The 144,179-nt window shown below is 32.3% G+C and overlaps 3 long non-coding RNA genes across 6 annotated transcripts; all 3 read right to left on the reverse strand.

The window, feature by feature from the left end:
* Positions 1 to 8,096: 8,096 nt before the first annotated feature.
* On the reverse strand, positions 8,097 to 55,973 carry LOC139492220 (uncharacterized). 3 transcript variants are annotated; one of them, XR_011656717.1, is made up of 6 exons: positions 55,693 to 55,973; positions 54,454 to 54,614; positions 29,573 to 31,834; positions 19,879 to 21,311; positions 16,466 to 17,129; positions 8,097 to 8,333 (listed from the first exon to the last, which is right to left on the reverse strand). It is a non-coding gene; the product is annotated as an uncharacterized lncRNA (long non-coding RNA). The 3 variants fall into 3 exon arrangements; XR_011656716.1 differs by having other exon boundaries at positions 54,454 to 55,973; XR_011656728.1 differs by lacking the exons at positions 19,879 to 21,311; positions 29,573 to 31,834 and having other exon boundaries at positions 54,454 to 55,973.
* Positions 55,974 to 56,375: 402 nt separating this feature from the next.
* On the reverse strand, positions 56,376 to 87,619 carry LOC139491986 (uncharacterized). 2 transcript variants are annotated; one of them, XR_011656684.1, is made up of 9 exons: positions 85,354 to 87,619; positions 84,498 to 84,594; positions 78,952 to 81,907; positions 74,868 to 74,994; positions 68,080 to 68,216; positions 65,091 to 65,278; positions 61,495 to 61,577; positions 57,701 to 57,861; positions 56,376 to 56,644 (listed from the first exon to the last, which is right to left on the reverse strand). It is a non-coding gene; the product is annotated as an uncharacterized lncRNA (long non-coding RNA). The 2 variants fall into 2 exon arrangements; XR_011656685.1 differs by lacking the exon at positions 61,495 to 61,577.
* A 129-nt stretch (positions 87,620 to 87,748) lies between these two features.
* LOC139491979 (uncharacterized) lies at positions 87,749 to 113,664 on the reverse strand. The gene is made up of 7 exons (XR_011656682.1): positions 113,289 to 113,664; positions 109,453 to 109,595; positions 108,849 to 108,929; positions 101,516 to 101,639; positions 95,822 to 95,985; positions 95,088 to 95,218; positions 87,749 to 87,868 (listed from the first exon to the last, which is right to left on the reverse strand). It is a non-coding gene; the product is annotated as an uncharacterized lncRNA (long non-coding RNA).
* Between the last annotated feature and the right edge of the window lie 30,515 nt (positions 113,665 to 144,179).

Consider the following 144,179-nt stretch of genomic DNA (forward strand, 5'->3'; position numbering starts at 1 on the left):
TTATCAATTATTGGTAATATTAATTATTTGGAAAACAAAAGGACCTGGAAGGGAGTATTTTTTAATCAACAGCATTGTCCTATAGTACATGTAGTTATAAATAAAGTTGAATTCTTTGATTCGCTGTTTTACGTCATGCCCGCTAACAAATTGAAAACTGTACCTATACGCCTTATTTTTAGTCCAGATTTTTAGTATTCGTATTGTTATCTTAGAAAATCTCAATGATTAAAATACTACAATAGGTAACAATTTGACAATTAAGTAGTGTCAACCCTGTGATTATGACCCGTGTATATAGCATATTAATCCTGAATACACCGTTTGGTGGTGCGCCTGTCAGATGCGGAACGTACAGATAAGGTAATAGGTAACAGGTGAATATACTATTGGTATTGATATCGGAATCGACCCGGAACTATCGACCCGGAACTTCTTAATTATTGGCATTATTAATTACATGGAAAACAAAAGGGCCTAGATTGATGTAATTTTTAATCTACACCTTTGTACTATATTAGTTATATATAAAGTTGAATTCTTTCATTCGTCGTATTTATGTGATGACGGCTGACAAATTGGACCTCGTAATTTTAGTATTATAGATGAGAAGAACATAACCCGTATCATGCCAACAACTGTTTATAGAATAATTGTGTTTATTTCCGATGCAAAGACAATATGAGTGAATCAATAGTATCGTAACTATATCTTTTCCTAATAAGTCTATTTAAAGGTTTGAAATCAAGTGAGAGGACATTTGCCACATCTCAGCAAGGTCCGCAGTGACTGTCTTTCCAACTCGTCCAGAAAGCGATCTTTTCATTGGTGAACAAAACTATTAGCAAATTGAATTAAGGATATACTAAAATCAATTAAGTGTATACTAAAGTCGTTATTTATGACCTTGATTCCGCGCCAGTATTTCTGTATATATGCTGAATATTTCAGTATATGCTAAATTGATTTTAGGGTATACTAAAATGATTTTAGTATATACTAAAATCATTTTAGTATATACTGAATTGACTTTAGGATACCCTAAAATCATTTTAGGATACCCTAAAATCAATTAAGGGTATGCTAAAATGTAATTTAGTATATACTGAAATCATTTTAGGATATACTAAAATCGACATTTATGACCCTGATTCCGCGCCATAACGATGAGAGATGAGCATTACACGGCGGATTAACGCAAAATGAAGAATGAAGGATGACAGATGAACGCAAAAAACACGGACAGGGATTGTTTTATTGACGAATGAACGATAAGTACTTAAAACACGAATCGAAAGGCGATTTGTTCTAATATTTAAACTGTATAAAGGTATACCAATTTTCGATATCGCACTTTTAGTGGCGGCAATTTGAATAGCAACCCATGTCGTTCAAAGATTAACTGTCGTATATTTTGTTGGTGTACCTCCATTTTAAATGAGTGTTGCATTATCATAATTTAGCTAGATATAAAGTAAGATAATTAATTTATTTATAAGTTGTTAAATTTTTAAAGAGGTGTGGATACATCCATTTTTTAAAAGGGGGTTCTCAACCAACGAACAGCACGAACCAAAAAAACTTTGAATGAATTCAGATGTTCCAGATTGATGCGCAGTTCCGGCCTCTTGCAAGATACACATAGTGTTGCTATTTATAAATCAATTCCGGTGAAGGGGGGGGGGGGGAAATTTATGACAATTCAATGGAGATCATTTTATGCAGTTGAAATAATAATATATTATTTAATTATGAAGGTCAAGATATGCTGTCTTCATAAAGTAACAGAAATAAATATGCTGCAATTAAAAGTGAAAAATTACATATCTTGGTGAACAGAAAAAAAACCACTTGGGCAGTTGATAATTAAATTTTAGAAATGTCAAAGTAGAAAAGAAGGACGAAAGATACCAGAGGGACAGTCAAACTCATAAATCGAAAATAAACTGACAACGCCATGGCTAAAAATGAAAAAGACAAACAGACAAACAATAGTACACATGGCACAACATAGAAAACTAAAAAATAAGCAACACGAACCCCACAAAAAACTAGGGATGATCTCAGATGCTCCGGTAGGGTAAGCAGATCCTGCTCCACATGTGGTATATCAAGTTTCATACCATCTTGTTTTGATCAATATTGTCAGAAAGTATGATTTTATGTTGATGGGGTTGCTGACCGGCCTAATTAGAAACTACTGTAATATCTAGCTAGTCAACACTGAGGTTGTGAGTTCGAATACCGCTAGTGCGGGTGTAATCGACTCCAATCTTAATTGACTAGGATTGTCAGTTTTACTATCGAAGGTCGATGGTTTTCTCCGGGCACTCCAGCTTCCTCCACCAATAAAAACTGGCCGCCACGAAATAGCCCTGAAGCGGTGCTAAAAATGGAGTTAAACCATTAAAAATCAAATCAAATGTTTACAAAAAAGAAATACTGTGAAAGTACTTTTATTCGTTGGGTACCAATTTTCGTGGTTTTCGTGGATGACTTTATCCACGAATTCAAGTGTTCAACGAAATAAAACAACCATTGTCCAAATCAAGACATGGAACGATCCCCATCGGTAGGTTTGACTATTGATATGATCTAGAGAATATATTGAATAACGCCAAATCTGGGAATACGTCTTTAATAGCAGTAACAGAACTACAACGCCATGCAGGATTATACCCATTTAATCTTTAATAACCTAAACTGTACAACTTTTGATCTTTTAATTCTCATAAAAAAAATATTTTTGATCGATGAAAGTCAGATTTCCGGTATTGATATGCTAGTATGATAAAGTGTTCATTTTATATCTTCACAGTTCTCGTACATATGGGAAATAATAATTTCATGCTGGGCTTGATTTTGATAAGAATTATTTGACAATTCAAGATACGTTTATAGCATTTGTTTATGTTACTGTTTTCTTTAGGTGACATGTTTATGACGTAATTAACACCTTTGATGGTCTTTAATCTGTTGATCACTTAACGGGTTAATTAGTGTTATCACTACGATTTACATCGTCAATGTTTACTTTGCAATTTTCTTCAATCCTAACTATAAAGGCTTTAATTTTTCATTTTATTTTAGAAAGCTAAAATCCACGAATTTAAAAACCCACGAACATGTAAATATTGCTCAAACCACGAAAATTCATACCCACGAATTAAAGTACTTTCACAGTAGATATAATTGCTCGACTTGAGTTTTCATGATTCGCATAAAACATTTGCAAATTATTTTTTTTGTTTATAACATTTTCCAATTGCTCGCTCGTCCAAATTTCTGGAGTGGAAAAGTCCGTAGAACAAGAAAAATACATTAGTGTGGTCTTATTTTAAATACAAACGGAGAAATAACTCTTACGCATAGTAGCCAGGTAACGACTGATTTGGAAACAAATTTTGTTGGATTCTTTTACGGTTGCGAAGGATTCGAGATAACAAACAACCAGTGTTTTGGAGGTAACTCCTAGAAATACGTGTTCGTTAGGTAGTGTCAGACTAAAGAGCTCATTAGATGTCAATATCATATGCCAAACATATAAGCGATATCTTGCGATAGAAATAAATAGCATAAGAAAAAACTTTGGAGGAATGAAATAAAATTCAGTAGGTTTTCCACGAAAAAGTGGAAAAACCTAATATTCATAACACATAAATAGTTATAAAAAGTACCAGGATTATAATTTTATACGCCAGACGCGCGTTTCGTCTACATAAGACTCATCAGTGACGCTCAGATCAAAATAGTTAAAAAGCCAAACAAATACAAAGTCTATCAACAGAAAAGGGGAAAGACATAAATGATCAATAAAAATCCTACATTCCTTTTCAGGGACAAGTGTAACAGAATAATAATTCGAATACATCTCATTGGTCTTTTCACGTCGAATAGGATAGTTTGGTTGGTTACAAACGAGTGACTATCGTCAAACTTCGGCTTCAAGACACGATTTATAATCTGCCATATTTTCACAACACTGACCCATTGAAATATTTTTGGACGATTATATGAAATTCATGCGAAATAAATGATACAATCTTGCACAGAAGACTAAGTTTATGATATATGTATGCATTGGTTAAAAAATTGAATTAACATTATTTTTCACCGGTCACTCGTTTCATATGACTTTACTCTAATTAAAAGTATGCAACAATAACAGAGGAAATAAATTAAAATAATGATATGGGCAACTTGATCGGACAAAACGTGATAAGGGGCGATAGTTTGGAAAAAGATACCCTGATATTTGTCTTTTCTTTTTGTCAATTATTTCATGTAAGCATGTACACAATTACAAACATTGCTGTGTTATATCAATTTCGAATCGATCAAAATGTAGAATGTTTTTTGTTATAGATATACGTTTATGAACGTCATAAACCTTAAACATTTTAAATAAATCAATTGTCAGGTGTTTTCGATAGTTCAATGCAAATAATATTTTCCTTAGGTCATAAATGATAATGTGAAACTAGTTTTGAAGAACCTGTTTTATATGAAAACAACTTGCAAATAGTTATCAAAAGTACCAGGATTATAATTTTATACACCAGACTGAATCATTATCGTAATGACATTTATCGACTGTTTTGACGACAAAGTATTGAAATTATTATAGTCAGTTGATAGTAAATATTTTATGATAATTATTTTACATCCTCAAATAAAATTAATTGTGTCCTATATTATTATGTTGTTGTTAGGAAAATGACTCATTTGTATTCTTATACATAGTTATACATACACTCAGATATTACATTGACACTTAACGACTTACGTTAATCAATTCGAGGCGCATTAGAGATAAACTCCACCTGTGATATATGCTAGTTTGTTCTCTTTATGTAATTAAAGACATACTTTTGTGCAAGGACTATTAAATGCATTGTTGGCTGCTCTTGTGTAGCACACATGATATTTCTTATTACATTATTCAAACTTGTAGTTTAAGATATATTTTTTATATATATATTTTTCTAAGCTTTTAGTTTGTAGCTGTTAATTTGAATTGATTTGTTTTTAAATGTTTTATGTTTCATAATGAAAGCAATACGTTTAAAATGTTAAGCGTTCGAAACGCTTTTCCTCGTCAAGAACGCTGAACAGTGACCGTGCATATGTTTTAGTCAAGCATTATACTTGAACCATGTTATGGCACTTTCATTATCTAATGATCGATATCACCCGTTCTTTACTCGTCAAAAAATTATAACCAGAGTTCTCTGTAGGCAGTTCACAGATACCTAGGTAAGCCTCGTGTCGGCTTTGTTTTTTTTTTAACTCGAACTAAACTATCAGGTTGCAAAGTGTATTATTGTCAGAATGGTCTGTGTCAACATTCTACATGCCCTAACTAAGTTAAATAAATAACAAAAATAGGACAAATTAAAGAGTAAGTCGTCAAGTTGGTTACATATTCCTTCTTTCTTATACGTTACTTATTCCCGATTCCTTATTCGTTACCTATTCGGTACTTATTCTTTATTCGTTAACTATTTGGTACTTATTCCTAATTCCTTTTTCGTTATCTACTCATTACTTATTCCTTATTCCTTATTCGTTACCTATTCGTTACACTATCCTTATTCTCTATTCGTTACCAGTTACCTATTCGTTACACATTCCTCATTACTTATTCTTTGTTTACTTATTCCTTATTTGTAACTTATTTAATTTTAATAACCCCCCTCAAATGCTTTATTTTCTTATCTTTTGTTAATAGATCTTGGTATTTCAAGGTGAAATAACCTTTTTAGCGTGTACATGTATGTATCCGTTTTGGCGCTAAGACTGGTCCCCTGTTGATTACTTTTCCCCTATTTGCTATTTTATACATTGAATCTTTTTAATGCTTTTTTTCATTTTCTCTTTTGTCTGCGGTGATAATTTGTGGTTCGTAGAATTGAAATAACACTGTTAGCGCGAAAGTAACCATTTTTGCACTTGACAAATACAATGTTACTTATTCCATACTTTTTTGTTTCTCATTCGATTTTTTTTATACATCAGTAGGACAACCGGATGTGCTTTTTGGCCAAAATGTGATTCGGCGGCGCTCAGTAGTCCTACGCCGAAAATTGGACTTTTTTGCGTCGGCCGACATCAACTGAAAAATGGCGCGCTTTTGTAAAAAAAATCATTCGTTCACGGCAAAGTACCGGCTGTTAATTGTTAGTACATTTATAAGAGAAAAAGATATGATTTTACTTACTAATTTCATGTTTGAACAAAAAAATAAAAGGAAATCTTATTTTTTCACATCTGAACAAAGACTTTCGGATTTCCATATTCTGCACTGTAAAATTAAATAGCAATATTAAAAAGGGGTACAAAAAAAGCATATCCTTCAATCTTCATAAACTTTTTACATCGTAATCTCGCTAGTTTTTCACATCGAAATTCGTAAAGAAAAGGGGTGTCCAAAGTAGGGCAAACAATTGTACCCATTTTAAAGTAGGGGTCTCAATTTATTATAGGTTTTTTTCCTTGCAAGGCCGGTAGAATTAGATATTGGAAAAGTTTCTATTTTTAAAGTAAATATTCATTCAACTATCAAGAATAGCTGAATCCTTATATATGTAACCCCTATAAAAATATCAATATGTGTCAATAAATTGTAAAATTATAGATGTTTTTTCGAAATTGTCGCCTATTTCTCTATTACGTCTATTGGTCTGCTATTATTATTAGATGATTCTAAAAAATCTCCGCCTCGATTTTTGTAAACTTTCATTTTATAATCTTTGGTACATAATGCAGATGTTATGAAAAAATTAGGCACTTCTATCGAGTAGAAATGTAGAACGGTCATCTTTATTTTGTATGTCCCCACTATGGGGGCGTGGTCCTCCTTTAACCTTGTTTCTGAAGTACATGAAAGCTATTCATCTCTCGAAATTAATTATCAACTAAATATCATTGAACATAATGAATATAATTTAAGACATAAATAAATACTAAGTGCTTATGATTTTTAACAGAATATGTCGACCTCATCCGAAGTTATGTTAATACATTGTCAATTTCCGGCGCTGAAAATGTCAATGTAAATGTCATTAAAAGTTGGGATCTTTTCTTCTTTGTAGCAATTTTGTTTATCATAATGCCAAGAAAGTCATGAATATGTTGAATCCATATCAACGTTATTCCAAAATAGGCCTAACTTGGTACACTAACAGTTTTAGGCCTACATCATCATCATGAGATTGACTTGTTGACATCGTTTAGTTGATCAAGATTCATTTCACGGCGTAAATATTGTTACCGGTCAATGAGTTTTTAAAATGAACAACTTATCTGATTAGGTTATATCGATTTCTTTTCATTTATAATTTTCCTTTCGTTAATACATTTATTGTAATGTTTTTTTTTGTTTTTTTTTTTCTTTTTTTTTTGTAACAAAAAGGGGTAATTTTGTCAAAGGCATGCGTCAATTTCTGGTTTGTAGTGAAGGTCCAAACTCTTGCGGACTTTACTTATTTAAAATTTGCATTTTCTTAGGACATTGATATAATTACTATATTAATATTACATATATAGTAATATCTCTATGCATAGAGGGGGGGGGCGACTATTTGAAATTCTAGGTAAGACTAGTTGGTTGGAATTCGAAGAGAATCCTGGTGTCTTCGTACTAGTACTTGCCCGTCCTGGGTGCTTTACCTTTATATCCATTCAACGGTACCTGTTTTCTTTTTTAATTTTTCAATTTTGTTTTATGTAAATTATTTTAATGAAGTATGTAAAAGTTTGTTGCCGATTTGTGGAATAAACTGCATAAACCATAACATTGGAGATCTATAGTAGGATTTTGTTCTCGATTGACTATTTATTTGCATCCATTGAATTACTCCATATGCTTTATGTCTAAATACATTTCACTTTTGCATACAGATGCAGAATATTCCTTTGCAGCCTATCTTGTGTCATGTTATTTAGGGGTCTTTTGTACATGTAGCTTACTATACGTTCTGCTAAATGTTGAAGGCCGTCAGAGATCTATATGCATTGACCTTTTAGTCATTTGGTATGTGGTGGAGAGTAATCTCATTGACAATCATACCCCAACTGCAGGCAAACTGAAAGGGAACTATAGTACCTTTAATAAATAATTTCTAACAAGAAACTGTTTCACTTAAAAAATCAATGAAATATTTCAAATGATACAATGTAGGTAGCAATATGGAATATTTTTTGTATGTTGTGCATCTCTTTTCTCCTTTCAGTCATAGGGGCTATGTTGTATGGTTGGCTGTATCATACATTTGTAACTGGTGATAAGACATACATGTAGTAATGCAGTGTTGAATACTGGTTCCCCTCTCCTTAAATTGAAAAGGGATAAAATTATTAAAGTATTTCACTAAATCTCAACAACAGGGCAAAAGTGAAGGTAATCAATCTAAGCACACTATTGGTTTTGCTCATGTTGTCTGCTCTTTGGTTGGGGTGCTGTATCTTTGACACAATCCCCATTTCCATTTTCAATTTTATAGATTATTTAAGTATGTGATATGTGATAAATATCCAAAAGTGAGCTTATTTGATCAAATTCAGCCTTGTGGTTCAATTCTTGAAAAAATATTTAAACAAAATTGAGTTTTACAACTGATGGGTAAAAGTCTAATTTACCATGAAAAAAGTCAAATAAATCTGAAATTGTAAAACTTTAATTAGCCCAAAAGTAAAAGTGAGCTTTCTTTAAATTAAACTCATGCAAAATAAAAGGGAAACACTGGAGTCCTGAGGGAAGATATATTCGTTTGTCAGAAGTATAAAATAAAATGTGGAATCTTATTAATTATACAACAGTGATATTGCTTTGAAAAACAAAAACAAAATCATAAAAACAACTGAGTCAATATTCTGAATTTTTTTACTAAATATGGTAACATTTCACTTATGCACATTTTAATGTTGATGAGTCTTGCATATTTGAAAATCATCTTTTTACTACACGTTGAGTCCATAGTCAGCTGAAGTTTCATTTCATAAAAATACTCTGGTACTTATTCGTTACTACTTCGTTTGTTATACGTTGCAACTTAAGAATATATTTGAATTGTTCTCGTCTCTGGTATTATCTGTTGGTTCTGAGAGGTGACATAACTTTATTAATGGGTATTTACCCGTTTCAGCGCTCGATTGATACCATTTGACTTACTCGTTCCTTATTCGTTACTTATTCATTTTTTGTACGTTGCACCTTTTAATGCTTTATTTTCTTTTCTTTTGTTTGGTTTTTTTTTTTTTGTGGGGGGGGGGGGGGGGTCGATGCGCGCGAATGTTCTCGTTATAGCACACTACTGATACACTGCTACTTATTTGTTTGTAATATGTGTTTATACCATGTATAGGTTGAACCTTTAAAAGAAGAACTTTTCAATTTTGTTCTTGTCTCTTGTGTTAGCTACGGGTTCTTAGATGTGAAATAACAATATAAGCGCGTGTGTTCCCGTTTGAGCGCGCGACTGATGCTCTGTTTTTTATTTCCTACTTGTTTTTTTCTTTATTCACATTTTAAATGTTGGATTTTTCTTTTATTTTCTTGTCTCATGTGAATATTAGCTATGAAATTGCAGATGGAAAATAATCATATGAGCGCAAATGCACCCGTTTCAGCGCGACTGATACCCGTTATTTATTTGTTCCTTTTTCGTAAGTAAGGCGTATGCTACTTCGTTTTCCCTTTAAAAAATCTTTTCAAATATTGTCTTGCCTCTGGTGTACATGTGTTAGCAATATGTTTTTAGCGATGAAATTATCCTCTAGGCTCGTAAGAACCAGTTTCAACGCTCGACTGATACCATGTTACTTATTCGCTACTTATTCGTTCCTAATTAAATATTTATACGTCTCATTTGGTCAATGCTTACTTTTCTTTTATTTCCTTGTGCCTGATGTTAGCTGTGAGTTTTTGATGGGGAATCATCCTATAAACGCTTATATACCGATTTCAGAACGCGACTGTTAGTAATTCGTTCTTTTATCAGTGTAATACGCTTGTTAAACATTGCACTTTTGAAAAAGTGCGTATGTACCATTTCAGCGCTCCACTGATATACTATCACTTATTCGCTACTTGTTCGTTCTTGTTAACTTTTTATACGTTGCATCTTATTTTTGCTTTCTTCTCTTTTATCGTCTTATTTCTAGTGTTGGGTTTGTAGACGGGAAATAAACATATGAGCGCGTATGTTCCCCTTTCAGCGTGCGACTTATACTCTGTTACTTATTTATTCTATTTTTGCTTTTAATACGTTGCATTATATTTATCATGTGTTTGCCTCTGTTGGTAGCTTGTGGTTTGTGGAGGTGAGATTACGCACATACACCTTCCTGCCTGTTTGTGCCTTACTCGTTCCTATTTTTTTTTTCGAGTAGTCTCGATTATCCAGACGCATCATATGCATATATAGAGTCTGGATCCAATCGGTTCGAATGATTGTAATGCCGGGGCGTGTCCAAATATGCAAACACACGAGTTAGATATTTTCGGAATTTTTCTAGACTTATCGTTCCTTTGTGGTAAAACTAAAAAAAAAAATGGAGGAAGTAGCATTTACCATGCCTGAAATTTGTAAAGCTAGGTAATATTATATCTGAAGTTTTGTGCATTTGTAAATATACTTTCAAATACATTTACTTCATTAATAAGAACTATCTTTAAAGAAATGAAACACTGCATACTCAAGTGCATGCATTACTTTTTTGTAGATACGTCAGTTTCAGTGTTTGTTATTAGTCCCCTTTATAAATCATTCGAGAGAGTTCGTGGACTAGTGGTCAAGACCGATGGCTACAGTGCTGAAGGTCCCGCCGAGTTCGATTCTCACTCGGGGTGCTAAAAATATCAGTACATTAGAAGGGTAATTTTCACCCTCTCACACACATCTCTGGTACCCAGACCAGAGTTTAAGGTTCATCATAACAAATGAACAAATATGGCAGTATTTCAACTCAAAAACCACTCAATATACAGACTTACCTGTGCTGTTTGGAAAGTTTTAATGCCTAGCATATCCACTAGATATATAAAAGTTAAATGCATTTTGTATTTAAGATAAAATCTTTCTTGGTTTTTGATGGGCATTTTTTTCCATTCCGCAGAAGGTGCAAAAATAAACAAACACTTGAATTACTTTGATACTGTCCACTCACCGCTGACTCAGATTAACTCGCCTATAGTTGTGAAGATACCTCTTGTCCATGTCAATTAAGGACAACCAAAACAATACAAACCGGTTTTTTACCTGAGGGTGCATCTCATAGTTGTATCACAACTTAGTTAATGTTCACACCATTTGCATGAAGGAAAAAAAAAATGCCCATCAAAATCTAAAAGAGATTTTATCTTTCTGAAACACAAAATGCATTTAACTTTATTATATCTAGTGGATGCCAGGCCTTACAACTTTTCCAAGTTCACAGGTAAGTCTGTACTCAGAGTCCCCTACTTTGACCTGGAGATCAATCCTCTGATATCTCACGGGTTTGTCTGTTTCCTCCGAGTGGCCCGGTGGTTCTCTCTGAATACTTCGGCTTCCTCCACTATAATAACAGACTTACCGGTGTCCTAGCACTCCCTTTGTGTTGGGTGAGGATTGATTGTCTTTGTAAACATAATTGTTGTATAAACATATGTTAGTGACACATGATCATCTCCATTAATCCCGTTAGGGAGTGTACATGGATGCCACTGCACCCTTGTAGCTTGCGATGGGTTCTTCGGATATGGGAGGCATTTACCAGTACATACATACATACATACATAAAGTTACAATTTTGTCATTTAAAGATTAAATGTTTATTTCAGATCAATTTTGCACATCTTGGAGAGAAATGGAAAGAAGCAAAGTGATGAGTGCTGAATATAGAAATTGTTTGAACGGCGGTATACAACTGCATGTTGCCTTTGTTTGATAAATTTAATGATATGATGAATCTATAATTATGATAATAGTTTATTTTAAACTGACTTTGAAATAACCTATAGAATTTCCATAACAACATGTACATGTAGTTTATTTCATTTACAAGCTGATTTAATCATCCATAATGTGATCAAGCACAGAATCCTCTTTAAAGTGGTGGTCCCAAGATTTGACAATCAAATATTTTAAAGGACATATATATAATTATGATTTGTTTTTTTGCAATAGAAATTATAGATCATTATAGTGAGTTTTAACTTTGTTCAATGCATCTTTATAATTTCTTTAATTGGAAGAAACAAAGCACTTAATTTATACACAATAACATTTTTGATTTAAGCTTTCGTATGAACCTTTTTTAGGATCATTACATGGAGCTTACACTGTTTGAAGAGATGTGGGTATATGCCAATGAGACAGCAACTCAACTACAAGAATGATTAAAGGAACATATCAAGATAATTTTTTTAACTGTCTAATCAAACCTTATGCTCCCTACTGTCAAATACCAAACAATTAAAAGAGTAAACACATGCAGTAATTCTTTCAATACATAACGTTTAACATTTTAAATGTTGTCTTTTACTTTTATTTCATGTCTCTAATGTTACCATCTCGGTTCTTTGACTTATAACCTGTAACTTAATCGTTCCTCATTCACTATTTGTTTTTTTGTTGTTGTTTTTTTGTGACTTTACACCTCCCAAAGCACAATCTCAAATGATTATTTATATCTCTGCTCTTAGCTCAGGCCTGGTAAAGGTGTCATAACCCTATATACGCATTTGTACCTGTTCGGCGATCGACTGATACCCTGTTTATATTTGGTACTGATATTAACTTTGTATATGTTGCATCTTTTTACTGCCGTCTTTTTTTAATCTCTAATGTTAGCGCTGGGCTGTAAGACTTGAAATAACCCTATATTAGCGCGTATGTACCCGCTTCGGTGCTTGACTGATACCCTGTTACTTATTCGTTACTTATTGGGTTTTTATTCATCATTTCAACGTGCACCTTTAGTTTATTTCTTTTCCTATTTTTGTTTTGTTTTTGTTAACAGTGAGTTTGTTGGCGTGAAGTAACCCTTTTATGATTCGTGCTGTTGAAATAACCCCAGTGAGCGCATATGTGCCAGTTTTAACGCTCCGGTGATAAACCTGTTATTTATGTGTTCCTTATTCGCTCTCTATACGTTGGATCTTTTGTTTTCATGTTTCTGGTGTTAGTTATTAGTTTGTGCAGGTGAAATAACCCTGTTGGCATGTTTTTTCTCGTCTCCTCGCTTTCTGGTGTTAGTTATTAGTTTGTGCAGATGAAATAACCCTGTTGGCATGTTTTTCCCGTCTCCTCGCTTGAGTGATACCCTGTTACTAAAACCGTTTTGTTTTTTGTTTGCTATTCACACGTTGCGGCATTTTAAAGCGATATAATATAACAGCTTAAAATAGGCTTACATGAATTCGCTCGACCTGGTTTTGGACAAAGTCACTTTTAAGATCACAACAGAGTGATTTAGCTTCTGAACCTTGCTTTCTCCAGTTATCAAAGAAATATGCTTTATGAAAGGCACCGTTATAGATCTTACTATGTTGGCCTTGTAGACCAAAACATTCAGTCTGGTTTACAAAATTGGCCGTAAAACCGGGTAAGACCACAACAGAGTAATTTAGATTCTGGACATTGCCTGTTGAACCTACTAGATGAAAGGTACAGCGCTGTTCGCGTAATTCATTTTTTGTAGGTGCTAATAGATGTGCTTCAAATCTGATGGATAAATAGGCCAAAGAATCCGATAAGACCAGAAGAAAGTGATTTAGACCCTGTACCTTGTTTGTTGGATGCAGGGTAGGATAGCTGCAGACCGGGTTGTTAAATGTGTTCTGTTGGTGGGGCTTATAAATATATGAACTGGGTGGTCATCTTAAACTTGCAGACTGGACCACGAAGATAAGATCCCGATCAAGTGGTTTAGACATTTGCTATTTCGACATTTTGGAAGAAAGGTGCAGTCCGAATCGCTTGTTTTTTTCTTCTAAGAATATGTTATGGGTGGACCTTTTCAACTTGCAGACTGGATCAACAAGTCTGGTAGACCAAATAATTGTGTTTATCATTTAAGACCCCAATACAAGGGGATACAATCCTGAGGCTTGCATTTTAAATATGTTTAGATAGCTGCAGTACGTGGTGCTTAATTATTTTTCGATAGAATCAAAAAATACATGAGATGGTGGACGTCTTAAACTAACAGACTGGACTGCAAAATCTGGTGGACAAATGTGATAAGTTTATTAGATTGTATCCCAATCAAGTGTTTAAGACACATAACCTTGCATCTGATATCAACAGTTCATGGTTCGTGATGAATATTTTTTAGTGGTAATTAATTCCTACTTGTAAAGAATTTTTGTTATTCCTGTTTTCATTTCTTCCTGTTATAAATAAATCATTAACTGAATTTCAATTTCATTTTTATTTAAAATAACTAATAAACGACTATTTTTTCAATACATGACTGATAAAACATATATGTATTAAAATTCGTTGTGCTTATAGTAGTTCTTTAGGTAAAATGGAACGGAAGCATATTATATCTCGAGTTCAGTACAATACTAATGCGAGAATTAGAAATTTCCAGTACTTTGATAAGTTTCATTACATACAAACTCGCAAAATTGCATAATCGTCCCCTACGTATGCGTCCAAAATATAAACAATAGTTAAATCCCGTTTGAAAGGTTGATTTTCTTTCTACGACCCTACATCTAACACCAGAGACTAAAAGTAAGAAAAGAAAGCCAGAAAAAGTTTCATCGTATAAAAAGTTAATAAGAAACGAATGAGTATCGAATAAGAAACCGGGTATCAATCGAACATTGAAACGGGTACGTACGCGCTTATAGATCTTTTGACTTCTAAGAACCCATAGATAACACCCGAGACAAGAAAACATATTCAAATTTTGTTTATACAAGATGCATCGTATGAAAAACGAATAACAAACGAGTAGGAAACAAATAAGTCACAGAATATCAGTCGCACGCTGAAACAAACATACCCACTCATATGGTTATTTCCAATCTACAAACCCACACCAAAGATAAGAATATAAGGAAAAGAAGTCATTCAAAAATGTATAAAAAGGGAATAAGGACCGATTAAGAAGCGTATAAGTAACAGGGTATCAGTGAAGCGCTGAAACGGATACATAGAAGCTAATGATGTTATTCACCTCTAATAAAAAAATTGAAAGGGTTTGGTTTGAAAGATGCAATGTATAACAAGCGTATAACAAACTAATAGTAACGAATAAGTAACAGGGTATCCGTCGCGGCCTGAAAAGACTACATACGTGATTATATAGTTATTTTTTTTCAACAAACAAACAGATAATACTAGAGACAAGAAAACAATGAAAAAGGAAAGCATTAAAAAGATGCAATGTATAAAAAGTTAATAATGAACGAATTAGTAGCAAAAAGTAACATAATATCAGTCGAGCGCTATAAGGGGAACATACCCGCTGAAGTCGGCATTGTTACCTCTAGGAACCTATAGCTGACACCATAGACCAGCACACATTGAAAATATTTTTAAGAGGTGCAATGGAGTACACACGCACATGGAACGAATTAGAAACAGTGTATCGGTCGCCCACTGAAATGAGCACACACGCTCTCATATGGTTTTCACCCATCTTCAAACCCACACCTGAGACAAGAAAATAACTAAAAAGAAAGCATTAAAATGCAATGTATATAAAGTGAATAAGGAACAATTAAGTAGCCACTAGATAACAGGGTATCAGTACAGCGCGGAAACGGATACATATGCATTTAAAGGATAATTTCACCTCTTCGAACCAAGAATCAACACCAGAGACACATAAATAAAACAACGTATAAAAATCTAATAAAGAACAAATAATAAGTAGCAAATAAGTAACAGTGTATTTTTCAAACGCCCCAAAAAAATGCTTATGCGTTAAAAGAGTTACTTCAACGATCCATGAACTATCACCAGTGACAAAAAAGAAAAAAAAAGAAATCATTAAAAAGATGCATAAGATGTATAAAAATGCGAAAAAGAATCGAATAAGTAACAGGGGTATAGTCAAGCGCAAAAACAGATACCTATTATTTCACTTGATTAGTATTATCAGAGTATTTTATAGGGCAAAAATACTAATATCGAATAAGAAACAAATAAGGAATAAGTAAAGAATAAATATGGAATAAGTAATAAATACGCAATAAGTAATACATATGGAATTAGTAATAAATAAGGAATAAAGAATACCTAAAAAAAAAGAGGAATGGATAAGAATGAAATTGGTAACGAATAAGGAATAAGTAATAGGTAACAAATATGGAATAAGGAATAAGTAACGAATAGGTAACACATATGGAATAAGGAATAAGTAACGAATAGGTAAAAAAAATATGGAATAAGACATGAGTAACGAATAAGGAATAAGGCATAAGTAATTAACTTGACGACCGTAAGTATACTTCAGTTACCTTTTGTCTATCTTTGGCTTAGCCAGTATTGTTACTCGCTATTCTTTAAGCTCTTCTCAATGCTCTCTTTCTGTAAATCTCGCTTTGATATTCAACTCCAACCATTTTTTTCCTCTTCGAGATATAAATCTACATTTGATGTTTGTGCTCAAGTGATTCGTAACAGTTTACCGAACTATTATTCAATGACCAGAGGTACATGTATGTGGCTAAAGAGGAACTGCCTTTAAATTCCATCAAAAAAAGTTAAGATAAGGAACATAGCTATCGGCATACGTTTGAAAATGAACGTTAAGAAATAAGGTTACAAACTCTGCTTTAACAAAAATACAAAGGGATGTGAACACATACACTGATCAGTCACCTAGTTACTTCATGGAAGAATTTTGTCACTTGTTTCGTATTCTCAGTATCCAATAATTTTGACAGATCACGGTGCCTTTGCCTTAAACTGTGGAATGCTTCAACAGTGCTATTACAAACATACACATATACACTTATACTATACGGTCGCTTGGTTATTTCTCGGTAGCTAAAACATTTACGAAGAATTTTGTTCACTTGTTGATTATTCTAGGTTTCCAATAATTTCGACGAAACTCGACGACTGTTTTTAACATAGCGCAATATTTCAAATTATTATGGACATCCGTAATCATTAATTCTGAAAAAACAATATTTATTATGCAACAAGCAGTAATTTAGAAATTCAAAAAAACTCTAATTTACAATTTTAAGGTTAAACTGGATTGATGAGCCAGCAACTGAAATAACATTTATATGGTTATCTGATTATTTTATTTATATATAAACTCCATAATTGAGAGAAAAATTTCAAAGTATTTTAACAAAACAGATAGATTTTCCACCCCTTACCCCTTTTTGTTTCACAACATTCATTTAAACCTTTGTTATGCTGAACAATCAGTAGTAGCTGTAGAGTAGACGTACTGTGCTTTAAAAAGTTTGACTCTCTCTTTTTCACTGAAAAATGACACTATTTAGTAATTTGTCGCTTTGGTATTTAACTCTTATCATTCTTTTCTCTTCGAGAGGGGGACTCGGTGGCCGAGTGGTCTAAGTAGTTACTAATGTAATCCCTAGCCATTCAACATTGAGGTTATGATTTCGAACCCCGCTCGTGCGGGTGCCCTCGACTCCAATCTTAATTGACTAGGATTGTCAGTTTTCCTATCGAAGGTCGGTGGTTTTTCTCCGGGCACTCCGGCTTCCCCAACCAATAAAAAACTGGCCGCCACGAAATTACCTTAATGCGGAGCTTAACTCACAGGCACTTGTCTCAGAATTTTTTCCCCTATATTCCTTAATATATCAGAATGTACTTAACTCGAATTTTTGAAAAATATCAGCCAGTCGCGAAATTCCGTTAAATGCCGAATTCTCGGTTGCCATACCCACTAAAACTAGTTATGTCGTAAAGGAGTATATAACAAGGTCAGGAAAGGGCCGATTTTGGCCTATAAATTCAGGTTCATCTGTCGAAAGATTTTTTAAACACTTAAGTGTCTCTTTGAGTTGATTCAATTAGTTAATGTTAAAGATTTTAACTGATTTAGTCATTAAAAACGCTCCGATTCAAGCTTAAATATTAAAAACCTATCAAATATGCCAAAAAATGACACTTTTCAGATGGCTCTGTCAAAAATAAAAGTGACCGCATCCGTGTTTATCCTCAACCTTTATATATGTGATGTATTATCATCAAATACAACTTACATTTCAAAATTAAGAATGAACACAAATGCGGCCACTTTCATTTAAGACGGAAACCGTCTAAAATTTAACTCAAATACTAAAATTGTGAAGATTTTAGTAATTACATGACTTTAAGATGCTAGTACCCGATATATGTGCATTATATTGTCAATAACAGCCCATATTTATGTAGCAGAGGCATTCTACTTTCCAATAATTAACTTAAAGTATGCATTTTAACAATTTTGTAAAACTGCTATATTTTGGGGCCAAAAAGGGGTATTGCTAGCCAACTCCTTTTAATTGATTTATCTACAAATGGTGTATAACACGCCTACGTTTTTTGTCGGAATCAGCTGTAGCAATCCTACTCAAGTACGTCAATCGTAATTATTTCGTCTACCGACGCCAGATTTGAAAACTCGCAGTAAATGAATAATTATAAAAATTATTTAAGAAAAAAAAATATATTTTATTGTCTGAATAGAACTTTTCACCCAATTAGTAAATTTGTATAAGATACGGTGAAAAGACCAAACAAGTGTTATTTGCGGTATGTCTAATAAAAATTACTAGTTTCTTTTTTTTTAAGACACAAATTTTCCCTGTACGTCAATGTCATTCATACTCTCTCTTGATTGTACGTATCAAATGAAATAAGATCAGATAACTCCGAGAAACATTTAGACCTTTCAATAAATTTGACAAATCTGAAACCTAGATATATAAAGAGAGTGGGAATATACCTTTTACTGCGAGACATTTCTTTTCAATTTTTCGTCGGTATACGAAACAATTACGATTGACATACTTGGGCAGGATTGCTACGGATGATTTCGACAACAAAAGTAAGCGTGTTATACACCATTGTGTAGACAAATCAATCTAGATATACGACTTAACAAGTTTTAGTGGGTTTGACAACGCAAAATTGGCATATACTGTGGATTCATTAATTTTCGTGAGTACTTATTTTTGTGGATTAAGGAAAACTTGCATATTCTTGGATATTTGATTTCGTGGTTTTGCTGAAGTTTGTATACAAAGCTTTTGAGAATTCTTCATTCGATTAAAGTTAGAATGTGGTTTACCTTTACCCACGAAAGCCACGAATTTGATATCCAACGAATAATAATGAATCCACAGTAACGGAATTTCGCGACCGGCTAACATTTTTCAAAAATACGAGTTACAAAATGTAAGTACCTTGTGTTATATTTAGGTATATAGGAAATTTGTTTTCTGAGACAAATGCCAGTGGCTTAAAAGTGGCGCTAAAACACCAAAAATCAAATCAATTTTCTCTTCGGGTGGGATTCGTGTTGTTTATTCTTTAGTTTTCTATGTTGTGTCATGTGTGCTGTTGTTTGTTTGTCTTTTTTTCATTTTTTGCCATGGCGTTGTCAGTTTGTTTTAGATTTATGAGTTTGATTGTCCCTTTGGTATCTTTCGTCCCTCTTTTAAATGTTTCTGTTGGTGTGTGGTTAAAGTGACTCGTTACTGGTGACCTAACTGTTATTCAATAACGATAGTTGATTTTTTTTTTGTTGTTGCTATAGAGGCACTGCTTTTAAATTCCATAAACGAGAATTTAAAACAAGGAACATAACTATCAGCAATCTCTTTAAAATATAAACTTAAACATTATACAGTTTCAAACTCTGCTATAACAAACCTACACATATACACATAAATACACTTTACCATCGCCAGGCTACTTCATGGAAGGTAACATATCTACACCAAGTTTTTTCAATGGTTGACTTATTTTTTGTATCCAAATATTCTGACAAATATCGGTGACTGCGGATAACACTGTGTAATGCTTCAAACTCTGCTTTAACAAACAAACACATATATTTTATATTCGCCAGTTACTTCATGGAAGGCAACATTTTTACGAAGACTTTTTTGCACTGCTTGACGTTTTCTTGGTATCAAATAATTTTGGCAAATATCGGTGACTGCGAATAGAACTGCGGAATGCTTCAAACTCTGATATAACAAACAAACTATGATATAACAAACATACAAATATACATATACCCTTTATGGTCGCCCGGTTACTTCACGGTGATAGCATATTTACAAAGAATTTTTTACTGGTGGACGTATCCTCAATATCAAATAATTTTGACGAATCTCGGTGACTATGTATAAAAATGCCGAATAATTCAAACTTTGCTTTAACATACACATGTACACATACACTTAACGATCGCCCGGGTACTTCCCGGTAGGTAACACATTTATGAAGAACTATCTGTACTTGTTGACGTATTCTCCCTATCCAATAATTTTGACAAATCTCGTTGACTGTGGATTAAATTGCTGCAAACTCTGCAATAACAAACATACACATATACACACATCCTTTGCAGTCGCCTGGTTACCTTACGGTGTTAACATATTTTACGTAGATTGTTTTTACTTGTTGACGTATTCTCGGTATCCAATAACTTTTAAAAATCTCGGTATCTGTCGATAAAACTACAGAATGCTTCAAACTATGCCATAGAATACAAACACATAAACACATAATCTTTTTGCCCGGTTACTTCACGGTAGGCTACACATTTACAACTAGCCATATTTACTTGTTAACGTATTCTCCGTATCAAATAATTTTGACAAATCTCGATGACTGGGGACTAAACTGCGGAATACTTTAAACTCTGCTATAACAAACATACATGTATACAAATATACATATACTTAACCGTAGGCTGAATACTTCACGGTAGGTAATATATTTACGAAGAACGTTTTTTACTTGTTGATGTTTTCTCAGTATCCAATAATTTTGACAAATCTCGTTGACTGTGGATAAAACTGCGGAATGCTTAAATCTCTGCTATAACACATATACGAATATACACATAAAATTTACGACTGCTCTTTTACTTAATGGTAGTAACACATTCACAAAGAACTTTTTTTACTTGTTGACGTATTCTCCGTATTTATAATTTTCACGAATCTCGGTGACTGTTGTTAAAACCAATTAGTATGGACATTCACCATCGTAAATTCTGTAAAACGATGATTAATAGGCAAAACGCAGTCATTATGATACTAACAAAATCTCTAAAAAACCGTTTCAGGTTAAACAATAAAGATGAGTCAGAAACTGAAATAAGACAACACATTGATAAGGTAGTTTGATTATTTTATTGAAATATTAATTCTATAAGTGAGAGAGAAATTCAAAGTATTATAAAAAAACAGAAACATTATCCCGTTGTTGATTTCACAACATTCATGTGAACCTTTTTTATGACGAGCAATCAGGTGGTAACTGTTAAGATATATAGTTGACGTACTATGTTTTAAAAGGTCTGACACTCTCCTTTTTTACTGAGAAATGACACTATGTAGCATTCTAATATGACGTGCTTCTTTCGCTTTGTGAATAAATCCATCTATCAAATAATTTTGCACATGCGTATCGTCGTGTCATATCTTTTCGTACGTCATATGTTTTCGTATTTACCACATTTCAACGGTTTCGACTGCATACATGTACATTAATATAGTGGCGTGTTTTTCGGTTTCTATATTTGGAACAACAACAACACTTCAATGAAGACAATATATGTCATATTCAAAACCGCTTTAAACAACGTAAGAACCAATTAGATTATACCTGCCTGTTCAGCCATTTTTGTTTAAAGTAAAAAATATGCATCACTAGAATAGTTGGTGAGAAAATTTTTAAGGGGTTACATGAAGTTTAGCCATATCGTCTGTTCATACAACAGACTTCAATTGAAGTGTTTGCAGTTGCCCAAAAATCTGCCGAGGGCAAATAGCGATCATTTTGTTATTTTATGTTAATATAGCACATCGCTTATTGTCAATATCAGGGAGGAGAATGATTTTCCAAAATTAAGAAAGGGGCATTTAAAGTTCGAAAAGAAATATCCGAGCTTATTGAGGTAAAACTATTGGTTTTTACGATGTCAAACTGTTTTACCTTTTGTAATCATATTGAAATGCTAACATGCCTTTGTAACTAAATCGTAGGCAACATTGGTATAAGTAACCATCATATAAAACACTTGGTTGTCTCCGTCGGGATGTAAACAAACTAAATATAATGATTTAAAAACGTGTCAGGAATCTGATGTACAGTAGTTATCGTTTGTTTATGTAATATATACGTGTTTCTCGTTTCTCGTTTTGTTAATATAGATTAGACCGTTGGTTTTCCCGTTTGAATGGTTTTACACTAGTAATTTTGGGGCCCTTTATAGCTTGTTGTTCGGTGTGAGCTAAGGCTCCGTGTTGAAGGCCGTACTTTAACCTATAATGGTTTACTTTTTAAATTGTTATTTGTATGGAGAGTTGTCTCATTGGCACTCACACCACATCTTCCTATATCCAGACCTGTTAAATGTGTTTAAAAGTTTAATCTCTTTCATTATTCGAATGAAATATTTTGTTCATGTTCTTTTTTTTTAAGTTTCTTTGATTCATGGTTTCAGATTGGTATCATTTTACTTTAAAGACATTAAGTTGCAGTAAGAAAAAGCGGCAAACAAATCGCCTCACGGTAAAGTGAAGAAGATTAAACGATATAAGACAAATATCTGCGAAAATAAGTTCGTTTGCCCAAGCCGGGGCACAAAACGAAAACTACAAGCACCAGTATACAAAACACAACTTATAAAACTACAGATTTAGTTACATGAACTCCAACAAGTATATGGAGTAAACTAAATGCTCCCAAAGGATAATCAGATCGTGTGACACATATGACACACGTGTAGTTCCTTACTCGGTGATAAGCCTTATTCGATAGGTCATATTCGAGATGACGGTATTTGGTTATTTCGATTGGAGATACGTCATCATCTAGCGAATCAGATAATTCATAACTGTCAATCACACTTGTAGTGGCGACCATAAAACTTTCGAAGGAATGATTTTGTCTTTGCCTTTGAACTGTAATTAAAATCAATTTTCAAACCACCATTTTATTTTATAATGTCCTGTAAAAGTTCAGGATTATATGGTAGTTGTTATCAAATAGTCCGTGTCTATGAAAGTTGGAGATTATTTTTGTAGCAGTTCAATGTTTCTATTATTTAGTTGTTTTCCTCTTATGGTCGATGCGTTTCCCCCGGTTTTGGTTTGTGACCCAGATTTTTTTTCGGTTAAATCGATTTATGACTATTGAAAGTGGTTTACTATAGTTGCCTTACTTTCATACCTTCATTGTGAGCAGTAACTTACTATCAAGGAAATCGTGACAGTAAATGCAGGCTATGGAATAATGAATTGACATGGACATATAAACTCTACAAGAAGATGCCGCGAAATCGCGTCACAGTTCGGCAAGTGTTTAAGCAAAAAGTTTTTTTTTAATTTCGCAGGCAGTTTGTCGACTGAGCTTGCAAAGAAAAAATTAGGAAATACAAAACACTACATTTATACGTCTTATTATCAATATTTTCGACTTTGTATGGTTTAGGTGTAGCGGCTCAATGAAATAGGTCTCTTCCTTTGGTAGTATAGATATGCAGGCGTTGCTGTAATTTTCTACTTAGAAATGAAAAGTTTACAATTAGGTAGCTGAAATCATCACTTTTGTCGTAAAGTTTGTTCTCAATTGACCCTCATCGTCGATTGTAAAATATGTAATAGAGTTAACTGTATCTGTTGAGTTTTTTATTTTCAATTTCAATAGATTTGATAGACTGTCAAAGCTTTGTTGAAAGGAACATTCTCCCGAATAACAGAATGATACTAAGAACAATAGAAATGAAATCAAGGGACTATTGCCACCTAATCCACATGAAAAAAATGAACATTACTAATGCCCAGCTAGTGCGCAGAGTTAGGAGGTATATATCTGTGTATGGTTAAGCCAGTCTCATATCTAAAATCTTAAAAGTTGTACGCCATATGAATATTATTAAACTAATCAAAATAATACTACTATAACATCAAAGTCATGATTTCAGATTTTATAAATTGTCATCTTATAAGAACATTTAGTTACCTTGATATTACGATTCTCACACTAAACGAACATGCTAATTATATTATATCTTGGCAGTTTAAATTAACGTTAAGCCTAATTAAAATAATATTACTCAACATCCAAATTAGTCATGCTTATGATTTAATATTGCATTAAAAAGAACTTACGTAAAATTTTGATTTCCAAGCTTTACGAACATGTAAGTTATTTATATCTCTTGCCATTTTAACATTACATTACTTTTAAAGTCCCTATATTAATGCTTATATATAAATTCACGAAATGTTGTACATACACCAGTTATTATGGTGGAGGATACTGTTCATTCATATTTTACAGAGGATTTATTGTGTGTTTTAATGTACAGATACTGTTAACATTTATCGGTCTCATCCGAGTGCTCTCAAACAGGAGGGAATTACGAAAGAAGAAGAAGTTTCCTGATTCTTGAATACTTTAAAATTTCAATTTTAATCAATTTATCTTTTATTTAATTTTGTCTTTATTTTTGTTTTTAATTTCTGTTTTATGGTTCACATAAAATAAATAAAAGGTCTTTTCGCTACATTAATGTTTAGAATGAAACTTCAATTTAAAAGTTTAGAAAAGTCGAAAGATGTTTATTTCAGCCTGGTAGTTACAATGCAGATTGCAATATCGCCCCCTTTATTTCAAGCAATAGTATGATACTTGCATATATTTGTTTGCTTTATTTTTTTCAAATTTTTAAGAATTTGTTTTTAAATCTGATATTGACCACATACAATCTTTAAAAAGGAAGAAATGCTTAAAAGCTGTCTTTCCGAAGTTGGCGATATTTTGGGCAACTGTATGAGTTGTTATGATTTGCTGTTTGATTAGAAATAAGCATAATTATAGGAATTGATGATGTCTAAAACTTCTTTGATGGTTAATGTAGGGTTTAACTTAGTTTTAAGCAGTTCGGAACTGCATTAGAAAGAAAAAAAATGTAATTTCAATCTTTTGTTAACTTTTACTCGAATTTCCAGAAAGATGAGCTGTCTTTCCAAATCACGCTTTAAATATTAAAAATCCATTTGATTATTGACTGTTAATGTCTCTGCTAATAGTTTAAATTGTTTGCATACCTGAAATTATTATTTAGAAGTCATAATAAGCAATCAAGCATACGGAAATTACACCGTACGAGTTCTTTTACGACTGGGCAAAACAGGTAGTACAGATGTGAAGCTTTCGAATGAAATGCAATTTAGCCATGTGTTAGGTAGGTGCATGACAACATTTAATTTTAAATTTGGTTAAAGTCACACCACTCATCTCAAAATAAGCACAAAAGATACAGATAAACCACTTGTTATGCAATTAAAGGCACATTTTCATACAAGGACTATAAATGCAGTTGTCCTCTTCTTGTGTAGCACATACATTATTCAAACTTTTGTTCAATTGAAGACCTACTTTTACTTTCCTTTTACCTGCACTTCAAAATGTCACATCCGTTAACCCATGGTTTTTGAAATGAACAATAACTCTCATTTATTACAGTTTCAGAAAAAAATATTTTTATTCTTTGCTAAGTTTGTAGCTGACATTTGTATTAAATGTATTTTTCTTTTAATACTTCATTTTTGAAAATAATGAAAGCAATACGTTTTAAATTTATGATTTCTAAGCAAATTTCTTCATCAATAGCACTGAATATTGCGCATTCATTTGTTTTAGTTATGCTTGCATCATATTATTGCATTATCTTATTTTGGCATTATTGCTATATAGAAATAATTTTAGAATCACTCAATTTGGTACAAGGTGCGTTAAAAGAGTAGCATGAAAAACTCATTTCGTTTTGACAATGTATTGATCGATTTCACCCATTCTTAACTTGTCACAAAATTATTACCCGAGTTCTCTGCAGGCAGTCCTAAAGAATAAATGCAAATTCTTATTAACAAAAAATCCGGTGATCGCAATACGCATGTATCTGTCACTAGAATAAACTATTATCTGATTGTACATGCTATACACGTGCTCAATATCCATGCTTTTTGTTGTTTGTTTACTATACGGTAACAATCGGTAAACGTCGGCTTCAAAACACGGCAATTAATAAAATATTATATTTGTTAGATCATAACAGACAGAGAGAAAACAAAATTGGCGATTGAACGATTTCTTTGCGTAAAAAAATGATTAAATCGTGCACAGAAGTCTAAGTTTGTGATATATACATGCATTGGTTCAAGAATTGGATAAACATTGTTTTTCACCAGTCACTCGTTTCATATGACTTTAACATCTTTGAAGATTAATTATAAAATGTTCATTTACCAAATTTTGGCATAAAAGGGTGTTTTGTTGATTGAGTGATTAACCCTCACGGCTCCTTTCAAACATATTTTAAAATAACTGGTTTGGACATTTTCTCTAAATTCAATGACCATTATACTTCAAACTAACAAAATGAATAATTTAGCATACAAAGATAAATCGTTTTGATTCTAAAGAATGTTGCTACTGATAAGTTTCGAATGACAGGGATGGTATTTATTCTCAATAACTCCCTCTAACCTATTCCAGCAATTGTTTGACTTTGAACTGTTTAGGGTCCCCAGACCCTTCGCTAAGGTTCGGGCGTACATGTAAACATGACCTAGCTACGCCACTGTTGCCACAGGTTAGTTTTTTTAATTGGTTGTATTTTTGTGGGCTATATCAAACTGGATAGAACAAATCAAGAAAACGCCCGTTCACATGCTGTTAACAGAGCTTGTTATTCAATGGTTTCGTTTGTTATTATACATCATAATTGTATTTCGTTCATTGGTTTGTACTTAAATCCGGCGCAAGTTTCCCGTTTCAGTTGTTTTAAGGGCTTTTAATAGCTGACTCTGTGGTATGGGTTTTACTCATTGTTGAAGACCGTCCGATGTCCTATAGTCGTTATCTTTTTATCATTTGATCTCTGGTTGAGATCTGCCTCATTGGTAATCATACCACATCTTCTTATTTGTATGTGCGTATCCATATGCATGGTATCTTAACATATTGATAGATACAAATTAAAGTATCGGTAAATGTTCCCTTATTGCAGACAGACAGATCAGAAAGTGTGCACACGTAAAAACTCGTCGCTGTCAAGCTGATGAGCAAATGTTCAGTTAGGTTGTTTCTGGGAAAAGTACCAAACATATGGTTATACGATCAGACAAAGAATAAACAAAATGTTATACTACAACTTCATTGTCGGTCAATTCAGAAAATCATAACATGAAATTGCACGAAACTGCTGTAATTACAAAACAAGAAGTACTCCTTGTATCAAAGTACGTCGGGCCTTTTATAGCTGACGATACGGTATCGGTTTTGTCATTATTGAAGGTTATATGGTTGTCGAATAATGGTATCACCCCACTTATTTTATAGTTAGCCATGTCTGGGAATTTGAAATAATGTTGTATAACCTCTTTCAGTACATGAAGCAATGTAAACTAATGTCAGACGGAGATGAACCTTATACTTCTATTATATTTTTCTTTTTTGCCGTACATTTGACAAAGTAATCTGCTAGAATCCTTTTTTATAATTTTTTTTTTTGGTTATGAAAGGTTACTGTCCAAATTTCGTTTTGTAAATGTTTAGCACAACTGTTTTGTGTTTTGTCATTTTACGAGTAACCATTTTATGAATTTTTATGATAATTATCAACGCTAAAGATACAAATATTTAGTTGAATTGTTAAGGAATATTTTAGAATACCGTTAAATTTTACACTTCAGATTTTTTTTGTGAAAAAGGCTGCTGCATATACTTGTAAGGGTAGTCGTGTACGGCGGGAATGATTACACGACGTTGTTGCAATTAAAACTCAATACAACGTAATTTAGCGGCGTATTGCCAGGCGTCGTAAAAAATCAAGGTATATGTCTTTTATTGAAAAAAACAAGCACCTGGACCCCTTTTTTTATTTCTTTTGCAATCAATCAAGTAGTGTTTCAAGAACACTCCACCAAAATTTCAAGAAAAAAATCAACAATTGAGTTTGTTTATACATATATGTATATAGCAATCTTATCCTGAAAATAATAACTTGGTTTAACCTTAAACTTTTTTCAGCATGTTGATGCCATAGATCAAAGGAACATTATACAATAAAAAACGGTTAAGTTTTGGTTTTTCGTTCAAACGTATTGTTACTTTCTTTAAAAGTCCTTTTCTAAGAAATTTCAGAGATTTTCATCCAAAAAGACAAATTTCGAACCAAATTATCGCAAAAAGTAAGTCATGGAGGTACTTTTTTTTTGCATATTTCAAAAGTACATATTAAAATTGACCTTTTACCAAAATTTCAAGAAACAAGAATGTGTCCCAAGGACGAGAAGGCCCACCCGCACTATAATTTTCTATGTTCGCTGGACCGTAATATTTGGGTAAAACTCTAATTTGGCATTGAAATTAGAAAGATCATATCATAGGGAACAGGTGTACTAAGATACAGGTTGATTGGACTTCAACTTCATCAACAACTACATTGACCAAAAACTTTAACCTGAGACGGGACGAAAGGACGGACGAACGAACGAACGGAACCACAGACCAGAAAACATAATGCCTATAAACAGCAACGAGGGATCTCTAATGTATCGTATGCCCCTAAAAGCCTCTAATTTACCGTTTAGGGTTGAAAAGCAATGATTAGTCAGAAACTAAAACAAAACAACGCATTGATAAGGTTGATTGATCATTTCATTGAATATAATCTGTATAATTGAATTTGTTTTTAAAGATTTCTAAAAGTATTATCACAAAACAGAGAAATTAATCCCCTTTTTGTTTATTAACATTCATGTTAACCTTTTATAAGCAATCGGTGGTATCTTTATACCTGTAGGAGTTGACGTCCTGTGTGTTAGAATGTTTGATACTGCCCTTTGTCACTGAGAAATGACACTATCTAATAATGTGTTGCTATGCATTGAAATGTAAAAATTCTTGCATTTGTAAGATCAATTTGGCTTGTTTTTTTATTGTTTTCGTTATAGCTGTTAATTAATGGGTCAATTATTGGAGTACAACACCTGTATCGAATACACGTATCAAGTGTATGTTCTCCCTTGTATTATCAAATATTACTGTCGTTGATAATTATAATGGCAAGACCGCTTTTTTTTTAGTCTCATGTTGTCTTGCAAAATGACTTGCAATATGACAACTTTAAATTATTCTATCAAAAACTAATTTCTTCTTTAAGTCATTGACGTATGCTTTCCAGTTTCACAACAACGATCTTGATTATGCCTAAAAGAAGTGCATAGTGCTGTGCCAATAATTCATCACGAAAGCACATTTGTTGCGTATCTTTATAAAAAAAGTCTTAATCTAAAACCATATTGATTTTTAGGTACTAATAAAAAACAACAAACCTTCATTTTTTATTTGCCTTGGTGGACAAGATAATATTATTAACAAATCAGTCTGATATATTCTAAAATAAAAGAAAATCAACATATTAGAGAAAGATGCACTTTTCATTTCAGTTAGTCGGTAGTGGTAGCCTTCCCCCCCCCCCAACCCATCTGCCCACATAGTAAAATTAAATATGTGTGATGGCTCGTTTAGAAGCTGAGATATTTTCACATATGTGGTAGAATTTTTTGTGGTACGAAGTGAGATTTGTTTTTTTCATTATTTTGCACACCCCGTACAACCTGTTGTGATGTGATTTTTCGAAGTAAAGGTATAATTTTTTCACACAATATATTCTTGATAACAATGATTCTAACATTCAATAACTTTTTTTTACACCTTTAATCTATGGTGGTCTGATCTCAACATCAGCACTAATGATAACGATCAGCAACTTGTTAAAGCTTTAAACATGACTAATGTCATTGCACATAGACTATTTGTTAACGGCTTACTTTTGCGTTAATCAATTTGAGGTACATAAGGGATAGATATTGACCTGTGATATGCTGTCTTTATTATCTTCAGGCAATGAAAAACAAATGTTTAGGTATAATACCATCCTTGTATAAAAATGAAGACGTGGTATGATTGCCAATGAGACAACTATCCACAAAAGACCAAAATGACAAAGACATTAACAACTATAGGTCATCGTACGACCTTCAACAATGAGCAAAGCCCATACCGGATAGTCAGCTATAATAGGCCCCGATAAGACAATGTAAAACAATTCAAACGAGAAAACTAACGGCCTTATTTAAATAAAAAAAAATAACGAAAAACAAATATGTAACACATAAACAAACGACAACCACTGATTTGATTTACATCTTTAAGTCTTGGTTAAATTTGCACTTTTCAAAAAATTGTGCTGACTTGTTTTAAAGTATAAAAAAATATTTGGAATGGGTAAAGTTTTATCCTGTCCAGTACTTTAGACAAAATTTCAATTAACATTGCCTTGCATTTATAAAGAAAATAACCATCACTAGGAGTTAACCAATCACCTCTTTTTTATCTGTGTAAAGGCTTTAGTAACCATTTAACCTCAAGTATCGAAAATATTTTAAAGAATCCAATTTAAAAAAAAATGGTGCTTTATAATACATATGTTTATGACCCAGAAATGTGTTACTGCAATGAAAAGAAGGATTGACTACCTACAACTGTCAAATTCCAGAGAATATTTTTTTCTACCCTTTTTTTCGTATGCAACCAGATGTGACGTACTATGATTTGGTGATATTATACCTTTTAAAGAAGGACTCTACATGCAGTTGTCAGTTTTTTGTGTAGTACACACGGTATTCCTTATCACAGTATTCAAACTTTTGGTCGATTGATGTCTTTTTACTTACGCTTTACCAGAACTTCAAAATTTTACATACGTTAACATGGTTAAATAAAAGCTTATCAAATTAATACTAACTTTAATTTACTAAAGTTTCAGATAGATTTATTTTTTATTTTTTCTTAGCTTTAGTTTGTAGCTGTCATTTGTTTTTCAAAGAAAATAATGAAAGATATGCGTTTTAACATTTATGCCTTCGAAGCGAGCTTCTTTATTTAGAACACTGAGCAGTGACAACAACAGAACAGTTTTTGGAACACCTAATGCGTTACAAAGTGCAGTTCTGAAGAAAACAGATAACTAGGCAGTCCTCGATTCGGCTAAACGAATTCTGTGTGTATAAATTTAAAAGTTCTTTGAGTATATGATAGATTTGCAAATTGTTTTTTTTTTACTTGAACATATCCATTATGTTACAAATTGGGTAATTCTTAGCATCAGCTATGCCAGCAATAAACATGTCAAATATCAATCAAATACATACAAACATATAGGAGATAAATTTACGAGTAAGTATACTTGAGTTACCTTTTGTCCTACTTTGGCTTGGCCAGCATTGATCTTGTTATTCTTCGGGCTCTTGTAAATTGCTTTTTTTCTGAGAGTCTCGCTTTGATATGTAATTCCAATCATTCTTTTCTTTTCGAGTTATAATTGTTTCAGTTGATGTGTGTGCCAATGTGATCCGTTACATGTTACCTAACTGTTCATTTACCACAGTTGAAACTCTGCCTTCACAAACAAACACATACATTTTACGGTCACCAAGTTAATTCACTGTAGGCAACATATTTACGAAGAACTTTTTCACTTGTTGACGTATGTTGGAGTCTGCGAATAAAACTGTGATATGCTTCAACCATTTCTATAACAAACACAACATATACACATATACTTAACAGTGGCACAGTAATATCACGGTACGTTACACATTTACGAAGAACCTTTTTTCTCGGTTTCTATTAATTTGACAAATTTCGGTGAATGCGTCAAACTCTGTTATAACAAGCATACATATATATTCTTACACTTTACTTTCGCCCAGTTACTTCACGGTACGTAATACGTCAACGAAGAACTGGTTTACTTGTTGACGTATCATCTGTATCCAATATATTTTACAAATCTCGGTGACTGGATCAAATTGCGGAATACTTACATTTTAATGTAACAAACATACACAAATACACACACACTTTACGTTTGTCCATTTACTGCACGGACGGTAACACTTTTACGAAGAACTTTTGTTAATTGTTGACATGTTTTCTGTATATCAATAATTTTGACAAATCTCGTTGACTGCGGATAGAACTGTGGAATGATTCAAACTCTGCTATATTAAACATACACATATACACTAACCTTTTTAAGGTCGCCCGTTTACTTCACAGTAGGCAACACATTTATGAAGAACTTTATCACGTGTTGACGTATTCTCGGTATCAAATAATTTTGACAAATCCGGTATCTTTCGATAAAACTGCGGATTGCTTCAAAGTTGCGATAACAAACATACGCACATACACATACACTTTACGATCGCCCGCTTTCTTCACGGTAGGTGACACATTTAAGAATAATTTTATTTACGTGATGACGTGTTCTCGGTATCCAGTTATTTTGACAAATCTAAATGACTGTGAAGAAAGCTGCAGAATGCTTCAAACTCTGCTATAACATACATGCGCATATAAACATACACTTTACGATCGCCCGCTTTCTTCACGGTAGGTGACACATTTACGAATAATTTTATTTACGTGTTGACGTGTTCTCGGTATCCAATAATTTGACAAATCTAAATGACTGTGGATAAAACTGCAGAATGCGTCAAATTCTGCTATAACAAACATATATGTATACACATACACTTTAGGGTCGCCCGTTTACTTCACGATAGGCTACACATTTACGAAGAACTTTAACACTTGTTGACGTATTCTCGGTATCCAATCATTTTGACAAATTTCGGTATCGTTCGATAAAATTGCGGAATGCTTCAAACGTTACTATTAGAAACATACGCATATGCACATACACTTTACGATCGTCCGATTTCTTCACGGTAAGTAACACTTTTACGAAGAACTTTTGTTAATTGTTGACATATTTTTCTGTGTATCAATAATTTTGACAAATCTCGTTGACTGCGGATAGAACTGTGGAATGATAAACTCTGCTATATTAAACATACACATACATTTTAAAGTCACCCGTTTACTGCAAAGTAGGCAACACATTTATGAAGAACTTTATCACGTGTTGACGTATTCTCGGTATCAAATAATTTTGACAAATCCCGGTATCTTTCGATAAAATTGCGGATTGCTTCTAAGTTGCGATAATAAACATACGCACATACACATACACTTTACGATCGCCCGCTTTCTTCACGGTAGGTGACACATTGAAGAATAATTTTATTTACGTGTTGACGTGTTCTCGGTATTCAGTTATTTTGACAAATCTAAATGATTGTGAAGAAAACTGCAGAATGCGTCAAACTCTGTTATAACAAGCATACATATATATTCTTACACTTTACTTTCGCCCAGTTACTTCACGGTACGTAATACGTCAACGAAGGTAGGTGACACATTTAAGAATAATTTTATTTACGTGTTGACGTGTTCTCGGTATCCAGTTATTTTGACAAATCTAAATGACTGTGAAGAAAACTGCAGAATGCTTCAAACTCTGCTATAACATACATACGCCTATAAACATACACTTTACGATCGCCCGCTTCCTTCAAGGAAGGTGACACATTTACGAATAATTTTATTTACCTGTTGACGTGTTCTCGGTATCCAATAATTTTGACAACTCTAAATGACTGTGGATAAAACTGCAGAATGTGTCAAATTCTGCTATAACAAACATATATGTATACACATACACTTTAAGGTCGCCCGTTTACTTCACGATAGGCTACACATTTACGAAGAACTTTAACACTTGTTGACGTATTCTCGGTATCCAATCATTTTCACAAATTTCGGTATCGTTCGATAAAATTGCGGAATGCTTCAAAGGTTACTATTAGAAACATACGCATATGCACATACACTTTACGATCGCCCGCTTTCTTCACGGTAAGTAACACTTTTACGAAGAACTTTTGTTAATTGTTGACATATTTTTCTGTAGATCAATAATTTTGACAAATCTTGTTGACTGCGGATAGAACTGTGAAATGATTCAAACTATCCTATATTAAACATACACATCTACACTAACCTTTTTAAAGTCACCCGTTTACTGCACAATAGGCAACACATTTATGAAGAACTTTATCACGTGTTGACGTATTCTCGGTATCAAATAATTTTGACAAATCTAGGTATCTTTCGATAAAATTGCGGATTGCTTCTAAGTTGCGATAACAAACATACGCATATACACATACACTTTACGATCGCCCGCTTTCTTCACGGTAGGTGACACATTTAAGAATAATTTTATTTACGTGTTGACGTGTTCTCGGTATCCAGTTATTTTGACAAATCTAAATGACTGCGGATAAAACTGCAGAATGCGTCAAATTCTGCTATAACAAACATATATGTATACACATACACTTTAAGGTCGCCCGTTTACTTCACGATAGGCTACACTTTTATGAAGAGAACTTTATCACGTGTTGACGTATTCTCGGTATCAAATAATTTTGACAAATCTAGGTATCTTTCGATAAAAATGCGGATTGCTTCTAAGTTGCGATAACAAACATACGCATAAACACATACACTTTACAATCGCCCGCTTTCTTCACGGTAGGTGACACATTTAAGAATAATTTTATTTACGTGTTGACGTGTTCTCGGTATCCAGTTATTTTGACAAATCTAAATGACTGTGAAGAAAACTGCAGAATGCGTCAAATTCTGTTATAACAAACATATATGTATACACATACACTTTAAGGTCGCCCGTTTACTTCACGATAGGCTACACTTTTATGAAGAGAACTTTAACACTTGTTGACGTATTCTCGGTATCCAATCATTTTGACAAATTTCGGTATCGTTCGATAAAATTGCGGAATGCTTCAAACGTTACTATTAGAAACATACGCATATGCACATACACTTTACGCTCGTCCGCTTTCTTCACGGTAGGTGACACATTTAAGAATAATTTTATTTACGTGTTGACGTGTTCTCGGTATCCAGTTATTTTGACAAATCTAAATGACTGTGAAGAAAACTGCAGAATGCTTCAAACTCTGCTATAACATACATACGCATATAAACATACACTTTACGATCGTTTGATAAAATTGCGGATTGCTTCTAAGTTGCGATAATAAACATACGCACATACACATACACTTTACGATCGCCCGCTTTTTTCACGGTAGGTGACACATTTAAGAATAATTTTATTTACGTTTTGACGTGTTCTCGGTATCCAGTTATTTTGACAAATTTAAATGACTGTGAAGAAAACTGCAGAATGCGTCATACTCTGTTATAACAAGCATACATATATATTCTTACACTTTACTTTCGCCCAGTTACTTCACGGTACGTAATACGTCAACGAAGAACTGGTTTACTTGTTGACGTATCATCTGTATCCAATATATTTTACAAATCTCGGTGACTGGATCAAATTGCGGAATACTTACATTTTTATGTAACAAACATACACAAATACACACACACTTTACGGTTGTCCATTTACTGCACGGTAGGTGACACTTTTACGAAGAACTTTTGTTAATTTGTTGACATATTTTCTGTATATCAATAATTTTGACAAATCTCGTTGACTGCGGATAGAACTGTGGAATGATTCAAACTCTGCTATATTAAACATACACATATACACATACATTTTAAGGTCGCCCGTTTACTTCACAGTAGGCAACACATTTATGAAGAACTTTATCACGTGTTGACGTTTTCTCGATATCAAATAATTTTGACAAATCCCGGTATCTTTCGATAAAACTGCGGATTGCTTCAAAGTTGCGATAACAAACATACGCACATACACATACACTTTACGATCGCCCGCTTTCTTCACGGTAGGTGACACATTTAAGAATAATTTTATTTACGTGTTGACGTGTTCTCGGTATCCAGTTATTTTGACAAATCTAAATGACTGTGAAGAAAACTGCAGAATGCTTCAAACTCTGCTATAACATACATACGCCTATAAACATACACTTTACGATCGCCCGCTTTCTTCACGGAAGGTGACACATTTACGAATAATTTTATTTACGTGTTGACGTGTTCTCGGTATCCAATAATTTTGACAACTCTAAATGACTGTGGATAAAACTGCAGAATGCGTCAAATTCTGCTATAACAAACATATATGTATACACATACACTTTAAGGTCGCCCGTTTACTTTTCGATAGGCTACACATTTACGAAGAACTTTAACACTTGTTGACGTATTCTCGGTATCCAATCATTTTCACAAATTTCGGTATCGTTCGATAAAATTGCGGAATGCTTCAAAGGTTACTATTAGAAACATACGCATATGCACATACACTTTACGATCGCCCGCTTTCTTCACGGTAAGTCACACTTTTACGAAGAACTTTTGTTAATTGTTGACATATTTTTCTGTAGATCAATAATTTTGACAAATCTTGTTGACTGCGGATAGAACTGTGAAATGATTCAAACTATCCTATATTAAACATACACATCTACACTAACCTTTTTAAAGTCACCCGTTTACTGCACAATAGGCAACACATTTATGAAGAACTTTATCACGTGTTGACGTATTCTCGGTATCAAATAATTTTGACAAATCTAGGTATCTTTCGATAAAATTGCGGATTGCTTCTAAGTTGCGATAACAAACATACGCATATACACATACACTTTACGATCGCCCGCTTTCTTCACGGTAGGTGACACATTTAAGAATAATTTTATTTACGTGTTGACGTGTTCTCGGTATCCAGTTATTTTGACAAATCTAAATGACTGCGGATAAAACTGCAGAATGCGTCAAATTCTGCTATAACAAACATATATGTATACACATACACGTTAAGGTCGCCCGTTTACTTCACGATAGGCTACACTTTTATGAAGAGAACTTTATCACGTGTTGACGTATTCTCGGTATCAAATAATTTTGACAAATCTAGGTATCTTTCGATAAAAATGCGGATTGCTTCTAAGTTGCGATAACAAACATACGCATAAACACATACACTTTACAATCGCCCGCTTTCTTCACGGTAGGTGACACATTTAAGAATAATTTTATTTACGTGTTGACGTGTTCTCGGTATCCAGTTATTTTGACAAATCTAAATGACTGTGAAGAAAACTGCATAATGCGTCAAATTCTGCTATAACAAACATATATGTATACACATACACTTTAAGGTCGCCCGTTTACTTCACGATAGGCTACACTTTTATGAAGAGAACTTTAACACTTGTTGACGTATTCTCGGTATCCAATCATTTTGACAAATTTCTGTATCGTTCGATAAAATTGCGGAATGCTTCAAACGTTACTATTAGAAACATACGCATATGCACATACACTTTACGATCGTCCGCTTTCGTCACGGTAGGTGACACATTTAAGAATAATTTTATTTACGTGTTGACGTGTTCTCGGTATCCAGTTATTTTGACAAATCTAAATGACTGTGAAGAAAACTGCAGAATGCTTCAAACTCTGCTATAACATACATACGCATATAAACATACACTTTACGATCGTTTGATAAAATTGCGGATTGCTTCTAAGTTGCGATAATAAACATACGCACATACACATACACTTTACGATCGCCCGCTTTCTTCACGGTAGGTGACACATTTAAGAATAATTTTATTTACGTTTTGACGTGTTCTCGGTATCCAGTTATTTTGACAAATTTAAATGACTGTGAAGAAAACTGCAGAATGCGTCATACTCTGTTATAACAAGCATACATATATATTCTTACACTTTACTTTCGCCCAGTTACTTCACGGTACGTAATACGTCAACGAAGAACTGGTTTACTTGTTGACGTATCATCTGTATCCAATATATTTTACAAATCTCGGTGACTGGATCAAATTGCGGAATACTTACATTTTTATGTAACAAACATACACAAATACACACACACTTTACGGTTGTCCATTTACTGCACGGTAGGTGACACTTTTACGAAGAACTTTTGTTAATTGTTGACATATTTTCTGTATATCAATAATTTTGACAAATCTCGTTGACTGCGGATAGAACTGTGGAATGATTCAAACTCTGCTATATTAAACATACACATATACACATACATTTTAAGGTCGCCCGTTTACTTCACAGTAGGCAACACATTTATGAAGAACTTTATCACGTGTTGACGTATTCTCGGTATCAAATAATTTTGACAAATCCCGGTATCTTTCGATAAAACTGCGGATTGCTTCAAAGTTGCGATAACAAACATACGCACATACACATACACTTTACGATCGCCCGCTTTCTTCACGGTAGGTGACACATTTAAGAATAATTTTATTTACGTGATGACGTGTTCTCGGTATCCAGTTATTTTGACAAATCTAAATGACTGTGAAGAAAGCTGCAGAATGCTTCAAACTCTGCTATAACATACATGCGCATATAAAAATACACTTTACGATCGCCCGCTTTCTTCACGGTAGGTGACACATTTACGAATAACTTTATTTACGTGTTGACGTGTTCTCGGTATCCAATAATTTGACAAATCTAAATGACTGTGGATAAAACTGCAGAATGCGTCAAATTCTGCTATAACAAACATATATGTATACACATACACTTTAGGGTCGCCCGTTTACTTCACGATAGGCTACACATTTACGAAGAACTTTAACACTTGTTGACGTATTCTCGGTATCCAATCATTTTGACAAATTTCGGTATCGTTCGATAAAATTGCGGAATGCTTCAAACGTTACTATTAGAAACATACGCATATGCACATACACTTTACGATCGTCCGATTTCTTCACGGTAAGTAACACTTTTACGAAGAACTTTTGTTAATTGTTGACATATTTTTCTGTGTATCAATAATTTTGACAAATCTCGTTGACTGCGGATAGAACTGTGGAATGATAAACTCTGCTATATTAAACATACACATACATTTTAAAGTCACCCGTTTACTGCAAAGTAGGCAACACATTTATGAAGAACTTTATCACGTGTTGACGTATTCTCGGTATCAAATAATTTTGACAAATCCCGGTATCTTTCGATAAAATTGCGGATTGCTTCTAAGTTGCGATAATAAACATACGCACATACACATACACTTTACGATCGCCCGCTTTCTTCACGGTAGGTGACACATTGAAGAATAATTTTATTTACGTGTTGACGTGTTCTCGGTATTCAGTTATTTTGACAAATCTAAATGATTGTGAAGAAAACTGCAGAATGCGTCAAACTCTGTTATAACAAGCATACATATATATTCTTACACTTTACTTTCGCCCAGTTACTTCACGGTACGTAATACGTCAACGAAGGTAGGTGACACATTTAAGAATAATTTTATTTACGTGTTGACGTGTTCTCGGTATCCAGTTATTTTGACAAATCTAAATGACTGTGAAGAAAACTGCAGAATGCTTCAAACTCTGCTATAACTAACATACGCATATAAACATACACTTTACGATCGCCCGCTTTCTTCACGGTAGGTGACACATTTACGAATAATTTCATTTACGTGTTGACGTGTTCTCGGTATCCAATAATTTTGACAAATCTAAATGACTGTGGATAAAACTGCAGAATCCGTCAAATTCTGCTATAACAAACATATATGTATACACATGCACTTTAAGGTCGCCCGTTTACTTCACGATAGGCTACATATTTACGAAGAACTTTAACACTTGTTGACATATTCTCGGTATCCAATCATTTTGACAAATTTCGGTATCGTTCGATAAAATTGCGGAATGCTTCAAACGTTACTATTAGAAACATACGCATATGCACATACACTTTACGATCGCCCGCTTTCTTCACAGTAGGTGACACATTTACGAATAATTTTATTTACGTGTTGACGTGTTCTCGGTATCCAATAATTTTGACAAATCTAAATGACTGTGGATAAAACTGCAGAATGCGTCAAAATACTCATACACTTTCAGGTCGCCCGTTTACTTCACGATAGGCTACACATTTACGAAGAACTTTAACACTTGTTGACGTATTCTCGGTATCCAATCATTTTCACAAATTTCGGTATCTTTCGATAAAATTACGGAATGCTTCAAACGTTACTATTAGAAACATACGCATATGCACATACCCTTTACGATCGTCCGCTTTCTTCACGGTAAGTAACACTTTTACGAAGAACTTTTGTTAATTGTTGACATATTTTTCTGTAGATCAATAATTTTGACAAATCTTGTTGACTGCGGATAGAACTGTGAAATGATTCAAACTCTGCTATATTAAACATACACATCTACACTAACCTTTTTAAAGTCACCCGTTTACTACACAGTAGGCAACACATTTATGAAGAACTTTATCACGTGTTGACGTATTCTCGGTATCAAATTATTTTGACAAATCCAGGTATCTTTCGATAAAACTGCGGATTGCTTCTAAGTTGCGATAACAAACATACGCATATACACATACAATTTACGATCGCCCGCTTTCTTCACGTTAGGTGACACATTTACAAATAATTGTATTTACGTGTTGACGTGTTCGCGGTATCCAGTTATTTTGACAAATCTAAATGACTGTGAAGAAAACTGCAGAATGCCTCAAACTCTGCTATAACATACATACGCATATAAACATACACTTTACGATCGCCAGCTTTCTTCACGGTAGGTGACACATTTACGAATAATTTTATTTACGTATTGACGTATTCTCAGTATCCGATAATTTTGAGAAACCTAAATGACAGTGGATAAAACTGCAGAAGGCCTCAAACTCTGCTATAACAAACATATACGTATACACATACACTTTCAGGTCGCCCGTTTACTTCACGGTAGGCTTCACATTTACGAAGAACTTTAACACTTGTTGACGTATTCTCGGTATTCAATCATTTTGACAAATCTCGGCATCTTTCGATAAAATTGCGGAATGCTTCAAACGTTACAATTAGAAACGTATGCATATGCACATACAATTTACGATCGTCCGCTTTCTTCACAGGAGGTGACACATTTACGAAGAACTTTTTTTACTTGTTGACGTATTCTCGGTATCCAATAATTTTTACAAATCTAAATGACTGTGGATAAAACTGCGGATTGCTTTAAATTCTCCTATAACAAACATACGCATATACACATACACTTTACGATCGCCCGCTTTCTTCACGGTAGGTGAAACATTTAAGAACAATTTTATTTACGTGTTGACGTGTTCTCGGTATCCAGTTATTTTGACAAATCTAAATGACTGTGGATAAAACTGCACAATGCGTCAAATTCTGCTAAAACAAACATATATATATACACATACACTTTAAGGTCGCCCGTTTACTTCACGATAGGCTACACTTTTATGAAGAGAACTTTATCACGTGTTGACGTATTCTCGGTATCAAATAATTTTGACAAATCTAGGTATCTTTCGATAAAAATGCGGATTGCTTCTAAGTTGACAAACATACGCATATACACATACACTTTACGATCGCCCGCTTTCTTCACGTTAGGTGACACATTTACGAATAATTTTATTTACGTGTTGACGTGTTCTCGGTATCCAGTTATTTTGACAAATCTTAATGACTGTGAATAAAACTGCAGAATGCGTCAAATTCTGCTATAACAAACATATATGTATACACATACACTTTAAGGTCGCCCGTTTACTTCACGATAGGCTACACATTTACGAAGAACTTTAACACTTGTTGACGTATTCTCGGTATCCAATCATTTTGACAAATTTCTGTATCGTTCGATAAAATTGCGGAATGCCTCAAACGTTACTATTAGAAACATACGCATATGCACATATACTTTACGATCGTCCGCTTTCTTCACGGTAGGTGACACATTTAAGAATAATTTTATTTACGTGTTGACGTGTTCTCGGTATCCAGTTATTTTGACAAATCTAAATGACTGTGAAGAAAACTGCAGAATGCTTCAAACTCTGCTATAACATACATACGCATATAAACATACACTTTACGATCGTTTGATAAAATTGCGGATTGCTTCTAATTTGCGATAATAAACATACGCACATACACATACACTTTACGATCGCCCGCTTTCTTCACGGTAGGTGACACATTTAAGAATAATTTTATTTACGTGTTGACGTGTTCTCGGTATCCAGTTATTTTGACAAATTTAAATGACTGTGAATAAAACTGCAGAATGCGTCATACTCTGTTATAACAAGCATACATATATATTCTTACACTTTACTTTCGCCCAGTTACTTCACGGTACGTAATACGTCAACGAAGAGCTGGTTTACTTGTTGACGTATCATCTGTATCCAATATATTTTACAAATCTCGGTGACTGGATCAAATTGCGGAATACTTACATTTTTATGTAACAAACATACACAAATACACACACACTTTATGGTTGTCCATTTACTGCACGGTAGGTGACACTTTAACGAAGAACTTTTGTTAATTGTTGACATATTTTCTGTATATCAATAATTTTGACAAATCTCGTTGACTGCGGATAGAACTGTGGAATGATTCAAACTCTGCTATATTAAACATACACATATACACATACATTTTAAGGTCGCCCGTTTACTTCACAGTAGGCAACACATTTATGAAGAACTTTATCACGTGTTGACGTATTCTCGGTATCAAATAATTTTGACAAATCCCGGTATCTTTCGATAAAACTGCGGATTGCTTCAAAGTTGCGATAACAAACATACGCACATACACATACACTTTACGATCGCCCGCTTTCTTCACGGTAGGTGACACATTTAAGAATAATTTTATTTACGTGTTGACGTGTTCTCGGTATCCAGTTATTTTGACAAATCTAAATGACTGTGAAGAAAACTGCAGAATGCTTCAAACTCTGCTATAACATACATACGCCTATAAACATACACTTTACGATCGCCCGCTTCCTTCAAGGAAGGTGACACATTTACGAATAATTTTATTTACGTGTTGACGTGTTCTCGGTATCCAATAATTTTGACAACTCTAAATGACTGTGGATAAAACTGCAGAATGCGTCAAATTCTGCTATAACAAACATATATGTATACACATACACTTTAAGGTCGCCCGTTTACTTCACGATAGGCTACACATTTACGAAGAACTTTAACACTTGTTGACGTATTCTCGGTATCCAATCATTTTGACAAATTTCTGTATCGTTCGATAAAATTGCGGAATGCCTCAAACGTTACTATTAGAAACATACGCATATGCACATATACTTTACGATCGTCCGCTTTCTTCACGGTAGGTGACACATTTAAGAATAATTTTATTTACGTGTTGACGTGTTCTCGGTATCCAGTTATTTTGACAAATCTAAATGACTGTGAAGAAAACTGCAGAATGCTTCAAACTCTGCTATAACATACATACGCATATAAACATACACTTTACGATCGTTTGATAAAATTGCGGATTGCTTCTAATTTGCGATAATAAACATACGCACATACACATACACTTTACGATCGCCCGCTTTCTTCACGGTAGGTGACACATTTAAGAATAATTTTATTTACGTGTTGACGTGTTCTCGGTATCCAGTTATTTTGACAAATTTAAATGACTGTGAATAAAACTGCAGAATGCGTCATACTCTGTTATAACAAGCATACATATATATTCTTACACTTTACTTTCGCCCAGTTACTTCACGGTACGTAATACGTCAACGAAGAACTGGTTTACTTGTTGACGTATCATCTGTATCCAATATATTTTACAAATCTCGGTGACTGGATCAAATTGCGGAATACTTACATTTTTATGTAACAAACATACACAAATACACACACACTTTATGGTTGTCCATTTACTGCACGGTAGGTGACACTTTTACGAAGAACTTTTGTTAATTGTTGACATATTTTCTGTATATCAATAATTTTGACAAATCTCGTTGACTGCGGATAGAACTGTGGAATGATTCAAACTCTGCTATATTAAACATACACATATACACATACATTTTAAGGTCGCCCGTTTACTTCACAGTAGGCAACACATTTATGAAGAACTTTATCACGTGTTGACGTATTCTCGGTATCAAATAATTTTGACAAATCCCGGTATCTTTCGATAAAACTGCGGATTGCTTCAAAGTTGCGATAACAAACATACGCACATACACATACACTTTACGATCGCCCGCTTTCTTCACGGTAGGTGACACATTTAAGAATAATTTTATTTACGTGTTGACGTGTTCTCGGTATCCAGTTATTTTGACAAATCTAAATGACTGTGAAGAAAACTGCAGAATGCTTCAAACTCTGCTATAACATACATACGCCTATAAACATACACTTTACGATCGCCCGCTTCCTTCAAGGAAGGTGACACATTTACGAATAATTTTATTTACCTGTTGACGTGTTCTCGGTATCCAATAATTTTGACAACTCTAAATGACTGTGGATAAAACTGCAGAATGTGTCAAATTCTGCTATAACAAACATATATGTATACACATACACTTTAAGGTCGCCCGTTTACTTCACGATAGGCTACACATTTACGAAGAACTTTAACACTTGTTGACGTATTCTCGGTATCCAATCATTTTCACAAATTTCGGTATCGTTCGATAAAATTGCGGAATGCTTCAAACGTTACTATTAGAAACATACGCATATGCACATACACTTTATGATCGCCCGCTTTCTTCACGGTAGGTGACACATTTACGAATAATTTTATTTACGTGTTGACGTGTTCTCGGTATCCAATAATTTTGACAAATCTAAATGACTGTGGATAAGACTGCAGAATGCGTCAAATTCTGCTATAACAAACATATATGTATACACATACACTTTAAGGTCGCCCGTTTACTTTTCGATAGGCTACACATTTACGAAGAACTTTAACACTTGTTGACGTATTCTCGGTATCCAATCATTTTCACAAATTTCGGTATCGTTCGATAAAATTGCGGAATGCTTCAAAGGTTACTATTAGAAACATATGCATATGCACATACACTTTACGATCGCCCGCTTTCTTCACGGTAAGTAACACTTTTACGAAGAACTTTTGTTAATTGTTGACATATTTTTCTGTAGATCAATAATTTTGACAAATCTTGTTGACTGCGGATAGAACTGTGAAATGATTCAAACTATCCTATATTAAACATACACATCTACACTAACCTTTTTAAAGTCACCCGTTTACTGCACAATAGGCAACACATTTATGAAGGACTTTATCACGTGTTGACGTATTCTCGGTATCAAATAATTTTGACAAATCTAGGTATCTTTCGATAAAATTGCGGATTGCTTCTAAGTTGCGATAACAAACATACGCATATACACATACACTTTACGATCGCCCGCTTTCTTCACGGTAGGTGACACATTTAAGAATAATTTTATTTACGTGTTGACGTGTTCTCGGTATCCAGTTATTTTGACAAATCTAAATGACTGCGGATAAAACTGCAGAATGCGTCAAATTCTGCTATAACAAACATATATGTATACACATACACTTTAAGGTCGCCCGTTTACTTCACGATAGGCTACACTTTTATGAAGAGAACTTTATCACGTGTTGACGTATTCTCGGTATCAAATAATTTTGACAAATCTAGGTATCTTTCGATAAAAATGCGGATTGCTTCTAAGTTGCGATAACAAACATACGCATAAACACATACACTTTACAATCGCCCGCTTTCTTCACGGTAGGTGACACATTTAAGAATAATTTTATTTACGTGTTGACGTGTTCTCGGTATCCAGTTATTTTGACAAATCTAAATGACTGTGAAGAAAACTGCAGAATGCGTCAAATTCTGTTATAACAAACATATATGTATACACATACACTTTAAGGTCGCCCGTTTACTTCACGATAGGCTACACTTTTATGAAGAGAACTTTAACACTTGTTGACGTATTCTCGGTATCCAATCATTTTGACAAATTTCGGTATCGTTCGATAAAATTGCGGAATGCTTCAAACGTTACTATTAGAAACATACGCATATGCACATACACTTTACGCTCGTCCGCTTTCTTCACGGTAGGTGACACATTTAAGAATAATTTTATTTACGTGTTGACGTGTTCTCGGTATCCAGTTATTTTGACAAATCTAAATGACTGTGAAGAAAACTGCAGAATGCTTCAAACTCTGCTATAACATACATACGCATATAAACATACACTTTACGATCGTTTGATAAAATTGCGGATTGCTTCTAAGTTGCGATAATAAACATACGCACATACACATACACTTTACGATCGCCCGCTTTTTTCACGGTAGGTGACACATTTAAGAATAATTTTATTTACGTTTTGACGTGTTCTCGGTATCCAGTTATTTTGACAAATTTAAATGACTGTGAAGAAAACTGCAGAATGCGTCATACTCTGTTATAACAAGCATACATATATATTCTTACACTTTACTTTCGCCCAGTTACTTCACGGTACGTAATACGTCAACGAAGAACTGGTTTACTTGTTGACGTATCATCTGTATCCAATATATTTTACAAATCTCGGTGACTGGATCAAATTGCGGAATACTTACATTTTTATGTAACAAACATACACAAATACACACACACTTTACGGTTGTCCATTTACTGCACGGTAGGTGACACTTTTACGAAGAACTTTTGTTAATTTGTTGACATATTTTCTGTATATCAATAATTTTGACAAATCTCGTTGACTGCGGATAGAACTGTGGAATGATTCAAACTCTGCTATATTAAACATACACATATACACATACATTTTAAGGTCGCCCGTTTACTTCACAGTAGGCAACACATTTATGAAGAACTTTATCACGTGTTGACGTTTTCTCGATATCAAATAATTTTGACAAATCCCGGTATCTTTCGATAAAACTGCGGATTGCTTCAAAGTTGCGATAACAAACATACGCACATACACATACACTTTACGATCGCCCGCTTTCTTCACGGTAGGTGACACATTTAAGAATAATTTTATTTACGTGTTGACGTGTTCTCGGTATTCAGTTATTTTGACAAATCTAAATGACTGTGAAGAAAACTGCAGAATGCTTCAAACTCTGCTATAACATACATACGCCTATAAACATACACTTTACGATCGCCCGCTTTCTTCACGGAAGGTGACACATTTACGAATAATTTTATTTACGTGTTGACGTGTTCTCGGTATCCAATAATTTTGACAACTCTAAATGACTGTGGATAAAACTGCAGAATGCGTCAAATTCTGCTATAACAAACATATATGTATACACATACACTTTAAGGTCGCCCGTTTACTTTTCGATAGGCTACACATTTACGAAGAACTTTAACACTTGTTGACGTATTCTCGGTATCCAATCATTTTCACAAATTTCGGTATCGTTCGATAAAATTGCGGAATGCTTCAAAGGTTACTATTAGAAACATACGCATATGCACATACACTTTACGATCGCCCGCTTTCTTCACGGTAAGTCACACTTTTACGAAGAACTTTTGTTAATTGTTGACATATTTTTCTGTAGATCAATAATTTTGACAAATCTTGTTGACTGCGGATAGAACTGTGAAATGATTCAAACTATCCTATATTAAACATACACATCTACACTAACCTTTTTAAAGTCACCCGTTTACTGCACAATAGGCAACACATTTATGAAGAACTTTATCACGTGTTGACGTATTCTCGGTATCAAATAATTTTGACAAATCTAGGTATCTTTCGATAAAATTGCGGATTGCTTCTAAGTTGCGATAACAAACATACGCATATACACATACACTTTACGATCGCCCGCTTTCTTCACGGTAGGTGACACATTTAAGAATAATTTTATTTACGTGTTGACGTGTTCTCGGTATCCAGTTATTTTGACAAATCTAAATGACTGCGGATAAAACTGCAGAATGCGTCAAATTCTGCTATAACAAACATATATGTATACACATACACGTTAAGGTCGCCCGTTTACTTCACGATAGGCTACACTTTTATGAAGAGAACTTTATCACGTGTTGACGTATTCTCGGTATCAAATAATTTTGACAAATCTAGGTATCTTTCGATAAAAATGCGGATTGCTTCTAAGTTGCGATAACAAACATACGCATAAACACATACACTTTACAATCGCCCGCTTTCTTCACGGTAGGTGACACATTTAAGAATAATTTTATTTACGTGTTGACGTGTTCTCGGTATCCAGTTATTTTGACAAATCTAAATGACTGTGAAGAAAACTGCATAATGCGTCAAATTCTGCTATAACAAACATATATGTATACACATACACTTTAAGGTCGCCCGTTTACTTCACGATAGGCTACACTTTTATGAAGAGAACTTTAACACTTGTTGACGTATTCTCGGTATCCAATCATTTTGACAAATTTCTGTATCGTTCGATAAAATTGCGGAATGCTTCAAACGTTACTATTAGAAACATACGCATATGCACATACACTTTACGATCGTCCGCTTTCGTCACGGTAGGTGACACATTTAAGAATAATTTTATTTACGTGTTGACGTGTTCTCGGTATCCAGTTATTTTGACAAATCTAAATGACTGTGAAGAAAACTGCAGAATGCTTCAAACTCTGCTATAACATACATACGCATATAAACATACACTTTACGATCGTTTGATAAAATTGCGGATTGCTTCTAAGTTGCGATAATAAACATACGCACATACACATACACTTTACGATCGCCCGCTTTCTTCACGGTAGGTGACACATTTAAGAATAATTTTATTTACGTTTTGACGTGTTCTCGGTATCCAGTTATTTTGACAAATTTAAATGACTGTGAAGAAAACTGCAGAATGCGTCATACTCTGTTATAACAAGCATACATATATATTCTTACACTTTACTTTCGCCCAGTTACTTCACGGTACGTAATACGTCAACGAAGAACTGGTTTACTTGTTGACGTATCATCTGTATCCAATATATTTTACAAATCTCGGTGACTGGATCAAATTGCGGAATACTTACATTTTTATGTAACAAACATACACAAATACACACACACTTTACGGTTGTCCATTTACTGCACGGTAGGTGACACTTTTACGAAGAACTTTTGTTAATTGTTGACATATTTTCTGTATATCAATAATTTTGACAAATCTCGTTGACTGCGGATAGAACTGTGGAATGATTCAAACTCTGCTATATTAAACATACACATATACACATACATTTTAAGGTCGCCCGTTTACTTCACAGTAGGCAACACATTTATGAAGAACTTTATCACGTGTTGACGTATTCTCGGTATCAAATAATTTTGACAAATCCCGGTATCTTTCGATAAAACTGCGGATTGCTTCAAAGTTGCGATAACAAACATACGCACATACACATACACTTTACGATCGCCCGCTTTCTTCACGGTAGGTGACACATTTAAGAATAATTTTATTTACGTGTTGACGTGTTCTCGGTATCCAGTTATTTTGACAAATCTAAATGACTGTGAAGAAAACTGCAGAATGCTTCAAACTCTGCTATAACATACATACGCCTATAAACATACACTTTACGATCGCCCGCTTTCTTCACGGAAGGTGACACATTTACGAATAATTTTATTTACGTGTTGACGTGTTCTCGGTATCCAATAATTTTGACAACTCTAAATGACTGTGGATAAAACTGCAGAATGCGTCAAATTCTGCTATAACAAACATATATGTATACACATACACTTTAAGGTCGCCCGTTTACTTCACGATAGGCTACACATTTACGAAGAACTTTAACACTTGTTGACGTATTTTCGGTATCCAATCATTTTCACAAATTTCGGTATCGTTCGATCAAATTGCGGAATGCTTCAAACGATACTATTAGAAACATACGCATATGCACATACACTTTACGGTCGCCCGCTTTCTTCACGTCAGGTGACACATTTACGAATAATTTTATTTACGTGTTGACGTGTTCTCGGTATCCAATAATTTTGACAAATCTAAATGACTGTGGATAAGACTGCAGAATGCGTCTAATTCTGCTATAACAAACATATATGTATACACATACACTTTAAGGTCGCCCGTTTACTTCTCGATAGGCTACACATTTACGAAGAACTTTAACACTTGTTGACGTATTCTAAGTATCCAATCATTTTCACAAATTTCGGTATCGTTCGATAAAATTGCGGAATGCTTCAAACGTTACTATTAGAAACATACGCATATACACATACAACTTACGATCGTCCGCTTTCTTCACGGTAGGTGACACTTTTACGAAGAACTTTTGTTAATTGTTGACATATTTTTCTGTAGATCAATAATTTTGACAAATCTTGTTGACTGCGGATAGAACTGTGAAATGATTCAAACTCTGCTATATTAAACATACACATCTACACTAACCTTTTTAAAGTCACCCGTTTACTGCACAGTAGGCAACACATTTATGAAGAACTTTATCACGTGTTGACGTATTCTCGGTATCAAATAATTTTGACAAATCTAGGTATCTTTCGATAAAATTGCGGATTGCTTCTAAGTTGCGATAACAAACATACGCATATACACATACACTTTACGATCGCCCGCTTTCTTCACGGTAGGTGACACATTTAAGAATAATTTTATTTACGTGTTGACGTGTTCTCGGTATCCAGTTATTTTAACAAATCTAAATGACTGTGGATAAAACTGCAGAATGCGTCAAATTCTGCTATAACAAACATATATGTATACACACACACTTTAAGGTCGCCCGTTTACTTCACGATAGGCTACACTTTTATGAAGAGAACTTTATCACGTGTTGACGTATTCTCGGTATCAAATAATTTTGACAAATCTAGGTATCTTTCGATAAAAATGCGGATTGCTTCTAAGTTGCGATAACAAACATACGCATATACACATACACTTTACAATCGCCCGCTTTCTTCGCGGTAGGTGACACATTTAAGAATAATTTTATTTACGTGTTGACGTGTTCTCGGTATCCAGTTATTTTGACAAATCTAAATGACTGTGAAGAAAACTGCAGAATGCGTCAAACTCTGCTATAACATACATACGCATATAAACATACACTTTACGATCGCCCGCTTTCCTCACGGTAGGTGACACATTTACGAATAATTTTATTTACGTGTTGACGTGTTCTCGGTATCCAATAATTTTGACAAATCTAAATGACTGTGGATGAAACTGTAGAATGCGTCAAATTCTGCTATAACAAACATATATGTATACACATGCACTTTAAGGTCGCCCGTTTACTTCACGATAGGCTACACATTTACGAAGAACTATAACACTTGTTGACGTATTCTCGGTATCAAATCATTTTGACAAATTTCGGTATCGTTCGATAAAATTGCGGAATGCTTCAAACGTTACTATTAGAAACATACGCATTTGCATACACACTTTACGATCGCCCGCTTTCTTCACGGTAGGTGACACATTTACGAATAATTTTATTTACGTGTTGACGTGTTCTCGGTATCCAGTTATTTTGATAAATCTAAATGACTGTGAAGAAAACTGCAGAATGCGTCAAATTCTGCTATAACAAACATATATGTATACACATACACTTTAAGGTCGCCCGTTTACTTCACGATAGGCTACACATTTACGAAGAACTTTAACACTTGTTGACGTATTCTCGGTATCCAATCATTTTCACAAATTTCGGTATCGTTCGATAAAATTGCGGAATGCTTCAAACGTTACTATTAGAAACATACGCATATGCACATACACTTTACGATCGTCCGCTTTCGTCACGGTAAGTAACACTTTTACGAAGAACTTTTGTTAATTGTTGACATATTTTTCTGTAGATCAATAATTTTGACAAATCTTGTTGACTGCGGATAGAACTGTGAAATGATTCAAACTCTGCTATATTAAACATACACATCTACACTAACCTTTTTAAAATCACCCGTTTACTGAACAGTAGGCAACACATTTATGAAGAACTTTATCACGTTGTTGACGTATTCTCGGTATCAAATAATTTTGACAAATCTAGGTATCTTTCGATAAAATTGCGGATTGCTTCTAAGTTGCGATAACAAACATACGCATATACACATACACTTTACGATCGCCCGCTTTCTTCACGGTAGGTGACACATTTACGAATAATTTTATTTACGTGTTGACGTGTTCTCGGTATCCAATAATTTTGACAAATCTAAATGACTGTGGATGAAACTGTAGAATGCGTCAAATTCTGCTATAACAAACATATATGTATACACATGCACTTTAAGGTCGCCCGTTTACTTCACGATAGGCTACATATTTACGAAGAACTATAACACTTGTTGACGTATTCTCGGTATCAAATCATTTTGACAAATTTCGGTATCGTTCGATAAAATTGCGGAATGCTTCAAACGTTACTATTAGAAACATACGCATTTGCACACACACTTTACGATCGCCCGCTTTCTTCACGGTAGGTGACACATTTACGAATAATTTTATTTACGTGTTGACGTGTTCTCGGTATCCAATAATTTTGACAAATCTAAATGACTGTGGATAAAACTGCAGAATGCGTCAAATTCTGCTATAACAAACATATATGTATACACATACACTTTAAGGTCGCCCGTTTACTTCACGATAGGCTACACATTTACGAAGAACTTTAACACTTGTTGACGTATTCTCGGTATCCAATCATTTTCACAAATTTCGGTATCTTTCGATAAAATTGCGGAATGCTTCAAACGTTACCATTAGAAACATACGCATATGCACATACACTTTACGATCGTCCGCTTTCTTCACGGTAGGTGACACTTTTACGAAGAACTTTTGTTAATTGTTGACATATTTTTCTGTAGATCAATAATTTTGACAAATCTTGTTGACTGCGGATAGAACTGTGAAATGATTCAAACTCTGCTATATTAAACATACACATCTACACTAACCTTTTTAAAGTCACCCGTTTACTGCACAGTAGGCAACACATTTATGAAGAACTTTATCACGTTGTTGACGTATTCTCGGTATCAAATAATTTTGACAAATCTAGGTATCTTTCGATAAAATTGCGGATTGCTTCTAAGTTGCGATAACAAACATACGCATATACACATACACTTTACGATCGCCCGCTTTCTTCACGTTAGGTGACACATTTACGAATAATTTTATTTACGTGTTGACGTGTTCTCGGTATCCAGTTATTTTGATAAATCTAAATGACTGTGAAGAAAACTGCAGAATGCGTCAAATTCTGCTATAACAAACATATATGTATACACATACACTTTAAGGTCGCCCGTTTACTTCACGATAGGCTACACATTTACGAAGAACTTTAACACTTGTTGACGTATTCTCGGTATCCAATCATTTTCACAAATTTCGGTATCGTTCGATAAAATTGCGGAATGCTTCAAACGTTACTATTAGAAACATACGCATATGCACATACACTTTACGATCGTCCGCTTTCGTCACGGTAAGTAACACTTTTACGAAGAACTTTTGTTAATTGTTGACATATTTTTCTGTAGATCAATAATTTTGACAAATCTTGTTGACTGCGGATAGAACTGTGAAATGATTCAAACTCTGCTATATTAAACATACACATCTACACTAACCTTTTTAAAGTCACCCGTTTACTGCACAGTAGGCAACACATTTATGAAGAACTTTATCACGTGTTGGCGTATTCTCGGTATCAAATAATTTTGACAAATCTCGGTATCTTTCGATAAAATTGCGGATTGCTTCTAAGTTGCGATAACAAACATACGCACATACACATGCACTTTACGATCGCCCGCTTTCTTCACGTTAGATGACACATTTACGAATAATTTTATTTACGTGTTGACGTGTTCTCGGTATCCAGTTATTTTGACAAATCTAAATGACTGTGAATAACACTGCAGAATGCTTCAAACTCTGCTATAACATACATACGCATATAAACATACACTTTACGATCGCCAGCTTTCTTCACGGTAGGTGACACATTTACGAATAATTGTATTTACGTGTTGACGTATTCTCAGTATCCAATAATTTTGAGAAATATAAATGACTGTGGATAAAACTGCAGAAGGCGTCAAACTCTGCTATAACAAATATATACGTATACACATACACTTTAAGGTCGCCTGTTTACTTCACGGTAGGCTACACATTTACGAAGAACTTTAACACTTGTTGACGTATTCTCGGGTCCGTGCAACCCATTATTGGTACTAACAATTTCAAAAAAGGAATTTTAATATTTGAACTTACCTTGATAGTTTTTCTCCGCTTCAAAACCGCCACTTCGTGTCAAACATAGCCAACACCCTACATGTGGCGTTCGTTCTACTAGGTGGCACAAGCTATTCCTGTTGATATTGATTTGCTCTGGTGTACAAGATGCAATCATTCAAAATTCAATATGACATATTCTGAAATGAAATAATCAACAAAGTAGGGAAAGATGTATACACATACACTTTAAGGTCGCCTGTTTACTTCACGGTAGGCTACACATTTACGAAGAACTTTAACACTTGTTGACGTATTCTCGGTATCCAATCATTTTGACAAATCTCGTCATCTTTCGATAAAATTGCGGAATGCTTCAAACGTTACTATTAGAAACATACGCATATGCACATACAATTTACGATCGTCCGCTTTCTTCACGGTAGGTGACACATTTACGAAGAACTTTTTTTACTTGAAGAAGTATTCTCGGTATCCAATAATTTTTACAAATCTAAATGGCTGTGGATAAAACTGCGGATTGCTTTAAATTCTGCTATAACAAACATTCGCATATACACATTTACTTAAGGGTCGGCCGGTTATTTCCTGGTAGGTCACAAATTAGCGAAGAACTTTATTTAACTTATTGACGTATTCTCGGTATCAAATAATTTTGAAAAATCTCGGTGACTTTGGATAAAACTGTTGAATGCGTCAAACACTGCTGTAGCAAATATACAATTTTACATACTGTGAATTCACTTATTTTTGTGGTTTTCAATTTTCGTGGATTGCTGAAAACTTGCATCTTCGCGGACATTTGATTTCGTGGTTTTGTCAATCAATGTATACAAAGGCTATTGAAAATATATGTTATTCGTTGATCATTTGAATTTGTGGCTCAACTGTACCCGTAAAATCCACGAAAATTGGTATTCAACGAATAATAGTGAATCAATAGTTTACACTTTATGGTAGCCCGGTTACTTCACGGTAGGTAACACATTTACGAAATAAGACCTTTTTGAACATGTTGACGTATTCTCTGTGTCAAATAATTTTGATGAATTTTGATGACTGTTGCTTACACTGCAGAATACTTCTAATTATTAAGGACATCCTCGTTTTATTCTGTAAAACTAAGATTATTAGACAGCAAGCAGTATTTTTTTAGCATTTAAAAATCTGAAATTCGACGTTTCAGTTTAAACAGGAGTGTTGAGTCAAAAACTGAAATTAGAAAAAAAAACATGGTTCATTAATCTTCATGTTTACCTTTTTATAAGCCATCAGTAGTTTCTTTATAGCTGTAGGAGTTGACGTACTGTGATTTAAAATGTTTGACACTCCCTTTTCACTGAAAAATGGCACTATCTGATAATGTTTTGCTGTGCATTAAAATATAACCATTCCTGCATTTGTAAGATCAATTGTCTTAGTTTTTTTTGGTTTTTTTTTATCGTTATAAGCAGCTAATCAATGGTTCCATTATTGGCGTATAACACATGTATCGAATACTCGTATCAATAAACTCATTATAAATACCAGGATCAAACTTTGTATCTACGCCAGACGTGCGTTTCGTCTATACAAGACTCATCAGTGACGCCCGATTCCAAAAAAGTTTAAAAGACCACATAAAGTACAAAGTTGAAGATCATTGACGACCAAAATGCCTAAAAGTTTTGCCAAATACAGCTGAGGTAATATATTTCTGAGGTAAAAAAGCCTTAGTATTTCAAAAATTCGAAAGTTTTATCAGCTATTACTGTCGATGTTAATGATAATGGCAAAACCTTTGTTTTTTTAGTGTCATGTTGCCATGCAATATGACAACAGTAAATCATTCTATCAAAAAACTAGTTCCTTTTTTAAGTCATTGACGTATTCTTTCAAGTGTCTCAAATAAACAACCATATTGATTATGCCTAAAAAAAAGTGCTAAAGTCTCGTGTCAATAGTTCATTTCAAATACGTTTTTGTTGCAGATCTTTAATACAAAAATCTTGATCTAGAACCAAGTTTAGTTACTAGGAACTTATAAAAGACAACAAACCTTCAGTTTTATAATTTGCCTAGGTGGAGCACATGCTATATTTGAAGAATCACTCTGACATATTCTAAAATAATCTACAAATTAGAGAAAGATGCACTTTTCATTACAGATAGTCGGTAGTGGTAGCCTTTTTCTCCATTGATTTGTCCAAAATGATGGTTCGTTTCGAAGCTGAAATATTTTCATATATGTGGTAAAATTTTCAGGGGTACGAGTAAGTAAGAGTTATTTTTTTCATTATTTTGCACACACAGTAAAAGCTTTTGTGGTGAGGCTTCTCGAGGTAAAGGGATTTTGTCACACAATACAATCTTAAAAGAATTTGATTCTTCGCTTACATTCAAGAACTGTACAGTTTTTACTATGTAGTTATTTGATGGTGTGCTTTAAATGTAGCTATTCGTGCATTTGATTGAATCGTCTCTGCCACTGCTGGTGGAGATTTATTTCCCCGAAGGTATCACAAGCCCAGTAGTCAGCACTGTTTGTGCTGACATGAATAATCATTTGATATATTTATATTTATAAATTAACTGTTTACAAATTTTTTGAATTTTTTTAAGTACTAAGGCTTTTCTACCTCAGGCATAGATTACCTTAGCTGTATTTGGCAAAACTTTTAGGAATTTTGGTCCTCAATGCTATTCAACGTCGTACTTTATTTGGCCTTTTTAACTTTTTTGGATTCGAGCGTCACTGATGGGTCTTTTGTAGACGAAACACGCGTTTGGCGTATATATAAAATTTAGTCCTGGTATCTAAAATGAGTTTATTTCTTGGTTTCTTTAGATTGCTTAAGTAATAAGTTGCTAATTAATGGTCAAATTAAAGGTGTACATCACATGTATGGAATACTCGTATCAAGTGTATGTTTTCCTTTGCAGTACCCACCGTGTAGAACGCAACATGCGGGGTGTCAGCTATTTTTGGCACGGGGTAGTTCTGTTGAAGCGGGGAAATACGATCAAGGTTATTCAAAGTATTAAAATTTCTTTTTTGAGACTTGTAAGAACCAAAAAATCAACTGTACAATATTCTATTTCCAGAAAACAGATGCATACCGTTTGAGTGCTCTATTTTCTCAAACACCTCTCCCTAGTTTTCCATGTTACAGAATTTGAGGCTTCATATGCAAGTTTCAGTTTAAATAAATGGTTCGGTTCCTTCCGTGCAACCCATTATTGGTACTAACAATTTCAAAAAAGGAATTTTAATATTTGAACTTACCTTGATAGTTTTTCTCCGCTTCAAAACCGCCACTTCGTGTAAAACATAGCCAACACCCTACATGTGGCGTTCGTTCTACTAGGTGGCACAAGCTATTCCTGTTGATATTGATTTGCTCTGGTGTACAAGATGCAATCATTCAAAAATCAATATGACATATTCTGAAATGAAATAATCAACAAAGTAGGGAAAGATGCACTATTAATAACAGGTAGACGGTAATGTTAACTCTTTTCCCCATTTATCTACTAATATCGCAATCTTAGACATGTATTTTTCATTTACCTGTATATATTATGAAAACCTTTTTTTTTCAAAAGTTTAAATATTTCGCGGTGGTGTTTTCCAATGGCTTTGTTTGGACTTGTTTGTTTCACTTTGCTTTGCTTTCTGGCCTTGAATGTTTGTCCCTAATATTTTATTTACTATTTATTTGCATTCAGATATTGCAGATCAAATTTATTCGTTCATATTTTTTTTTTTACGTTTTTTGAATGAGTTAAGCCTTCCAATTGATATTTTATCGTGATGTCAGTAGAATTGAATTACGAATGTTTTTTCGTATGATCATATCATTCAAATATACCAAACGTAGAATAATATACTATATCTGGTATTAAACAAAAATGGAGGAAGGAGCATGTTTTTTTGTTTAAAAATTTTGCTTCTTTTATATCAATGATATGTTTTGTATTCTAAGCCATGCAAATGAAAACAAAAGAATTAATAAGAATTCATTTTAATGTTTTTCAAAAGGGAATTGATTTATTGATATGAAATTTGAGTTTCAATTTCATTTTTAATAACTGACATCATATTCACATATTTAATTCTCTTTTCTGATAAATAAAACACATTTATAAATCACATAGCAAACAATTGTTATAATATGATTAAGTTCATAATATTCAATAAAGACAACAGTAGTATACCGAACAGTAGTAGTTCGAACGTCATAAATCGATTGAGAGAAAACAAATCCGGGCTGCCAACCAAAACCGAGGTGAACACGTCAAATATAAAAGGAAAACAACGAAACAACAGACACACTGAAGTGCATGAAAAAACAAAAACGACAATGCAACACACACAGAAACGAACTACATGTATAAGATAACAACTGCAATTTTCCTGACTTAGTACAGGACATTTTAAGAAAAAATGGTGGATGCAACCTGGTTTTGCGGGTAGCCAAACCTCGCGCTTTGGTGGCAATGTTAAATATAACACTGAAAAACGACAACATTACATGACAGGACTACAGAACAAATGAAAACAAGAACATTCAGGACAGAGAAATACATAAATAAACATTACAATAGGACATGTCGACATGCTAATAGTTATCAAAGGTATTAGGCTTATAACTAAATACACCATACGTGCGTTTCGTCTATATAAAACTCATTATCAAAGCCAAGCATGTACAAAGTCGAAGGGCATCGATGACCCAATATTCGAAAAAAAGTTGTGCCAAATGCGGCTAAGGTTATCTATACCTGGGATAAGAAAATCTTAAGTATTTAGAATAATTCTGACTTTTGCAAACATTAAATTTATAAAAAAAAATGACCATATAATTGATGTTCATGTTAACACCGAAATGGTGACTAACCACAGAATAAAAACGAACACTTAAAACAAAAATAAGACAGCACACAAAACAGCACAAAAGAACCATGGATGTCACCGACTGGATAACGCTAAAAAATTACGTCAAAGTTAAAAGTGACGTCAAAGGTAAAGTCGCCCCAAACTAAAATGTTACTAATGAACTGGGTGATTAATTATCTTCACTTTTGCATACAAATATAATATTAAAAAATTAAAATTACAGCTACAAACGATAACATATTGAACCATATCCGATTATTATGACAAATACAACATCATAGCTAAATACATTAATGTTGGATAGCAAAGTACTCTGACACGTCTCATGGTAATGCGAAATAACACTCGGCAAAACATTTAAATTCGGAAATAGGTAACGTTCGGTACTTAAACATCTTCAATTTTGTATCCTTTAAAATACATAAATATTTTTTGTAGTGATGTCTCATATCCATTCAAAGAAGAAATGATTATAGATATCTGATTTGAAACATAGCTCACAGTTTTTGCTATTAAGTACTTTGCAGCGGTACATATTATGGTAGATAACTTAAATATTATGCAGTAATTTCCATCTGAACATTTTCAATATATTATCTTTAAAAAAAGAAAGGTAAAAGAAAGATTTTTCTTTATTAAATTAATACCATTTTTGCATGATAGTTGTCTTTTTAATGAGCAAAAACCTACTGGAAGCTCTTTATTTGACCTGATTATAATATTATAAATATCTTAAAGTCATAAAAAACCTCAAATTAAAAAGAAGTATACATATGTTGGTTTTTTTTTATAACTAAGTGGATAGTTTTCATTATACAACTTATGTACAGATACTTTTTTCTGAGGAAAATACTTTAATTTGTCAACATTTACAAAAGGTTAACTTATTTTTAATTTTTTGTTAATTGTTAATTATTTATGATAAATAAGAAATTACAAAACTGTAAGGAAGCAATTCGCCGACATATTTTCCCAATGCATAGTGACATGAGCGTAACCCTCCTCGTAAAAATCCGGTGATCGCAATACGCATGGATCTGTCATTAAAATAAACAAGTATCTGATTGTACATGTTAAACACGTGCTAAATACCCATGCTTTTTATTATTTGTTCACTTTAAGGTGAAAATCGGTAAACTTCGGCTTCAAAACACGGCATTTAATGAGCAGCCATATTTTTAAAATCATAACTGACAGAGATTTTTAAAAAAAATGACGTTATACGAGATATTTGCGTAAAAAATGAGAAAATCGTGCGCAGAAAACTAAGTTTATGATATATACATGCATTGGTTCAAGAATTGGATAAACATTTTTTCCACCACTCACTCGTTTCATATGACTTTAAAACTCAAGTTTGTCTAGATTGTAATACAATCCATTATAAAACATTTTAATGTATTGAGTTATGATGATTTTAGTATGTTTTGATACATTACTCTTTAATTTTTTGGTCCAATTTTGGGGCAAGCTTTTCTAAGAGTACATGCTTCAGCGATCCAATTTTGTTTCTTTTTCGATTTATCTAATACATTGTGAGAAATTTCTCATTTATCATAAACAATTAACAATTAACAAAAATTATGGTTTTTTTTACCCAATGACTAAAATATAAACTTTTGCCATGAGTTTTTATATATTGGTTTTCCCATATAACTGTTTTTTTTTATATCTCTATAATCGCCAGGTACTATTGTCTTCAATCTCCATTTTCAATCCAACATTTCAAGATTTTAAAAGGTAAAATGTAGGTAATTTATTTTAGGTTTGCTAATGACTATGAGAATTAAGGTTATTAAATTATTTTTCCCACGTTTTTGTTAACTTTTAACTTTTGAGATCCCATATTTAAGGCGCATTAATAATAAACCACAACCTGTGATATGCTGTATTAATTTCTTATATGCAATAAAAGTCATATTTTCATACCAGGACTATATAGTCCTAATGAAAACAGATGCATAGGCTGCCTAGCGCCGGCTGGACCAATCATTAATTTTTAATTTAAATGTTTTTGAGTATAAGATTAGTTTAGTTTCAAATTGGGTTTTATAACTAAAATTTACCCATCCGGTTGCAAAGTGAGTCATTGTAAGTATGAGCTGTGTCATCCCTATACATGCCATTGCTTAATTGAAAAATCACAAATTAAAGAATAAGTATATTTGAGTTTTTCTTACTTTGACTTGGCTAGCATTGTTCCACGTTCTTCTTTGGGCTCTCTTTTGTCTTACTGTTATTTAATGTGGTTATAGAGACACTGCTTTTAAATTCCATGAAAAAAAATTTAAAACTGTGAACATAACTCTCAGCATTTTTTTAACAAGACCTTACAAATGATAAGGTTTCAAACACTGCCATACCAAACATACACATATACACTTGGACTGTACCCTCGCCCAGTAACTTCACGGTAATTAAAACATTTACAAAAAAATTCTTTCACCTATAAACGTATTCTCGGTATCTAGGTACTGACGTTGTTTATCATCTTATAAATATCGTGTTTCAGTATTTTTTTATTTGTCTTTGGTAATAAGATAACTGTCTAAAGATCAAATACAGCAATCACATAGTATCTAATCATAATCATTAGAAAACAAAAAAAAAACGTTTACGGTATGGCACATAGAAATTTTACACACAAAGTACTCAGTAAACAAAAATACCATAACGTGATCATCGCTCAATATCACAAATACGGGTAACAAGAATACCGAGCCACGCAAAAAGTATATAACCAAATATGGACTGAACAGTACAGGTTAATAATATAAAAAGACAACCAAAACGAAGAATATCACATACAATTAAGATGATAAGCAACGTCAATACCTATAACCTCAACTTCCAGACAATCATGGTATTTGTGAAGATAACACGGAATATTTATAAACCAGGTCTTGTTAGCACACCATGAATATTTTTAGAACAAAAATACATGAAGTTCTTTGGCATATTCCGGGTTTATGAACTTTTTTCTGTGCGGATGCTGATAGTAATCAAAGGACAATATCAATCAAAACCAAGGAGTAAACAAAGACTCACAAAACCAAAGGACATTTACATCAACAGTTATAAATAATAATTAAGAAACAACACGAACTCCACTAAAAATCGGGAGAGAAATCAAGTGCTAAGGAAGGGAAAGCATTCCTTGCATCGTATACGGCACCCGTCGTATTATTTCTTTGTTCAGTTCGGTGATGATGATAGGTTATTATGACTGAGGAAGAATATCAGATATGATTTCTGACACACTTTTGTCATAATGGTCAATCAGCTCATAATGGCAACCGTAGAACTTCTTCAGTGATGACCTTAATTTGATTGATTCAAGGCTTATTATTTGATGCGGCACGCGTTTCGTCTACATAAGACTCACAAGTGACGCTCAGATCAAAGTAGTAAAAAGACGTTTTTTGCTGTATATTTATCTTATTCTAAAACATTTCCTTAATACATGTTTCATAAAAGTTTGTACAGATAATATTCATATGTAATCAAACCTAATTACATTTAAGAAAGAGGGTTTAATGATACAGATCTGTCAAAAAATCATCTTTACCCGAAATGTTATAGTTTGAAGTCGTTAAAATTACATTTTACGTTAGCAGCGTCATTTCCCCTTGTCTTTGTTCCGTAAGCCCTTTTACACCAGTTACGTAAAATTTGATCGATTTTAAAGTTAACGTCTGATTTTAAATTTATCATGTGTTTGACGTTTTTATGTTTTATATGCTGCATTATGTTTATCTCTAACATAAAGATAATAACTTGTCGTTCTTAACGGGGCTCGCGGGTCTGTGTCAATTTTTTAATTTAATATAAGATTTCTTTATATTTTTCTATCAATGTTTATCCTATACTTAATAAAAAAAAATATTAAAAAATGGGGTCACCGTTCATTTACGCTCACAATCTGACTTTGAAAGAAGCATACATTTTTGGTAATGTACCTTTTTCTGTTGAACTAATAGGAGAAATAGTGGTAATATCGAAATAAAAAAAGAAATAAATTACAGAAATCGCTTAAATTTTACAATTAATTAGTTTATGTACAGCTTATACGAAAACAGCACTAAAAATATAGGTCACCGATGAGTTAAAAAAAGATATTTCAATTGTAATGCCCAAAAATTGCATTGTTGCACCAAAGGGAGATAATTTGAAGCTTTTTCAATGATATCTACATTTTAAAAGTCACCTGTGGCCAACACGAATGTATTTTTGGAATGAATTGTGTACCATATGATAAAGTAACAACTTCTAAAGGTAATAAATAAAATGTATAACGAAAAATTAATGTTTAATTTTTTTTCTAAAAATATTATACCCGCGAGCCTCCTAAATTGAAGTACGGTGCGTGCAAGTACATTATATTTTAAAAGAGGGACGAAAGATGTTAAAGGGACAGTCAAACTCATCAATCTGAAACAAACGGACAACGCCATAGCTAAAAATGAAAAAGACAAACACATAACAGCACACATAACACAACATAGAAAACTAAACAATATACAACACGAACCCCACCAAAAAACTAGGGGTGATCTCAGGTGCTCCCGAAGGGTAAGCAGATCCTGCTCCACATGTGGCACCCGTCGTTTTGCTTATGTGATAACAAATCCAGTAAATAGTCTAATTCGGTAGGTCACATTCATGAAAGGGAAGGGGATTGTAGTAGTGACGGAAGGAACATATCCGATATCATTTGTAAAACGGTTATTCAATAAAGGTCAACCAACTCGTGATGGCGTCCGTAAAATTAACGAAGGGATGATTTCAATTTCCCCATTTGGAACTCTTGGTTTAATAGCTTCCTTGTGAGCAGCAACCCTCTATCAAGAAAATCATGATAGGAAATGCATGCACGGGAATATCGTATCAATTGAGAGATATATACCCCGTATGCGGGTGCTGCTGGAATATTGCTACTTAGAAATGGAACACAATTGGAAAGCTGAAGTCATCTCTTTTGTCGTAAAGTTTTGTTTTCAACCGACCCTCATTTTCAATTTCAACTTTCAATGTAAGTCAAGATATGAGGCCGACTTAACAGAATCTGTAGTATCCTTTATCTCTAGCTCGATTGGATAGATGCGTTCCACATAGTCACCAAATTTTGAATTATTTAGTGAAAGAACATCATCTATATAGCGGAAAGTAGAGTTAAAGGATATTGCTAACTTCTTATCTTTCTTCCTAAGAAGTTCCTGCATGAAGTCAGCCTCATAATAATGAAGAAACAAGTCGACAAGTAGAAGGGCACAGTTTGTTCCCATTGGAATGCCGACAGTCTGTTGAAAAACACGTCCTCCGAACGTAGCAAATACGTTGTCAATCAAGAAATCAAGCATCTTGATAATATCACTTTCAGAGAATTTTTTGTTTGAATCAGACTGATCCTTTACAAAGTAGAATTAATCCCTCCCTAAGACAAGATTTTAACCTTCGGTTTTTTTAACTGAATTGGTAAGTACATTATGAGATACTCACAGTAACTTGGATCAGGTATGTGGTATTCCTCTGCCAATATGATAAACTTCGAATGTATGATGGCTTATTGGGCTTGTTGCAATGCTGCATCATTTGCACATGTGTTTAAATTTTCGGGGAACAAATTCAGGTTTATGTTTCCATAATATAGCACAGCCCGATATCTTATGTGATAAGGCTCCCCAAAGTACAAAAAAAAACTTTATTCACACAGTCCGTAAGTTCTTTGGAAATTTAGGTTTTGTACATATTTTTAAAACCTGAATAGTTTGTATACCTTCATAATTTTACATCCTGCTCTCCAAATCAGCACAAATGGTTAAGTTAAGTCACTTTTTAAAAATAGATAGTTGACCATTATTACTGCACATATAATTTCTTTTGTTTATGGACTACTTTAGACTTCCTCAATTTGAGGCGTATAAGGGATATTGACTCCGCTGTGGTTTGCTGTCGTGAATCTCTCTGAAATATAATTCATGAAAACAATATAACATTTTTTTCTATCTTCATTTGTAGTCAGTGCGAATAATTTTTTTTATTAAAAGTGTTTTTATTTTTTCCGTTCAAATTAAGGTCGAAGACTATAAAGATTAACTGTTATTTAGCATAATAATACATTAAAGTATTGCGTAGATTTTCAAGCAACCTTGAATAGAAAAGGTTTCCCTATTTTTCTACACATTAAGTACGATTGGTACGTACCTCAATTGTTGATGCTGTTTTGCGGTATTATTTAAAGCATGAGATTATTTTATTCATCATGAGGAATTTAAATGCGTATTACCAAAAAACTAGCATAACGTTTTATTTGATTATTATTTCAACGTTTCCAAAACACCTTGTTTATGATTTTAAGGGTTATAATGCTGTGCACAGGTACATTAATCAAACAAATATGAAATGAATTGATTTGACACGGCCTTAAGATTCTAAATACAGAAATTTCGATCTTTGCAGCAGAAGATTATTCTTGAAACGATGAGAGCTGAGATTGCATAATGAAAGATTAAACGGCACTGTTCTCGTCTTATTTTTTTTTTTCTCTTATCAACGGAAGTTTTTTTTTTTCTAGAAATGCATTCTGAAAAAGGAAATTGAAAAATAAGTATTCACTTTTCTGTTGACGATGAAAAAAACAACAATGTCTTAAATCCTTAAATCTAGAAAAAAAACAATTGTCATATAATTAAGGTAAAATGTACTGATATTTGAATTATTGGCGTATTTTTTATTTGACCTTTCTTCGTACTATTAACTTTCCAATACGTATGTAAGACGATTTTTTTCAAAAATGCAGCAAAATGTGAGAATGATATGGATAATGAATTTCAAATAATAAAATAAGTGAAAATAATTCTATTAAAAAATGCGAAGATACTGATATTTTGTAAAGTTTCTTAACCGCCGATATGATATATGTTTTTAAAGTATTTAAGACTTTAAAATGACTACCGCACAATATTTGTAATGACAGTTGACCTAATTGTGACACAGGTTCATCATGGATACATTTTCAATTAAGTCCATTCGGTATGTTAAAATAGCTCTTGTTCTAGTGTAGTTTTAAAAAGCCTACTGCAAAAAATTTCAATCTATTCATTCTTTGCTGTTATATCAATATAACTGGTGAACATTATATAAAATATGAATATGCCTCTGCAATTTCAGTAGAGATGAACAATGATTATAAACCTTCCGTTCAACAATTAGTTTCACCAGTTAGTTGAAAGCATAATCGGGTACACACAATATCGTTTGTTATGAATAGTGAAAATATCCAAACGAAATTAATACCAAGTTGTAGCTACATATCCTCTAAATACGTTTAGTATTGATTCATAAAATACACATTGACATTAATGGCATATCTGAATAATTTTCCTAAGTTTAATGACTGTTCCCAGTTCTCACTACGATAGATACGGTTGAGAATCGGGAAACGTCTAATAAACCGGATAACTAGTCAGACGAATCACGTGTATAACCATTTAAAAGTTCTTTTGGGAAACGTTTAGTGTGCAAATCATTTTTTATTCGAACTTACCAATCTCTAATTGGAAAAGAAAAGTCAATTTCAGCCTGTGCTTGGCTGCCGTTCCAAAAATTAGATAGATAATAAATATATAATTAATTGAAGAGTAAGTAAACTTGAGTTATCTGTCGTGTTACATGGTTTAAGCCAGCGCTCAACCTGTTACCAAAAGAGGAAGAAGTATTTCGAGGTAAAACATTGTTCCGTACTATGCTTTGAGTTCTGTTAATGTACTTTTTCTAAAAGAGGGGCGAAAGATACCAGAAGGACAGTCAAACTCATAAATGGAAAAAAAATGACAACGCCATGACTAAAAAGAACACGACAAACATACACAACATAGAAAACTGAAGACTAAGCAACACGAATCCCACTTAAAACTCAAGGGTTATCTCAGGTGCTACGGATGGGTAAGTATATCCCACAAGGCACCACTCGTGTTGCTCATCTTATAACAAAACGGTAAATGGTATAATTCAGTAGGTCACATTCGCGAAAAGGGAACGGGATTGTAGTTTCAATATAATGAACATATTCGATCTCATCTGTGAAACGGATATTCCATAACGGTGTACCAACTCGTGATGGCGTCCGTAAAAATTACGAAGGAATGATTTCAACTTAACCAATTGTAATTCTTTGTTAAATAACTTATTTGAGAGCAGCAACTCTCTATCAAGGAAATCATGATAGAAAATACAAACCTGGGAACATTGTATCAATTGGAAGATATATACTCCGTATTCAGTTGCTGTTGGAATGTTGCTACATATAAATGGAAAGTTCACAATCGGGAAGCTGAGATCGCCTCTTTTATCGTTAAGTTTTTTGTATTCGACCGATTTTGGTTGTTAATTTATAGATTAAGTCAAGATTTAAGACAGAATTAAATGTATCTGTTTTATCCTTTATTTGTAATTCGATGGGATAGATGGGTTCAACATAGTCACCAAATTGTGAATTATTTTAAAGGCTCGCTTTGATATTCAACTCCCATCAACTGAGGTCACATTCTCTTGAGTAATGAATGTTTTCGTTTGGGTGTGTGATAAAGTGACCTATAGCTTTTGGATTAACTGGTATTCAATGAACATGTTGGTTAATGGTATATGGGTTATAGAGGCACTGCTTTTACATTCCATTCAAATACACTAAAAGCAAGAAATATAACGCTTTACATACTTTTTAAAAACAAACCTTTGCTATAACAAATATAAACATATAAACATACGTTGGACGGTTTTTCGCTTATGCTATGGAAGGTAACACACTTGTTGATCAATCTGCACTGATGTTAGTGAATCTCGGTGGCTGTGATGATAACTCAGAAATTCTTCACAATCTTATGTATATCCAATGTGATTATTTCTGTAAAACAATTGTCATTAAGCAATAAGCAGTAGTGTAGGTCTTTTTATAATCTCTAATTTGCCGTTTCAGTTTAACTGGATTGGTTTTCCAGAAACTGAAATAAGACAAAACATTACTCAAGTTGGGTTATCATTTAATTTAAACATTAACTGTATGATTAAGAAATAAACAAATTCTTAAAAGTTTCACCACAATAAAGAGAGACTTTTCCTTATGAAGTTGCAGGACATTCATTTCAAATATGTTTATAAGAAGTAAACAGTAGTAGCTTCATAGCTGAATACCAGTAGTGCATGCTAGTATATTTCATTCTTAAAAACGTAGGTCAAACCTTGCTTTAACTAAACATGTTAAAGGGAAACTTCGCAAAAAATTCAAAAATTGATATTATGTCCATTCTGTATAAAAACGCTCAAATTCATAGATATTAAAGTGTTATTCTGCTAGATTAGAGATCACCATTGATTTTAGATTTAGAGTATCAATTCTCTGCGTTCGGCCATTTTGTCATCTTCTCCGATTTGAAACCCCCGATATGTCTAAGGACTAAAACTACAGTAACCTGATGTAGTCGTAATTGCGTATCGATATCTTGTCAATCGTACGGTTGTTTTATCCGACTAGTAAACTAATTTGATACGGAAAATTTTCTTTTTTTTGCATGAACCCCCTGGCGAGTTTTGGATGTGTCTATGGGCCACTCGATATCTCTCGGCCGGAAGTCAGAATAAAATTCTCGGAACGTCTCGAAAGTTTTCGGTCATTTATACAGGTCTTTAAAACAGGTTGTTATCTACGTCTTTGTTATGGTCCCTTGATGGCCCTTGACGACGCAATTATATTTGTTTTAAAACGACCACTGTACACTGTGTGTATCTCGGTCAAATTTATAACGTGGTATTGTATGTTGTCTCGATAACATGTGAACTAATTATGTTTGAAGATTTAATAACGGGATATTGAGTGTGTATTTCATCATAGACTTACGGGAGAGAAGATTCTGGTTAAAATATTAATATTAGATCGGAAAACAGAAAGATAATATTCTTATAAAAAGTATTTCATTCAATCGGAATCAAAGAAATATATACAAATTATATACTGCATTTATGTTTCTGAAGAAACTAACAATGATTGAAATCAGATTATTTTAGAGTTGTAATTAAGAAATAAGTATTTTATATTACAAGATACTCTGCTTTGGTATTTTTAAATATTCATTTGTAAAGGAAACATAAAAATTAAATCTCAATAAATTCTTGCATCCTTCAAAAAAAATTGTTTATAAACAATAATCTTTATATGTGTACGTTAATTATTTCATACCATTTTAGTATTTAGGTTTTATGAGTAATTATTATTTATGTTTTTGTATTGTAATATATCCATAAAACGGAAATTAAGATAAATTTAGTAAATATTTAAATTTTAAACGGTCGTGAATAAAAATACTTGTGTATTTTCAATTCATAAAGCATGATTTTAAATCCTTGCAACTCACAACAACCGTAAAAATAATTTACAATAATCACAACAAAATGTAATTACAACCATAATGTTGATTATTTCATACCGTTTTAGTATGGATTTAGAAGTCTTTGCTTATATTTTGTATAGTAATATATTCACATAGTGGAATGTTAGAATTTAAAAGTAGATTCATTCGATAAATAAACTGCCCATATATATTCAAAAGAATTTGAAAAAAAAATACTAATAGGAACGTTAGTTTTTTATAAAATTTAAATTCAATTTTTGTTTGTTTGTTTTAATAGTTTGACCGTATAGCATCTACATATTTGTACTATATGGTACGGTTTTGAAAATTGTATTCATTGTGTTGACCAACTATCCTACACCTCTTGATTCATTCGCATTATAGATCACATTTCAAAACCACACTATCGGTTTGCGTTCTCAAAAATTCCGGATAAAATGTCAATGAATCCGGAGTCTAAACATGTAGGCCGTTTAACATTCGAATTCAACTATTACATTAAGATATGTGATGATACAAATGCGTATTCTTTTCCTGCGTATCAGTGAGATGCTTTCTATTTACTATTTCGTGCGCTAAGATACTACTTGCATGCAATACTATCAAATTCACTCGTGACAGCTTATTTTCGTTTTTGTTATCTAAATTCAGAACACGGCAGATAGAGCTTCACATGTGACTTTAAAGCACGGTCATAATTTCTAACGGTATTCTGACCTCGAGTTGTTTCTCTTTTGTTTCTTTTTTGAGACACTGTCCTATTATAAACTTTGACCTTTTCGAAAAGCTAAGGATTGTCTACCCCAGGAATAGATTCCGTAACTTTGTAATGTATTTAGCCTTTTTACTTTTTTCATGCGAGCGTCACTGATGCTTTTTTGTATCTACTGAACTCGTGTCTGGCATACATCATTTTAATTCTGGTATCTTTTTATATCTACATACCTTTTTATATAAATTGGTTATTTGAAAGTGTGTACAGGTATTCATAAACTTCTGAATTAAGAAATTTTTCGGCAAAACTAAGTTTCCCTGTAGAATGTTTGAATTGATTTAAGTAAAATCAGGAATTCTTAAAATTTGAGAGGTTTTATGAGACCAAAATAAGTCTCTTCATAGAGGTCCCAATCAATTGCATGCCACAGATTTCACCGCATACAACATCTACCATGAGTACAGACAGCTTCAAATACGAGTTGAGAATATATAGGCATTCATGTAGGAAACAAAATATAAAGATATGATAGATAAAATAAATGCATCCAGAATTCCACATTGTAAAGCAAACTGAGTAGGTTTGTGCAATTTGCATAAGACTTAAAGTCATCCGGTTAGTAGAAATTAGGATTTTCCAAAGGGTTATAATCGGAAAAATGATGACCATTCCCAAGTATGAATAAAATAGTCAAGCATTAAAATAACTATTCAAATAGAAGCTGTAAATATATACTTTCAACTGACTTCTTCTATTCACAGTCAATTATTTCAATTCAAAAGCAAACACAAATTCAGCAACAATCTTTTGGTGACCCGGCAGTCAGCGGTCTTAGGTTCGTGTATTGCTTTTCTTTTTTTAAAGAAAGCAACTTGTTTTAAAAATAACCATGGTCTGTTATTATTGGAATTTGTTAAAAAGTCAAAGTTCAAATCATAAATAAGTGTTCCTTGAAAATTGAATTGTTTTCTAAAATCTAATTTGTTCATAATTCTTTTATGTAATAAACTTTATTCAAATAAATTCTGATCTTTTCTCAACTGATCACCCGCTTGGCTAAAGGTATTACTCCCAAAGGTATTGTGAGGGGTGTGAGGTGACACGTCCAGGTATTCAAGCGATTTCCTGTCGGGCTTGTAAGTTCATGCATCGTTTCACTTCTTAGGGTATTGATCAGTGTACACGGCCGATAACTTATAACTTTCCATTTTGAACTATTAGGTGTATATTATACACCTCTGTCTCACGTGTCCGAAAGTGATATAATATACTAGTCATTGCTAAACGCATACGCTTGTTTATAAATAACATTTCTGGTGTAAAGAATATCATTTATAAAGATATAAATAATACAAAAAAAACCAGATTTGATGAAATAAAAATCTATATAAATACTTTTTCCCAGGGTAAATTTGGTAAAATGTTATATATACTAGTTGTCAATAGTGAAGGACAGATTGATACATACCAGAAATATTGATTTAAAAATGTACGCACTTGTCGACCATTCGTTTATACGCCTGGATAATAAGTTATGGAACTATAGCACATATTGAAATATATTCATGTATACATTGAACATAAGAAAGAAACATACATTTTGTGTAAATTGGGGTTAAAGTTTTGTAAATAGACTAGTCCACGTATGCCAACAGTATGTAATAGACTATTGTATACCAAAAGAAGAAGAAGAAGAAGAAGAAGAGAGCCAATTTGATTTAAATACAGGTCGATATATAACTTGCTTTAGCTCATCGAAGTTATGGACATAGTAAAATCACAGATTTATATATCAATTAAATTGTTCTCGAACAAAGGAAGAAATTCGTCATCATCACAATTGTTCCGACATGCATGTAATATATACGCAACTGGGCGTACACTAATGATCCTCAAGGGATGTGAATATTTTCAAGGAAAACTATAGAGTATCAAAGTTTCAAATCAATTTCGGGATTTATTTTCTTTCTTGATATTCAATGACAGCAATTTAAAGAATAAACTGCTTGTCCGCATTAGGGGTATTCTTGCCAGTTAAAACAGACTTAAAATTCGTTCTGTTTTTTTTAAACATCGCTGGTCAAATAGCTAAAGTATTAGATAAACGGACAGAAAGTCACAGGACATAACGTCTCAGGACATAAAGTCACAGGACATAAAGTCACAAATTTGGTAGGACAAAAAGTCACAGGACAAAAAGTCACAAATAATCTGTTGACAATTGTTTGAATATATAAGAGAAATATCTTGAAATATTTACTTTTCAATAAATATAATCATATTAAAGTTAGGAAATGTTTCATTATATTTGAAAAATAAAGTTAATCACGCAAAAGAAAGATTTCTAGCCAAATTCTAGGCACTATGAAGCCATTTAAGTGCCAAGTCACTTTGACATTTTATTTCATTATTTGATTATTTAATCATCTTAGATAATTTTTTGATAAATTTTGTTTACAAAGTTGGTTTATATACAATAGTTGAAGAAAAATATTTTTGTAGAAATAAGCGTTTTATATTCAAAGAAAATAATCAGAAAAAATGAATTGTGACTTTTTGTCCCGTGACTTTTTGTCCGTGACTTTTTGTCTGTGACTTTTTGTCCTGTGACTTTCTGTCCTACATTCAAGTATTATACGTTGTGAGACGAAGACTTTTTAATTAGGACATTCCCGATTATGCATAAATTTTGTTGATGTTTTTCACATTTGAAAAGAATATCTTTTCGATTCCATTCCAAGAAGATCCTTTAATTTCCTAATTTTTAAAAAAAAAAAACATCTTTTTTTCAAATAGCTGAAGTATTCATGCGTTTGAAATATTTAAGGTTGCCGATTCTAATTTAGAATAGTACACTTTTTAGTTCATACACTCGTGTTTAGAAGGCTGTTTTTATTTATAATAAATTTATTCAATTAAAATAATTCAGTATTTTATCGTTACAAAAGTAATCAGAAGTCATAATTCATTTAAAAGTGATCTTATGCAAAATATAAAAATATACCTGAAATGCCAGTGAACCTTGACGCCTAGATTTCACTGAACGAAGATCAAAAGATTAAAATTACATAATGCTAATCTTTTAATTACCTTGAGTTAAACTAGTACTACACATTCAACATTCACTAAGTGTCACAAAACAATACACATTTTATTTCCACCGTACAAGCAAGTGAAACTTTTTGCTAGAATGAAGCAAAAAGGTCAGAATACAAACATATACTTTTAATACACTATCGATCATGTCAGTTTCATATGTTTGTTTAAAGTATTTGTAGAAAAAAATATCATAAAAATGTTCTATTGTATGATTTACTTTTATTATTAAAATTCGTTTAAAAAAAATCACACGATCTAATTTTAAAAGTTGCATGGCTATCATTTATTTTTCGTTGGTTAATAGCTACACCAAAAGTCATCGATGCGCTAAATCACGTTATCAGATGGTTAACGAACAAGACTTAAATGAGATTAATTTCACTCTCGGCATGCAAAAAGACTTAAACTACGTCACTTAAGTCAGGAAGTTTCAAGAAATAAAATAAATAATTCCCAATTCTTCTTTATTAGTTTTCATATCAAAATAAAACTTGGTGAATAGGTTTTTTATGGTATTATGAACATAATAAGATGAAAAGTGAAAAATCGCGAATTATCCCTTTAAGGGCATACGATACAGTTTTTATCCCGTATTTAAATTTTTATGAAAATTTGCATGTAGGCAATTTTTTTTCCTGATTAAATCAAATATGTAATAAAAAAATATACCTTCATATGTTACTGTTTGAGTAAATTGAGGTTCAAATTTCAGATATTTCCTAAAAATACGGATTTGTGGACGTATTTTCCTTTTGATAGAAATACATAACTTTTTTGTTTTAAAAGATAAACACGATCTGTTTTTTGTTAAATTATTTGTAATTTATATATTATTATATAAATATTGCATAAATTTGTAAATTAAAAAATAACTCAAATTAATTAAATGATCATAAATGTAGGAAAAACCGTCATTTCTTGCTGTATATTAATCAAACTAAAACAAATCGCACTATTTACGTTTTCATGAAAATTGGTACACATAATCTTCTTACGTAATCAAACAAAATGTTATTTTAAAAAAGAGGGGTTCATAAACTCGTTTTTGAGTAAAATCAGTTTGAATGATAAAAATCAGCCGAAAACTACACCTTTCCCCGATAAGTCAACGTTTGACGTCGCGAAAATAACAATTTACGTTAGCAACGTCATTACCTCCCCTGTTACTGTATGGTATGCCCTTAAGTGTTCATAACAGAAGGAAACTTTGATTTTCATTTTAATTTGGATTTTCCACAAGTTTAATCTGCACGATACGAAAGTAGAAGTATATTACCCGTACAAAAAGATTTCAGATTGAGATTAACTTTTTAATTAATTAGCACACACCGTTTACCTGTTGTGATGTATATTCAAGGTAAAGGGGTTCCCTTTTCACACAATAAGTTTTTATTGTAATCATTCTCGTTTCAAAGCGCTTTTCTTCATCATTCATATGTTTATAACATCCGTTATCGCAAAATCTGAAACAAAATAAGCATTGATAAGGTTGTTTAATCATTTCAATGAAATATAAACTGTATAATTGAGAGAGAAAAATCAGATTTCTAAAAATATTATCACAAAACAGAGAGATAATCCCCCTTTTGGTTTATTAATCTTCATGTTAACCTTTTTATAAGCAATCAGTAGTTTCTTTATAGATGTAGGAGTTAATGTCCTGTGGTTTTAAATGTTTGACACTCCCTTTTTCACTGAGAAATGACACTATCTAATAATATGTTACTGTACATTAAAATATAACAATTCCTGCATTTGTAAGATCAATTTGTCTTGGGTTTTATTTTATTGTTTTCGTTATAAAATACTAATCAATGGTTCCATTATTGGTGTACAACACACGTATCGAATACTCGTATCAAACAACTCATTATCAATTGCAGGATCAAACTTTGTATCTACGCCAGACGCGGATTTCGTCTATACAAGACTCATCAGTGACGCCCGAATCCAAAAAAGTTTAAAAGACCACATAAAGTACGAAGTTGAAGATCATTGACGACCAAAATTCCTAAAAGTTTTGCCAAATACAGCTAAGGTAATCTATTTCTGAGGTAGAAAAGCCTTAGTATTTCAAAATTTCAAAAGTTTTATCAGCTATTACTGTCGATGTTACTGATGATGGCAAAACCTTTGGTTTTTTAGTGTCATGTTGCCTTGCAATATGACAACAGTAAATATTTAATCAAAAACTAGTTCCTTCTTTAAGAAATTGACGTATGCTTTCAAGTGTCTCAAATAAACAACCACATTGATTATGCCTAAAAGAAGTGCTAAAGTCTCGTGCCAATAGTTCATTTCAAATTCGTTTTTGTTGCAGATCTTTAATAAAAAAAATCTTGATCTAGCACCAAGTTTAGTTACTAGGAACTCATAAAAGACAACAAACCTTCATTTTTAAAATTTGCCTTGGTGGAGCAGATGCTATATTTGAAGAATCACTCTGACATATTCTAAAATAATCTACAAATTAGAGAAAGATGCACTTTTCATTACAGATAGTCGGTAGTGGTAGCCTTTTTCTCCATTGATTTGTCCAAAATGATGGTTCGTTTCGAAGCTAAAATATTTTCACATATGTGGTAAAATTTTCAGGGGTACGAGCGAAGTAAGAGTTATTTTTTTTTTCGTTATTTTGCACACACCGTAAAAGCTTTTGTGGTGTGGCTCCTCGAGGTAAAGGAAATTTTTTTTCACACAATACAATCTTAAAAGAATTTGATTTTTCGCTTACATTCAAGAACTCTACAGTTTTACACCTTTATTCTATTATCGTCTGATCTCAACATCAACACAAATGATTACGATCAGTAACTTGTTAAAGATTCAAACATGCCCAATATCATTGCACAAAGACCTTTTGTTATTTATTCTTAGTTCATCATTGAAGCCTCGGTCACACCTTACCGGATAGCACGAAGGGACGCCTAACGGATGAAAATAAAAGTCGTACGTTGACAAAATTGTTATCCGTTGGAAGTCCGTTGATGTACTGACCGAATAAAACGGACGTGTAACGGATGCATAACGGACACACACCGGATACGCAACGTACGTGAAACGGTCACGTACCGGACAGATAGGATGTTGAACGTACATCCAACAGACGAGTACCACATAAAACGGACAGCTAACGGAAGCGTACCGGATAAAACAGATGAACAAGATATACGGAAAAATCAAAGGCGAAAATACATGTAAATCGCCTAAATATTTCTCTGTGTTACTTTTTTTGGTTTGTTCCTCCAAAGGGCAGTGTCTGGCCTGAATAGGAACTGCTTGATTGTGAAGACGTGCCTATACTCTAAGATCGATTATGAATAATAAGAATTCATGAACTTTAAGAAATCTGACACACCAATAATTGGCATTTCTGACGCGAAATTTTCAATTGACATTTATCCATTTCAGATCCGTTCTTCATCCGTTTTATCCGTTATACGTCCGGTAGAAGTCCGTTTCTCATCCGTTTAACATCCGTTTTATCCGTTAAACGTGCGGTAGAAGTCCATTGGTGAATTTATCTTCCACACCTTCAATGGATACAAAACAGAAACGAAACGGACGAGTACCGTACAAAACGGACGCCTAACGGACATTCAACGGACATTTTATCCGTTGGACGTCCGTTCAAAGTTTTGTACATGCTCAAAATTTTCCACCGGACAGAACGGACGTCGACGGATAAAAAGTTCGCTTAACGGACATGCAACGGATATGGACGACGTCTAATGGATAAGAACGGACGTCTAACGGACATGAACGGATTGGAAAAAAGTAATCCGTTCGGCGTCCGTTCGAGCTATCCGGTAAGGTGTGACCAAAGCTTAAGAGGCGTATTACAGAAAGATCTCCACCTGTGATATGCTGTTTTTATTATTTTTATGCAATTACAGATATATTTTCAGGTGTAATACAATCATTGATGTTTACCTAAAGTCTTGGTTAAATTTGCACTTTTTAAAAATAATGCTTAGTTCATCTTGGTTTCAAATATAAAAAAATACTTTGAATGAGTAAAGTTTATCCTGTCCAGTACTATAGACAAAATTAACATTGCCTTACATATAAGAAAATAATCATGACTGGAAGTTAACCATTCACCCTTTTTTTGTGTACAGGCTTTAGTAACCATTTAACCTCAAGTTTCGAAAATATTCTAAAGAATCAAATTAAAATATAATACGTTTTGAAATAACCAAGATATATGTTTATCACCCAGAAATTGGATGATTGATTACCTACAACTGTCAAATTCAAGGGAATATTTTTTCTACCCTTTTTCGTACGCAACCAGATGAGACGTACTATGACTTAATGGTATTACATCTTTTACGCAAGGACTTTAAATGCAGTTGTCAGCTACTCATGTAGTACACACGGTATTCCTTATCACATTATTCCAACTTTTGGTCGATTGAAGTTTTTTATGCCCCACCTACGATAGTAGAGTGGCATTATGTTTTCTGGTCTGTGGCTCCGTTCGTCCGTCCGTCTGTGGTTCCGTTCGTCCGTCCAGGTTAAAGTTTTTGGTCAAGGTAGTTTTTGATGAAGCTGAAGTCAAATCAACTTGAAACTTAGTACACTTGTTGCTTATGATATGGTCTTTCTAATTTTAATGCCAAATTAGATAATTACCCAATTTCACGGTCCATGGAACATGGAAAAGGATAGTGCGAGTGGGGAATCCGTGTACTTAAGACACATACTTGTTTACTTATGTTATACCAGAACTTGAAAATTCGACATACGTTAACATGGTTAAGTAACAGCTTATGAAATGAATAATAAATTTCATTTACTATAGTTCCGGAGAGAATTATTTGTATTGTTTTTTCGCTTTAGTTTGTAACTGTCATTTTAAATTGGTGATAGATTTTTTTTAAATATTCCGTTTTAGAAAATAATGAAAGATATGCGTTTTATTTTTATTTATTTTTTGCATTCGACGCGCTTTTCTTTGCTAAAAACGCTGAACAGTGACCATGCATATGTTTAAATCTTCTTGCACAATAATGTGGTACTAGCATTATCTTATTTTGGTGTTTTCACTATCTCAGAACAATTTTGGGAACACTCAACGCATTACAAGGTCCGTTCAATGAACAGCATGCGAAACTCATTTCGTTTGGGCAATATAATGATCGATTCAAACAAATTCTCTGTAGTTAGTCCTGAAGAAAACAGATAACTAGGCTAACCTCGTGTCGGCTAAACGATTATTTTTGTGTATAAATTTAAAAGGTCTTTGAGTATATGATAGATTTGCAAATATTTTTTTTTTTACTTGAACATACCCATCAGGTTACAAAATGGGTCATTCTTAGCACGACCAATGCCAGCAATAAACATGTCATACATAAATCAATTAATTACGAAAATATAGGAGATAAATTTACGAGTAAGTAAACTTGAGTTACCTTTTGTCTTACTTTCTCTTGGCCAGCATTGATCTTGTTATTCTTCGGGCTCTTCTCACTGCTCTCTTTCTGAAAGTTTCGCTTTGATATTTAACTACAATCGTTCTTTTCTCTTCGAGTTATAATTGTTTCAGTTGATGTGTGTGCTAAAGTGACCCGTTATATGTGACCTAGCTGTTCATTAATCACAGTTGAAATCATTTGTAGTTATACAGGCACTGGTGTACAATTCTATTAGAATCAATTTAAATCAAGGAACATAACTATCAGCATACTTTTCAAAATCAAACCTTATAAATTATAAAGTTTCAAACTTTGCTATGGCAAATATACACATATACAATTTACGGCTGCCAGTTTATTCTATGGTAGGTAAAGCTGGGGTAACACATTCACGATTTTCACTGCCGTCCTTGAAAGGACCATTCCCGATAAAAATGTGTCAAAAGTCTGATCAAGATCTTGTGAATCGTGGATGGAAATTCAAACTTTAATTATAATTTGTTCAGGAAGCGTCGATATTCAACCGTTTCCAAGCGAATTTGTCCCGATAATCCCGTTCTCTATCCACTTCTGATCCGATTTGTATCTTTTGCATGGTAAAATTCGACCGATTTTGTCACGACTGCATCCCGATTCTACCGAGTATTATCCGACAGATCGGGATGATGAGTTACTGGGAACATAATCCTATCACGGTCCGCTCTATCGCATTGCAAACGGCTTTGTCTGGTCTCAGTCGTATTGCATTCTGTAATTGTCTAACGTGTGTATCATTTACAAATTTCGTATTAATAACGGGACTGTTCCGGAACGGTTTCGGCAAAGACGGTTCGCAATCGACAAGATCTGGATGAAATTTGGACACAATCGGCAGAAACAGCAATGAAAAAATTCTCCAGATTATTCCCGTTCCTCAGGATACCGTCCAGAAAACACAGAACATTTGAGGATTTTATATCCGATACAGCAGAATCTGTCACGACATAGTCACGCTTGTAATCCGAATAGACAAAATCGGCTGAGTTTCCCCGAAGGTTACGGGACGCACCTAACTATCGGGGTGCTTCGTCGAACTATCCGGACCATTCACGACCCGTAGGAATCTGTTACGAACTAAAACTACTGCGTTCAAACTATGATAGGACATTCCAGATAATTGAGGATGGTGATCCGACTTTTTCACTTTTCGTGTCTTATCGCTGTCTGATTTAAAACGGGTGCAATAATCGACAATGTGTGAAGCCAACATAATACATTTACAACGAACTTGTTTTTATCACTTGTTGACTTTTTTTTTGCTATCCAATAAGTTTGATAAAACCTCGGTGATTGTGACTTATACTGCGGAATGGTTCAACGGTGCTTTAACAACAAACACATACATTTCACGGTAAGCAACATATTTACGAAGAACTTTTTTCACTTGTTGACGTATGTTTAGTATCAATTGATAATGACAATTTCCGAAGACAGTGAATAAAACTGTGATATGCTTCAAACTTTACTAAACACACCTTATATACATACACTTAACGGTCGCACGGTAATATCACGGTACGTTACACATTAACGAAGAACATTTTTTCACATGTTGACTTTTTCTCGGTATCTGTTAATTTGGCAAATTTCGGTGAATGTGGACAAAACTGCGGAATGCTTGAAATTCTACTATAACAAGCATACATATATATACTAGCACTTTACATTCGCCCATTTACTTCACGGTAGGTAACACTTCAACGAAGAACTGTTTTACTTGTTGACGTATCCTCTGTATCCAATAATTTTACAAATTTCGGTGGCTGGATCAAATTGAGGAATACTTACATTTTAATATAACAAACATACACATATACACATACACTTTACGTTTGCCCGGTTACTTCACGGTAGGTAACACTTTTACGAAGAACTTTTGTTAACTATTGACATATTTTCTGTATATCGAATCATTTTGACAAATCTCGTTGACGGTGGATAAAACTGTGGAATGTGCCAAACTCTGCTATATTAAAATACATATATAAAGATACACAATAAGATCGCCCGTTTACTTCACGGTAGGCAACACATTTATGAAGAACTTTATCACATGTTGACGTATTCTCGGTATCTAATAATTTTGAAAAATCTCGGTATCTGTCGATAAAATTGCGGATTGCTTTAAACGTTGCTATAACAAACAAACGCATACATACATACACTTAACGATCTAACGCTTTCTTCACGGCAGGTGACACATTTACAAACAAATATTTTCACGTGTTGACGTATTCTCGGTATCCAGTAATTTTGACAAATCTAAATGACTGTTGATAAAACTACAGAATGCTTAAAACTCTACTATAACAAACATGCACATATACACACACACTTTAAGGTCGCCCGTTTACTTCACGATAGGCAAAACATTTATGAAGAACTTTAAAACTTGTTGACGTATTCTAAGTATCCAATCATTTTGACAAGTCTCGGTATTTGTCGATAAATTAGCAGATGGCTTCAAACGTTGCTATAACAAACATATACATATACACATACACTTTAAGGTCGCCCAATTACTTCACGATAGGCAACACATTTACGAAGAACTTTATCACTTCTTGACATATTCTAGGTATCCGATAATTTTGACAAGTCTCAATGCCGGTGGATAAAACTGCGGAATGCGTCAAACGCTGCTATAACAAACATACACATTTACACATACACTGTACGGTAGCCAGGTTATTTCACGGTAGGTAACACATTTACAAAGAACGTTTTGAACTTGTTGAACGTTTTGATGTATCTTGATGATTTTGTTAACACTGCAAAATTCTTCTAATTATAATAGACATCCGTTATCGTTTATTCTGTAAAACGATGATTATTAGACTACAAGCAGTAGTTTTTATCATTTTAAAACCTCTAATTCACCGTTTCAGATTAAACAGCAAGGATGAGTCAAAAACTAAAACAAAAAAAGGAAAGAAACATTAAAAAGGTTGTCTGATCATTGCACTGAAAAATAAACTGTTTAGTTGAGAGAAAAATTCAAATATCTGAGGGTGTTTTCACACAACAAAAAGATTATCCCACTTTTTGGTTTCACAAATTTCATTTACACCTTTTTTATGAGGAGCAATTAGTACTAGACTTATTACGGTAAGGTTTGACGTACTGTTTTTAAAGAGTTTGGTCCCTTTTTCATATGAAAAATGAAACTATGTAGTAATTTGATGATGAGCATTAAAATGTAGCTATTCATGAATTTGATTGAAATGTTTTGTCATGGTTTGTTTGATTGCTTCAGTAATCAGTTAATAAATAATGGTCAAATTAATGGTGTATCGAATACTCGTATCAAGTGTAATTTTTCCATTGCAATACCCACCGTGTAAAACGCCACATGTGAGATGTCACATATGTTTGAAACGGGACGGCTGTTTTGAAGCGTAGACTTACGATCAAGGTAAGTTTTTTTTTAGACTTGATAGAACCAAAGAATCAATATCACGTAAGGAACCGTAGAATAATCTATTTCGAGTAAGCATATTAGACGTTTTGACTGCTCTTTTTTTTTTTAAAAACACCTCTCCTTAGTTTTCCTTGTTGTAGATTTTAAGGCTTCATATGCTTGTTTCAGGTTTAAAAAATGGTTCGGTTCCATCCGTGCAATACATTATTTGGTGCTAACAATTACAAAAAAGGAATTTTGATACTTGACTTACATTGGTCGTTTTTCTCCGATTTGAAACCGACACCTCATGTCAAACATAGCCAACACCCCACATGTGGCGATCTTCATGTTGTTATGTGCTATTTCTGTCGGTATTACTTATTATATTAACATTGAAAACGAAAACGTAACTTTTACCGTCTTTTGTTTGGCTTTTAGTTTGGGATTTTAAAAACGAAAGTAAAAGCATGGTTACTAATTTCTGGGCTCGACTGGTCAGTAGGATTAAATTACGATTGTTTTTTTTTATAGTATGATCATATTCTTCAAATATACCAAACGTAGAATAATATACTATTTCTTGAAATTTTCTTCTTTTAATTTTAATGAAATTTTTGTGATTCTAAGCCATCCGAATGCAAACAAAAAAGAGAAAGAATCAAATTTCTAAGATATTCATTTTTAATTTTCTTAGAAGGGAATTTTCTGGATGATATAATTTTTTGTTTCAATTTCATTTTTATGACTGACATCATATTCACATATTTGGTTCTGTTTTCTGATTAATTATAACATTTATACATCACAAAGCAAACAGTTGTTATAATATGATTTAGTTCATAATATTAAATAAAGGCAACAGTAGTTTACCGCTGTTCGAAAGTCATTAATCAATTGAGAGAAAACAAATCCGGGCTGCCAACCTTAACCGGGGTAAATACATCACCTATAAGAGGAAAACAACGAAACAACAGAAACACTGAAGTGCAAAAAAATCCAAACGAAAATGAAACACACACAGAAACAAACTATAAGATAATAACTGCCATTTTCCTCACTTAATACAGGGCATCTAAGAAAAAATGGTGGGTTGAGTATGGTTTTGCAGGTAGTCAAAACTCGCGCTTTATTGGCAGTGTTAAATATAACACTAACATGACAACATTACATGACAGGACTACAGAACAAATAAATGCAAGAACATTCAGGACAGAGAAATACATAAATAAACATTACAATAGGACATGTCGACATGCTAATAGTTATCAGGTACCAGGCTTATAATTGTATACTTGCGTTTCGTCTTCATAAAACTGAACAGTGATGCTCATATCAAAATAGTAAAGAAAGCCAAAAAGTACAAAGTCGAAGGGTATCGATGACTCAAAATTCTAAAAAGTTGTTCTAAATACGGATAAGGTTATCTATGCCTGGTATAAGAAAATAATAAGTATTTAGAATAATTCTGACTCAAACAGTAAATTTATAAAAAAAAAAAATGACCATATAATTGATGTTCATGTCAACTCCGAGGTGATGACTAACCACAGAATAAAACAAACTCGTATGAAATAATAAGACAGCACATAAAACAGCACAAAAGAACCATGAATTGTCACCGACTGGATAACACTAAAAAATGACATCACAGTTAAAAGTGACGTCACGGGTATATTTCTAAAAGTTTGATATACATGTATTTCACAATCAGGTTTGTAATTATGGGATTTGATGTTTAATATAACAATTATAATTTAATTAACATAGAACTATGTTAGTAACATATGATAATTAATTGTATTAACTAGATATGAAGGTATAACTTCTAAATCAAACTATTAATGGTTTACTTGTATGAATTGGCACTCACACCACATCTTCCTATATCTATATAAAATAAATTTATCGCATCCGTTAAGTTGCCCCAAACTAAAATTTTATAAATGCACTGGGTGATTAATTGTCTTTACTTTTACATACGAATAGAATATTAAAAAATAAGAATTACAGCTACAAACTATAACACATTGAACAATATCCGAACATAACTACAAATACAACATCATAACTAAATACATTAATGTTGGATAGCAATGTATACCTGACACGTCTTATAGTAATGCGAAATCAAACTCAGCAAAACAGTCGATGTTGCGAATAGTTCACGTTCGGTACTTCAACATCTTCAATTTTGTATCCTATAACATACATAAATAGTTTGTGTATTGATGTTCAATATGTTTTATCCATGTGTATTCAAAGAAGAAATGATTATAGCTATCCGATTTGAAACATAGCTCACAGGTTTCGCTATTAACTACTTTCCAACATTACAGATTATTGTTGATGTCTAAAATATTATGCAGTAGTTTCCATCTGAACATTTTCAATCTATTATCTTTAAAAAAAAAAATGAAAGATAAAAAATAGATTTTTCTTTATTAAATAAATACCATTTTCGCATGATAGTTGGTTTTTACATAAGCAAAAACCTACTGGAAGTTCTTTATTTGTCTTGGTTATAATATTATAAATATCTTTTAACTTAAAATTGTCTAGATTGTAATCGGTCCATTACAAAACATTTTAATGTGTTGTGTTATGTTGATTTTTATATGTTTTGATATATTACCCTTAAATTTGTTGGTCCAACTTTTGGGTAAAGCTAAGAGTACATAGTTCAGCGATCCAATTTTGTTTCTTTTTCAATTTATCTAATACGTTATGAGAGATTTCTCAATTCGGTACAAAGTTGAACGAATCATGGTTTTTTTAAGTATAAGATTAGTTTAGTTTTCAATTGGTTTTTTTTAACTAAAATTTACCCATCCGGTTGCAAAGTAAGTAATTGTATGCATGGGCTGTGTCATCCCTTTACAATGCCATTACCTAATTGAAAAATAACAAATATTAAACGAATTGAAGAATAACTATACTTGAGTTAGCATTTGCCTTACTATGGTTTGACCAGCATTGTTCCACGTTCTTTTTGTGCTCTCATTCTGGAGGCTTGCTTTGATATTCAACTCCAATCCTTCTTTCTCTTCTAGCAATACATGTCTCTGTTGTTAAACGTGCTAAAGTGACTGGTAACTTTTTGCCTTACTGTTATTCAATGTGGTTATAGAGACACTGTTTTTAAATTCCATTAAAATAATTTTAAAACTAGGAACATAACTATCAGCAAACTTTTTTAACTAGACCTTACAAATTATTAGGTTTCAAACACTGCCATATCAAACATACACATATACACATTGTTTTGTCAATCTTATAAGTTAAGCCTTTTTTCAACTGATTTATATAGTTCGTTCTTATGTTGTACTGTTATACCACTGTCCCAGGTAAGAGGGAGGGTTGGGATCCCGCTAACATGTTTAACCCCGCCACATTATTTAGGTATGTGCCTGTCCCAAGTCAGGAGCCTGAAATTCAGGGGTTGTCGTTTGTTTATGTGTGACATATTTGTTTTTCCTTCATTTTTTTTTTAAATTTAAATAAGGTCGTTAGTTTTCTCGTTTGAATTGTTTTACATTGACATATCGGGGCCTTTTATAAATGACTATGTGGTTTGTGCTTTGCTCATTGTTGAAGGCCATACGGTTATCTATAGTTGTTAATGTCTGGTCTTTGTGGACAGTTGTCTCATTGGCAATCATACCACATCTTCTTTTTTTTATACATATACACTTGCAATGTACGCTCGCCCTGTAACTTCACGGTAGTTACCACATTTAGAAAAAACTTCTTTCACTGATTTTCTCGGTATCTAGGTACTGACATTGTTTATCCTCTTATAAATATCGTGTTTCAGTATTTTTTATTTGTCTTTGTTAATTATTTCTTTTACTGTTTAGCTATGTGTTTTGCTATATTCATTTGACGTAGCAGGTACTTATACACTCGGTCATTGTGCGATTGTGCTATGGTAAATTTTATATTATTGTTTTCCGTTTTTGGTTACCGTCCTTTGTATATTGTTTAATTACATATATTTGTTATTTTTTATAGTTTATTTTTGTAAAAACATCCTAAATGTCCGTTTGAATTAAAAAGTTCATAGTGCTTTTTTCAAAATAAAGGCTTATATTTTTTTTTATTATTTGTTGTCCTTAAAAAATTACGGAGTTTACTTATTGCACTCTATTTATTTTTATTTTATCTAATACAATTGATAATGGTAATAGAGAATGTGCCAAAGAAACAACAACCCGATCAAATTGCAGAAAACAGCCGAAAGCAAGCAATGGGTAATCAACTCAGCGAGAAAACAACCCCGCATCCAGAGGCGTGCTTAAGCTGGCCCTTAAACAAAAATATGTACTAATTAAGGGATAAAGGACGTCAAACTAAACTCCAAAATACATAAATAAACTAAAGTTAAACATTATGCTAGACTAACAAAGGCAAAAACATTGTACGTTATGTCTCTGTCTCTGTCTTGTATGCCCTTATTACGCTAACCAGCTCCGTAAACTGTTACCGATTTTGAATTTATAATTTCCTTGACGTTTTTTTTTTTTTATTTAATGTTTATATTTATTTCTGACATAAAATTAATTGTAGTACGGCGCATGCTAGTACATTTCATTTTAACTTTCTTTTTTTACTGAATTTGTTCTCAAAAGAACTTAGTAAGTACATTATGAGATACTCACAGTGACTTGGAAAAGAAAAGATGCTCACTTCATTTCAAGTATGTGGAAGTATTATCATTTTCTTCCATTCCTTTGCCAATTTGATAAACTTCGACATGTATGATGGCTTGTTACAATGCTGCATCATTTGCACATATGGGGTTAAGTTTTCGGGGTACGAAGTCAGATTTAAATTTCCATAATATAGCACAGCCCAATGTCTTTTGTGATGAGGCTCCTAAAAAATAAAGGAACAAAAAATACCTTTATTCACACAATCAGTAAGTTCTTTGAACATTTCTTTCAAAATCTGATTAGTTTTTACACCTTTATAGTATTACCTCCTCCTCTCCAAATCAGCAAAAATGTTTTAGCTCCGTCACTTGTTCATAAAAAGTAAAATCACAAAAATACTGAACTTAGAGGAAGATCAATTGGGAAAGTCCATAATCACATGGCAAAATCAAATAACAAAACGCATCAAAAACGAATGGACAAAAACTGTCATATTCCTGACTTGGTACAGACATTTTCAAATGTAGAAAATGGTGGATTAAACCTGGTTCTATAGCGCTAACTCTCTCACTTTGATGACAGTCTCGTCAATTTCCGATATTTTTACATTGATGCGTTAAATGAACAGACACAATAAATATAATAGTCAAAATATGGGTACATCAGTCATCATCGTTTAACAATTTTAAAAGGAATAATTGATAGCTGTCAATTATCACTGCAGATATATTTTCTTGTGTTAACGGACTACTTTAGGCTTCCTCAATTTGAGGCGTATTAGGGAAATTGACTCAGCTGTGGTTTACTGTTTTTATTTTCTCTGAAATATAAATGCATAAAAATATTATAATACAAACATTTTTGTTAAAAACAAATTTAAATCTGATAGTGAATGTCAAACATTGTTTAGGAATGTATAGCGTATTCAGGCAGGTAAGTTTGTTTTCAAATTAACAAGATTTCCAACAAATTTAATTGGGTATGAGCCAAGGCTCCTTGTTGAAGGTCGTACATTGACCTGTAATGGTTTACTTTTATAAACTGTTATTTGGATGGAGAGTTGTCTCATTGCCACTCACACCACATTTTCCTATATCTAGATAAAGCTATATTTCCACCAAAAAAAATGCTTTTAAATAATAGAATATCAAATTGTAATAGTTTCTGGCAGTCAGTGCAAACAACATATTTGGTAAATGTGTTAATAATTTTCGTTCTAATTAAGAAGGTCGAAGAACAAGAAGATTAACAATTATTTTTTGTTTAAATTCGTGAACAGTGTCATTGTTTTAATACAGGCTAACATTATTTAGTGTATCAAACGTTTGATCAAAATCAAGTATCTTTAAATAAAAGAGACAACGCGTTTAAAAAAAAACCACCATAATAGTGATTTTTCGAGTATTTTATTTTGTGATTTTTTTTTTTGTGTTAAATCTAAATGAAAACGGAAAACGAAAACTAAGTATATCAGAAAAGCTTTCAATATGTAAAACTTGGGTCTATAGCCTTTTCAAACATTTAAATTGCACAACTCACAATGGCGTTATTAATGCAAATATAGCTTCACAACTTATTGTCTAAAACTTCTTGTAACCTTATTTCCTGATAAAAATTCTTGAAAACTTATTTTCTGGGGGCCAATTTGAAAATAGGAAGGTATTAGCGCATAACCGACTTCGAATGCCACAAAACCAGGTTCAACTTACAATTTCTTCATAAAATGCCCTGTACCAAGTCAGGAAAATTGCCATTGTTACATTATAGTTCGTTTCTGTGTGTGTTACATTTCGGTGTTGTGTCGTAGTTCTCTTATATTTGATACGTTTCCCTCAGTTTTAGTTTGTTTTTACGATTTGTTTTTTTTCTCTATCGATTGATGAATTTTGAAAAGCGGTATACTAATGTTGCCTTTATTTCTCCTCAAATTTGATTTTCTGAGACATTCATCAGATTTAAAAAAAAAAAATATCTGCATTTGGAATTTTCTTTGGCATATAATTTATTTTAGGTACATGCAGTTCATCTTTTTCGATTTTTTTTCTTTTTATGATTTCTACAAATGCTATCCATAACATAAACAGCAGCTATATCTACTCAAATGATTGACTTTTTATATTGTCTGGCTGTCTTTTAAAAACACCTGTTGGTTATGAATGCTGAACAATTTTAATTGCCTTTTCAAACATTTTAATCCACAACTGAATGGCGTGATTAATGCCAATATAGTTTTACAATTTGTTGTCTCAAATATCTTGTGAACATTTGACTTTTCTACACTTTGCACAACTATTCTTCATTCCAAACTAAAAGACAAATTGAAAGAGTTGGAACTGCTTTGTTTCATAAAAAAGACTGGCGAACGTAGATATAAGTATCATGTCTTGGGAAGGGATAACTCCTACTTTGTAAAGAATCACTCTGATTCGAACAAAAATTTAACAGAAATTAACATTATCAACATGCTTGATTTCTTAAATGACAAAATATTAGTTACTGTTGGAGAACGTGTTTTACAACAGACTGTCGGAATTGCAATGGGAACCAATTGTACCCCTCTTCTCGTCGACTTGTTTTTATATTATTATGAGGATGATTTCATACAGGAAATTCATAGGAAGAAAGAAAAGAAGTTGGCAATATTTTTTAACTTTACTTTCCGCTATATAAATGATGTTCTTTCATCTAAATAATTCTAAATTTGGTGACTATGTGACTATGATGAACGCATCTATCCTATGGATAAAGAATACAACAGATGCAGATAAGTGTACTTCATATCTTGACTTAAATCTGGAAATTGACAATGATGGTCGGTTGAAAACAAAAATTTACGACAAAAGCTTCCTAATTCTGAACTTTCCATGTCTATGTATCAACATTTCAGCAGCACCTGCATACGGACTATATAACTCCAAATTGATACGATATTCCTGAGCTTGTTTTACCTATCCTGATTGCCTTAATAGAGGGTTGTTGCTCACCAGGAAGCTTTTAAACCAAAAGTTCCAAACGGTGCAGTTGAAATCATCTCTTCGTATATTTTACGGACGCCATTACGCGTTGGTTGACCGTTATGGAATAACTGTTTCACAGATGATATCGGATATGTTCATTATGTTGTATACAACCCACTTCCCTTTTTACCACGAATGTAACTTACCGGATTTAACTATTAACCGGGTCTGTAATAACATGAGCAACACAACGGGTGCAACATGCAAAACAGGATCTGCTGACTCTTCCGGAGTACCTAAGACCACCCCCAGTTTTAAGTGAGATTCGTGTTACTTTGCCTTTAGGTTTCTATGTTGTGTCTTTTGTACAATTATTTGTCTGTCTTTTTTTAATATTTTAGCCATGGCGATGTCAGTTTATTTTCGATCTATGAATTTGGCTATCCGTCTGGTATCTTTTGCCCCTCTTTTTATAAATCAAAAATAAATATTTGAATTAATCATTATTTAAACATTTCTATGTATTTTCTTTTCTTTCTCGGTAAATTTCAAACACAATTCATTTTAATTTCTTATCTTGAATTAAAAGGACGACTGTAGCTGTGATTTTCTCTTGTACAATATAAATTCATGTAAAATACATTAAAATGGTTGCCTTTGTTCGCAGCCCTGAATAAAACATATTCCCCGATTTGCTACTAATCAAGTACAGTTGGCACGTTACTCAACTGTAAAGCCTGAAAGACCGAAAGGCACATGGAGAAGAGATATAGCAGCAGAGATAAAAAGACATGGTTACACCTGGAATCAAATAGAAAAAAATCGCGAAAGATAGAACGAGTTGGAGGTCCCTTGTTGATGCCTTATGTGTTCAAGAACATGAAGAGGATTAAATGTAAAAAAAATAAAAAGTGCTGATTTGGTGGTATTATTTTTATCATATATTATTCATCATGATGAAATCAAAATAATTGAAATGTGTATTAGCAAAACACTAGCTTCACGTTTTATTTGAGAACGATTTCGACGTTTTTAAATTACTTTGTTGGTGATTCTTTATGAGGTTATTTAGTTGCACACAAGTTCATGAATTAAACAGACCTTAAAAGAACTGAGTTGGGACGGCTTTGATATTCTAAATATAGATATTTTGTTTTGAGGCGATTAGAGACCTGGGATTTCATAGTGAGTGAGTAAACAGCGTTCTTCTCGTCGTCGTCTTTTTTTATTACCAACTGAAGTGTTTTGTTCTTCTAAAAACTCTTTCCTTAAAAAACACCAATGTCTTGAATCGTTAAATTTGAAAAACTAGAACAGTTGTCATATAATTAAAGTAAATTATACTGATACGTGTGCTCTTTGAATATCTATTAGCGTATGTTTTATTTTCACCTTTCTTCGTACTCAAACTGTGGTATAATTTTTTGTGTATGATGATTTTTATTTCGGAGATGCATCAAAATGTAAAAATAGTAAAGATAATGAATTTAAACGCAACAAAATAGTGACACTAACTTATTCTATTAAAGAATGGGACGATAATGATTATTTATTGGTAAAGTTTCCTGACCACCGATATGACATTTTTTTATGTACATTTAACGGTAACTTGCAACAGTTCGTTGAAATCATAATCTAGTACACACAATATCGTTGACTATGAATAGAAAAAAAATATTACCTTGGAATAATACCAAATTATAGCTACACATCCTCTAAATACTGTTTGTAATGATTTAAAAAACAAACGTTGACATTTAGAGCATATCTCATTATTTTAAAGTATAATGACGGTTCTCAGTTCCTACTACAATTAATACGTAAGTATTACTTGATCTATTTTACTTAACTGGGCGGATTTTATTCCGTTCGCTCATCATAGACCAGTCCATCTATAGACAGGTGTTTTGGAATAAATAAAGGCAACTGTAGTATAGCGCTGTTCAAAACTCATAAATCTATGGACAAAAAACAAAATCAGGGTAACAAACTAAAACTAAGGGAAACGCATTAAATATTAAAGGAGAACAACGAAACAACATTAAAATTAAGGAATAACAGTACTGTAGTTGAAGAGTTGCCACCGTCAATTGTAGATTTGACGGTCGCAAATGCAGTTTTACTGGCGACGCGTAGCGTATGGGTATATAATGACGGTTCTCAGTTCCTACTACAATTAATACGTAAGTATTACTTGATCTATTTCACTTAACTGGGCGGATTTTATTCCGTTCGCTTATCATAGACCAGTCCATCTATAGACAGGTGTTTTGGGATAAATAAAGGCAACTGTAGTAAAGCGCTGTTCAAAACTCATAAATCTATGGACAAAAAAACAAAATCTGGATAACAAACTAAAACTGAAGGAAACGCATTAGATATTAGAGGAGAACAACGACACAACATTAAAATGTAACACATACACAGCAACGGACTAAGCATTAGACAAAATCCGATGAGAATAACCGATATAACAACAAAACCAAATACATGAATTTGCGATATGATTCTGCTTGGAACTGTTTTAAAATATGTAAACACTGTATGGGTATTCGCAAAATAAATAATGAGACACAGCCGTTGGTTGTCTTGTGAAGCATAGTATAAAAACAAGCTTCCTGAATCAGTTAACAAAGCATTAAAACGGCAAATTCAAGGTAAGTGTTGTTTTATTTTCGATTATACAGTAGTAATCGAACATTTGTTGATTCAATTATTTCAAAATGGTTGCCCCTCCTTAGTTACGCCTGGTCAACTGTGGATTTGACGGCCAACTTTTAGCCAATAAAAAAAATATGATACATACAAATTGCATTAGAATGTAACACACACAGCAACGGACTAAGCATTAGACAAAATCCGATGAGAATAACCAATGTAATATCACAAATGAAGTGTTCAGTTATTATCATTGATCTGTTTTAAAATATGTAAACACTGTATGGGTATTCGCAAAATAAATAATGAGACACAGCCGTTGGTTTTCTAGTGAAGCATAGTATAAAAAAACATGTTAAATTTGGCACATTTTTGAATTTGTGGCTATAAAAGTAGAGCTATGACAACATCAGATGCAAAATATGCATATCTGGTTATTCTATAACGCTTTCTTATTCTTTTTTATATTCACATATTCAGGAAGCTTGTTTTTATGGTTGACAGGGGGGAATTTCAGGAATAAGTGGCCAATAGACTTATTTTATGTTTTATGCAATTTTTTTATAAATCACGTTTAGAATAAATCTCACAATCAGAAAATTTCCAAGCAGAATAATATAATAGCCGATACTTTAAATACTCTGCTTTAGCACATATAAATGCTACAAATGCATCAGTCTTTCACTATTTTATTCGCCCGATCATATCGTTCACTCAGTTCTGTTGCATATCTGTTTTGACACTGATATATGTAGGTGATTAGAAAATCAGTAATAATATTTATAACGGCAATCAACATTATTTCACACATCTTCGTATAGACTGTCCTTATGCAAACTGGCACTTAAGCTCCGCCCGATCATTAAAATAACATATGGTTTTAAATCGGGAAACTTCTAATGCGGCGTTCAAACATTGCCGATTATTGCACCCGTTTGAGATCAGACAGCAATAAGATACGAAAATTGAAAAAAATCTGATTATTATCCATAATTATCTGGAATGTCCTATCATTGTCTGAACGCAGTCGTTTAAGTTTGTAACAGATTCCTACGGGTCGGGGAATGGTCCTGGTTGTTCGGCGAAGCACCCCGACAGATAGTTGCGTCCCGTAACATTCGGGAAACTCAGCCGATTTTGTCTAGTTGGATTACAACCGTGACTTTGTCGTGACAGATTCTGCTGTTTCGGATCAAAATCCCAAAACTGTTCTGTGTTTTCTGGATGATGTCCCGTGGAAGGGGAATGATCTGGAGAAATTTTTCATTGCTGTTTTTCTACCGATTGTGTCCAGATTGCATCCAGATCTTGTCAATTGCGAACAGTCTTTGTCGAAACTGTTCCCGATCAGTCCCGTTATTAATGCAAAATTCGTCAATGATACCAACGTCAGAGTCCCGACAATTACAGAAAGCAATACGACTGAGACCAGACAAAGCCGTTTACTGTGCGCAAGAGCGGACCATGATACGATTACGTTCCGACATTACTAGATTATCCCGAATATATCAACAGTTTTCTAACGAATAAATTCCGTCAGCGTCGGTACACTGTCTGGTCACTGTCTGATCTCGGGACGCAGTTGTGACAGACTCGGTCGAATTTTATCCTGTGAAAGATACAAATCGGATTAGAAGCGTATTGAGAACGGGAAAATCGGGACAAATTCGCTAGGAAACGGTTGAATATCCACGCTTCCTCAACAATATCTGATTTTTGTCGTGATTAAAAATAAATTTTACAAATATTAATTAAAGTTTGAATTTCCATCCACGATTTACAGGATATTGATCAGACTTTTGACAAATTTTAATCTGGAATGGTTCTGTCAAGGACGGCAGCAAAAATCGTCAATGTGTGACCCCAGCTTAATACAGCGGATAACTGTGAATACGAATCACGTTTTTAACCAATTGAAAGGCCTTTGGGACACGTTTTTTTATTCGTACTTACCATTCTCAGCTGGCAAAAAAGATACATATTTAACAAATTGAAGAGTAAGTTTACTTGAGGTACCTGTCAACATGTCACCAGTTGAGAGAAAAGTATTTCCAAGTAACACATTGTTCCGTGCTATGCTTTTAACTCTGTTTATACTTCTTTCTGAAAGGCTCACTTTGATATTCAACTCCCATCATTACAGGTCACATTCTTCTGGGTAATAAATGTTTTTGTTGGTGTGGGTGCAAAAGTGACCTGTAGCTTTCGGCTTAAATGTTCTCCAATGAACACGTTGGTTTATGTTAATGGTGGTTAGAATCACTGCTATTAAATTCCATTCAAATACATTAAACACAAGGAATATCTATTTCACATATTCTTTTTTAAACTAGAAGATTCAAAATCTCCTTTAACATATACATGCATACAGACGATTTTACGGTTATTATATGGTAGTTAACATATAAAAAAAACATTTCTTACTTGTTCCCGAATTTTGATCTGCGATGTCATCAATTCTGTAAACCAATGGTTATTATGCAATAAGCAGTAATTCTAGCATTTTAAAATCTCTAATTTGCCGTTTCAGTTTGACTGCAATAATTTGCCAAAACCTGAAATAAGACAAAAATTGACCAGGTTGTGTTATCATGTTATTTAAATACAAAATTCTTGAACATGTTATCACACAAAAATAAGATTACCATCACCAACCCTGTGTCGTTCGAATTGAACATGTACACTAGTATTATTCATTCTGTCCCAAAAAAAACATGTCATGGAAATAGTATGCTAATCAATCCACATTAAGTTTTCTTGTACGTGTCTATAAATAAAACAGATAAATGTTTTCTTTTTTGAAATTTACCTGTGTTCATATAAATGTAACAAAAAAAATGTCACTTTTTGTGTTGTTGATCCATTCATGCTACGCGCAGTTTATTCTTCGTTTGTGGTGTCCTGGTGTGCTTTCGTAAAATCATGGGTGGTGTTTGTTGTTATTCTGCGGTTTAGATGTTGTAATGTACTAATATATTATTGAGTTACGTTTTTCTCTATGTTGAGTGTTCGTGTATTTGATTGCACAGTATTCCTCTCAAATCATGTTATCATTTCAGCGGAATTATGTATATTGCCATTTATGTGGAAGGTTTGGCTTGCCATAAAGCAAGGTTCAATCCACCATTTTTTTTTACAAGTCAAGATTATGGACCCACCTTTTTTTCTTAAAATTTCCTGTTCAAGTCAGGAGGTATGGCAGTTGTTATAGTATATTCCATTTCACTGTATGTTTGCTTTTATTTTCATTGCAGTTTAGTGTTTCTTGTATTCAGTTGTTTTCCTCTTATAGTTATGTAAAACTGTTGCCTTAGTCTAATACCTGCAAATAAACTCATCATAATTATCAGGATTAAAATTTTATATTTACGCCAGACGCGAGTTTCCTCTACATATTTCTCATTAGTGACGCTTGAATAAAAAAAATGTTTAAAAGGCCAAATAGAGTACATAATTGAAAAGCATTGAGGACCAAAAATTTCTAAAAGTGTTGCCACAATACAGCTAAGTAATCTATTCCTGAAGTAGAAAAGTCTTAGTGTTTCAAAATTTCAAAGTTTTGTTTACAGTTATTTTATAATTATGAACATATCAATGATAACTCAAATCAACACAGAAGTGCTGACTTCTGGGCTGGTGATACCCTCGGGAAATAAATCTCCACCAGCAGTGCCATCGACACAGTGGTTACAAATAAACTCATCATAGATACCAGGATTAAAATTTCATGTTTACGCCAGACGCGCTTTTCGTTTACAAAAGAATCATCAGTGACGCTTCGAATCAAAAAATGTTTAAAAGGCCAAATAGAGTACAAAGTTGAAGAGCATTGAGGACCAAAAACTCCTAAAAGTTTTGCCAAAATACTGGTAAGGTAATCTTTTCCTGATATTGCCGAAACCGTCATTGTTTTTAAAACATGAAAATAGCTTCATTTTATTGAACTAGATAGTGGTTGAACCATTTACAGTGTCTCTTTGCATATATACTTTTTTGTTAACTTAATGGAAAATTGTTCTGTCCAAGTAATTACATTAGTCAAGTTATAAGGAAAATCACTGATATTCAATATGAGGCTATTATCCTTAGGTCTAATTAAGATATGAAAATTGAAGATATTAATATCGGTTGTCTGCTTTAAGAATACAAAGTGTCCCATGTCACCTATAGACGAGTGACATAAACAATAAAATGTCATTTTAGTGTACCAACTAACATACATTTAAAGCATATACCATTTGAAATCACATCATCTGTACTATCATTTTTGCCCGGCCGTCAGATAATCGAATTGTGCAGTTGCCGTCAAATCAAGATGAACAGTCAAGGACAGACAATTCATAATTTGAGAAGAAGTCAGCATTTTTCAATATGCTGTCTTCTGAATAATAATATGCTGTATGCAAATGTGAAAATATGATAGAACAGATGATAATAGTCGGATTTTTTAAATAGCATCGTTTTCCCGAAATGTCATAGCAAATGATGAAAATGAGTGAAAAACCAAATTATTGTCTATGATTTAATAGTTACTACTATTCAGTTCTTTCAAACTAAGTTATTTCTTGTAAATGAATTGAGACATGTTGCAACCATATAGATACTAACATTACTTTCTCCACTTTTTTTGGTAAATTCCACCAAATCGCAATAACAATACTTACACTTCCTGAATAGTTAACATAGAAGTACATTGTACATATGATTGATTGATTGTTAGTTTTTAACCGAAAGTCACCACGTGTAGCTACTAAAATATTTTACGGCGATCAGTTTTTATTGGTGGGGGTCCACCTAGTGCCAAGGAACCACCGACCTTAGTGAGGAAAACCTTGTAATCACCGTCAACAATACATATGGTTAAAATGAAGTGATTTTATATGAAATATTATACAATTGTGAGAAAAATGAAAATTGTGGTTGAATATTTTAAGGTTTTAACTTTTTTTGCCATCTAAAAATTCATGTTGTGGATATTCATTTTGCACTTAGCCCTCTAAAATTGATTTTACAGCAACTGGTGGTGATTTTCTCGCGTTATTTTTTTTTGTTCAGATGTCTAAAAGTGTGAAGATATCACAACACTAATAATTGATCCCAACTGACATTGAAAAAACGTTCAAAATAGTAGGTACAAGAGGGGAAAACACGGGTTAAAACAATCTAACTAAAATTCAAATTAGTCACGACTCACCCGCTCATATATTGTATGAGAAAGACAAAATCAGAGCTCTACATTTTGATAAGATTGTGCTAATTTTATGAGATAGCGTAAAAGCATTTTACAACTTGGAACTTCATTAAAATCTGCCCAGCAATGTAGGAGGAATATTCCTCATTACAAAGTTTTTAAGACAGATGGATATATTTAATAAAAATATCATAGAAAAAGGACGTAGGAAGAAGATGATTCTTACATTTTTCTTTTACTATATAAAATGAGAGAGGTTCAAGTCAGGAATATGACAGTTGTTGCCCATTTGTTTGATGTGCTTTATTATTTGATTTTGCCATTCGATTAGGTACTTTCTGATTTGAATTTTCCTCGGAGTGCAGTATTTCTCTGCAAATTGTTTTCCAATTGGTGTGGTGTGTTTCAGTTTTTGGTTTTGTTTGATCTGGGACATTCCGTTTGGAATTTACCTCGGAGTTAGGTATTTTTGTTGTGTTACTTTTTTTGTTTATGTCTTGCATCGATACCAGAGTATTGCGTTCTGTCTTTTATTTACTCAGCTTTGAACCACTAGTTTTCTTTTTCTTTTTCTTTTTTGGTTGAAAGACGGATCAAAAATAACAAGGAGAAAGTCGCAAACCACAGTCGAAGACAAAACAGATCACAGAATGACCACTGCGAACAAATGGGACCGAAATGTGCGAACAATACCTAATTTATTATTTGATAAAACAACTAATATAGAGTGTTATAATAGGGTAACATTAAAAGGATTTCGCCAGATATTTTATTTGAAAGCGCATGGCACATACAGTTTTCATTCGAATATTGAACGAGAAAAAACCTCGTAACATGTGTTTAGACATCGGAAAAACTTGTTTACTAGATATAATACCTTGTTTAAGCTTGTTCCCTAAAATTCTTCCATTACTCTTTTTTTCAAATACGGTTAATCATTTTTTGCTTATATTGACATTACTATCTATTCAATAAAGTCAAAAAATCCCTGTTTTCCAATGGTGTTCATAGTTCAACTGTTTGTTTTTTTTGTTGTTTTTTTTTGGGGGGGGTGGCTTTGGGTTACAAACAATAAAACTATTCTATGTTTTGGCATATTATAATCAAACATCAGAACACATTCTTCTTTTATAACAATCATTTCTTGGAAGTTTTTGTTATAGTTACACTTTTCTGTAAATTTTGCGCAATCAACGTTTTAGTTATAGTATACACGTACAAGAAAAGGACATTTTGTTAAATACTAGCAATATCTAGGAATGTTCAGTTTTTGATCTTCAACATTGCTTTAACGAACATTACACCGTGCGAATTATTGACGACAAGGCAATACAGAAGGAACAGTTAATGAGCTTTTTAATTATATATGATATAGCCGTTTGTAAGGTTGGTGCATTAAAATCAGAAACGAAGCGTCTTTTTGTAAACTGTCATTCGCCTATCAGTTAACAGACGCTTAATGTAATGTGTTTGCAGTCTGTCACATCTAAGTACTTAGTATATTTTAACTTTGGTTATCTGTCAGCATTTGCTTAGGATAATCGATCAGATCATGTCTTCTAGAATATTGATGTTTGTATTTAAAAACAAAAATAGATGTCCGCCGTTAATCCTTAAGCTCTACATTATATCTACATTATTCAGTCATTTTTTTCAAGTCCCTTTTTTCGAACCTTCGAAGAGTTTATCTGAATAATATGTAAAGAATTATTCCAAAAAATTTCAGCTCATAGAGTTTTTAAGCATTTCATATGCATTAACTTTCATTAACTATAGTTTATGTAAGTGTTTATGGTCCATCAGCTGCTACTGGTTGTTTTTATCCAATCTGCTCGTTTGAATATATTGTCGGCTTTAAATAATCTGATCATGCTGTTATGATAGACTAGTCTACTTTAAATTGAATTTGATGAAATATGCATGCCTTCAATCAACATTAACCTCTACTGAAGCGAAATCGGATTTTTCTTTAATAGTTTAATTTGGCAGAGATTGTTTGTAGCATTGTTTCTTTTTGTATCAATTGATTACTAATCGTGCGGTTCAAATTTGGAGAGAAAATGTAACACATAAAAAAGAAGATGTGGTATGATTGCTAATGAGACAACTATCCATAAAAGACCAAAATGACACAGACATTAACAACTATAGGTCACGTTATAGGCCGTCAACAATGAGCTAAGCCCATACCGCATAGTCAGCTATAATAGGCCCCGATTAGACAATGTAAAACAATTCATACGAGAAAACTAACGGCCTTATTTATGTAAAAAAAAATGAACGACAAATAAATATGTAACACATAAACAAACGACAACCACTGAATTACAGGCTCCTGACTTGGGACAGGCACATACATAAATAATGTGGCGAGGTTAAACATGTTAGCGGGATCCCAACCCTCCCCCTAACCTGGGACAATGGTACAACAGTACAACATAAGAACGAATTATAAAAATCAGTTGGAAAAGACTTAACTCATCAGATGGACAAAAATACAAGTGGACGTGGCCGGGTACTTATACATCCCGACTACAAAAAGATGCAATGAACAGATCTGAGAGTATTCGCAGTTATCTGACAGCTAGTTCACAGCCACTAACAACTAATAAAACAAATCATGCATCTAAGACTAAAAAATCAATCCGTACACATCCACGTATATTTTGTTTCAATATCAAGAATGTTCTAAAACTGTACATTGCTGGCATGTGTCAACCGATGTTTTGTACGCAGTGTTCTGCAATTGATGGGTACAGTTGGAACGTTTACTATTCAATAGCTTAACATGAATGTGCCTGTCCCAAGTCAGGAGCCTGTAATTCAGTGGTTGTCGTTTGTTGAGGTGTTACATATTTATTGTTCGTTCATTTTTTGTGCATAAATTAGGCCGTTGGTTTAAATTTATTATTTCGGGGTCTGTTATAGCTGACTATGCGGTATGGGCTTTGCTCATTGCTCATTGTCGAAGGCCGTCCGGTGACCTATAGTTGAAAATTTTTGTGTCATTTGGTCTCTTGTGGAGAGTTGTCTCATTGGCAATTATACCACCTCTTTTATATGTTCATGTATTCCTGGACGTAATTTTGAACACTTTGAGCATACCTACTGTTAATCTGAACAGAAACTTAACCCAAATCACCAAATGATTTCAGAATTCTTATGAATATTAAACTACAAAATTGATAAGACCATTACCGATAAACACAATTGAAAATATTGTTCATCAGATAATTTATTAGAACGTTTATAAATGATTTCTGGTTGGTTGATTTTTTAGAAATCATTCAACTATGACATTGTTATGGCTTTACTTGTTCAATGTGTATGTTCGTTTGAGGGTTGGATCTAATATGTTATTTACTATCTATAACGTTTTATCTGGGACATTAATATTTGTCACAGGTTTAATTATCATCATTGTTATTGTTCAGTCATATAACATATACATGTATATTTGTTTTATTTCATATGTTGAAAATAGTGGAAGAGATTTGTCCCACTGACGATCAACCTATAGACGTAGAAAATCTGAAAATAACACTATGTTAGAACTTCCATCTGTTAAAAGCATTGAAGAGAGCAGATTTGTCAAAGATTAAGCGATATCAACTTTGCATTGTTGGAAATACTAAGGATTTTGTTAATAACAATATAATACCTTAGCTGTAGTTCACAAAACCTTTCGGTAATATGAATTCTTGATGTTCTTCAACTTCGTACTGTATTTTTAACTCTATTATTCACCTCTTCACCGAATAGTCTTTGGTAGCATAAACTTAAATCTGGGAAACAACAATTTTAATCATGATATCTTTCATGAGTTAATTATAATTCTTAAAAATATAACATTGTTTAATTAATTTTCTGACGTTCTTGTCAGGTAAATAATTCAAACTGTTTTAACTACACTTGTTCATATCACCACTATCTAAATATTTGATGTTTTAGATACTGGTCAAGTAGCAAGTCACATATACGTAGAGTAAAAATTATAAAATAGATAATGACAATTTCATTCTCTGGACTCACATACGACAGTTATGAAAGTAACATTTGCACGAACTGCATGGCGTTCGCCTTTCAGTCGTGCTCATGCAGACTATAAATCAAGTCTGCTTGGAATCATCTATCGCTGACTATCGGTAGTGATTTTGCTCGTTGTAAAGGCCATTTGGTATTATAAAATAAATCATGTTTGTCATATAGTCAATTGTAGAGAAGGATCTCATTTGCGATCATACCAAATTTTTTTCTGTTTGTAATGTACGATGGCAGAATATTTAAACTTAACAGTCGATAATTTATAATTTGATTCTAACTCTTTGCCAAACTGTACGCCAAAATGAAAAATTATTAAAACCGGATATTACGAAGATTGAACAGTGACACGGATAGCTATGGCTAATCACACTATTCAAACGTTTTGTTGAAAGAAGTATTTAACTCACGTGTATACAAGAACTATGAAAAGCTAAAAGTACAAAAGCAGAGGCATCGACCCAGTGGTAGTAATAAGATGGCGAATGACACTGATACTATCTGTATTGTGATTTCTTGAAAAATTATAAAACCGGTACATTGAGATATACTCACCATAACTGCTAGTTAAGGTCTTTCCTTTTACTAAAGGGAAAGACCTTACTGTATTTCTTCTGACTATTATTATTCTTTTTGTTCCGCCAAACTTTGACAAATTTATCCGCGTTAACCGTAAGATGTGTCGCTTTCATATTCACACTTTGTATCGGTGTCATGAATACCTATCCTGAACTCACCCTGTGAGTCGAAATATTTTGTCGGTTCGGAGTAATCCCTCCGAAGCCCAAAAACCTTGTTATCGTTCCAACACCGTAACCGTAATAGGTAGAAAAAAAACAAAGGGTGAAATTTGTTCTGGACCAGACCCCGGTTCTTCGTTACATTTGGATCGAAAAGATTCAACGACTCATTGGTAGGGTTATGCCCCTATGAAAATTAACAGGTGTCGGTTGGCCACCAAAACTCAGAAACTGTAAGTCGTAGACACCTAGGATCTTCACAAAACATCATCAATTCATGTATCTTTGAAAAATACCTGAAGGTCAAATTTGTATGTTGACCTTGACCTTTGACCTAACACCTTGTTATGGGATAATCTCAGAAACCATTATACTTACAGAAGTTTTAAATAGTGGAAAATGTTTGGGTCATTACGGCGCAACTTTGTTACATTTTGACCAAAGAGATTTGACCTTTTTATAAGGGGCATAACCCCTGTTTTAGGTTTCTGAAAAGACAAAATCAGCTTTTACTATATAACCAAAGGTCCTAGACCCATGGGGTCTTCAGCAATGACATTGGGGACTAATGACCTTGACAAAGGTCAAAAGGTCAAGGTCATGTCCCATATAGCGAATTATGTGTTTTTGACCTTATTTAAAGGATTTTCAGTGTGTTTTAAAGCTGTTCAATACATTCTACGTCTATTGGAACATATATTTTACATTATCAAAGGAAAGACCTCTCAATTGTTTAAGAACAATTGACATTTTAATTTCTAAATTTATTTTTCTTCTAAAAATTACTTAATGGAACCGGTCTTAGAAAAGGTAAGATATGATACATATTTGAAAAAGGTTATCAAATATTATTCAACCAAAAATATTGCTCAAAGGGATTCAAAACTTATTGTCTGTAAGTTCTTGGTTGCCTATTTTTACGATGAATCTAAATAATGGTTGGTCATTCACTATATATTCTATGACACTTCAAATTTAAATTATTCAAACAGTATTCTAAAACACCTTTAAGTAAACAATTTTTGTTTATAATTTTGAATAAAAGGAGTAGGTGCGGTAAGGGCCGAATTTGGCCTCAAATTTCAAGTTCATCCAATAAAAGATTTTTGACACTTTTTAAAGACACTTACGTGTCTACTTCAGTTGAATCAATTAGTTAAGGCAAAGGATTTGAACTGATTTAGTCATTGAAGACGCTCAAATTCAAGCTTAAATATAAAAGAATCTATAACATATGCCATAATATGTCACCTTTTTCAGTGTTTTTGTCAACAATGAAAGTGGCCGCATCCGTATTCATCCCTAATTTGTGTATGTTATGTATCATCATCAAATACAACATTTAAATATTAAAAATGAACACAAATGCAACCACTTCCATTCAAGACGGAAACCGTCTAAAATTTATCTCAAATGCTCAAATTGTGAAGATTTCAGTAATTTAAAATGACTAAATGATGCTAGTACCCGATATATGTGAATTGTATTGTAAAAAAACAATCCATATTCATGTAGCAGAAGTATTTTACTTTCTTATAAATAGCTATAAATTTACATTTTAACAATTTTGTGAAATTGCTATATTTTGGGACCAAATATGTGTCTTACTGGACCTACTCCTGTCATCGTATTCCATTTTAACAACTGCAAAAATCTGTATCTGTAAATAAACACTAGTACATTAAGAGATGCTGTCCTTCTCTATTTAGTAAACATAATTGAAAAGATCAAAAACAATTGATTTTTTTACTTTTTTTTATATGTAAGACTTTCATTGTATTATTATAAGTGCCATTTTGGCTATTTCGAATTATACGATCAAAAGGAACAGCTCACAAAAAAATAAAATTAAATTCTATAAAGTAATAAAAAGTACACAATTCAGCACTTATATCAACAACGAAAGACCATGAATTATAACTTTTAAAGCAGACACTGAATATTTATCTATAAGTTCTTGGTACTTTCTGAAGTTTGATGGGTTTTTATGTAGATTTACAACAAATTTATTCTGTATGATATAGTTATATAATTGTTTGTTACCTCAAAATTAAATTGTGCGTGTTTGCAAATGCGCTGGACATTTTTTTCCTTAGATTTGGTCAGGAATCTCGAAAATTGTCGAGCCTGTCTACGAATGTCAGATCTGTTATGAGATTTAACATCACTTTTTCAGTTTTCTTTTTTATTCATTGTAAGTGCAAGATTTAACATATCATACAATATCTGTCTTTTGATGAGGGAAATATGTGTTTTTATTGAGTTTTGAAAAACTGATATTTAATGGAATTAACTGCTTTTTTTCAAAAGTTAATTAAACCACATATTTAACGAAACAAAAGACAGCGATTCTTTTATTCCATATACCGAGAGAGTACCGAGAAAAATATATGTAATGACAATTATATACGATAAACAAATTGTACATCAAACTATTTCAATATAGTTATACGCGCAAAGGCATGCAAAGTTTTGCACGGTGAATATACTTTTTCTGCAAGTGAATATTATACAATTACTGTCTTTTGATCATGTTAATATGTGGTTTTATTGACTTTTGAAAAACTGATATTTACTGATGCCATCGATAGAAGTGATTATTAGTGTTTCAAAAGTCAATAAAACCACATATTTACCGAAACAAAAGACAGTAATTGTTTTATTCCATATTCTGAGAGATTACCGAGGGAAATGTATGTTCTGACAATTATGTACTAAAACCAATTGTACATTAAACGATTTTGACATAAGTAATAACGTAAACGCAACGTTTTGTGCGGTGAATATACTTTTTCCAAAGGTGAATATTCTTATTCATTCAAAATCTAGTCCATATAGAATTATTTATCAAAGGTACAAGAAAAGGTACCAGGAAAAGTACCAGGAAACCTACTGAGTTTCTATCAATATTGAATAAACTTATTAATTCAAAATAATATTCATGTAGAGAAACCTATTTAATTTCTATCAATATGGAATAATAACAATCAATAACTGTACACTTTTAATTGAACACTTATTTTTTTGTTTTAAATACTGACATGTATAGTTTATTCTATTGAAAATTTAATCTTAAAGGGGCACTAGCTACTAGATATATACAAAATCTTGAGTATGATTTGTTTTTGTTCGAAAGTGAAATAGTGAAACAATATTTCACTTTTAGCATCCAAAATAGTTCAATTCTGTCCAATTAGGCTAAATAACATTGATAATGAATTATTTACTTGCAAGGGAATAATTCGACGTCATTAAATTTGTATGCATGTGAACTTCAATTCAACCCCTTAACTAGAGATGGACAACGCATGCATTGTACGTGTACTGGTTATTATCGAAAAGAATGTAAACATTGAAAGTGAAACAAAGGTAAACCAGTTGATGACTGATTCGATCCACAAACAATCTTTCTTATACCGGTAAAAACGATGAGAAGCATATATTTTTAATTTATAAAATAAAATTAAACAGACCTAAAAAAAATCCAATTGCACGAGTTGGCTTAATCTTTTTATATCTATAATTAGGTTTACATCGCTTATATGGTCATCTGCGGTCAACTCGATAGTTAATTAGATGGAGTCTAGACTAAAATACACACGAAACGAAACTACATAGTATCGACCCTATGCTCTGTAAACTGTTAACTTTAGACTTTTGATAGTTTCGATAAATGTTTTACATTGTTATAAATAAAATATGAGAATTTGAGTCAAATCAGTAGAATTTGACAGCTAGTGCCCTTTTAATTTGGTATCTGGCTTTTGTCATGGTTAATTTAGTATAAATGAAAACAGCTAATATAAGAAATATTTTTAGAATGTCCAAAAAGGAGTAGGTTCAGTGAGACCTCTTTTTGGCCCCAAAATATAGCAGTTTTACAAAATTGTGAAAATGTAATCTTTTAGCTTTTTACTGGAAAGTAGAATGCTTCTGCTACATAAATATGGGCTGTTTTTGACAATACAATGCACATATATCGGGTACTAGCATCATTAAGTCATGCTAAATTACTGAAATCTTCACAATTTTAGCATTTTAGTTAAATTTGAGACGGTTTCCGTCTTACATGAAAGTGGCCGCATTCGTGTTCATTCATAATATTGAAATGTAAGTTGTATTTGATGATATTACATAACATATATAAATGTTGAGGATGAACACGGATGCCTCCACTACCAATTTTGACAAAAACCATCTGAAAAGTAACGTTTTTTTGCATATTTGATAGATGTTTCATATTTAAGCTTGAATCGGAGCGTTTTCAATGACTAATTCAGTTAAAATCTTTCACATAAACTAATTGAATCAATTGCAATAGAAACTTAAGTGTTTAAAAAATGTCCAAAATCTTTCGTTAGATGAACCTGAAATTTAAGGCCAAAATCGGACCTTACCGGACATAATCCTTTGTTTAAGCATGTTATCCAAAACCCATAACAGTATTATTAGTGGCAAAATTGTATACATCCTCCGTTCCATTGTATGGCGTTTATATATCTCAATTCACATATAATAAAAAAAAAATCGATATATTGCCATAGTGTGTGATAACATTTTGTAAGTATAATCGATGTTTGCTATACCACAGTTCATTTCAACGAACTTTATGACAATACCACTATACCAATCAGAATGAAATTATTTTGCAGTTAAGTGTTTTAAGAAATGATTTGACTTTGTAGTCACGTACTATTTGTGATACTTCCAGTGTTTTAGAAGTGCAATTTTTAATTGTATAACGTCAATAATTATGTAGACTTTCTATTGCCTTAAAAAAGCAAATGAAAGATCCAAATACTATATCAATACATAACGACATGTTTATAAAATTATAGCAAAACGTTTGGTTGACAAATTTGTATTCGTTATTGCAAAAAAGTGAACTTAAAATATTTGACATGTGCTCTCTTCCCAGTTAAACACTATACTTATTATGATATGAACCTGTCATTGTTATTAAACCTAACTCAATTTGATTGGATTAGGTTATTATTAGTTTATCTTCAATCTGTGTATGCTTTTCATACATGACTTTTGATTAAGAATTTGCACAGTTACTGAAATTACCTTCAAACTGGAGAGTGGACACTTGACGAGTCAATATTATGTTTTATCTATGGAAGTAAAGGTATAAACGGTAAGATTTGTCACTTCTTCTATTTTCACAAAATTTTCTAAATAAACAGTAGATAACTTTTTTGTTATAAGCCAATTGCGGAGAAAAACAAATGTTCAAAATAACACATTTCATTCCATTTAACAAGTCATTTTTCAGAGAGAAATGTCGAAATATTTTTTTTTATTTACCAGGAAACCGATCATTTCGCTTTTAAAGTATTTTTACAGTATTTGTTTTCGTAAACAAATTATTGCAGAGATTTAACAATTTAATTCAATCGATTGAACTGCAAATACACTATTTTATAATATAAAAATGTAAAATTTCCAACTAAGGGGATAGTAAATCTTTTAAAATATTGTTGAGATTTGACAGATTTCATAGTTTGTGTCGTATAGCAAATACTGTGGTTTCCTACAACTAGTTCGAAGCCTCTGTTTGTGATCTGTAAGTCCGCGATAGGCAGTCGGCATTAGTACAGGCATAAAGTTACGGAAGTTACTTTGTTGAAATTTTAGATTAAGGAATATATTTCTCTGATATAAAGCTCTACTTCTTAGTTTTGGCTATACTTTGGCACAGAAACAGCTATTTAAGACAAAAGATAAATCTATGGCTAAAAATGCGTCTGCTTTTCCTAAATGTCGACGTCAAAAGGAGGATTATGGGTAAATCAATCACTTACAAAGATCGATAATCCAACTAGAAACCAAATACTATTACTTGACGAAGTAGTATAACGACGGACAGTGGTATGAGCACTACCGATAACTGATTTAAAATTTAGATTTTAAATCCTATTAAGACAAAACTGACTATGTGTACCAAGTTAGGAATATTACTGTTGCTATTCATTGGTTTTATGTTTGAGCTTTTGATTTTGCCAATGCTTGAGGACTTTCTGTTTACAGTTTTCATCGGAGCTCGATATTTTTGTTATTTTACTTTTTGATAGAAAAAAGTCAATGCAAAATTATAAATATACAGCTTTACATATCTGCAGGATGTAGATTTTCTTATATCAAGCACTCGTCTGTCGTTATAAAAATATTACAAATCACAATTAAGTTCAACATCCTTGCAATACTCACATTCTAGAAGCTGTATATAGCTTTGCTTTCCGCAGACTGTTTAAAACGTCTTTACTCTAAATGCATTACATATGTATCTTACTGAAATATAAATACTGGAATATGTGGTTTATTCAAAAGATGAAATTGGCTCTAAACTAGCTTTTGGAACTTTGAGGACTCTAAGATGGGTATATTATGTCGGCAAAGTAAGTAAAAGTAAAGTGCTGACACATGTTGTATTCCACCTCATCCTTCTTCTTCCGGTCCGATGTCATGGACTGTTATTGGTTGCTGTGTTTGTTGTTTTGAGCCTAAATCATGATGTGCGTTTTCTCTCTAGAAATTGTTTCAAATTTACGCATACCAGTACCTGTTTACGCTTATTTTACAATTTTTATTATTGTTGAATGACGAAAAGTTCCCCGAATATTGCTAAAATCTTTTTCATTTGGTCTATGGTGGCAAATTATAACTTTTGTAATCATACAACATCTCATTGTTTTTATACGCGAATGTTGAATGACTTATTGTTCGTTGTTATTGCTTTGTCCCTCTTGGAATAGAAAACACAGACCTTTTTAGTGACTTGAGATTTGTATGAAAAAGATATGAATGATGTTACCTGCTTTGTTGGAAATGTCGGAATCTATAGAAATATCTTCAGTTAAGAAACGTGTTCTTAACGGAATTAGCGTCAACTAATGGCAAATAGTACAAGTGGCTGTCATCTTGGCACTTGATAGCGTTAAGGAAACATCGCTATTCCTGACAGGAAAAAAAAATAATTATGCACATGTTCAACAAATATATATATAAGACTGGTGGCAAATAAAAGAACAATGCATATATTTTAACTCCTAAACATAGGAATTGGATGACTATTGATGAGTATAGTATTAGTTATGTTTTCAGTATACACAAGAATGAAATGATTTCATTTTTTCATTTTTTAAAAAGGGCTTCAGATTTCATTAACTGTTAGTCTTTTCAATTTCTTTTTTAAGAGGGTTTCAGTCTTTTCAATTCGATTGCTTATATTCAATTTGATAATTATCTTGACCACGTGGTTTATTACTGTGATAAGTCACATTTAACAATGTTACATGTACAATCGATGAATAGATGTCAGAGTGATTATGGTTAATTTCAAAATATACGTTGTCATTGGTGAGACAAATATTCAAAAACCTAAATCGTTTTAGTTCTCTTTAAATTGTCGAAGGGCTTTTTTGTAAATATTGTTAGGGTATAACACTTTTATCTCGAGCAGTAAAATACTAACCGTTTGTGCTGCTACTACCACTTCTGGTAGGCAGAAAGTTTCGTGATGTTATCACCAGACGTGAAACCAGTACTTCTTAAATTAGCATATTAATCTATGGCAATAAAAATCATAATATCTAATAAAATTTGTAGATTTAGCTAAAAAAAGTCCTTATATTTGTTTAAAGTAACATTCGTTTACAGTGGAAAATTGTTTTACGTTGAATAAGCTACAATTAAAAATTGCTTGCTAGTCCCTCTCTGTGATTACCATTAGATAACTCTGGTTCATTTCCCAATCATTCTATCAACAAGGGAAGATAAAGAATTCGATTTACATTCATAGTCTTTTTCAAAAATGATGAACGGTTCTTTATATTGGAATGTAATCATTTTAAACGTTTCAAATTTATGAAATTATATTCGTACATCAATGTTTTTGATACACCAATAACAAACACTGAAATATATTGAATTGATACATTTGTAATTATTCAAAATTATATCAGAAACCTAAACTTTATTATAAAATAATGAACCTGTTAAAGAAAGATAATACTCGCATAATTTTTTCGAATTGGCACATAATACAACAGTATGTCACTCTTTCATACAAATGGCACATCAATATAATTAATTAACTGTGCAATCGTGTTCCACCTTCAATGATGAGTCTAAATTATAAATATAACCAAAAGTTGTTAGTCAGATAGTGAAGACTAATGAAAGCTAACCTACTGTAAAATATTTCTTTGCAATTTTTTAAAACTTCCTCAGAAAAGTGCTCGAGCCACTCGACTTTCATAGCTCATAATTAACGTTCTTACACAATATTTGAATATAGAAGTTAAAGTTTATTCGCTTCTCAAAGTGTAAGACGCAATACAAATCGTATGTTTGCACCATCTTACCGAAATACGGATTTAATTAAGTCCTGAACATTTCGACATTTCTTCGTTTATATTTTATCAAAACCGGTTTGAAACAAATCACAAGTAGGTGTTAAGATCCGACTGAATACCTATTTCCCTATATGGTCAGGTAAATTTGCTACAGTTAAATACTGATATAACTGATAGAAATCCCAAATTTTAAAAATAAATTGATTGAAGAAACTAAAATAAATTAAGAAAAGGTAAACATCGATTGATATTTAATAGAATGATAAACGAATTGGATAATGATAATGTAGTAATTTTACCTAGCACTATAGTGATGTGGGTACTTAGTCAAATTTTAACTGGACGTTGTGATAATATTTAAATAACAATGGCACGGATGAAACGCAAAACAACGTCTAAAGGTTACTTTGAGTTTACTGATCCATAGGCTTGAATGCAGAACGAAAGATCTTTATCAAATTTTGAATTAATAACAACGGCACGGATGAAAGGCAAAACAACGTCGAAAGGTTATTTGGAGTTTACTGGTCCATAGGCTTGAATGCAGAACGAATGATCCTTAACAAAATTTAAATTAAATTGCTATACATAAAACGTGTTCCATATACAAATCAATGTAAAATTAAAATTTACCGTGAAAAGAAATAGTATCTCGTATCTCATGTATTGAAGAATAAAACGTTATAAAACCATTAACTCAGACTCCATGTCTGCTACTTTATGTTTTTGTGTTTTTACTTTCCCTGTTTGATGTCCCAAACGATTAGTACTAGAGTTACGACGTGGCTTTATTTGATTATTCAAATGTATTGATATTGTTATATCAAGGTTGTTGACATTAAATTGTTATTGTCGACATTAGTTTTTTTTGTCCAGATCAGAAACAAAAACAGATGCATCTCAAAAAAGAGTTGTGGCTCGTTTTCAATACGTTTTATCCTGTCTTTCTGTCCTTCATTCGAAATAAACTACTACGTATGCATCGTCAAATTCGATAATTTTTTCATCAAAAGAGGCAAAGCTGTTGTATTAGCTAATCTAATGATATAAATTATCCCAAAAAAAGAAAGTTTCGAAAAAAAAGAATTAAGTTTAATGGCCAAAATAAAATATAGAAAACATTTTAATGGAGATATAAATTTAAATATTTAAAGAATATAAACACAAAACATACAGTAAAGAAAGTATAAGAAACAAATAAACTCTTAATTTCTGTGTCATTTGGTCTCTTGTGGACAGTTGTCTCATTGGCAATCACACCACATCTCCTTTATTATATATCTTATATTTTTATGATATAGTTGAAATAAGCCTACTTATTATAAAAGGGTCTAATGAAATGTATCAACAATTCAGTTAAAATTCATATAGAATTTATGTATACACATCAAAATCAACAATTGTTTTTAGAAGGACGAGATCCATCATGAAGGATGTATAAAAAAGAAATTAAATTCTTTCTTTTTTTATCTGAAATACTAAGTGCACTAACATCTCCAAATAAACAATACACAACTTTTAAAAATCGAAACAAATTTAAATGATAATCAAATGAATAAATGACGTGGTCTCTTAAAGCAGGCTTATTGTTATATGAATATTGCTACACCTTATTTCTTTGATTGTACTTTAAAGTAGACTAATAAACCAACACAACAATCACAGGGATACTCGAATTCAGCGATATCTACGAGAAACATACAGAATTACAAAGCTTAAAATCGTGACTTATTAATATATGCGTTAATATAAACAAATAAATGCCGCAGCAAAACAAAGCAAAGATCTTACATCTAACATCTAAATTAGCTTTTTAAAAACGTGTATGAAAAATATTATTTAATTCCATGGAATTTAATGCATAGGTCAAAGATATATATATTTGAATCAAAGATTTAGAACAACAATTTCTTGCGTCTAAATTAGATTTTAGAAAAATGTGAATGTAAAAAAACAATGTTGGTTGTTTTTTTTAAATTATCTAATTCCATTTAGATGAAGTTAAAGATCGATGATTCATATTTTAATTAAAGAAAAAGAACAACACTTTATAAATGTCATGCGTCCATCGCACTTTTATGAATCTTCATGACGACCGGTCAAAGTCGAATATTTGAAAGTCAGGTATGTATAAAAACTGAAAAAAGTTGAAGATCTATTAGAAAAAAAAATACCTTTAATAATAGTCAAATCTTTCAAAGGTCAACTTTGCCTAATTGAGTTTAGATTTATAATCACAATTAAATTTAATTTGATAAAGCTTATAATTAGATTTTAAATTAATCTTAAATACCTTTGTCCTTTTTGCTAAGATTGAAGAAGTGACAATGTTGCATATATTTCACAACTAAGACGACACTACAAATACCAAAAATATCCATATATAAAAAAGAGTTGATGACTGTTATGAACATAAAGTTACAATCAATTCATTCCACAGATCGTATTATTCCAGGTCAAATGAATAAACAGTGCATTTGTTGACTGTCCTATTTTTTTTCTATAATTATTATAGCATACATCTGTCGTTTGGTGTATCATTCGTTTCGAATAGAATCATGTTAAATTTTTCAAAGAGCCTTTGATATTTTACTATACAGTATTGGTGTTGATTATTATAATTAGAGCCTCAACGATAAGTCTAATTTGGCGATGCCAAAATATACAAATATATATATATAAATATATAAAGACGGGATACATAACTATATTGCAAAACAATTAACTTACAGAATAAGGATCTATCCAGCACAAGGACGTTTAGTGGATTTAATTATTATTTACACCAAAAACACCCATTAATACCTGTGTCACATAAATATTTTAAATGGCAGGATGAAGACCCACCTACTACGGGGCGCCGAACAGGACTCTTGTGGTTTTGTACTCGAAATTCAATTTTGTACGGACAAATTTAAATTTTGTCATACAAAATTATCTTTCAGTGGACAAAAGTTAATTTTGTCATGACAAAATTCATTTGTGTATCACAAACTTGATTTTTGTTACCTAATTTGAAAATTGGGCGACAAAAGTCAATTTTGTATGCAAATTAGTTTAGTTTGGATTCTTTGAACTAATTTGCATACAAGATCGACTTTTGTGACATAAAATTGACTTTTGTGCGACAAAAATTGAAGTTCTCTTCACAAAATTGATTTTTGTCTCAAAAAAGTCAATTTTGCCTCTCAAAATTAAATTTTGTCTTTACAAATGTCAATTTAGGTCTCACAAAAGTCAATTTTGTGTCATGTCACAAAATTGATTTTGGTCGTCACAAAATTGAATTTTGTCTCACAAATTTGAATTTGTCTCACAAAATTGGATTTTGTCTCATACAATTGAATTTTGGTTCACACAATTGAATTTGATTCACACAACTGACTTTTGTGTTTTATTTTCCATATCAGGTAACAAAAGTCAATTTTGTATGCAAATAAGTTTATTTTTGCATACCTTTTTGACAAAATATATTTTCCTACAAAAATAAATTTTGTCTACAAAAATGAATTTTGTCTACAAAAATGAATTTTGTCTACAAAAATGAATTTTGTCTACAAAAATGAATTTTGTCTACAAAAATGAATTTTGTTATTACAAAATGGAAGTTCTCATAAAACAAGTCTGAATCACATCGTTTTGTAAGACAAAAATGATTTGTTATGACAGAATTGAATTTTGTATACACAAAAGTGATTTGATTATAAAAAGTGCAAGTCCCATTCGACGCCCCGTACCTACTCTGTACTACAAAAGAGGGACGAAAGATACCAAAGGGACAGTCAAACTCATAAATCTAAAACAAACTGACAACGCCATGGCTAAAAATTAAACAGACAAACAAACAACAACACACATGACACAACATAGAAAACTAAAGAATAAACAACACGAACCCCACCAAAAAACTAGGAGTGATCTCAGGTGCTCTGGAAGGGTAAGCAGATCTTGTTCCAAATGTGGTATCCGTCGTATTGCTTATGTGATAACACATCCGGTGAATAGTCTAATTCGGTAGGTCACATTCATGAAAAGGAAGGGTATATGTTGCTTGTATTGAAAGAACATATCCGATATCATTTGTGAAACGGTTATTCCATAACGGTCAACCAACTCATGATGCGTCCGTAAAATTTACGAAGGGATGATTTCGACTTGACCATTTTTTGGAACTCTTGGTTTAATAGCTTCCTTGTAAGCAGCAACCCTCTATCAAGAAAATCATGATAGGAAATGCAAGCACGGAAATATCGTATCAATTGAGACATATATACCCCGTATGCAGGTGCTGCTGGAATGTTGCTACTTAGAAATAGAAAGTTTACAATCTCTTTTGTCGTAAAGTTTTGTTTTCAACCGACCCTCATTGTCAATTTCTAGATCTAAGTCAAGATATGACGCCGACTTAACTGTATCTGTAGTATCCTTTATCTCTAGCTCGATGGGATAGATGCGTTCCACATAGTCACCAAATTTTGAATTATTTAGTGAAAGAACATCATCTATATAGCGGAAACAAGAGTTAAAGGATATTGCTAACTTCTTATCTTTCTTCCTAAGAAGTTCCTGCATGAAGTCAGCCTCATAATAATAAAGAAACAAGTCAGCAATTATCACTGTATGTATTGTCACCATCGAGAAAATGCTTTTCTTAGAGTAAATAACATAAACGATTCCAATGTCACTCCACCTAATGATTATTTCTTAATATCATGTCCGTGGTGATTAGGGTAGCTGATAACACCGAAAAAAGACTTAAAAGAGTAAAAAGGAGTAAAGTCAAAATCGGCAAGAAAGGATTCGTAAATCAAGATTATTTTGGAGAAACAAAAATGTGTCGAAATCTTATATAAACGTATGCCTTTTGTAAATGTCGTTGACAAGACACCATTTAGTTCACGAAAGATAATTATTAATATTTATAATACGTTTATTTCAAATTTAGAAGAAATACATTTTAAATTAACCTTTCGCAAATACTAAAAGCCGAATGATCTCTTGATAACAAAATTTATAAAGCATTTTCCAATTTCAAATGATGAAAAATATATCCTGATATAGAAGGTGAAAGTTTCTCTAGATTAATATTTACTGAATATTACAAATAAAGTCTAATTTCGATTTTGTTGAATGGTTTGCGATTAAACGATACATCCCAATTATGTTTACACCATTTTTATATACTTATACGGAGTTATTTCTTTCCGAACAATAGATCATTCGTCTGAAGAAACAACCCTGATGAAATCAAATTTAAATGAAAAGTGCTTCAAGGCAAAGTAAATGACATATGTTAGGCCATTATATTTACCCAGATGATATTGCAAACTACAGTGTCTTAAAACATCATTTGTTAGTAATCGTGTGTTGCTGAGGTTTTCTTTACAATTTTCCGTTTTAATATTCCTCAAATGTTTTAAACAGAAACAATCCTTCACTAGATTTATTATATTGAAAACGTCCACAATGCACAATTTTGCGAGATAGAATTAGGTATTATTCTCTCTTGATTCTACTACTTTAAGAAAAATTGTATTGCAAGGCAAAGGAAGAAAATAATTACAATGTTTACTAAATCGGTCAATTTTCAATTGCTGAAAAAGAGATTTCCTGTTTGCGATAAAAATGTCATAAACCAGACAAAAGAAAATTACACTGTCCCTTTATTCAAGTTTAAATTAACCAAGTAACTTGATTTTGATACACCGACACAGCTGCTTCATTTCTTGATTCATACTAATAGAATAAATTATCTTTTCAATGAAACTTGATAGTGACTAATAACGTTAAAGTCTAGGCAAGGATTATAATATTGGGTTCGATTTCACCTGTAGGTTGATCCGTTGTACGCTATTTTCATTTGATCGGCAAAATGATACAATTTCCTGCACATCTTATCCTGTGAAAAAGTATTTTTTGCTGAAGAAAATAAAAAAAAATTACGATATATATGAGTACGATATTGAATGCATATTGTAAGTTTTTTCTTGTCTACTCTTATAACAGAACTTTGGGTTTCAGGTTTACCCAAAGAAACACAAATACTGACACCAAAAGGCGTGTTATACGACAAGAAAAACTTTAAAATATATTCATAAAAACATAAAATAACAAAAATACTCCGAGGAAAATTCAAAACGGAAAGTCCTAATCAAATGACAAAATCAAATAATAAAACACATCAAACGAATATTTTCGTCATTTAACATGTTTAAGGATAGCAAACATTTGATAAAGCAGCACAGTATCAGAATGTTTGTGGTCAATAAGACAATACACGAATAAATATAAAATTCATACCATTTTTTGATTAATTATTTTGGTTCTTTTTCAATCAGATTCTGACAGTGAAATTGATGATCGTAAATTTTTTCTTACTTCGGTGAATACTTTAATTTTGTTCTGTTTGTTTGCGGAATAAAAAGAATCTTTGATTTTTTTTTATATATATATAGAAGTTAAAATAATTTTTTCGCAAAAACTACCTTTAGTAGTTATGCATTACATGATTGAAACAACATTGATTGCTGGATTGATTACTTAATTGATGTTAAACGCCTCTTGTGTATTTTTGTTGTCTTTTTTATAAGGAGTGGAGTATTTATTGGTGAAGGGACCCGGAGATCCGGGAGGAAAACACTAATCTCCTGTAAGAATACTTTTATTACTTATATTATTAAACAGAGAAAGTTTAACATTCTCTGGATTTTCATGTAAATTAGAATTTTAGAAATTGACTATAATGGTACTTTGCATTTATAAGGGAAAAAACACCAAATTAATTGCAATTAATTAAATACATTCATTCAACGGTTGTGGCCAACAATTTTGTATTTGTTATCTACCGTGTTGAGTAGTAGCATAGAACAAAAAGAAAAATATCAGAATACAGAACTCCAAGGAAAAATGAAACGGAACGTCCTTGAACAAATAGCAAAATCAAAAGTTCAAACCTCGAGACTCAAACACATCAAACGAATGAGAAACAACTGTCATATTCCTGACATAGTACAGGCATATCTTTTATGTCATAAATGGTAAATAAACCTGGTTTGAGAGGTTGTGAATATCATATAATGGATAAATCAAAATAACCTTAAAAATCACGCGTGATAACTGATTAATTGTACCTTCCAAAACAGCAGAGAAGCAAATTCTTGTGGGATTTTATACGTGTCATACTTTGTTAGGTTTGATGTCATCATGGTGTATAAAATCAGTTGTACCATTCAAATATTTGCAATCTTCCGATCGTTATCGCAAGTAGGAGTAGAGTGGGCAGAACATATAAAAAGTTATATTATATTGACTTAAAGGAAGAAAAGTGAAGAAATGCAAAATAAACTTACATGACAGTTAAATGTATTGACAATATTTTGACCGGACAATTTGGACAGAGCAATGAAATTAGTTTTTAAACAACATTTTAGTATTTCAATTGTTTAATGTATATTTAGGTTTTGCATTATTCATTATTAAAGACTTTGTCGTAACAATGAAATTAGTTTTTAAACAACATTTTAGTATTTCAATTGTTTTAATGTATATTTAGGTTTTGCATTATTCATTATTAAAGACTTTGTCGTAACAATGAAATAAGTTTTTAAACAACATTTTAGTATTTCAATTGTTTTAATGTATATTTAGGTTTTGCATAGGTCAAAGATATATATATTTGAATCAAAGATTTAGAACAACAATTTCTTGCGTCTAAATTAGATTTTAGAAAAATGTGAATGTAAAAAAACAATGTTGTTGTTTTTTTTTTTAAATTATATAATTCCATTTAGATGAAGTTATAGATCGATGATTCATATTTTAATTAAAGAAAAAGAACAACACTTTATAAATGTCATGCGTCCATCGCACTTTTATTAATCTTCATGAGGACCGGTCAAAGTCGAATATTTGAAAGTCAGGTATGTATAAAAACTGAAAAAGTTGAAGATCTATTAGAAAAAAAAATACCTTTAATAATTTTCAAATCTTTCAAAGGTCAACTTTGCCTAATTGAGTTTAGATTTATAATCACAATTAAATTTAATTTGATAAAGCTTATAATTAGATTTTAAATTAATCTTAAATACCTTTGTCCTTTTTGCTAAGATTGAAGAAGTGACAATGTTGCATATATTTCACAACTACGACGACACTACAAATACCAAACATATCCATATATAAAAAAGAGTTGATGACTGTTATGAACATAAAGTTACAATCAATTCATTCCACAGATCGTATTATTCCAGGTTAAATGAATAAACAGTGCATTTGTTGACTGTCCTATTTTTTCTATAATTATTAAAGCATAAATCTGTCGTTTGATGTATCATTCGTTTCGAATAGAATCATGTTAAATTTTTCAAAGAGCCTTTGATATCTTACTGTACAATATTGGTGTTGATTATTATAATTAGAGCCTCAACGATAAGTCTAATTTGTCGATGCCAAAATATACAAATATATATATAGATATATAAAGACGGGATACATAACTATATTGCAAAACAATTAACTTACAGAATAAGGATATATCCAGCACAAGGACGTTTAGTGGATTTAATTATTATTTACACCAAAAACACCCATTAATACCTGTGTCACATAAATATTTTAAATGGCAGGATGAAGCCCCACCTACTACGGGGCGCCGAACGGGACTCTTGTGGTTTTGTACTCGAAATTCAATCTTGTACGGACAAATTTAAATTTTGTCATACAAAAGTATCTTTCAGTGGACAAAAGTTAATTTTGTCATGACAAAATTCATTTGTGTATCACAAACTTGACTTTTGTATCCTAATTTGAAAATTGGGCGACAAAAGTCAATTTTGTATGCAAATTAGTTTAGTTTGGATTCTCTGAACTAATTTGCATACAAGATCGACTTTTGTGACATAAAATTGACTTTTGTGCGACAAAAATTGAAGTTGTCTTCACAAAATTGAATTTTGTCTCAAAAAAGTCAATTTTGCCTCTCAAAATTAAATTTTGTCTTTACAAATGTCAATTTAGGTCTCACAAAAGTCAATTTTGTGTCATGTCACAAAATTCAATGTCACAAAATGTCACAAAATTGAATTTTGTCTCACAAATTTGAATTTGTCTCACAAAATTGAATTTTGTCTCAAACAATTGAATTTTGGTTCACACAATTGAATTTGATTCACACAACTGACTTTTGTGTTTTATTTTCCATATCAGGTAACAAAAGTCAATTTTGTATGCAAATAAGTTTATTTTTGCATAAATTTAGTCTACAAAAATGAATTTTGTCTACAAAAATGAATTTTGTTATTACAAAATGGAAGTTCTCATAAAACAAGTCTGAATCACATCGTTTTGTAAGACAAAAATGATTTGTTATGACAGAATTGAATTTTGTATACACAAAAGTGATATTGATTACAAAAAGTGCAAGTCCCATTCGACGCCCCGTACCTACTCTGTACTACAAAAGAGGGACAAAAGATACCAAAGGGACAGTCAAACTCATAAATCTAAAACAAACTGACAACGCCATGGCTAAACATTAAACAGACAAACAAACAACAGCACACATGACACAACATAGAAAACTAAAGAATAAACATCACGAACCCCACCAAAAAACTAGGAGTGATCTCAGGTGCTCTGGAAGGGTAAGCAGATCCTGCTCCACATGTGGTATCCGTCGTATTGCTTATGTGATAACAAATCCGGTGAATAGTCTAATTCGGTAGGTCACATTCATGAAAAGGAAGGGTATTGTAGTTACGACGTAAAGAACATATCCGATATCATTTGTGAAACGGTTATTCTATAACGGTCAACCAACTCATGATGCGTCCGTAAAATTTACGAAGGGATGATTTCAACTTGACCATTTTTTTGGAACTCTTGGTTTAATAACTTCCTTGTAAGCAGCAACCCTCTATCCAGAAAATCATGATAGGAAATGCAAGCACGGAAATATCGTATCAATTGAGACATATATACCCCGTATGCAGGTGCTGCTGGAATGTTGCTACTTAGAAATAGAAAGTTTACAATCTCTTTTGTCGTAAAGTTTTGTTTTCAACCGACCCTCATTGTCAATTTCTAGATCTAAGTCAAGATATGACGCCGACTTAACTGTATCTGTAGTATCCTTTATCTCTAGCTCGATGGGATAGATGCGTTCCACATAGTCACCAAATTTTGAATTATTTAGTGAAAGAACATCATCTATATAGCGGAAACAAGAGTTAAAGGATATTGCTAACTTCTTATCTTTCTTCCTAAGAAGTTTCTGCATGAAGTCAGCCTCATAATAATAAAGAAACAGGTCAGCAATTATCACTGTATGTATTGTCACCATCGAGAAAATGCTTTTCTTAGAGTAAATAACATAAACGATTCCAATGTCACTCCACCTAATGATTATTTCTTAATATCATGTCCGTGGTGATTAGGGTAGCTGATAACACCGAAAAAAGACTTAAAAGAGTAAAAAGGAGTAAAGTCAAAATCGACAAGAAAGGATTCGTAAATCAAGATTATTTTGGAGAAACAAAAATGTGTCGAAATCTTATATAAACGTATGCCTTTTGTAAATGTCGTTGACAAGACACCATTTAATTCACGAAAGATAATTATTAATATTTATAATACGTTTATTTCAAATTTAGAAGAAATACATTTTAAATTAACTTTTCGCAAATACTAAAAGCCGGAATGATCTCTTGATAACAAAATTTAAAAAGCATTTTCCAATTTCAAATGTTGATAAATATATCTTGATATAGAAGGTGAAAGTTTCTCTAGATTAATATTTACTGAATATTACAAATAAAGTCTAATTTCGATTCTGTTGAATGGTTTGCGATTAAACGATACATCCCAATTATGTTTACACCATTTTTATATACTTATACGGAGTTATTTCTTTCCGAACAATATATCATTCGTCTGAAGAAACAACCCTGATGAAATCAAATTTAAATGAAAAGTGCTTCAAGGCAAAGTAAATGACATATGTTAGGCCATTATATTTACCCAGATGATATTGCAAACTACAGTGTCTTAAAACATCATTTGTTAGTAATCGTGTGTTGCTGAGGTTTTCTTTACAATTTTCCGTTTTAATATTCCTCAAATGTTTTAAACAGAAACAATCCTTCACTTGATTTATTATATTGAAAACGTCCACAATGCACAATTTTGCGAGATAGAATTAGGTATTATTCTCTCTTGATTCTACTACTTTAAGAAAAATTGTATTGCAAGGCAAAGGAAGAAAATGATTACAATGTTTATTAAATCGGTCAATTTTCAATTGCTGAAAAAGAGATTTCCTATTTGCGATAAAAATGTCATAAACCAGACAAAAGAAAATTACACTGTCCCTTTATTCAAGTTTAAATTAACCAAGTAACTTGATTTTGATACACAGACACAGCTGCTTTATTTCTTGATTCATACAAATAGAATAAACTAAATTTTCAATGAAACTTGATAGTGACTAATAACGTTAAAGTCTAGGCAAGGATTATAATATTGGGTTTGATTTCACCTGTAGGTTGACCCGTTGTACGCTATTTTCATTTGATCGGCAAAATGATACAATTTCCTGCACATCTTATCCTGTGAAAAAGTATTTTTTGCTGACGAAAATAAAAAAAAATTACGATATATATGAGTACGATATTGAATGCATATTGTAAGTTTTTTCTTGTCTACTCTTATAACAGAACTTTGGGTTTCAGGTTTACACAAAGAAACACAAATACTGACACCAAAAGGCGTGTTATACGACAAGAAAAACTTTAAAATATATTCATAAAAACATAAAATAACAAAAATACTCCGAGGAAAATTCAAAACGGAAAGTCCTAATCAAATGACAAAATCAAATAATAAAACACATCAAACGAATATTTTCGTCATTTAACATGTTTAAGGGTAGCAAACATTTGATAAAGCAGCACAGTATCAGAATGTTTGTGGTCAATAAGACAATACACGAATAAATATAAAATTCATACCATTTTTTGATTAATTATTTTGGTTCTTTTTCAATCAGATTCTGACAGTGAAATTGATGATCGTAAATTTTTTCTTACTTCGGTGAATACTTTAATTTTGTTCTGTTTGTTTGCGGAATAAAAAGAATCTTTGATTCTTTTTTATATATATATAGAAGTTAAAATGATTTTTTCGCAAAAACTACCTTTAGTAGTTATGCATGACATGACTGAAACAACATTGATTGCTGGATTGATTACTTAATTGATGTTAAACGCCTCTTGTGTATTTTTGTTGTCTTTTTTATAAGGAGTGGAGTATTTATTGGTGAAGGGACCCGGAGATCCGGGAGGAAAACACTAATCTCCTGTAAGAATACTTTAATTACTAATATTATTAAACAGAGAAAGTTTAACATTCTCTGGATTTTCATGTAAATTAGAATTTTAGAAATTGACTATAATGGTACTTTTGCATTTATAAAGGAAAAACACCAAATTAATTGCAATTAATTAAATACATTCATTCAACGGTTGTGGCCAACAATTTTGTATTTGTTATCTACCGTGTTGAGTAGTAGCATAGAACAAAAAGAAAAATATCAGAATACAGAACTCCAAGGAAAAATGAAACGGAACGTCCTTGAACAAATAGCAAAATCAAAAGTTCAAACCTCGAGACTCAAACACATCAAACGATAGAGAAACAACTGTCATATTCCTGACATAGTACAGGCATATCTTTTATGTTATAAATGGTAAATAAACCTGGTTTGAGAGGTTGTGAATATCATATAATAGATAAATCAAAATAACCTTAAAAATCACGCGTGATAACTGATTAATTGTACCTTCCAAAACAGCAGAGAAGCAAATTCTTGTGGGATTTTATACGTGTCATACTTTGTTAGGTTTGATGTCATCATGGTGTATAAAATCAGTTGTACCATTCAAATATTTGCAATCTTCCGATCGTTTTCGGAAGTAGGAGTAGAGTGGGCAGAACATATAAAAAGTTATATTATATTGACTTAAAGGAAGAAAAGTGAAGAAATGCAAAATAAACTTACATGACAGTTAAATGTATTGACAATATTTTGACCGGACAATTTGGACAGAGCAATGAAATTAGTTTTTAAACAACATTTTAGTATTTCAATTGTTTAATGTATATTTAGGTTTTGCATTATTCATTATTAAAGACTTTGTCGTAACAATGAAATTAGTTTTTAAACAACATTTTAGTATTAAAATTGTTTTAATGTATATTTAGGTTTTGCATTATTCATTATTAAAGACTTTGTCGTAACAATGAAATTAGTTTTTAAACAACATTTTAGTATTTCAATTGTTTTAATGTATATTTAGGTTTTGCATTTATTTTATTATTTAAGACTTTGTCGTAAATTTAGGCATAAGTGTTTTACACACGGATTATGTGTCATAATCTTGGACAAAGGTCTTAAAAGCATTTACTCTATTTATCTCATTATTTATTCTCTGTGACAGTTTAGACTTTAATTCACAAATACGTGTCGGACACTTGTTACTCTTTTAATTTATTGTAATTTCTAATTTGTCTTCAGTTAATCTGCTAAATCCTTTCATTGCTTGTGCTTATATATATTGTTATTGTTTGCATACTACTTTACATTTAATTTGGAGTTTGTTGTTCGGTCTTGCCGGACTGCTGAAATAAAAGTTTTAGGAGCGAAATATTCCTTCTTGATTTACATTTAGCCGGAACGACATTTCACCCGGCTATATCATTACAACATGGAAATGGGTGTGCGAGCTATCAATCATCTGGTATAGTTAGTTATTAAGTGGGTATAAATTGAGTGTATTCTACGTAAAATGATAACAAAGAAGTCTCATTTACAACACATCATTTTACAATGGCAACGTTACGTATTTAAATGCCAAAAATCATTTAAAATGTTTGATAGAAATTGAAACATCCAATTTGATTAAAATCAACAGCAACTGAGATTAAAATCTCATATCAACTTATCCCGTGTAAAAGTATCTGTGGCATACAGTTTAATATATTTTTGTCGTGTTTGAGATAATTATTTTAAATTGTCATTATAATGTATGATCTTGTACCTGGGGTGTATAATGCCCGCGTCACACTGTCCCGATTTTTACGCCGATGGCAACACGATTATGGAAATTTTCAAAATCGGGACTTATCGTATCCAGATCGGGTAATTCGTAGTGCCATCTTTAACCATCTTTAACCATCGGCCACTTTTTCTAGCCTTCGGGGACAACTTCGGGAAGAGTTCTAAATTTTTTAACATGTTAAAAAATCCCCGAAGGTGCGTCCGATGTTGAGGGTTCGTAATGAGCTCGTATCACCATCCTCACCATCGTAATGTCACCGGGAATGCATCTTTGAACATCGTATTGCATCCGTGTTTCCATCGTTTCCATCGAGCAGCTGTGACATTACGATGTCTACACGAATGAATCACGAAGCTACCCGAAGGTCTTACGATGGCAACACGACTTCGTGAAGACCTCGTAATCCCGTCGTGTTGCCATCGAATAAAAGTACGAAGGCGACAAGATGGAACTACGACGGCAATAAATCCAGCTAAATGTAAGTTAATTTTCGCGCTAAAATACATTTTTAAAGTGGCATGCGCGATATGCACTGGTCAGTGTAATACGACAGTTAAGAAAGACGTTTACAAAACATGGAGCTCATTTCATATGATTCTACGAGAACAAGAAAGGCGACAGCGTTGTTTCTATTAATTCACATGGAACAAGAAGAGCAGCTATTACAGGCTCAGGATTTACTTTTACAAGTAAAATATTATTTTGTGTCAATTTTTCATATCAAGTAGCATAATGAAAATCATAAACGCGCCTCGTACACCAACACTGCAGGTACACCTATATAGGGAAACCAACTTTTTCTTCATTATTCTGATTTTTTATGTATCGTCTGAGTTGTTGTCACACGAATGTTTACTCCATAACCATTTTGTTTTCGATATGTCATATTTTGCCGCATTTGTTGCTTTCCCCACATCCTTCCTTTTGTCTATATTATTATGATATTCTCCTGAAAAGAGCTCTTTTTTAATAAAAGGGATCAACGAACCCATTACCTTACCTTTAAGATATATCAGTAAACATGGGCATAATTATGGGTGATTATTCAGACTAGTGCACACATTTTACAGTTCAAACAAGGCAATGCCAAGCGTGGCATCCCCTCGTATGTAACATATTGGGGACAAATATGGACACTATATATTTGTATATGACACATGCAGAAAATGGTAAACTGAATATGCATATTTGATACATAAACTATTTTTTTATGAATCGACCAAAACATTCTGTAACTGGAAATACCTTTAATATTGTCTTTAGAACCAGCAGGTAAAAACATGAGCAACCAATTGCCTGTGTATTATGCTATTTGAAGGAGAAAAAACAAGTCCATCTGCATGACCTTGACCTTCGGCCTTCAACGTAAACAACGTGAGATTATTACAAGGAGGAACAATATACCAAATGTGGTTAAAATCTTTTGAAGCATAGTGGTTTTAGAGTGTCCACAAGGGTGATATTGCCTTGTATTACAACTGCCACTGTGACCTTGACCTTTGAATTTTAAAGTCAATAGCGCTTAAGATATTCTTAACGAGTAACACCATACCAAGTTTTGAGCATTTTGGTTCTAGAGTGTCCATAACAATTTTATCTACACGCAACTTACATGTAGTAGGCGAGGGGATAATAAACTAAGTTTTATAAGAATTAGACAAAAAGATCGATTTCCCGCCATGTATGGCAGACTTGTACAGATGGCATTATATGCAGAGACTCAGAGTCAAGTTTTACCCTTCAAGCCAACGGTCTTCCGTCTTATGATTAAACCAGAAATGAAATGTACAATATAATATATATTCAATATTAATCAAACAATTTAAAACGCGTGATGCCTTCGGCATATAATTTAAATGCATCGTAAGCTGTACACGACGTCTTTTAGACATCGTATGGCAATCGCGCCATCATCGTAATCCATCGTGTAGCCTTCGTGATCCATCGTGTAGGCTTCGGCTGAGATATGAAGCTTGGATACCCGTCTTCGGTTAACCTTCGTATGTTTATCTTTTGCTATCGTATATAATTTCGGCACCATCGTATAGACTTCGTTATTCATCGTACTTGCTTCGGTCACTTCTTGGTATTTTAACGAGATCGGGACCAACTTCGTACGAACATACAATTTTCGCATTCGGGTGTCCATCGTATATAAAAATCGGGACAGTGTGACGCGGGCATAAAGGATGAACATCGACAAGATGATAAAATGTTTAAACCAATACACAATAAAAATCAAATGTTAACGTCCCGTGTGGTCCTGGGGATGTGATTAACAAGTTATTTCAAACAATAATAACGTTCATATTTTATCAAGAAAAAAATATTCTACTTTTTTCACTGCTGTCCAAATTATGTGATTCATAAATTATGTGGGCCTATGGATGATCAGCAATGAAAGGAGTAATAAACGGTGTCGATTTTTGTTTAGTCATTTACTCAAGATATGGATTGATAAATTGTATAAAAGTATGCGTATTCTTCAAGTTATGGATTTCTTTCTAGAGGATAATATATATGCAAATGGGGAAAATGTAAAACTAGATCGAAATATCAATTGTCAATACTGTACAATCATTTAATTTGAATCGTTTTATATTTTAAACTGTTAAGATGTAAGCTTCTCATATATGGAAAGCCTTAGCCTCGAAGATATCAGATGATTACATCTTATATGCATAGAATTAGTGAATAAATATTGTACATGTTCTCTGTCTAGGGCTATTAATCAATCAAATTAAGGTCATCACTCAAGAAATTTTACGGTCGCCATCGTGAGCTGATTGGCCATTTTGACAAAAGTGTGTCAGAAATCATATATGATATTCTTCCTCAGTCAATATAACCTTCCATCATTATCGAACTGAACAAAGAAATAACACGACGGGTGCCTATACGGTGCAGGAAATGCTTACCCTTCCGGAGCTCCTGATTTCACTCCCGGTCTTTAGTGGAGTTCGTGTTGTTCCTTATTTATTATTTATAACTGTTGATGTAAATGTCCTTTGGTTTTTTTAGTCTTGTTTACTCCTTGGTTTTGATCGTTATTGTCTCTTACTCTGAAAACAGCAACTAGTTTTTACGAATTATATTTTGAGCTTTCTCTCTGTGACTGTGGTCTTTGATAAGATTTATGTAAGAAATTTATTTTTGTGTCTGTTTACCCACGGTTTTATTATTTACTGCATTATAGTTATAAAGTTAAATGCTTTTGTTGTATTAATTGTTATTTATTGACGCTGTAAAGGTCACACTAATTTAATTTCTTGCTCTGCGGATTTATGGACTCCAAAAATTGTGGCGAGCAAAAAGTAAGATCACAAAAATACTGAACTCCGAGGAAAATTCAAAACGGAAAGTCCTAATCGAATTACAAAATCAAATGATAAAACATATCAAACGAATGGACAACAACTGTCAACTTTCTGACTTGGTACAGGCATTGTCAAAGGTAGAAAATAGTTGGTTGAACCATGGTTTTAAAGGGCCAAACCTCAAACTTCTACGACAATCGCATCGATTTCCATTATATTGATAATGATGCATGAACAAAATGTCACAAATAGGGGTACAAATACTAGTATTATCCAGCAATTTTCATCCTGCAATTCTCTTTATGATAAACTATCCTGCCTCTTTCGTCAACCTGCAAATGCGTTCGGAAAACTACTTGAGCGACAATTTTATTTTTCTTTAAAATCATAGTTTTTGACTTTTTTGTTCGAAACAAGATTTTATATTCCATTGAGATAATTCTAACTTTAGTTTGTAGATTTCTAACTCATATTTAAGATTTTGTAATTAGCATTTACTATAAAAAAAATCATGACGACGATTCAAACAAAGTATTATCTGTTAAGTCCAGGATGTGATTCGTATAAACGCATGTTTAACCAACATTTGCGATTGTCTACACTCATATTTACGATTAATTAGAATTTTGATGTAAAATTAATTTGTTCATGGTATATCGACAATACAACTTCATAACTCACATTTATGACCCATTGCCTCGGCAGTTCTGTATGGCTAGGGATTATAGACTCTGTTTTAATAAAAAGCTATTGGAGAGAACTATAGCGGGAGGGTAAAATAAATCTGGGGTAAGCATTGCTAAAGGCCGAAAATGTCGTCCGTAACATGGAAATAAAGACAAATTCGAAAACATGTCGACCATCAAAGTCAAATTGGAACTAAATGTTTTCTGCATTTGAATTTCAATGTAGTAATGTAAAAATATTGGATAAACTTATATGAAATTGGAGTTAATATCAGAAGTTTTCAAACAAGGAAAAAAATGCTTTCAAGGCATATTCTTGTATCATAATTAAGAGCTCAATCTCACAACAAAATATTGAAGAGGCAATTTCCTTTAGTTAACTTAACAAAGTAAAACATTTGGTTATACAAATTTTTTATGTATAAAAAAGAAGATGTGATTTGATTGCCATTCAGACAACTGATCACAAGAGACCAAAATGACACAGACATTAACAATATATATTAGATGATACAATTAATCACATTAAACAAGGTCCCATCGTTGTGAATACTAGTTTTATGATTTTCATTCAAGCTTTACATTTTCTTATTTTCATCATGTCTATCAAAAACTATTTTCATATATATACAAGATTTGTAATCAGCAAATAATCATATGAATGTAATCTTAAAGTAATCTAAAAGTAATCATGATTACACCTGTTTTTTGCAATGTAATCGATTACATTACGATTACTTGTAATCAGAAATGGCATGATTATTGATTACATAGGATTACACTGCAAAATGTAATCGATTACAGCTGATTACGATTACTGATTACGATTACCCCATGTCTGGTATATAATCCCTATAGCTAGCCATAGAGAACTACCGAAACAATGGGTTTGAAAGTGGATGGCCCAAATGCTATTTTATCGAATTTGTCTTTATTTCATGTTTCGCACAAAATTTTCGGCCTTTAGGAATGCTTTCCCCAAAAATTCTTTGCTGTATCGTTGTAGTACTATCCAATAGCTATTTATTAGAGCTGAGCCTATAATCCCAAGCCATACAGAACTACCGAGGCAATGGGTTTAAACAAGTGGGTGACCCCAATGCGTATTTTACGGACGAAATTTTCGGCCTTTGAGAATACCTACCCTCACGTTGTAATACTATTCAAAAGCTATTCATAAGGGCAGCGTCTATAATCCCTAGCCATACGAAACAAAAAAAAATCAAAAACTATGATTTAAAGAAAATTAATATTGTCGCTCAAGTAGTTGTCTAAACGCAATTGGAGGATGACGAATTGTAAGATAGATTTTTATAAAGAGAATTGCAAGATGAGAATTGCTGGATAGCTTGACTCTTGTAAATTTTAGGGATTCTACATAATCCCTTACTGTAACATATATATATATAAGATTTTTTATAACTTTTTAAGAAAAGACCTTTATAACTTTTTTAAGAAACAAATTTTATGATAATATTTTAACACTTGAATATAAAGTTATTGCACTAAAGCTGTTAACAATGACCTTACCGCTACAGTTTTAACTGTAAGGTACCCTGAAATGGTTAGTATCTATAAGAACAGGGTTTCATATAGATAAGTATTATTTTCTTATATTTTATATTAGAATATTACAATTAAATACAATGTTCAATAATAATATAATACAATTCAATACTCTGATCTGAAATTAATGATATACTTTTCTTCAATACATGTAATCAAATTGTACACTGCCCATATAATACACTTATCCGAAAGTGATTGTCTGGTGTCAATTTATCTCGTTTAAAAATTACATGATTTAAATGTGTGTGATATCGAATTTCTTGATCGGATGGTTAACCTGATGGATGGTGAAAGAGAGCAGGCTTTTTAAATCATGTATATTGAATTTTGTGACTTTATATCTTTTTTATTTGGATTTGAAACATGTTAGGTGAGTCATTGCTTTATTTATATTAGTTGAAGTGTCCTATAAACATGATAAATATCTTAAGAGTGTTTTATTTTTGAATAAATTAAAGTTTGAAGCACTTTGACTGTAGGGCAAAGTAAAAAAAAATATGGTCCAATTTTATTTATTTTTGTCAAATTTCAACATTGTTTTAGTCTATTTTCTTTTATAGTATTTTGATGCATATACATTTAAGTTAATAAATCTAAAACGATATAAAAACCAATTGAAAAAAATTGAATAAAAATAAATCAAGTATACCTTTTGGGAATATGATTTCAAACAAATACTGTCAAATATTAATATTTTTTTCAACCCATTTGATTGCAGAAATCCAAACATTACTTTCAATGCAAAAATTAATAATCTCATCTTTGATTATAATTTTTTTTAATGTTTTTCGCTATTTTTTGTATCAATTCATTTAAAGTTGATTGAAAAAGTTTTAATTAAAAAATAATTCATCAGTAAGTTGATAAAAAAAACCTTCTCCTTATCAAAATTAACCCTTTTTAAATTCACTGACGAAAAAAAAATGATAGATAAATCTTTTAATCAAAAATATGTATCAAACAGAAAATACATCCTATTTCCCCTGTTTTTGCACTCCTGACATATTATACACCAAACTAAATTACAGAAACTAAGAACAAAACGCTCATGATTTTTTTAATTTTTTTAATAATTGCTAGTTTATTAAGACCTAAATCTGTCATTTGAATGTAATTTCTGTTTTACCTTATGCACCTTATGCACTGCAGACCATATTTAAATTCATTTTTCTGACACATTCTTATACAATTGAGGGTAAGTTACCAAACTATGAACTAAATGCCATTAAATTTCCATCAGAATGGTTGTTTAACAGCTTTAAAAAAAATCTGCAGTCTTCAAAATTTTTCTGAACTCTTATTTTGTTTTTTTAAATTATTACCTATATAAGGTACTTTATTTCCCCTTTCTTGTTGCACTCCTGACATTCAATATATATCATAACAAAATAGTTTATACATCATCAAAACATACCATGATTTCTAGATTAAGTGTGTATATACATTTATGCCTTTCAGATTTGACATTTTATTTTCATTTACAGTAACTTAACTGTTACATGTAGTGTTGCTTTCCACCAATTGCAACTTATTCAAAATTCTGACCAAATTGCAATTTGTTTTATAAAATCAAATTGTTCAACTGGTCAGAAATTTGAACAAACTGCTGTAGAAAATCACAACCAAGTCACGAAAGTGCAAGGTGATAAAATAAAACATACTTACATTCTTTAAGACTTTAACTCCACTTTAATGATGTTGTGACATAATCAGTCTATCAGTTTGTATAGGTATATTGTAGTCATTTCCATGCTGAAAGAACTGTTATTATTTTGTAATTGTATAAAAATGTCCAAACTTAGCTTTCATATAGTTTTCTTTTTAAAATTATTCTATATTCATAATTTGTTGTTTAAGGACACACTAGAAATTATATAATCAAAGAAAGAACAAGAAATATAAAACTTAATTACAAAGACTTAAACATGAAAACAGAAACATAGATATAAAGAATGGGAAAAAAACAGAGAGATTGGCAACAGAAGAGAAAAATAAATTTACACAAGCCAAAAAAAACCCACAGAAGAATATCCAGTCCATAAGTAAAAGAACAAGTATAGATGCACCATATAGGGAAATCAGAAAGAGAAGACTGATTCGTCCTGACAAACCCAAATATTACCCTAAAACAATTGAATACATCATATCCACAGCTAAACCAAGGTAGTTGTAAGAACTAATCAGAACTGGTGGAAGTGTGCTAGAAATTGATGGGTGCTGAAGTGGAAACAAAGTTGAAAGACCCTAATAGATCTGGAAACTTGAAAAGAAACTGGCATTTTCAAAAAGAATAGAGGCTACCTAAAAAAACTTAGACTTAAAACTAAGAAACTCTTTGAAAATTTCATTTTCTTTTCAACAGTTTTCAGATCTTTATGGGGTTCCTTATCTTTGTTTCTACTTCAACATATTTAAGACTCATCAATTTCTGGTACGCAGCTGCCATCAGTTCTCATTAACTCTGACAACCAACTTGGTGTAGCTGTGAATATGATGTGCTCAATTGTTTTACCACAAGATTTGGAATGGTCAGGCAGATAATGTCTTTTTCCTTGACTTCTCTTTCTGATTTCTCTAGGTATTGTGAGGGCATCTGTACTTTTGCTACATGACTGGACAATTTTCTGCTGGTTTGGAACTTTTTCAGCTTGTATCAATTTTCTTCTTCTCTTTTGTTGCCACTTTCTCTGTTTAGTTTTCCTTTTCTCATATGTGTTTAAATTCTGGTCAAAGTCTTTTGAATTAAGTGTTACATTGTTTTGTTTTCTTTCTTTGTTTATATTTGTCTAGATGGTCCTTCAGACTAGGATCTTATTTCATTGTTTTTCTCGATTTTTTACTCCTCAAAGTTGAAGTTGTTGTTGACTTTGTATGCACCTAGCCTGCCTGATATTACTCTAAAGCTTAGTTTCACAACCATCTTTCCCATTTTTCATTCATTGAAAGGTTGGGTTTAAAAATTGAACTCAAAATGTGATGATTGGTTTGTTATGGTAAATCCATGTCAGGAGTGCAACACAATTAATAGTTTGTTATAACAATTATAATAATTTAATAAGTGTTACATGAAACCATTCTCAAACTTGTAAAATGAAATATGGCTATTTCCGAATCAAATGACAAAGTTTAAAACAATTACCTTCCATAATTTGAAAATTATATGAATATTTAGCATTAAAATATGTTTGCCTGTGACAAAAACAATTCTTGGATCTAAGTCCTGCTTTGAAACCTACCTTTGAGAATTTATTATACCTCATACATGTAACCTAAATAGTTAGAAAACATGTTTAGATACAAATAAGTCACTAGAAGGTGAGGTTATCTTAAAATGTAAGTCCAAGAAAATGTCATTTTAAAAGTGTTGCACTCCTGACATCAAAGAAATGGTTCTAAAAGAAAAGTTCCTTGTCTATCAGACTACTCTTTGGTTGCAATCTTGTATCTAGTATAGTATCTTTTGAAAAATAAAACAGAACCATATATTTGCTTTTGTATTTTTGGAGTGTGAGTCTTTAAACTTCAAAGTTGTACTCCTGACACTCATAGGGAGGCCTTATTTACTTGACTCTCACACATTATTTATATCAATAATCAGGTAAATGAACTAGTTTTTCTAGAAAGGACATATTTGTTTCACAGTATTGACTTTTGTTTATGTTTAGGTGTGAGTCATTTGAGCAAAAGTCATTCTATTCCTCAGTAATATTAATTTTTGTGTTGCACTCCTGACATGGCACAACTTTTTTTCAAAAAACATCTGTATCAAAACGATTCAATGGAAAAGCTTTATTTTGAGCTAAAATCATTACTAAGATATAACAGTTTTCAAAGAAATAAGAATGTATGGCATATCACTCCATAAAACAATTTGCTGTGTCTTGAAAAAAAAGTATTTTTTTCAAAATGTCACAAAAAAGTGTTGCACTCCTGACAATTTTGGCATCTTTTTTTAACATATTTTTTTTAATACACGAGATTTTCGAAAGAAAGTTTGCAGGAATATTCTACACATCAAGCCACATCATTTGAAATCAAATTATCCAATTAAATCATCAGCATGGTTTATAAATATTGCTATATATGCAAGGAACCATTTATTTTGACTTTGCCCTGTATATTCTTGTAGATTGTAGGATCTTACGTATTCGTCAAATTCAGATTTAAAGAGATTGAATACATTAGTTGATTTATTTCTTTGATTGGATACATATTATGATTTGTAGATAGCAAATCCTATAATTGTCAGAATTATATTGAATCCGATATACTCATATCTGTTATTTTGTAGCCTATAACAATATCTTTTAAGGTTCATGTGGACACCTTTGGCTAAAATGGCCGTATTTTAACCTCAACATTTACTCTAAGTACAGACAAACCTGCACATCTGTAAATTTTCTAAGGCATAGCATCCCCTAGATAAATAAATTTCAAATATATTTTATGTTTTAGAAAAAAAAAAATTTACCAGGATTCTGCAGTGCACTTTTTTTCATTCCTCCAGAAGGTGCCAAAATAAACTAAGTTGGGGAAACAGGTTTGAGAACATCCCAACAGGTAATAATTGAAGTGAGCTGTATTGATTGACATGGACATTAGATGGACAATAGATACCTGACAATAATTGGTGATTCAAACTGTGTACATGAGTGGACCATGTCAAGGGAAACTCAACTGTTTGTTAATTTTATCATCTTCTGCAGGGACGAAAAAAAGTGCACGGCAAAATCCAGTTAAGTTATGAATTTTCTATATCATACAATGCATTTGAATTCTATTTATCTAGGCCATGCTATGCCTTAAAACTTTTCCAGATGCACAGGTTTGTCTGTACTCAGAGTAAATTTTGAGGTGAAAATACGGTCATTTTAGGCACAGGGTCCACATGAACCTTAAGTTAATGTTTTTATTAAAATTCATTTGAGATAAGATTTTATTAATGAATTCCCAAATTCTTTTAGAAATTTACATTCGATGAAAAAGTGTTGATACGTGTCTTTAAGTTGACAAAATTGACAAAATGGACTCGTGTCGATTTTCCATTTGCAGAGATTTTCTCTATTCGGTAAAATGCAACTTATTAATTTCCATCTAAACATTTTAAGTTTATTCAGTTTTAAATGTTGATGTTTAAATTTAAACATATATTTGGTAAAATTATAATTTATTTCTTATTCATTTTTCCATTTATTTATGCCAATGTTTGGAGAGATTTTTTTTTAACGAGCAATTGATACACGTTTTTGTTGCTTAAATTTTCAATTTCAATGTTTTCTTTATTTATATTGATAAATAATCTGTTAAAATTTACTTTTGATTTGATGGATTCTTCCGTAGCTAAAGCTTTTTGCCATGAGGTTGGAATTGAGCTTTTGACTTTTGAAATTTCTGCTATCCAATTTTTAGAGTTTCGCAGTTTTTTAAATATTTTATCGTGGGCAATTTTTTCATTATCGTCAATAATATCGTTAATATAAATAAAATCACTGTGTATCCAGTTATGCAAAATAAGCGGCTTGTTTTGAAATTTTATAAATTTATTACCCCAGATAACTTGCTTTCTTATTTCGACAAAGTTTTTCAATTCTGTGGTGTTCGTTTCATGAAATAAAGTCCAACTTTTTATTATTTCTATATAAAATTCTGGAATGTCCTAAGTTATGTAATCTAGTTTTTTTAAAGTTTGGTTGTTTAAATTCATTCTAAAAATGAGGAATTTTTCTCCTAATTTATTTAAAAATAGCTTTGGTATCACTGTCCAATTTTCTTGTTTTGCTTGTGGCAATCTAGAGACCCATCTTATTTTAAGAGAGGAGAAGTAGCTTTTTATGTTGGTCATTTTCATCCCTGGTTGTTATCTGCTACCGAAGTATGTCTTATAACTTTGTCTTTCTTACTATTCCATATGAAACTAAAGAATTCTCAATCAATCATTTTTGAGTTACTTGAAACTGTGACATTTGCTAAAAAAAAGTAAATTGTGGTATAATGAGAGTTTTAACTATTAGAATTTTACCTGAAATGGTTAAGTTTCTTTTTTTCCACGATGTAATCAGATTTCGACTCTTTTCAAATCCCAATTTAATTTTTCACAATCTTTTTTATTAATGCCGAAATATATACCTAGCACTTTTACAAGTTTGTCCGTGAAATTTATCTCTGCAGTGCTTTAGTTTACCAATCCAACTTCCTTCCGTTTTATTTCTGTTAAGTTGTAATCCAGAAAAAGTTTCAAAAAATTCGATTATATTTAATGCTGTTTATATATTTAACTATTTATATTTGTATACAAGGTTTTTATCCAATTTATGAAGGGTTTATTAAAACCAAAATATTCTAAAGTATGATAATAAAATTCCATTCTAATGTGTCGAAAGCTTTCGAAAAATCTATGAACAAAATTGCTCCTTCTATATTAGACTTATCTGCGTAATCTTGTATTTGGCGTAAATTAAAACCTATAAGTCTGTTCTTTATGTATCCTGTTTGATCAGCATTAATGATTAAATTTAAGATTTTTTTTTATTCTTAAAGCTAGAGTGTACGAGAGTATTTTGTAATCACTATTTAATAATGATATTGGTCTATAATTTGCAAGTTCTAAAGGATCATTTTTTTTTTTAAATTAGATTCAGTAAACCTTGTCTTTGCGTAAATGGCAGATGTTTATTTTCAAAGCTAAAATTAAAATTTTTACAAGTAGCGGTCCAAGAAGTTCCCAAAACTTTTTATAAAAGTTTAAACTTATTCCGTCCATTCCAGGACTTTTGTTTATCTTTAGATTATTGACTGCAATGGTTAATTCTTCTAGCGTTACGTTTCCGTCACAAAACTTACTTTCTTCTTCTGACAGTTTATAATTACTTTTTGTTTCAGAAATGTATTTTTTAATATCTATACTCGGTTTTTGTTTAGTGTCGTATAGATTAGCATAAAAATCTCTTTCAAGCTTTAATATTTCATCTTGATTTGTTACTATTACCCCCTTATTGTTTCTTAGTTGACGTATTGTCTTTTTCGTTTGTTTAGATTATTCAATTAATTATGCATTATTTTTTTCTCCTTTTTCTACCCACTCTTGTTTTGATCTTTTTTTAGCTCCTTTTGCTTTGTATTCATATTGATTTTCTAGCTCTATCTCTAAAGTGGATATTTTTTCTTTTATAAAATCATTATCTTTATTATTAGATTTTTCATATAATATTTTTAATTGTAGTTCTAAATTACGCGTTACATTTTTTCTAAGTTTAGCTTTACTTTTACTATACTGAATCAGATAACGAAAACGAAAATCAGCTTCCACGAGTGAAATTAATAGTATTGCATGCAAGTATTATTTTAGCGCACGAAATAGTAAATAGAAAGCATCTCACTGATACCCAGGAAAAGAATACGCATTTGCGTCACCACATATCTTAATCTAATAGTTGAAATCGAATACATGCCAAACGGCCTACATTAAATGTTTTGACTTCGGATTTATTGACATTTTATCCGGAATTTTTGAGAACGCAAACCGATATATATAGTGAGCTTTTGAAATGTGAATGAAGCAAGACGTGTAGGATAGTTGGTCAACACAATTAATACAATTTTCAAAACCGTACCATGGTACAAATATTTAGATGCTATAAGGTTAAACTATTAAAACAAACAAACAAAAAAAAATGAATTAAAATTTTTAAATAAACATACGTTCCTGTTAGTATTTTTTTCAAGTTCTTTTGATTATATATAATATCAATAAAGACGAACCTCAACTATTTACGGATGGACTTTTTATTTATCGAATAAATCTATTTTTAAATTCTAACATTCCACTAAGGGAATATATTACTATACAAAACATAAGCAAAGTCCATACTAACAGTATAAAATAATCAACATTGGGGTTGTAATTAAATTTTGTTGTAATTATTGTAAATTATTTGTACGGTTGTTGTGAGCTGCAAGGATTTAAAATCATGCTTTATGAATTGAAAACACACAAGTATTTTTATTCACGACTGTTTACAATTTAAATATTTAATAACTTGATATAACTTTCCGTTTTATGGATATATTACAATACAAAAAAATAAATAATATTTACTCATAAAAAATAAAAACAAATATGGTATGAAATAATTAATGTAGAAATATAATGATTATTGTTTATACACATTTTTTTTGTAGGATGCAAGAATTTCTTTAGATTTAATTCTTATGTTTCCTTTACAAATGAATATTTAAAAATAACAAAGCAGAGAAGATAATAATAGATCGGAAAACAGAAAGATAATATTCTGTTTTCGATCTATATTAATGTAACCAGAATGTTATCTCCCGTAAGTCTAGTATGATGAAATACACAGTATCCCGTGGTTAAATCTTCAAACATAATTAGTTTACATGTTATCGAGACAACAGACAATACCACATTATAATTGACCCAGATACACAGTGCACAGTGGTCGTTTTAAAGGGAAACTTCGCAAAAAATTCAAAAATTGATATTATGTTTGTTCTGTATAAAAATGCCCAAATTCATAGATATTAAAGTTTTATTCTGCTAGATAAGAGATCACCATCGATTTTAAATTTAGAGTATCAATTCTTTGCGGTCGGCCATATTGTCACCTTGTCCGATTTGCAGTCCCGATATGTCTAAGGACCAGAACTACAGTAACCCGATGTAGTCGTAATTGCGTGTCGATATCTCGTCAATCGTACGGTTGTTTTATCCGACTAGTTAACTTGATACGGAAAATTTTCTTTTTTTATTAATAACCATGATCTGTTATTTTTAGACTGATAATATAGGAATTAGTGAAAAAGTCAAAATTTCAAATCATAAATAAGTCTTCCGTGAAACTTGAATTGTTTTCGGCAATCTAATAAGTTCATAACACTTTTATGTAATAAACTTTATTCAAATAAATTAGGATCTTCGCTCGACTGATCACCCGCATGGCTAAAGGTATTACTCCCAAAGGTATTGTAGGGGGTGTGAGGTGACACGTCCAGGTATTCAAGCGATTTCCTGTCGAGTTTGCAAATTCATGCATCGTTTCACTTCTTAGTGTATTGATAAGTGTACACGGCCGATAACTTATAACTTTACATTTTGAACTATTAGGTGTATAATATACATCTCTATCTTGCGTGTCCGAAAGTGATATATTAAATATATAGTCATTACTAAACATATACGCTTGTTTATGAATAACATTTCTGGTAAAAAGAAAATTATTTAGAAAAATATAAATAATACCAAAGAAAACAAACAGATCTGATGAAATAAAAATCTATATATATACGAATTTTTTCCAAGGGTAAATTTGGTAAAATGTAATATTTACTTGTTGTCAATGGTGAAGGACAGATTGGAACATACCAGAAATATTGATTTAAAAATAGGTACGCACTTGTCGACCATTCGTGTATACATACGCCTGGATTATAAGTTACGGAAGTTCGAACTATAGAGCAAATTAAAATATATACATTTATACATAGAACATAAGAAAGAAACAATTGGCCATGGGGTAAAAGTTTTGTCAAATGACAAGTTCACGTATGCCAACAGTAAGTAATCATCAAATGTCGATAGACTAGTGTATACCAAACGAAGAAGAAGAAGAAGAGATTTAAATACAGGTCGATATATAACTTTATTTGGCTCATCGAAGTTATGGACATTTATATATCAATTAGATTGTTCTCGAAAAAAGGAAGAAATTCGTCTTCGTCACAATTGTTCCGAAATGCATGTAATATATACGCCACTGGAAGTACACTAAGACCTAGAGATGTGAATATTTTCCAGGAAAACTATAGAGTATCAAAGTTTCAAATCAATTTCGGGATTTATTTTCTCTCTAGATATTCAATGACAGCAATCTAAAGAAACTGCTTGTCCGCTTTAGTGGTATTCTTGCCAGTTGAAACAGACTTATAATTACATTAAAAAATAGGGAAAGATGACATTAAATTCGTTGTCATTTTTTATACATCGTTGGTCAAATAGCTAAAGTATTATATATAGTTACGGTATGAGACGAAGAGTATTTTAAGAAGGACATATTCCCAATTATGTATAAATTTTGTTCATGTTTTTCCCACTTGAAAAGCATATCTGTTCGTAATTTGTCGATTCCATTCCAATTAGATCCTTTAATTTCCTGTCAATTTTTTAAAACATTTTTTTTTTAAATATCTGAAGTCTTCATGTGTTGTCAGATTTAAAATATTTTGATGAGCACATTAATTCCAAAATAGGTAATTAAAGATCACTTTGGATGGACTAAAATATATAATTGCAATTGTTAATGATCTGTTTGAAATATTTAAGGCTGCCGATCCTAATTTGAAATAGTAAAAATTTTAGTTCATAAACTCGTGTTTTTATTTATAAATTCTTCAATTAAAATAATTCAGTGTTTTGTCGTTACTAAAGTAATCAAAAGTCATAATTCATTAAAAGTGATCTTATGCAAAATATAACAATAAACAACAGCTATCCAGTTATTGTGCGATCTTATTAATCCCGTTAATTAATTTTAATTTTTTTATTTTACATTCATGTGTCTGAAATTTTGTCGGACTCCCGTTTACAATTATGTTGTTCACACCTGAAATGCCAGTGAACCGTGACGCCTAGATTTCACTGAATGAGGATCAAAGGATTAGAATTACATAATGCTAATCTTTTAATTACCTTGAGTTAACCTACGCATTCAACATTCTTAAGGTGTCACAAAACAATACACATTTTATTTCCACCGTACAAGCAAGTGAAAATGTTTGCTGTAATGAAGCAAAAACGTCAGAATACAAACATGTATTTTTAATACACTATTGATCATGTCAATTTCATATGTTTGTTCAAAGTATTTGTAGAAAAATAAATCATAAAAATGTTCTATTATATGAATTAATTTTATTATTAAAATTCGTTTTAAAATATCCACACGATCTAATTTTAAAAGTTGCATGGCTATCACTTATTTTTCGTTGGTTAATAGCTACACCAAAAGTCGTCGATGCGCTTTAAATCGCGTAATTAGATTGTTAACGAACAAGACTTAAATGATATATTTTCACTCCCGGCATGCATCAAAGACTTAAACTACGTCACATAAGTCAGGAAGTTTCAAGAAATAAAATTAATAATTCCCAATTTTCTTCTTTATTAGATTTCATATCAAAATAAAACTTGGTGAATATGTTTTTTATGGTATTATGAACATAATAAGATGAAAAGTGAAAAATCGCGAATGATCCCTTTAAAACAAATATAATTGCGTCAAGGGTCATCAAGGGACCATATCAAAGATGTAGATAACAACCTCTTAAGACCTGTATAAATGACCGAAAACTTTAGAGACGTTCCGAGGATTTTATTCTGACTTCCGGCCGAGAGATATCGAGTGGCCCTTAGACACATCCAAAACGCGCCAAGATATAAGCATGAACCCTCAGGGGGTTCATGCAATAATGTCACTCACTATTTCAAATCGTTGATGAATAATTAATTCAGGCCGATTTTCATTTTTTATGCATCAGTCGATTTGTTTAAATAAGTTGTTCACGAATAAAGGTCTACCGACGCGATTGAAATGAGTAAAGGTGTTTTCCGACAGGTAATATTGTTAAGCTGTCTCGATTAAAACCACGTGATTGATAAGAAATATCTCTGGTCAATTTATGACCGCGGTATCGCAGATAGTCATAAAAGAAATTAATGACAGCGTACTAATTAGACAGTTTCCATATCTTTTCTACAGGGCTACCCGGGTTATAAATAAATGCTAATTAATCATTGTAGTTCCTGTCAATATAATACTTCCATGCTTTAACCAATTTTCGTTTTTGTAATTGGATTATAAACAATATTGTTGTAGTCTGTTTCACGATTGTGTTCTGACCGATATCGAGATGTTAATTTTGAAAAAGCATATAATACATACTCATACACAATTACTACATACTTGAAATATATAACACACATTGTATACAGAACTATAATAATTGAAATTACAAAATGACACATGTTTTGCTGTTTACAAACTAAAACATATGTATGGTTTTGACAGTGAAAAAATAATAATCCGTCTCTAGTTTTCTCACTTAGTAATGTGTAAATTAATTTCAAATCTATGAAACTCTAGTAAAGTGTTGTCCATTCTAATATGACGTGCTTCTTTTGCTTTGTAAACAACACCGTGATAAAATTCTCGATATATCTATGCTTAGCGCAGACTCCAAGATGTACACAAATGGCTGTTTGAATATGCCTCCCACGTAAATCCACATGTATCGTAACCTATGTATAAACGGTTGTGGATTTCGCTGTGTTAACAATTACAATTGAATAAAACCCTACAGAACATTTATTCTTATTCTGATGCATAACAAAAAGAATTTACACATTAGAGAACGGAAAAATGGACAAAAACAAAACAAATTAAAATTCCGCGAAATTCCAGTAATGATTTTTGCGCATTAACGTCATTTCAAAACATGACGTCATACGAATGAAAACGTCAAAGCTGAAGGTTTTTCTATTGCGTCTACCTTCTAAACTCGGATACAATTGCATTAAAATAAAGTATTGAGGTAGGTGTTGCTTGTTTTCTGTTCTATTGCAATATTCGCACATTTACTGATTTCAGCAAGTCAACATGGCGGCTCCTTGGTTACAACATGTCAACAGTGAATTTGACGGTAGTTTACGATAAAAAATGCAAATCTAAAATTGCAAATGTTTGGTTTACTGAGAAGTTAAAAAAGTAATCACATTTTTTTCTAGCGGTTAGTTAAGAAATCATTCATGCAGGTTTATTAGATTTGTTTTACATTTATCGAACAGTGGGTAAAATATAACAGCCACACACACGGTATACCCATCATCGCTTCAGTTTTTTAATGATCGTATTTGTCCTATTAGAATCGAAATAATTCATGGAAGCCATAGATTTGTTGGAAATTTACACATGGCCTGGGCCGTGATATTCGAATTTTATCCTGAGCGTTAATTTTATCCCTCGCTAACGCTCAGGATAAAATACGAATATCACGGCCCAGGCCATGTGTAAATTTCCAACAAATCCATGGCTTCCATGAATTATTTCTTAATTTGACTTCTATATATTTGCAGAAAAAAATTCTTAAAAATTCATTTTTTTATAATTAATATTTTTTTCCTCCATGTAAGTTAATATATGATATATACGAACTCTGACTATTAATTTCATAATTTTGGGTCTATAATTAAAAAAGTTTCTCATTAGGTCTCTATGTTAATTTTATTTTTTGAAGTCTTCATTATCTGATGGTGTAAGTATAAGTGGTGTAACAGCCTTCCAATCAGAACAAAAACAACATACATGTGCTTTTAATGTTTGTTTATTTGTACCATGTGACTTTGTATATTTAAATATTAAAAAACACCAATGAAAATGATCATCACTTTATAGTTTTGATTATTGATTTTTAAATCATTTTATAAGTA

This window comes from Mytilus edulis, chromosome 1 (genome assembly GCF_963676685.1).
Source record: "Mytilus edulis chromosome 1, xbMytEdul2.2, whole genome shotgun sequence".
NCBI lineage: Eukaryota > Metazoa > Mollusca > Bivalvia > Mytilida > Mytilidae > Mytilus > Mytilus edulis.